This window comes from Mesocricetus auratus, unplaced genomic scaffold (assembly GCF_017639785.1).
Source record: "Mesocricetus auratus isolate SY011 unplaced genomic scaffold, BCM_Maur_2.0 Super-Scaffold_100023, whole genome shotgun sequence".
In the NCBI taxonomy this organism is placed as follows: Eukaryota; Metazoa; Chordata; class Mammalia; order Rodentia; family Cricetidae; genus Mesocricetus; species Mesocricetus auratus.
In genome coordinates this window covers 28,504,131-28,647,222 of record NW_024429204.1, presented here as the reverse complement: position 1 = coordinate 28,647,222, position 143,092 = coordinate 28,504,131, and the positions used below count along the sequence as shown (strand labels likewise).

Below are 143,092 nucleotides of genomic sequence, written 5' to 3'. Positions count from 1 at the left end.
GGGTGCTGATTTCAGCAGTAAATCTTCTCAAATGACTAGTGTTCCAGAAGCATTTTCAAAGATAAAATGAAAACGGTGATCACCAGGGTGAGGAAAGAAGCGCATCTTGTTCGGCTATAGAAATGAGGAACCCAGAATCCCTCCCACCAAGGAAATGTGCACCAGATCCGGGCTTCTTTACCTCCTGTGGTGATAGCTGGCTGCCCTTGAGTCAGACCTCTCTTTGAAAGACTAGAAGAGCTGGCCTTCTGGAGGGAGTTTCCTTTCTAATCTGTTAGCCTGTGGCGCTGCAGAGTGACTCAGGGGTGACAGGGTCCAAATCAACATGGGTCTGGGGAATAGATGTTTGCTACAGACACAAATCCCGGCACCATAGGATGATTTAGATGATGCTGAGCAAAGAAATCCACCTATTCACTCAGCGATTACAGAACGGAAATAAGACAAACAGAGCATTCCAACGAGTAGTCTTAGACCATGGGAACTTATCTGGCTGCTCCAGACATGACTGCATACTAACTCTGCAGTTGTTGGGCGCATTATATAGGCATGCCCAGATAAATGTCAGAGGGACAGCACGGCGGAAACCCACAAGCGTAACTCTGCTATGGCGGTTCATGATCATCAAGTACCTTCAAGTGCCAGGCACGGTATACACACTGGTGTTATACACAGCTTCTGCTGTGGCTGAAGTGTGATGTGTTTCCCATAGGGCCCTGCGTCTGAACACTTGGGCCCCGGTGACCACCGTTTGGGAAGGCTGTGGAACCTTTGGGAGGTGGAGTCTCACTACGGGAAGGGGGTCACCCAGGCCAGGCATTTTTCACTTCCTGCTTCTGGAAAGTGGCGATACTATGACCTGCCAGGTGTCTGCTCCTGCTGCTATGGCTGTCCCCACCATGAAGAAACGATCCTCCTGAACATAAGTCAGAATAAACTCTTCTCTAAACGGCTTCTGTAGGGGTATTTTGTCAGGGCAATGGGAAAAGTAACTGTCTTTGGTACTGTGCTGTTGCTGTGAACGAGACACCATGGCCAAGGCAACTTATAGAATAAAGCGTGTATGTGGGAGCTTACTTACAGTTTCGGAGGGCTGACCCATGGTCATGACGGCGGAAGCATGGAGGCAGGTAGGCGAGGTTCTGCAGCAGTGGAGAGGCGTGCTCATCTGATCTACCAGTAGCAGTCACAGAGTGGGGGGCTGGGCCTCGTATGGGCTTTTGAAACCGTAAAGCACACCCCAGCTACATGCCTCCTCCAACAAGGCCACGCCTCCTAAACCTTCCCCAAAAGTTCCACTAACTGGGGACCAAGCATTAAAACACACAAGCCTGTGGAAACCATCTCCATTCAAACCACCGGAGTAACTAATACCACTTTCCATTGCATAGGGGAGATAAATGAGCCTTATCATTGGAAAGTGATTGGAACCCATGTCCTCAGAGTTTATTTGTAGGGACGATCACTAGGTCCTTCCCCCAGCTGAGAGAGTTGAAAGGACTTGTCCGTGGTCCCATGGGATCTAGGGATGGAAGGCATGCTCTATCGGATCCTGGCTGCCTTTACACCCAGTCACGACAGTGTCTTCCTCACCAGCATTCAGTCTGTGTACAGGACCCTGACACCTAAGGTAGGTACACGTCACCAAAACAAGAGTGAGCTGAGAGAAACCTGCCCCTAGAAGTCAGTAAGATGCTGACAGTATCCTGACGTCCTGTTTGCACACAGCAGGGGAGAGTCTGGGTGTTACTGAAGAAAGATGGGGCCCCGGAGCAGAGGTACATGACGCAGTCAAAGGGTGTGGGGAAAGCAGGGGATCTGAGAAGACCATGGGGAGGCAGGGAAGGAGGGAGGGAGGGAGGGAGGGAGGGAGGGAGGGAAGGAGGGAGGGAGGGAGGGAGGGAGGGAGGGAGGGAGGGAGGGAGGGGGAAGGAAGGGAGCTCACAAATCTTGGTGACCTTGAAGGACTTGGCCACTAATCATGCACAGAAAGAGCCCAGTTAAGTGAGTAGTATGTAGAAAGAGCCCAGTTAAGTGAGTAGTATGTAGAAAGGGCCCAGTTAAGTGAGTAGTATGTAGAAAGAGCCCAGTTAAGTGAGTAGTATGTAGAAAGAGCCCAGTTAAGTGAGTAGTATGTAGAAAGGGCCCAGTTAAGTGAGTAGTATGTAGAAAGGGCCCAGTTAAGTGAGTAGTATGTAGAAAGGGCCCAGTTAAGTGAGTAGTATGTAGAATGGAGTAAGCAATCAATGATACACATAAAAAATTAATGAATAATTGAGAAAATGCTAAGGGCTGGGACCCAGAATTCCAAACCAGAGTCTTCAAAGGTTCATCTTGTGGCCAATGGATGACCTCTGCCTAAATGTACAGAAGAGGAGATGCTTTGTACATAGCTGAAGCCCACATCAGAAGCATGGTGGCTTGGGACAGTGAGCAGGACCACCTGGATTAGTTAGTGTCCAGTCTCTGTGAACCCAATACCTGGGAGAAACAGTGTCAGAGGTAAATGATGGTTCGGGCAAATGATCTGATGGCAGAGCCATGGTCATGAGACAAGCAATCAAGTATCATCTAGAAGTTAGAAGCTAGAAGGAAGGTTCTAGAAGGAACACAGCCCTATCTTAATTATATTCATCTCCAGAGCTATTTAAAAGTGAGCCTGTGCCCCTTAAACTACTACAATAGGGTTGCCCTCCTGTATATATGTTTCTCTTATTGGTTAATGAATAAAACACTGTTCGGACAATGAGTCAGAAAGATAAGTGGGTCTAGGAGACAAGGAGAATTCTGGGAAAGGTAGTCAGAGGGAACCAGCCATACAGAGTCAAGATGCTGCCAGAGGAGTAATACCATGCCAGGGTATTACCGGGTAAGCCACAGCCTTGTGGCAATACATAAGTTGATAGAAATGGGTTAATAATTAAGACAGAGATATCCAATAAGTAACAGTTTATAATTGATATAGCATCTGTGTGTTCATTTGGGGGCTCAAGGGTGGCGAGACCTGCTGGGCAAAGAAAGCTCTTGTAACACTACTATACTTGTGATAATGTATCACAGAAGCAAGAAAACCCCACACACACACATTAGATGGCTTCAGGGGCCACCTCAGAATTCAGCCCCATTTCCCTCAGCATTGCTGGGGATTTTGAGAAGCCTTCAGCTAACAACTAAGAGGAGATAATGGAAAGCTGAATGGTCTGACTCACAAGGAACTGGCCACTTTGCTCTCCTCACACCATCTCCAAAGAGCAGCATTCTAGGAAGTTCTCAACAACCTTTATTGACACAAAGGCCAATTGAGAAAACATTAAAATGTTTACAAGCTAAAGCTATGTTTTTCCCACTGAAGACGAAAATAGCTTTACTGGGCCCCAAGCATATAATATATGTTTGCACAGCACAGGTAACTATTAGAACTGAGAAACACCTGAGGAAAATGGGCACTTTTCGGCCTCTAAATTAACACGTGGAATAGTTATGATGGATCATTCGAGAGGCAGCTTTCCAAGCCTTTGTCCTCAGGTTTATATGTCCTGTCAGGGTCTATAGTATGTGGACATACATTTCCCATCTGATCTTCAAAACACTTAGATCAGAGGAAGAATAATGTCTCGTGTTCCACAGCACAGCAGGGCAACTATGGTTGGGCAACAGTTAATTTTATGCTTCAGAGTAGCTAGTGCAGGGGATTTCAAACACTCCCTATACGAAGAAATGATGTTTCCAATGTTGATTGGATCATTATCGTTGCATGCACGTACTGGTGCAGGGAATAAAAGAATAAGGAATGGTCATCCCTGAATGGGACATCCGTATCCCACTCCTCCCAAGGCTCACAGATTATTGCAGAAGGGATAAGGCAAGTTTGTGAGACCCAGAGGCCATGGATGAATGCAAGGAAAGAGTGTTTCCAAGACTCAGCATGGAGGAAGTGCGTATGAACTCACATTGGTTGGGAAAACACGCACATGACCTACTCTGTCTGGCTTGACAAAGGAGCGTGGGGTTGGGGAGTCATTGGAGCTAAGGACCTGCTGACAACAGCTGCTGGGAGAAAGAAGGTTTTCTTTAACGGTGCAGATCCTGGTGGGTCGACCACCTTCACGCCAAGGCTGCACACCAAACAGCATACAGGCAGCACCAAATGTGCTTGATGGGTTAAAAGAAAAAAACAGGTAGGGTAGGGGAGAGTTGAATACCGATCAAAATACATGATGTGAAATTGTCGAAGAGCTAACACAAGATGGGGGGGAACATCAGACTTTTATCTCATAGATACATAGATACATACACTGGCTGTGTTTATTAAAGAGAAAGAATGAGGGGTAAGAGAGAGACAAGGAGGGAAGTGTGGGAAGGAAGGAAAGAAAGAAAGAAAGAAAGAAAGAAAGAAAGAAAGAAAGAAAGAAAGAAAGAAAGAAAGAGGAAGACAACACCCCTCCAAACACTCCAGGTTTGGTATTAAGACGTTCTGTTCAGGGATGGGAGCTGTGAGGCTTTCTCAGGATTATAAAAGAAGCTGGTGGCACGCAGTGATCGAGAAGATCCTGCCAGATTTCATGCAGTGTTGTCGGATCACCTACTATGTGACAGACGTGGCCTCGGTTCCACGAATCTTGGTCCCAGAAGACAATAAGCTCCCAGCCCCAGACAGACTTGGCATCCATCAGGACTATGGCTTTCGGCATCATTGCTCTGATCAATCGAGCTGTTGGCGTGCAGCAGCTGGCTGCCGGGGAGCAGTTTTCCCAAAGACTGAAACTCTCATAGAGGCCCCTGCCCCATAACTATGGTCTAGGGACTGGAGCATCCCCCATGGTTTGTTGAGGGGGAAGGGGGTCTCCCGGGAGAGTCTTGATGCGTCTACCCCAATCAAAAGAGTATCTCCAAATATCAGGGAACATTCTCCTTATGGACCATGGGCAGTGATCCCTGCTTCACACTCTTTTTAGAAACCCAGGCATCTCTTTGCAAGGCTCCCTGCTTAAAAAAAAAAAATTGCCCCTTTTCCCAGTGACTAACAGGCGACACCTACCACATCCACCCAGTTGTGTGGCATGGCCCTTTACTTCCTGAGAGCAACATCCCTTTGGGATGATGTCATCACCAGAGCATTTTGGAAACAGGATACATTGTCCTCACAGCAACAAGAAGCAGAGACTCACAGCCCTGGTGGCAGAAACAGGACGCCGGGCAGACAGAGAAGGATCTAGCAGCTTTGTGACCACGGAAGAGCAGGGCCCACGCAGAGCTAAGATGGCTAATTTCAGTCTTCAGTCACTGACGATTTGGTAAATTTCACGTCACAGATTCTAGAGGGGACTGGAAAACCACTACTGACATCTAAGTGGAAGACCCACAATTGGTTCGGTCTAAGGGCCATCCACCGTGGGCCTCGAGGATTCTCCCTGTTCGTCCGTACGACAACCACACAGGTGCTCTGTGGTCAGAAACCACTACTCGGCTGGGGTCTGGCGTATCTGCTTCTCAAGAAACTCATAGGACGCACTTCAGAAGGATGCGGGCTCCCATCTCCCTCAGCCCTTTTTCCTCTCACTCCCGTGATCTTGGGGACAGCAGTATAAGTCCTCCTTTACTCCCTATGCCCTGAAGTCCTGCCCCACTTTAGGGTCTGTCCTGGAGAGGGGCGGCAGATATCTGTGTCCCCACGAGACACTCTTTATACCCTGTGATCTCAAGCCCTGTCCTCTCTTTCACCGCCTGAGGCTGCCTCCTGACCTGCTTGGAACCAGGCCTATCAACTGATAAGAGTTACCTTCCCAAGCTCCTCTCCCTCCCTGACTCCCTCAACAGCAAAGAAAGAATCCTGATGGAGACAAGTGGGCTGTTCTCAGGACCACTGCCACCTTCTAGATGGCAGCTAAAATCTGGCTGGCCGAGATTTTATTTATTACTTTATTTTTTAATGTACTATTCCTTTCCTTCTATGATGTACTGCCATGTTTGCATATAACATCTGCACACTTTCCCATAGAGCAAGTCCTCTCTAAACCCCTTGTAGTACCCAATGCAACACAAATGCTAAGCAGGTTACTGCACTATATTGTTAGTAAATGTTAAGACAACACACGCTCAGTACAGACGCATCATGCTTTCTGAAGGTTTTAGTCCACCACTGGTTGACCCCAGACCAGAAGCCGTGGCAATGGCATTTCAAGAAGAAATGAATGATTATGTTTAAGGAGCAAGGGCATTGCAGAGTATGCTACAGCTCGTCCAACAACTCCGTCCTCCAACAAAGAATGAACTGACCCAACATGCCGGTATTGCTGAGGTCAAGACGCCCTGTTCTCTGTCTGTGTCCCTTGAGGACAGAAATCTCAGCTATCCGGTCAGTCCCCGGGACCAAGGGCAAATCCTGAACAGAGCCGTCTTCCACCATGTCCCTGTGGCTGGTAAGCAAATACGTGAGAGAATGAATTCTCACCTTCCTGAAATTCTTGCATCAGGCATATGGCCAGACTCACGAAGGTGCACAGAAACATACCTGCACCCATGCACAGACTTACTGAGTCATGCACGCATGCAAAGACAGGTATGCACATACATGCAATCACACACACACACTCACACACACTCTCTCTCTCTCTCTGAAATCTAACACTCTGACTCTAGTCACTGGCCCCCAGCTCATTGGAGCATCAGGTTCGCCCACTTTGTCCCACTCCAGACAAAATGACCTCAATACAGACACCTAGGTGGAGGCATTAAGTGCTCTCCATAATTTCACCGACTAGATGTTTTCTTTTTGGCTCTGTGACTCCATTATTAAATAAGCGGCGAGTCGAGATGAAAAATGAACCTTTTGCAATTACACACGCAGAAGGCAAATGGATAACAGGAACAGCAAAATGCCAATTGTGACAATGGCATGATGGCCCCGAAGTGTGGCAGGCAGGCCTGACTCATTAAATCCAGCGGGGCCCTGGGTGTTGTAATGGAGGGAAGGGGGCAGAGCAGGACCAGGCACCAGCCAGCTGGCAGAGCTACAGGAGCTTGCTCATGAGCGCAGCGGGTGGGAAGGGCTACATGCAAAGGCACTGTCCCCTCAGCAGCGTTTCCTCCAGTGGGGACCCGAGAGCCCTCCAGAGCCAGACTGAAAAAGGAATGCGTCATCCAAAGAAGACATGGTCCTGAAGCTTCCCATGTCAGCTCCCTGTGTTGTTTTGTTTTCAAAGGGGAACATAAAGAGATCCGCCTCAGGTCAGGAGCCAAATCAAGTTCCAACTGGCCTCGCTCACTTATGCCCTGAATCACCCTACGAGGCTCTCGAAGTTCGGCGTGCCTGCGAGCACCTGGCCCTTCCCTTTATCCGGCTGTCTACTGCCTTCTCCGTAGTTTCTGGTTGCTCATTTGGCACCCCATCAAGACTCACCTTCAGAGAACACACTCCAATCAGATAACTCTGTCTAAGGGTTCAGACTGCAGTGGGCAGCAGGCAACGGCTGGCCGACCTCAGGCCACCTCGGCTGCGTCGTGATGTTTGGATTTACCTGAGATCAGCTAAACAAGCCAGTGGAGAAACACTGGTGTTCCTGTGCCTAAGAGAGGTGCTTCACTAAGCCAGTCTCTGAAGAGTCTGACAGCAGAACGTGCCCTGGCAACCGGATTTCTAAAATGTCCTATAGGATAAAGTGACCATAGTGAACAACATTTCATTGTTTAACTGAAAACAGATCCTGGAGAGGATTTCAGAATGTTGCCAACACCCATACACGTGATAAACATTCCAAGCAGTAAATAGGACTGTATGCATAGTGTATGCTAAAATTTCACTCTGTACTCATAGGTGCAAACACTTGTTATGTGTTAATTAAAAACAAATACACACATATATGTGTCATACACATGCATACACGTATGTATACATTTTACATACACACATATCACACAGACATATATATGCATACAATTCATAAAGCAGTTTTTAAACCACCATCAATCAACAACACCCTGTCTACACTCCAGACTAGCCTTGTATTTTTAATTGGAATTATGGATGAGTCTCCCTGTGCTGAGTATTACCTGAGGAGAAATCACCTTTTGAATACACTCCACTGATAACAGGTCAGTGTTAATATTGCCCTAATGTGTACGATGCACTTTCAACCAATAGAACATGGCATTCAAAGTATGTATTAGAACCATACCCTAGATGTCCTGACTGGCACCATTGCTTTCATCAAATCTAACCATTCTCCAGGGCATATGTGCTCTTGCCATCCAAGGAGTTGGCTGTCCCTCCTTCAGGTGTCTGTTTAAGACCCCCCTCCCCATCACCAGTGTGCATCTTAAGAATTGCCTTAAATTTTGTGCATGGCAATAGACATGAATCTATCTGCATTCTTCTACATGCCACCTTCCAGTTATGCCAGCACCATTTGTTAAAGATGCCTTCTTTTTTCCATTGTATATTTTTAGCTTCTTTATCAAAGATCAGATGTTCATACATGTATGGGTTAATATCAGGGTGTTCAATTAGATTCCATTGGTCTACCTGTCTATTTTTGTGCCAATACCAAACTGTGTTCAGGACTACAGCTCTATAATAGAGCTTGAGGTCAGGGATGGTGATGCCTCCAGATGTTGCTTTGTTGAGTAAGGTTGTTTTGCCTATCCTGTGTCTTTTGTTTTTCCATACAAAATTGATTATTGTTCTTTCAAGGTCTGTGGAGAATTATGCTGGTATTTTAATGGGGATTGCATTGAATCTGTAGATTGCTTTTGGAAGGATTGCCATTTTTACTACATTGATCCTGCCTATCCAAGAGCATGGGAGATCTTTCCATTTTCTGAGAGCTACTTTAATTTCTTTCTTTAAAGACTCAAAGTTCTTGCGATACAGGTCTTTCACTTGTTTGGTTAGCGTTACCCCAAGGTATTTTATGTTGTTTGTGGCAATTATAAACAGTGATGTTTCTCCAATTTCTTTCTCAGTCCTTTTATCATCTGTATATAGTAGGGCTACTGATTTTCTTGAGCTGATCTTGTAGCCTGACACTTTGCTGAAGGTGTTAAACAGCTGTAAGAGTTCCCTGGTAGAGTTCTTTGGGTCATTTATGTAAACTATCATATCATCTGCAAATAGTGAAACTTTGACCTCGTCCTTTCCAATTTGCATCCCCTTGATCTCCTTTTGTTGTCATATGGCTCTAGCTAGAACTTCAAGTACAATATTGAAAAGGTATGGTGAGAGTGGACAGCCTTGTCATGTTCCTGATTTTAGAGGAATTCCATTGAGTTTCTGTCCATTTAGTTTGATGTTGGCTGTTGGTTTGCTATATATAGCTTTTATTATGTTTAGGTATGTTCCTGTTATCCCATATCTCTCCAAGGCCTTTATCATGAAGGGGTATTGGATTTTGCCAAAGTCTTTTTCTGCATCTAGTGAGATGATCATGTGATTTTTGTTTTTCAGCTTGTTTTTATGGTGGATTACATTGATGGATTTTCATATCAAAGACCTCAACATAAATCCAGCCACACTGAACCTCTTAGAAGAGAAAGTGGGTGGTACCCTTGAACGTATTGGTACAGGAGACAGCTTCCTGAACATAACACCAGTAGCACAGATAGTGAGGTCAACAATTAATAAATGGGACCTCCTGAAACTGAGAAGCTTCTGTAAGGCAAAGGACACAGTCAGCAAGACAAAAAGGCAGCCCACAGAATGGGAAAAGATATTCACTAACCCCATATCTGACAGAGGGCTGACCTCCAAAATTTACAAAGAACTCAAGAAGCAAGTCTCCAAAACACCAAAGGATCCGATTAAAAAGTGGGCTACAGAACTAAATAGAGAATTTTCAATAGAGAAGTCTAAAATGGCTGAGAGGCACTTGAGAAAGTGCTCAACATCCTTAGCCATCCAGGAAATGCAAATCAAAACAACTCTGAGATACCATCTCACTCCTGTCAGAATGGCTAAAATCAAAAACACCAACGACAATTTATGCTGGAGAGGATGTGGTGAAAGGGGAACACTCCTCCATTGCTGGTGGGAGTGCCAACTTGTTCAGCCACTTTGGAAATCAGTATGGAGATTCCTCAGGAAAATGAGAATAAACCCACCACAAGACCCAGCAGCTCCACTCTTAGGCATATATCCAAAAGATGCCCATTCATACAAGAAGGATGTCTGTTCCACTATGTTCATAGCAATATTATTTGTAATATCCAGAACTTGGAAGCAACCTAGATGCCCCTCAACCAAAGAGTGGATAGAGAAAATGTGGTACATTTACACAATGGAGTACTAGTCAGAAGAAAAAAACAATGGAATCCTGAAATTTGCAGGCAAGTGGACAGCACTAGAAGAAACCATCCTGAGTGAGGTAACCCAGTCACAAAAAGAGAAACATGGCATGTAGTCTCTCATATATGGATTTTAGACATAGATCTGGGGAGTGCCAGCCTACAATCCCATGGCCAGAGAATCTGGGAAACAGAACCTTCATTCAATGGCTGTTAGAAGCAGAGGCAGACTCCCACAGCTAAACACTGAGCTGAATTCAAGAAATCGAGTGACAGAGAGGAAGGACTGATGACCAAAGGGATTAAGACTGGGCTGGTTTAACCCCCAGAAACAGCTGACCTGACAAGGGTTAGCTCTTGAATCCCTGGCTGATGCCTGGAAATCCAGCATGGGACTGATCAAGACCCCCTGAATGTGGGTGTCAGTGAGGAGGCCTAGGTAATCTATTGAGCCTTGGGCAGTAGATCAGAATTTATCCCTAGTATACACATGGACTTTGGATTCCCATCCAACAATGTGAGATGCACTCTCACCCTGAACTCTTGGGGGGAGAGTCTAGGCTCTGCCCTGAATGAAATGACAGACTATGGACACCACCATGGAGGGTCTCACCCTCCCTGGGGAAATGAGGGGATATTGGGGGGGGTTGGTGGGAGAGCACGGGAGGAGGGAAACAGAGAGGGACCTGGAACTGACATGTGAAGCAATCTTGTTTCTCATTTAAATTTAAATTTAAAAATAAAATATAAAAAAAAATTTATCAATTGAAAACAAAAAACAAAAAAAGAATTGCCTTGAGTGCTATACCACCACACCCAGGCAGCAGCTGAATCAAATGCCACAAAGTTACTATGTCATATAGCCTCAGATAGCCTTCAATTTGCTATGTATCTTTGTAGACAAATATAGACAAATCCAGGAGAGCTGGTTAAAGGGGGGGATTTGGGATTTATTAGAATGGACTCGCAAATACACAACCAAGTAGATAGCTGTTGTGGTCGTCTGTTTTGCCCTGGTGGTGAACGGAACCAGCAGTCCTGTCTCTGACCAACACACGAGAGAGCAAGCAAGTGCCCTCTCCTTTCCTTTAAAGGGGTCAAGTTGGCACACAAGAAGCTCTGCCCTAAGCCGGTACCCCAAGTCTATTGACAGAACGAAGTCCCACAACATGTCTTCTATGGATAACCTTGAACTCCTGACCCTCCTAAATGCTGCGGTTACAGGCATGCATAACCAGGCCCTAGCTTTGTGATGCTAGAGGCTCAAACTCAGGGCTTCCTGCATGGCAGACAAGCACGCTGTTAACTCAATCGCATTCCCAGCCTCACTGAACGGGTCTTTCCCTCTGGTGTTTGGAAATGAGAATGAGCCATGCTTCTCCATGGTGGCTGAAACACAAATCTGGAAACTTGAGAGCCGATGGCAGCTGCATAAGGTTGGAGCTGTGAAATTGGAAAGCGTGCCCACCGAGGAGGCAGGAGGGGGGGGCCTGCTTCAGCTCTGGCTCCAGCCGTCCTGAGCTCTGCCATATTGCCGTCCCTGGCTTCTAGACACTGCCTCCGTTTCTCCTCCGTCGTTTTCTCTCTTGCTTTTAAACAAGCTCCAGCTGGATTCCTTCCACCTGCGCTCCAGCCAACTATAATTAATTCAATTTGTGAATGGATGTGATGTACATGCTTGCCTCTTTCACCTGTAATCTCAGAGCACTGCCTTTTCAACCGCGGCCGGTCTGCCAGCTTCATGCCGAGGGGTCTCCCTCGAAACGACCTGTGCTTCCCCGGGCCTACCAGGAGAGCGACTTACTCGGATGACACTTATCCACTTTCAGTGACACCAGCAGAAGCTGTCTTTTCACCGGCAGGCCTACAGGTAGCCCAGCCGGGAATCCACCCTACCACTGAGTAGGAAGATGCTGGCATCAAAGAGATCTGATGAACTGGAATTACCACTCTGCCCCGGTTGAGCTGTACACGTTAAGTGGCTAATTGCTCTAAGCCTCCATATGCCGATCTTTAAAATGTTGCTAATAATAGGCATCTGCCTTCTAGAACCTGAGGGAAGATCCAAGGCCACGATGCCTGTGATCTCACTTGGAAGGCCTCCTGGCACACGAAAGCACCGTGTAAGTGACGCCTAGCATTGCCGGAAAGAATCTGGTCTTCTAGGCTACTTTAGCTAATAATCGGGTCTGTAAGACTGGGCTCTCGGCATGTTGTATGTGCAGCCGCGTGTCCTCGTGGACTGTGTAGTACAAACATCTTGTTATGGCGTTCCTGCCCCCAGCCTTTTCCCCATGACATCCATCTTGCTTGGCTCTAGTCACACAAAGGTGTATCGGTCAGTACACACTTGTGCGGTACACACTTGTAAACACTTGTGCTACAGGAACACAGGACCACACAAACCTTGGAGCATTGCAGCAGCCAAGATTTGCTTCTGGTTATAACACTATCGCCCAAGGCAGATACGTTCCAAGGCTCCTATTTGATGCCCCAAACCACAGATGGCATCAAACCCTATACATACTGTTTTTCATATGCATACCAACCTATGAGGAAACCACATCTATACATCAAGCCCACTAAGAGAGCAACAGTTGTCACCGATGATCAAATGCTTATCATAACATAACAAAATGGATTTGAAATCTAAGGATTTGTTTCTGAAAGATTCCATTTAGTGTTTTCAATGTATGGCTGGTCATCAGTAACTGAAATCATGGAAAAAAACAAGCACAGACTAGGGTGGGTAGTCCCAGCTGCTGAAAACCACAAGCAAGAGTCTGTTCCGTGCCTCTTCATTCCAGGAGGGAGGAACACCAGGTATGCAGGACAAAGGGGAAACACAGAGAACACGTCCAGACATTCTCAGGGCCTCATACCCATCGTTTCCACCGGATTACCTGATGAATTATTTTCCCAAAACATTTCAACCCATGGTAGATTGGCTCCAATGGCACCGAACCCTAGAAAGAAGGCTGACTGTGTCCCCTCTCCATCACCAAATTACTTGCTTCAATATGGGACCGATAACAGAGCTTTACAACCGGTGGGCATTCCACCCCCTTGACATTTGGGCTTTCCCTGGGGACATTTTTGATTATGGGTAGGAGGAGGGACAATGCTACAGCCCCTCTCTGCCAACAAAGAATGAACTGACCCAAATATTAATGATGCCAAGGTTGATGCCTCTGTTTGTTTTCGATTGCTCTGATAAAATACTCACAAAACCGACCTGAGGAGGAAAGGGTTTATCTCAGCTTACAGTTTGTAGTCATTGCAGTACATCAGGCCAAGAACCTGTGGAGCGAATAGAAGCAGAAACCATGGAGGGATGGCCGCTTGCTACCTTGTTCCTCCAGCTGTTACCCAGCCATGGTTCTCAGACTTCCGAGGACCACCTACCTGTCCAGAGATGGCGCCACCCACAGTGGCCGGGCCCTCCCACATCAATCAGGAAACCGCTCTACAGATGGCCCTCCAGGTCAAGCGGATGGAAGCATTTTCTCTATCGAGGTTCCTCTTCCTAGATTAATTCTAGCTTGTATCAAGTTAACAAAAAAGAAAAAACTAACCAGAACAGTCGGGAACCCTTGCTGTGTGTGTGAGGGGGGATATTGTGAGCCCCTGAGAATCTCTCTCTCTGTCTCTGTGTCTGTCTCTGTCTGTCTCTGTCTCTGTCTCTCTCTCTCTCTCTCTGTGTTTCACGAAAAAAGCAATCTCAGCTAGTCATTGTTAAGTTCCTAGTACCTGCTCAAAACCTGAGCAGAGGGGACATCCACCGTGTCCCTGCTACTGGCACTACCGGTAAATGAATGTGTGACAGAATGAATTTCCACCTTCCTAAAATGTCCATGCATGCTCTGTCCCCTGCATCAGGCCCACAAGTGTGTAAGATCATGTGTGTGCCTGTGTGTGTATGTGTGTTTGAAAACACACACAGAGAGAAAGAGAAAGGGGGTAAAGAGAGAGAGAGGAGGGAGAGAGAGAGAGAGGAGGGAGAGAGAGAGAGAAGGGAGAGAGAGAGAGGAGGGAGAGAGAGAGGAGAGAGAGGAGGGAGAGGAGGGAGAGAGAGAGAGAGGAGGGAGAGAGAGAGGAGGGAGAGAGAGAGGAGGGAGAGAGAGAGAGAGGAGAGAGAGAGAGAGAGGAGGGAGAGAGAGAGGAGAGAGAGAAGGGAGAGAGAGAGGAGGGAGAGAGAGAGGAGAGAGAGGAGGGAGAGAGAGAGGGGGAGAGAGAGAGGGAGAGAGAGGAGGGAGAGAGAGAGAGGAGGGAGAGAGAGAGAGAGAGAGAGGAGGGAGAGAGAGAGAGAGAGAGAGAGAGAGAGAGAGAGAGAGGAGAGAGAGGAGGGAGAGAGAGAGAGAGGAGGGAGAGAGAGAGAGAGGAGGGAGAGGAGGGAGAGAGAGAGGGAGAGAGAGAGAGAGAGAGAGAGAGAGAGAGAGAGAGAGGGTCCTTACTTTGCTGAGTCTTCTATCAGCAGGACTGTTTTTGCATGGATGGATTCAGCAAATTGTTTTGAAAAAATGATGGGATTCTCCTAGGAGGTCCTCCACTTGATCTTGGGGACTCCCTGCATAGACACACAAGACAGCTATGCCTGCAAAACACAGGTCTCTTTTCCTTCTGGACGGGCGTGGTGGGAAACGATGACTTTGTTTCTCCATTTTGTTCCTTTCTCTGTTGCTATGACTCTTTGGGTCACAGTGCCCTTCCCCATTCATAGTAACAGATCTCTTCCTCCATCCATAGTAACAGATCTCTTCCCCCATCCATAGTAGCAGATCTCTAATGGCAGCAATCATGAAGGCATTCACATTATAAAAGTTGGAAATAAATGAGCCCAGATTTGGTTTCAGTTTTTCTCTGGGATAATTTCTTGCCTAGTATCTTCCAAATTTTCCAGAATAAGTATGTATTAATTTAACATGAGATTTTAAAATACTCAATTTAAAAAATTTAAAAGATAAGTAGCAAAGTACAGGATGGATTCCTGGAGGGACAGCCTAGGGACTGATGATCAGGGATGGCCAGGAGACTAAGATCAGGCAGGAGCCGTGGGAGAGAAGAGTAAGTCAGGTCAGGTCATCTTAGACTCAGGAGGTGTTTCTAAACTTCTTTCTCAGAGAGACATAAACATTGTCTACCTCTCTCCATCCTTCCTTTCCTCCCTACCTTCCTCTTCCTCATCCTCCACCTTCTCCTCCTCCTCCTAAAACCCACCCAACAAATTGAGGTGCAATTCTAGCAGAGTTCATTCGGACAAATCAATGCATTGGTTGGGATTATTTACAGACCATAGGGCTTACTTACAGGAGTATGGTTTGCTCCCATGAAAAACTGCCTTCCTGGAAAGTCTTTACCCAGCGGGTGATGGCTTTCTCACAGCCTTAGATGCACACACACACACACACACACACACACACACACACACACACTGGTTCTCCATGGCCTGTACATTCTTGCCTCTCCCTGAAGCCATGTGCAGTTAGGGTAGAATTGTGTTGTATGCAATAGGTGGTATGGAGTGACTGGATACTCAAATGAGGGTCTCGGGACACTCTCACCTCCCTCTGCGAAGAAATGTCAGCAATGGACAAGCCTGGCTGGGACAGTCCTGTGCAAGTGGAAACAGCTAGACTCCCAGTGTTGGCTGTTGTTGGCTCAGAGAACAGCCCTGTACCACAGTGGGTCTGTGTCTCCATGACTCGATGGAAGGGGCCTTCTCCTGCACCAGCACTGAGGAATGTGGGTGTGCTTCCAATCGACAGAAGACATGACACCACGGCATGGCTCCAAGAGTCACCATTGCGTGCAGGACTCAACAGACGTTTCTCCCTTGGATCAACATTTGTATCACACCCAAGTTCTGCCCTTGTCTAGTCTTCCAAATACTGTTTCCTTATTTACAAACTTGCATTGAACTCTCTTCAGAGAGCAGGATTTGATAGACCTTGGGTGGGGTCACCTATTCCCTGGCTATCAGGGGAAGAAAGTCCATATTAAGAGCCTCATGACATTACAAAGGATATAAATTCTCAGGGCAGGAGAGTTACGTTCAAATAATGTGATCTTGGGAAAGTCAGATAACACCTCTTAGATGCAGGGGAACCTTAATTCCTACTCAGAATGTTTTTCAGAGTAGGAACATCATCTCTGAAAGCATCTGGAAAGGCTGTGCGTGGCATACTATTGATCATTACCATGTCCGAGGATGCATTTAATGACATTTACTTACTTATTTTGTGGCCAGGAGCGGGGACACATGTGCCACAGTGTGTGTGTGTGTGTGTGTGTGTGTGTGTGTGTGTGTGTGTGTGTGTGTGTGTAGGTCAGTTTTTTCTTCTACTACTAGGGATCAAACTCAGATCATCAGACTTGGCAACCATTGCCTGCTGAGACAACTTACCAGCCCTGCGTGGCATATTCTCAACTGCCACAATTTAGGTAGGGATGCCTTGTGGCACAGAATGACACTGCAGGCCTTTTTGCAGAAAACTGACTCTGGTTGAACACTTAGAATCACAGCTGAAATCACAAGTAGAGACCACCTGTAAGTTACCCAACCTCTCCACCACCGAACAGTGAATTCTCTGCTGGTGCTGAACCCACAAACCCATAACCTGTCCTGACAGTGACTCTGGCTTGGAATCCTACAGTTCCACCCAGAGAGCAGTCCACAAGGCTTTACCTTGAGAATGTCAATCTCCTGAACCTCGATCCATAGCTGCTTAAAATAGTCATGATGGGTAGTGCTTTGCTTAAGACCCTGTTAGACAGTTACTTGGAACAGCAGCTTTGGTCTATAGAGCGATGGAGTCAATGATTGCTGCTTCTGACTGGTACTGCTGGGTTTTATCACCTGTGGAAAGGCATGCTTGCTTTTTGTTTTTTTTAAACAGAAAGGATATTTTCCCCAGCTTCTTATTTTTTATACTGGACCATGATAGTAGTTTATTCTCTCTCTCTCTCTCTCTCTCTCTCTCTCTCTCTCTCTCTCTCTCTATCTCTATCTCTATCTCTATCTCTATCTCTCCCTCTGATTTATGATACTAACTAGAGGAGCAAGCCACTAAAGAGGAATGAGTAGCAGTGGGGAGTGGCATTCGCTCCTGACACCCAGCTTGCTGCTTCCGAAGCCCCTTCCAAATGTCTAACTCTACAGAAGAAGCAAATAAACAAAGAAGGTCCAGGCCCAAGACCGCACAATTCAGAATCCTTTGAAGGCCTTTTGGAAGAGGGATGCTCTACGCTAAACCCGTGTATGGAAAGTCTTGTCCCTCTTTGTTACACTAGAATTCTGGCAGCATGAATATCATAATAGAGTCTTATTGGAGAAGTTGGGTCCGGGTGAGACTCACCACAGTTGAGTCCAATCACACATGCACTGGCTTCCTGACTTCTGTCTCCACACACAAGCCACGGGCCTGATGATAGCATTCTGTCTGCTTTCTGTTTCATGCCCTTCTGACTCCACAGGAGTAAGATCTCACGTAGTGTTTCCATCACAATGAAGAGCCCAGTTCCCTCCGCAAATCCCATCTTTCCACGGTAAATGTGCAAACAGTGCTTGCCTCCCAGCCTCTGCCTCCTTCTCCCAGCCTCTCTCCTGGATGGCGACAGCAGCGGCAGCTTGCTTTGCCCAGTTGCTGGGACTGACATCACTTCCTTACGACCCCAGCCAGAGTGCATTTTAGCAATGGGATCTGGCCACACCCAGGACCTTCACGTCTCACCTACAACAGACGGGTGAAGGGAGTGTTGAACAAAGTCTGTGAGCAGACGTGGTGTCTCCCCCTAGCTCACTTCTCTCAACTGCCCCTCCCCTAACACGTCACATTCCTGCCATGTCGTACTGCTACGTGCCCACGCTTCTACAGCTTTCTTACATCCACGTCTCTGCATGTGCCAAGCTCTCTGGAGAATTATTACTTGCTGCACTCGAATACATAGGGCAAAAGGGCCAGCCAAAGAAACACACCCTGATCCTGAAACCAGAGCCAAAGAAACACACTCTGCCCCTGACAAACTGAACATGAAATCCAGCCAATCTCTAGGCTTGTCTAACTAAGCTCCAGGGATTGAAATCCGACCAAGTCCCACCCTGAAAATCTCCCTGTGAAAACCCCACCCTAAGAAGCCCTGTGCCTGTTCAGTTGGCCGCTTCCCTTCTCCACCCCCGCAGATGTAGCCACCCTCCTGGATTCCTCCTTCCCATGTAAAGCTCTTGGGCAAAGGCCTTCTTTTGCTGGAATGGATCAGGACAGAGAAGTAACAACTTTTGCCTGAGCAGGTGCAAACTGCTACATTTCTGTGGGAGGTGGAACCCTTGGGAGGGGAGACTCCTTAGCAGAGAGGAAGAGAAAAGTAACAACTTTCCCTGGACCTTAACCAAAATTGCTACATCTCTGTGGGAAACTCCCTTAGCAGAAGGGAACAGAGCTGAGTTTTCATGGCTCTCTTGGAGGGGAGCAGTATTGCTGCATTCCTGTGGTGAAACCATTCACCACCAGAACAGAGCTGTAGGTATTGCCTAGCTTCTGAAGGCCAGGATACCTTTCCCTTCAGAGCTATAGATATAGCCTCCCTTCCAACAGCCAGGATACTTTCCCCTTCAGAGCTATCTAAGAAGCCTTTCCTGGCTGCACATATTGTCTCTGACTTAAAGCACAAAATACTTAGGAGCTTTGTCCTGATGACCTGTGTGGCCTGCACTGGTCCCAGATGATATGGACAGATATCCCCCCTCACCATCTCTGTATCCTGAGCACACAGCACAGTGTAGTCACAGAAAGCCATGACTTGGGTGGGTATCAGTAGCCTTGTGTTAGGTCCCAGCCCCACAGGATCTCTGTGAGTCGCTGGTCAGCCAACAAGTGCATCCTGTTTTCTAGTCCTGGCTTACTGCCCCGACCTTGCCCCACTGACATCAACATCTAGCATAAGGAAAACACGATCTCTTCAACCTGGAGTTTTTCCACTGTGCTGTAAGCCTGTATATAAGGCTGCTTCCTCTCTGCAATGAAGAAAAAACCTCTTAGCATTTGAAATAAAGACACACGCATGCATTCTCTTGCAATAAAAGCACGCACATGCATTCTCTTAGCACAAATGGCTGGGCACCTCGTCTTTCATTTTCCAAAACCTCAGACTTGCTTGTGGTGTGGGCACCACAGCCTTGCAAATGAAGGATGCCACAAAAGAACAGAAGTCTGAAGAGTCCTTAGCCTAATGATAGAAGCATCCAAACAGCACACTTGCTCTGCAAAGATGCCTTGATGATCCTCAGCTGGTAATTACTGCCTTTATTGGACAGCTAAATTTGATCAGGAATAATTACATGTTAGGCTTCTAAGACACAGTCTGCCCTCTCTCCCTTCCCCCACCCCTGAATGACACCTCATCTGATAGGTATCATAGCTTCAGGTTCAACTTCCGAAATTGTCAAGAGCCCAGAAAAAGATTAAACTTCCAAGCACACAGACCGAATCAACCATATTATCCTAGGACTTGAGAACCAGCAATTGGGGAAGAGGAACTAGAAGGAACAGCCTTCCAAAGCTATGAAACCAATCCCTCTGCTCTGGACTCTCAAGGCTCAGCAGCAGAAAGAAGGATGAACACAGAAACAGACGTCTTTCTCTTCAGCTGTGCTTGGATCCTGATCAGGCATCTGACTGGTGCTGCTTGAAACAGTACCCTAGAGACCAGGCATAAGCTATGTCCTACCTAATATCGATGATATATTGTCATCCTGTTCTGGATGTCCCAGACAGTTCACTTACAGACGCCTTCCTCTGGTCTCCACAAACCCAATAGGCAGCTGTCTTGAATGGGCACCTAAGAAAACTGAGCCACCCATCCTTGCCTAGGAAGCCCACCCACTTCCCATCTCCTAAAGAAGCTTCACATATCCTCTGCCTTCTAGCCACTGTAGGTATCTCGTGCTTGTGAGGCACCGGGGTCTTTGATACTCCTCTGTCTCTGTGGGATGAGGTATTTCCCCATGCTCCCCTTTCAGACTCCCGTCCACATTCCACGGACACCTTTTTGGAGCTTAATGTCTTATCTCGACTCCCCATTCCCCTTTTCCATCTGACCTTCCTACAGAAGCCCCACTCTGCTCTCACACGGAATGGGTCCTTCTGTGGCCAGACCTGCCATTCCCACACTAGATCTCCATCTATCCTTAGCCCTTCATACTGGGGCTTCATGCATAGTCTGAGACAGCAGATATTTCTGCTGTCAGGTGAATCACGTTTTGATGGTAGCAGGCGGTGGGACAGGCAGGAAGTTTGCTTGATGAATGTCTCTTTTGGCTACTGAAATACTTCCTCTCCCTTTTCCTCCCCCAACCCCTCCCTGCTGCCCCCTTTGAACCACTCCCATGTCCTTCCCAACTCTTAACTTGATAGCCCCCTTTTCTTTGGTTATTATTGTTGTATACATGTATGTGTGTATATGTGTACGCACCATTAGATATAAATGCAACCTACTAAGTCTGTTTTGTTGGTGGCGTGCAAATTGTCTCAAGGCTGACCACTCTGCTTTGGACCACCAGTAAGAGAGATGAGAGCTTCCTAATGATGTAGTGCTCTGCAGACTTACAATCAGAAGTCCAAAGCCTTTGATTACTATAGATGGCACAGGACATACCCCTATCAGCAGTAGACAGTGATTGTCACCTACTAGGCTTGTTTTTTGATAATCATAAAGTGCTGGCGTCCATTTGGATCCATGTATGTCTTAGTTTGGTTTTTAGTGCTATGATGAAGACCATTACTAAAACCAACTTGGGGATGAAAAGGTTTATTTCAGCTTACAGCTTATAGAGAGAAGTCAAGATAGGAACTCAAGGCAGGAACCTGGAAACAGGAATTGAAGCAGAGGCCACAGAAAAATACTGTTTCTGGGATTGCTCCCTATGACTTCCCATACCGCCAACGACCATTGGCCCCTTCTTCCCCTCTGGTCATCACCATGGGTAACCTCAATCCAGTGACAGTTCAGGTAAGGAGTATGGTTAAAAGATAATCCACTGGGGCTGGAGAGATGGCTCAGAGGTTAAGAGCACTGACTGCTCTTCCAGAGGTCCTGAGTTCAATTCCCAGAAAGCACATGGTGGCTCACAATCATCTACAATTCAGTCTGGTGCCCTCTTCTGGCATGTAGGCAGAATATTGTATATGTAATAGATAAATAAATTAAAAAAATAAACCTTTCTTTAAAAAAAAAAGATAATCCACTGAAACTAGAATTGTACCTGAACACCTGTATAGTCCTGTATGGTGATCAAACTACAGATAATATTGGTTTCAGCACAACCTGCCCTTCCATACTTGCTGAAGGACAAAATCTGTCTAGACTACAGGTCAGGGCAACAAGTGCCAATATTTTACTTCTGAAGAGCTGCTAGACCTGATCTTGCTTCCAGACAAAAAATTAGTGCCCCCGGGTGTTACAAAACATGGATGGGAGGACTTCCTTCCCTGGGATCAAGAGCCAAAGCCAGTTCCAGGTGCCCTTGACTCTGTGAGTCATCAAGACATTAGTCAGTCTGTAGACAAGTTAAGCAACTTTGTACCATCCTCCAGGAGGCCCCAAATCTCCAACCCTCATGAGCCAACCTTCCTCCCCTCCCCACTGAGAGGCTCCTCCTGGGTGGTGGGGAGGCCTACTGACCATGGCCAGGGTGTGTGGTCAGGGCCAAGGGAAGGGCATTAACCTGTGGGAAGCAAGCTCTTTGGTGCAGGTGGCATCTATTCTGTGGCCAGCCTGTCACGGCCATGAAGGGTGCAGGATGAATAAAATAACTCCTGGCCTCCAGGAGCCACAGTCAAGGAGAATGTAGAGCCAGGACACACAAACTTCATGTCAGTGTCTGGCAGTAAGAGATTCCGTGGGCAAGTCTCCAACTCTGAGCTCCATGATAAAAAATAATTTTGGAGGAGTCAGGTAAATCCTCATAATACATAGTCCCAGTAGATAGGACAGTTCTGTGGGTAAAATGCCAGGGAAGCTTGCAGCTGTGAGAGGCTGTACCATATGCAGTAGCCTGGATTGTAGGGGTTCTGTCTTATGGAATGTTCGGAAACTGAGGAAGCCAGACATTTGGCTTGCACTTCGAGGAGCGCAGGGAAATGACGCCTATTGGAGGGCAAAGGCATCCTCTTGGGCACACTCCCCACACCCGGTGCTGTGGGTCTCATCAGGGGCTAAAGGGTGTGAACCCACAGATCACTGGTTCTCCTCCCCAGAGACTGCCTTAGGCCCAGAGGCGGAGCCAGGGCACCCGGTGGCTCTGGAGTGTGATTTTTTCCATTTCTACCCCAGCACTGCTTCCATGCAACCCCAGGGATGTGACTGAGTCCCTTGACTAATGCTTTCTGAGCTCAGCACAACCCATTCAGCCCTGCTGGTTCTCCTTCGGACAGAGCTAAGAGACGGGTCTGCTTCCACAGCTGTGATGCTCCCTGGTTCTTCCCAGTGCCTTACAAAGCTCATTCCCAAGCCTCTGGGAAGCTTGAGGAGCCCAGTCCTTATCCTTATCTCCCAATCACTTCTTAATCTGTAACTTTGACTCTCCTGTCGCCCTACGCTGCATTGTAAATGTGTTTCAGTCACTCTGTCTGGTGAGTAAGAGATGAAAACACAGGGTGGTAAGCGTCATGGGGACTGAAAAAAAAAAAAACGAAGGTACCAGAAAGGAGGGGAAGTGGGACAAAGGTCCTGGGGCACAGGGAGGCTCACACTTCCTAGGGACAGCATGAAGCACCTTCACTACACAAGCAGGGACTCAGTGGCGGAAGTGAGAAACTGAGCTGGGCCAGCCTCGCGGGAGGCAGGGGCCTGAGGTGACATTATTAGTCTAAAGATACAACACCAGGGTGGGGGAAAGGCAGAGATGACATCAGACACTACCAGAGATGATCCCTGTGGTCGGGGTGTTTGACTCTCAGTCTGTCTGGTCCACACACGTGGGCTACAGTTCCTGAAGGAAGCTCGTGGTGAAGGAATCTAGTGCTTCTATGCCTCCACAGGGGAAATAAACAGCATAGCTTAACTCAGTGAACGAAAGAGGCTGTCCCTCCTTGAAGTCCCCTTTGCTTCCAAGCTTAGGCATCTGGACAAGTTCCTGCAGCAGCACCTGGGACACTCAGAACACACTGTCCAGATGGGCATCCTCCAGTTAGGACACCTCTAAATGGTGGCCCTCATTCTTCCCCAGAAGCCTCCATCTCCTGCATATTGAAGCTTCCTCAAAATGTTCTCCAAGTTTCTGTTTAATGAAAGACAAGTTAAAACCTAAGACATTTTGTTTTCTCTGTGGGACAACAGAGAAACTTTAATGAAAAGATGATTGCCAAGTGTTTAGCATGAAGTTCAGCCCCCAGCACATGGGTAATAAATGTTGGCAAATAGGATTAGGTATTTATAATGTACACTTACAATTTATATGTGCTTGCTATAAACATGTCATCCATAATTTAAGGAAACAAATAATTTATGCATTTCCAGGAGCTGCAAAAACTCTGTTTCTAGTTAGCAGAAATAAATTATAGAAGCATGTAACATATACATGCATTATTCCTGCATATTCATTTAGATTGAGATTACAAATGTTGCTAAGGTGTGGGGGGGGGCAGGCTCCATGGGGTGATTTCTCCTTAAGAATGGGGCTAATTATGGATGGTGTAGTAGAAACCAGAGGCCTCGAAACAGACCAATGACTCCTTGCAATGAACACTTGCAAGTTAAGATATGTGGACAAAGGGGTTTATTTACTGCACGTCATATTTTTCTTTTCTCTCTTTTTTTTTTTTTTTTTTTTTTTTTTTTTGGTTTTTACCAAACAGGGTTTCTCTGTATTGTTTTGGAGGCTGTTGGTCCAGCCCGGCCTCGAACTCACTCTTTTCTCTTAAATTCTGTTTTATTTTGGGGGCAGTTGCAAGGGCGGATGCAAAGGGATGGGGAATGAACGGGGTCGAGACACACGATGTGAAAAACATATTGGATAAGCAAAAATAAGGAAAGAAAACTGGGGATAATTAAGCTAGCACAGTTGAGACACAACACTGGCTGGAGATTGGTATGACACGGTGGCTGATTGTAGTGTGGGATCCTGGATGAGCTCCGAGACCAGAACCTGTAGTGACCAGTCCCCCATTTTAGCAGTCATTACAGGCTAACACGTGCTTGCAAGACCTTGCCGCTCCTGTCTTGGTCACTAAGGTCAGATGCCCTCCTCGTGGCAAGGAACCAATCAGAAGTTAGCTAACAGGGCTGTGCTTAAGGGCTCTGGATGTGCTTTACAGACAGTGCACAACAGTGACTTGCAGAACATAGCAACCACCCTGGGAGGGCCTATGGGCCATAACAACCAGTTGACCAATCAGCACAGGGCAGGTCACCCAAACCTGGAAGCGCACCAATCCTGAGACTGTCTCATACCCCTAGACACTCCCCTTACACTGCCCTTTAATACCCCTGCCTTGAGGTTGTTTGGGGTCTTTCTCCAGCCATTCGCCATGGTGGCTGGGTGAAGGGCCCGAGCTAATGGGGTTAGCTTGTTACACATCTACAATAAAAGACTCTTTGCTTTTGCATCGAGATGGGCCTCTTGGTGATTTTGGGGTTCAGAATTTGGGCACAACAAAACAAAGGCCATTGACAAGCGCAGGAAGCTGGATTCCTGTCTGTGACTCAGTTACTTTTGTCCCAATGACGTCTCCTGCACTTCGTCAGAAAGACTATGGGCATATGTGAAGTCAACACCATGGAAGCAGGCCAAGGGCTCCAGGGACACACTGGACCGTCTTTGTGACTCTCTGGTCAACCTGAAATTATTTCCGAATTTAAATAACATTAAAAACACGCCATCTTGCATAGCCGGACTAGGAGCCCTGCATGAAGAAAATATTGCTGTTGACTCCCGAGGCAGCTTCTGGGGACCACAAGTGACTTCACCTTGAGTGCCTCAGAGCTTACATAGTCTCAGCAAGCAGACACCTCTGAGTGCTGGGGGGAAAAATCCTCTAGGCTCTGGCCAGCAGCCTGGGGTCCAGTGAGGAGGACACTTGCAACAGGGTTCATTCCGGACTCTGCCCGCAAGGATGTTTGTACTTCCCTCTGCTAAACCCTCATCACTTCACTACAGCTCATGCCTTCCTTTATAGAAGGGGATTTGTGTGTGTGAACCTCTCTCAGTCTCCATGACAAGGGTTGGTATTTTTTTCCCCTCCAATAAATATGTCAGGAAAAGCAGGCATACTTAAGAAATTGGTAAGTTGAATCTACTCGATGTTCCCAAGCAGGTCAGATAAGACATTCTAAAAAAGGCATGCTGGAGCTGCTTTTGCAGGATGGTAAGAGTTTATTGAGTAAAGAAGAGGCCAAACACTCCTCGCACAGGAAAAAGGCATTTAAGTAAAGAGATCACCGGATAGACTCTAGAGAGCTCATCAGCTACACCGGCGCAGTAGCTAATGGGTACCAGTTGGGCTCTGCTCTGTGTGCCTGAGGACATCTCAGGCCATAGAAAAACAAATTGTTAAGTGTTCCCTGAGAACACTTCTCTCTGGAAGGCTATCTAACCAGGATCAGTTATCTCTTTCTGTAGCTAATGTATAAACCCTAATTATGAGAGCAAGATGGGGGTGTGTGATAACATCAGCCCCAGGAGGGCTCTTAAAGGTCATACCCCAGTTCAGTCCTTGACAGCAAGAAGATGGCTTTCCTCAGAACGCACAGGTCAGAAACAGATCAGCAGCAACTAGTCTCCAGAATTCCAAACAGGGACCCTCTCCCAGCTGTCTGTGCCTTGAACATTGTAGGTGAAATATGAATGTGATTTAGTTAGAGGCATTCCTGTCCTGTGAGGATGAAAATTATCCTGCATGGACAAGGGATGGTGCTGTACACACACACACACACACACACACACACACACACACACACACACACTTAGAAATAACCCAACATGACTCAGGGATGACCATGGCTTGCGGCTACCAGGAGTCCCTGAGAAGATGCGGGTCACATGAATTCATTTCCAGTTCCCCAGGAGGCTGATGTACTCTCCAGTCCCTGCTAAGTCAGGCTGGGTGTTGGAAACCCAAGGCTGGAAATGGAGAGACCATATTCAGTTTGCACAAGCATCTGTCAAGCCACCAGCTGCCCATGGCTCCAAGGTTCAAAATCAACCAGCAACTCCTTTGTCCTTGCTGGCTCGCAGGCCTGTGATTTAGAGTCACGAGGCAAGGCTGTGTCACTAATTTTTACCCACTGACCCTCCCATGAACACCCTTCCAAAGAGGAGTTACTAATGCCACCTTGACCAGGGACAACGTTAGCAAACCATGTCCCCTTCCCCAGTTTTTCTCCCGTGCCGCTTTGAAAAACTGAATCAGGTCCAGAAAAATGAAACATTTTAATAAAAACAACTCACACTTAGATCCTATGCGTTTGAAGTAGCAGGCAATTTAATCAAAAGGGATTTTTAATTCACTACAGGGATCGGCTTGCTGAATGTTATCCATCTGAAATGCTACTTGGTGAAACCACACAGGCTGCTGTGTAGCAGGTTAGCAAATGGCCACTCCAACTATTTCCTGCTCCCAAGGAGTCTTCACCCACTGGGAGAGACTGGGGGGGGGGCACTCAGCATCTAGGCGTTTACATGGAACCAGTCAGAAAATAGATGAATTGCTCCATGAAACTGCCCAGGGGGATGGAATGAGCTGTGTCATAGGTTCAGCTGTTTACTCAACAAACCACTGGCCTTCCCCTTCTGATATGACCGTTTAGACACAGCCCGCCTAGAAATGACCAGCCCTCAAGGAATGCCTGGACAAAGGAGGAGTCCCACTGGCCACCTGGATGTCACAGCACAATAATGAAAGGCATCTTGGAGACGCATGCCCTGTGCGGTGGAGGCAGAGTGCAGACTCACCTGGCCTGGTAGGAGGTGAGGAGCACTTACGGGATGGGGAATGTCTTTTCCTGGTGACGGGAGAAATCTGGAACTTCAAACACACAGAATCCGGACACGGATTGTTTTATTAAACCGTTTCGCTATTCTGGACTCAAAGACTTGATTTTTCAAAGTGGGATGGGAGACAAACTGGGTTGGGCACATGATTTGTTCGTGTTGTCCTCCCTGTCAAAGCGCCATTAGTAAATCTTTTTTGGAGGGGTGTGCATGGGAGATAACAGGAGTTGTGCTGATTCAACCTGGCCTGCGTAGATGGAAGTTCAGAGGCAGAGGTTCATTTACGCAGGGTATGGGAGAGGGAGAGGAGGGAAGGAGTCACGCACAGGTCCCCAGGCAGTGCTTTGCTCTGCTGTCCCCAGGCAGTGCTTTGCTCTGCTCTCAGCAAGTTTCAGCCTTGGGCACCGTTTCTCTGAAGTTGCAAGAAGACCTCCCACAGCCCGGGAGACCACATCCTGTCAGCTCGCTGCAAGTCTGGAGAGAAAAGAGCTTCTGTCTCAGGACATCAGGAGGACTGGCGGCTTGACCTTCCCTGCTGCTGGGGAATGGATGGAGGGTGCCCACCGGGAAAGCTTAGGCCCAGTGACCATCGCTATCCTGGGTGGACGAGGAAGGGGTGTGTCAGCTTTTCCAAGCCCTCGGCGCCGGAGGCTGCTGAGGAAGGGAAGTCATCGGCGAGGAGTCACGGGAGAGGTGGTTGTACGTGACCACCAGACCACAATGATGTCCACAAACATCTCTACAGTCTCCGTCTCAGGGGTTCCCACAGAATCAACCGTTCCTTCCTACCAGCAGTGCGACAAGTAAATACTAAAAAGCCCTGTCAGGTGAACATGTTTTGATCACACTGCAAGTGAAGGACAATGTGTGAAAGTGGACATTTAGTGGGGAAGAAAAAGAAAAATGCTTCAATTGCCATTACTTTCTAAAACCATATAAAGTGTGTATCTCATGAACTACATGAGTACCCCAAACAGCCAGTCTTTGTCTTACCTTCACAGGAAAAGGTTAGAGGGCATCGTGGATCCACTCAGTGGATGATGGGGACATCATCAGAACACTGTCCGCATGAGAAGGCACTCACTCAGCAGCTCGTGGGAGCGGGACTCAGGTCAGGAAACCCAGCACCTCTCCAGGATGGAGGCTGCCCAGGCAGCACTTTAGAGGTGGGGTCACCGCGCTATATCCTGGACCAACAGCTGAGGTGACAGCCTCTGTCGGGTATCAAGACAGTCCCAGAAGCTAGAAGATGCAGACTGTACTGGCTGGTTTTGTGTGTCAACTTGACACAAGCTAAAGTCATCAGAGGAAGGAGCCTCAGCTGAGGAAATGCCTCCATGAGTAACAGCTATAAGGCATTTTCTCAATTAGTGATCAATGCAGGAGGGCCCAGCCCATGGTGGGTGGAGCCATCCCTGGGCTGGGGTGGGGGCGTGGTCCTTGGTTCTATAAGAAAGCAGGCTGAGCAAGCCATGGGAAGCAAGGCAGTAATCAGCACCCCTCCATGGGCCTTTGCCTCAATGCCTGCCTCTAGGATTCTGCCCTGCTTGAGTTCCTGTCCCGACTTCCTTCAGTGACATACAGCAATGCTGAGGTGTAAGCCAAATAAACCCTTCCCTCCCAGATTTGCCTTTTGGTCGTGGTGTTTGTCACAACAATACAAACCCTAACTACCCAGGCCGCAGACTCGTGAGTGTGACCACTGACCTTACTATTCTGCTACTAGAGCATTTTGGAAAGGGCTTCCTTCCCACGCATCCTGATCCCACATAACAGGATGGAGTTGTATCGTGCGGGATATTGGCCCTTTGGGGGATTGGACCTGGTCCTTGTCTCAAAACACCAACCAAAACCCAAAATCTAAGGTAGAAGGCTACCTGATTTCTACATCTAACTCTGGAGCTAAGAGCTGTCTAATTCCCAGGGTGACCTATGGAGTGGGTACTGTCGGCAGTCCCTACTGTTACCACAGTTGTTGGGGTCAGAACCTGGAAGTCCTGTCAAGCCAGGCACACATACCCATCCTCAGCAAGCCGAATAAAAAGACAATTCATGGTGAAAAGGCAGAAAAATGAAATTCATTCAGCGCGTCTACTTTGGGCAGAGGAGCAAAGAGCTCGGGCGACAGCCCCTGTGAGTCCATCTTCAGGGCCTTGACTGACTTGAGGGTTAGGGTTAAACAGAGGGCAGAAGGTTGGCATGAGTGACTAAGCAGTCCTGGCCAAGGTGCGATGCTACCCCAGCCACTACCTGTCATTGTTTCCACTCCAGATGCCCCTCACCCTCACAAGATAGTATGACAAGTTGTCAAAACTGCGTGAAATCTCTCTTGAGGTGACAAGTTCCTCCTCTGACTCTCTTTTCTTTCTCCCAGCATGAGATCCTGGAGAATTTCAAATCCTTGGGGGACCATGGTTTGAATAATTTACCAGTGGATGGGAGGGGAGCTTGTGGCTCTTTAGGACGTCATCAAGTGATGGTGCAGAGGACAGTAAATGAACTGTCTCAAGGTCACCGCCTGCACTTGACCCCAGACTTCACGACTGAGGAATGTACTCTCTCCCCTTCTTCCGTGGACCATAACTTGAAAGCCTCCCGGGATCAGCCAGCTTACCAGGATGGCCGTGACTCGAAGAGCAGGTTGGTTCTGTCCTCACTGGGACAGTGAAGGCATTGAAGAACTTCGCCACGCATAGTCATAGTAGGTGTGCCACCCGCTCGCCTGACTCCGCTGGCTTGCTTCCCCCTCAAAATGGTCCTCCCCCACCCCTCCCACGTGAGTATGGACGTATGTCCCTGCAGCGTGTGTGGGTATTGGGCTGAGTAGTACGGCAGGAAGAAATGGGAAAAGTACCCAGAGGTGCTGACGAAACACTGTGTAAATAAGACAGATGCTGAAACATTTATTTTTCTTTGGTTGACTGGCCGTGTTTGTGGAAGGATCCTGTGGCTCCAGATTGAGAACTACCCAGTCAGCCTCTGGGCTAAGCTAGTCTCTTTAGCTTTGTTTACATCCACCAAATACCACAGAGGAATGCAAAGGCCCTGGAGGCCAACTGGGTAAGGTCCACTCCGCAGGGGGACTTCTTCCCAGTTCTTTAGACCTAAATCTATGAGCTCTGCTGCCCAGGGGACCAAAGAGCCTGATTTGAGAGGTGGGAAGTCAGGACAGGGGACAGAAAGCCCTCCTCCTTCCACTGTGAGGAACAAAGTTTTCCAAATGTGCCTCTGGGTTGCTCAGCAGGGTGAAGGCTTGGGTCAGAAATTTAATATCCAGCACAACATTAATTAGAAGAAATATTGTCTGAGCTCAGAGGAGCTGGCCATGTTATTAAAATACAGAGCAGACACCGTCTCAACCCCCACATAATGGCAATCCTGCAGACGGAGGGGGGGCGCTTCCTTATTTTTAAAGATAAAGGTGGGTGTGTGGTGTAAATAGGGAACCCACCATCACAGGAGATAAATCAACAGAGACAACTTTAGCCAAGTCCCATGGGTTCCCACACCCAGACTCTTACTCAGTCTTTTCCTGCCCACCCTTTCTCTGTCACACCCTCCAACCGCCCCACTCCCTGACGTTCTTCCTCCCTGACACAGCAGCTCTCTACCCCTGGCATCTCTCCCCTACACACCTGTCTTAGACACTCTTCTGCGCACACCCACCCATGGAACAAAAAGACCCTGAGGTAGCACCTAAAGCCAGGCGCAGAGACAACAGAAGGCAGAATGGGCACCAGAAGGAAATGGGAAGGAGCCTCTGGGTACAGTCAGACCAGGACTAGAACCTGTCTCCTGCCAGATGTGTGGCCACAGGCGAGGCCCTGGAGGTTCTCCCTTCATCTGGTAAAGCAGAGCTAATATGGCCATCTCCCAGGGCGATGGGGAGTAAAAGACAAACTTTCCTAGTCAGTGTGGCTTGAAACAGTCCAATCACTCACGCGTGCACCCGGAAACCGCAACCACCGTCCGCTGCTAACTGAGGTCGAACATCCTCGTGGGCCTGTGTGGCTCCCTGCCTTGTTTGATGTACTAGAACACTCTTAGCACCGGTGGCTGTGACCAAATGCCCATCCCAGATGGGATTAATAAATGAGTGTGTAGAGCCTCCTAGCAAGAAGCAACACACAGCACTGAGACTGTAGCCTCCATAGCCACAAGATCCAGTTCCCGGGCAGTCCTCTCAGAACCAACACAGGTTTCCCTGTGGTGCCCTTCAAATACAGCCCAGAAAAGAGCTAAGAGCCAGCCGGCGCTGATAGTGTCGAGGAAGAGCTCCTGGGGGTGTGGGTGGCCGTGTATGTCTCCACCTGGTTGCTGACTCCATGGTATGCTCTGATTTAGCCCCATGTGTGTCCACGGCAGCCTTATTTTTCAGTAGAAACCATGTGATCCGGGAGACAATGGAGTGACATCTTCAAAGTACAGAAAGGAAATACCTGCCCCCTGTAATTCCATATACGCACTAAAAATACCTCCATGAAGGAGTGGGGCAAACTTTGGTTTAGGACAATCAGAGCAGAAACACAAAACAGTGCCCTTTAAACAATAGGAAAGCAAGAAAGACACACGGAAGAAAGAAAAGGTTGATAGACATGAATGCAGGCTGCAGCGACTGATTATAAAACACAAAAGGTAGAAGCCAAGCAAGTAAGAACGCTGCTGGTAGGGTTGGGATGTACAGCCCTGCTGTAGAGAACTTGTCCAGCATCGGTGAGGTCTTGGATCTTATTCCCCCTCGCTGTAAGCATTTTGGGTCACATAGACCCTTGCCACGAGAGTTCTATGGGTCTTAATAAAAAAAGCCTGGCGTCAGATATAAGGGTAAAAGCTGAAAGACTAGAGAGACAAAGGTGTGGTTTTGCTCCTTCATCTCTCTGATCTTTAGGCATTTTCCTCAATATCTGACTCTGGGCCATTATTATTTAAGACCTATTAGAGCTCGTGTTACATCCGCTTCCTTCACACGTAGGTGAGAGTCACATGGATCCTGAAAAGTTGACAGGCAGCAGAGTCCCCTGTTGAGTCCTGTCTCCGTGGTACCCATTGTCCTGTGCAATCAGCCCCACAAGCAGTCCAGACTCCGGCTTACTGGGTAGGCTGCATCTGCAGACTGCTGATCCCTGAGACCAGATGGCAAGTCACAGGCAGGGAAGTTCTTCTCCAAGATGACACAGCACCATGGTCAGAGTGACTGCAGAAGTATGTAATCAGGCTGTGATGCCAATCTGATATGCTTGGGGTGGTAGACGCATGCCACACTTAACCTGTGAGTCTGTAATGTGTCTTTGTGTGTGGGAGTGAGATGGTCAGGATTGGTGAAATGGGCCGCAGGTCTACCCCCAAGAGTGCGTAGCCCTGTCACATGCCTGTGCAAGTTCAGCCCACAGAAACAGAAACTCGTTTACCTTAAGGCCACACACGGACCAGCCTTTGCTCACATGGAGGTGAGGGCACATCAGACTCTGCAATCTTCCTCCTCCTCCTGGTGCATCCGCCCATCACACACTGTGTGTCATCAGAGTAGGTGCCCCTGTGCTCATTCTCGCAGGCACGCTGTTAGAGCAGCAGGTGGACTTCATCCAGAGGGTTGACACTCTTCCTGTGTACTCTGTGTGGGGGTGGGGGAAAGGAGGCAAACACTCCATATCTCTTTTGTACCAGAGCCTACCTACTTACCTTTTCTGCTGCGTTTTCACCCTGAAAGGGGAGGAGGACAACAATGTATTCATTAAAAACGTTCCTCAAGTGGCTACTTTGTTCACTTGGGGCTTTGCAAGAGCTGTTGTGATGAGGCCAGAAATTAGGGCAGGGCTGTGCTCTGTTCATTAGATAAGTCCCTGCCCTAACCACTTTAGACTCCACACAGAGGGCAGTGAAAATTATTGTTTAACTGGCAAGAGAAAACAAAACCAAAACAACAAAACAAACAAGAAAAAAGCAAACAGCTGTATATATGTTCTCTTATTGATTGATGAATAAAACACTGTTTGGCCCATGGAGGCAGGAAGACAGGTGGGACGAGGAAAAGGAGAGAATTCTGGGAAAGGTAGGCAGAGCAGCGCCGTGAAAGAGTCGCCATGTAGACCACAAACGAGTAACAGGTCCAGGCATTCTCCAGCCAGGACCACATGGAAATACGTAGATTAATAGAAATGGGTTAATAATTAAAACAGAGCTAGCCAATAAGAAGCCCTTGTCATCGGTCAACAGTTTTATAATTAATATAGCATCTGAAGCAGCAGAACCTGGCAGGACGAGAAACTTCCATCAACAGCCAGCCTTCACCCCTTGTCCTCCTGGAGAGAAGTTCAGCCACACACGGGGTTCTCCAAGTCAAATCCAAACTCTGAGTCATTGCCAAGTGCATGTATGGAGGCGATCCTCTCTTCATCTTGCTGGCATTCGCCAGCACTCATTGGAGGGCTCTGCTGTGCAATTGTCCCAAAAGGTAAATCCCTAACCCAGCTCTCCCGAACAGAGCAGATAAAAGTCAACAAAGAAGATGCAGAGATCACCACCAGGGAGAGTACAAGGTGCAGGAAAGAGTCATAGCCGGGGCATCTGTGGTGGGGGCAGATCATTTGCAGGGCAATCGCAGAGGAAGTTCAGAAGCTCAGCAGGGGAAAGGGGAGGGTGCAGATATTGGCTGAGTTCCTTGGGTTCCTGGCTTTGAGTTGGGGGTTATCTCCAAGCTGCATGGTTGCCCTCCTGACCTTGTACGGGAAGGCTGTCTTCCTTTTGCTGATAAAACACAAAGGCTCATGATGTAAACCAAACCATCAGGACTGCCTGACTCAAGGTCATTGGTCCAGCGTGTGGCTGAACCTAGTCTTAAAGTGTGACGTTCCTGGAACAGGCAGAGTCATAAAGTAACGGACGGTGCAGAGCCAGGCCCAGTAGCCTCCTGCCAAAGGTTTGCACGTTATCCCTCTGGCTAATCTACACACTGGCAGCCCACATGGGTTAGGGCACTTCTCAAAGGGAAAGACAAGCCTAGAACATGACTCCCACTACCAGGAGTCTGGTCAGCAATCACAGAGTCACTCCATGTCATCTGTGTGACACAAGGAAAGACCCCAAACCTCTCCTAGCCTCATTTTCTTTCTCTACAAAATAGAGATACGCATGAGAATCTCTGTCTCGTGTCTACAGGGGGGATTCCGGGTGTTGTGTCTGTTGCCCCTCATTGGACTGTGCCTGGAATCTAAGAAGTACACAAAGTTATGAGAGACACTTGTTACTCTACCAGCCACGATGCGCATAGAAATCACACATTTTATCCACTGTCTCCAAACCTCTTGAGTACTCAGTTGACCTATTTTACAATAAGGCGAAGGAGGGACATCACTGTCATTAATGGGCCATTTTGAAGAAGGCGACATCCACTGATAAACTGAGTCTAAAGCTGGTGGGGGAATGTCCTGCATGCTGTTAATATATGTTTATCTTATTGGTTGATGAATAAATCACTGGTTGGCCAGTAGACAGGCAGGAAGTATAGGCGGGGCTACCAGACTAGGAGAATTCTGGGGAGAGGATGCAGAGAGAAGCTGCCAGAGAGACACCATGTAGCTACTGGGAGAATAGGACTCAAGACGTTATCCAGTAAGATAAGGACATGTAGAAATACATAGATTACTAGTTATGGGTTAATAATTAAGAGGGTGCTAGCCAGTATGAAACCTGACCAAACAGTTTATAATTAATATAAGCCCCTGTGTGTTTTATTTGAGGGGGGACTAAAGGGCTGCAGAACCAGACGGAACCCAAAGTCTGACTACATAAAGCCTTTTCTGATGGCTCAAACCTCAGAACTACTGGTCTACCAGCAGCTGTGCTTCCAGATGTTCAACAGAGGTGGGAAGGGCTGAATCTCATCACCTGGTCTTGCTTCCCGTGCCTGGCTTGGAGATACTCTGAATTTCTCCCTCAGAAGTGCTGTTTGGGTGACATCCAATGGCTAGGCTTGTCTTTAGCTCACCACCATTTATGATTTGGTGTTGGGCCCCATGCAGCCCATGGACCACAGGCTGGATATGCAGGCACGCGGGAGAACCAGATACAGACAAAAGCAACACATGGCTCAGGAGTATATAGAGAGTTACACAAACCCTGCAGGGTGACTCCTCGAGAGATCGCGGTGAGGTTGAGGGTAGTCCCTTGGACGGTACTGACGATGAAAAGGGATGGAGAAGCTGGCGGATCACAGAGGGAACGGCAAGGCGAAGGCACACTGGTCCCTGACTGATTCTAGTGCCCAGGCTGAGTGAACCAGCACAGAGATCAGGCTCGGTGCTAAAGACAGCTAGCAGGCTGCCTTCATTAGTTTTCTATTACCATGACCAAATACCGTGATCAAGACAACTTATGGGAGAAAAGGGTCGTTTGGGGCTTGTAGTTTCAGAGGGTTAGAGTCCATGACTATCATGGCAGAGAGCATGGCAGCAGGCAGGCTGGGGCACACCTCATGAGACAGGCCCACAAGGCACAAGAAAGACACTGGCAACCCCTCCAGTCTTTGGAAACCCCGAAGCCCACTCCCAGTGACACACCTCCTCTAATAAGGCCACGCCCCTCCCTCTCCCCATGTAGTTCCACAACTGGGGACCACGTATTAAAACATATGAGGTTACAGAGCCTGTACTCGTTCAAACCACTCCACAGGCTGGCCGTCCTTTTTCAAATTTTAGGTACTTGATGGGTCCTATCCAGGAGGTAACAACTGCCCAAGCGTCTGGGCAGACAGAGACAGGAGGAGCAGTACACGCTGCCATACAGAGTAGAGTGAAAAACCAAGACACTGTAGAGAACTCCAGTCGGGGTGAAAGTCACTGCCTCATCTGGTCCTCTGCCTGCCACAGACAATGTCAAATCTGACATATGGCAGGCAGCCAGCACATGGGACCATGGCAGATTTTCCAGTGATTCTGGATGAACGAGTGCTTCATAAGGTTTTTGTTCTTTCTCAAGGAGCTGTCATCTTATGGGTGTGGAACAGCTCATATTTTATGTTTTCTTTTGTCACCTTCAGAAGAGAGCAGCAATGGAGGACTTGGTGCCTATGCACTCATCCGTCGATTAGGAAGCAAAGAGGACAAGAGGTCGTTGAAAAGCCTGGCACCTGGCATGTCACATTCTTTTCTGGACGCAGTCATGTTTCCGCTAATGCCCTAGCATTTCCCTCAATCCAAGCTAATGGAATTTGCTATGCGTTCTTTTGACACTGAATGATGCTGATGTCATCTCGCTCATCTATTGTAGGACTGGACACTACCGGTTGATACTTACTCCAAATCATTTCATCTTGACCCTGAGTGCTGGCATATTCCAAGGGTCATGCTTCTACAGCTCAAGGGCACCGGCATCCCCTAAAAGGCAAATGTGACAGCCTAGCTGACTACTTGGAATTAATCACCTTTGTACTTACGGTCCCAGCTGGATTGTACTCAGGGATCTGCAGGTGCGCGTATGCCTGAATTGCTGTTGTATCTAAATAATGTTCCATTCAGAGTCTTCTTAATTTACTCGTGTTGGTACTGGGGAACTCATCACTGGGAAAGAAAGTCACCTCACTGCGCAGATATGCAGACACTAAGCCAGGACCTCTACCCAGAAGCCGTCCTCTGGGAAAGGTTCTACCACCAGACACTCGAAGAAAATGCCCCTTAGAGAGACAGACAGCATGGTCAGGCAAAGAAAATTTAGGAGCTGTTAAGAGTGACGGATAATGTGTCATGGACCAGACTGACAGTGAGCACAAAATGAAATGAAGGAATAGGTCTTGTGGTCAAAGGGGAAGCTGGGATCCACCTGAGATCCAATTAGCAGGAACCGATATGATTCAACAATGTGCTGGAAAGACGGGGGCTTTATCCAGGGGAGAATGCAATTGAGCGGAGGCTGCAGACGTTGGGCATAGGGATGGAACGGAGAGAGGGAAGAAAGAGCACTAAGATTCTGCAGTGTGCCGAGCATTAGCACGGGCTGTTTGTGTTGGACACCGGGAGAGATGGAGTGTATCAGTTACTTTTCGCTGCTGTGACAAAACATCACGACTAGAGGCAACTGAAGGAAGAGTCTATGTATGTTGGCTTGGGATAAGAGTCCATGATGGTATTCAGGTTGGCTTGTGGCCCCAAAGGGATAGAGTCCATGATGGTATTCAGGTTGGCTTGTGGCCCCAAAGGGATAGAGTCCATGATGGTATTCAGGTTGGCTTGTGGCTCCAAAGGGATAGAGTCCATGATGGTATTCAGGTTGGCTTGTGGCTCCAAAGGGATAGAGTCCATGATGGTATTCAGGTTGGCTTGTGGCTCCAAAGGGATAGAGTCCATGATGGTATTCAGGTTGGCTTGTGGCTCCAAAGGGATAGAGTCCATGATGGTATTCAGGTTGGCTTGTGGCTCCAAAGGGATAGAGTCCATGATGGTATTCAGGTTGGCTTTTGGCTCCAAAGGGATAGAGTCCACGATGCACACTGCAGTCATGGCAACTCGCAGCCAGCATGGTGGCAGGAGCAGGAAGCGGAGGGCTCACATCTTCAAACAGAAGCACAAAGCAGAGAGAATAAAAGATGAACTCACAGACACAGAACAAGGCAGATGCCGCGGCTGATCCCACCGCCTTGGTCCAGCTGTCCTGCCCAGGGGTCAACAGCACCACCACTCCACCCCCTGGTCTCTGACCACACCAAGTGCGAGCCAGAGAGCAAGAGGAGAGCCTTCCCCTCCGCCAGTTTATCAGCTGCCACCGGAAAAGACCGCGTCCTAGGGCTGGCACCCCAAGGCTACAGGCAGAATGAGTTCCACGGCAAGTGAGGTTTTTATTCTCAAAGCCTGCCTTCTGCACCACCTAAACCCCACCAAGCAGGGACCAAGTGTTCAAATTCCCCAGACTATGTGGGGGGGTGTGTTTCTCATTTCAGCCACCTCAGGGAGGAAGGATGTGTGGCTGCCCCAGGGAGAGGACAAAAGGAGAGCACAGGTGTCTGCTGACACCCCGCTGAGGAGTCCCCTACACTCCACAGATGAGAGAGGCATGAGGGGTCACAGGAGATGGTTCATGAATGACTGCAGGGACAAGGGTGCTTTCCTCCTCCTCCTCCTCCTCCTCTCCTCCTCCTCCTCCTCCTCCTCCTCCCTCCCTCACTCCCTCCCTCCCTTCTTCCTTCTTCCTCTCCCCCTCCCCCTTCTCCAGAACATTGTCCTCTACTCTTTCTTACACTGAGACTTGCTGACCAACCGTCCTTTAAATTCAAGCGTTGACTCCCTGTCTTAACAAGAGTCATATGGACATCCACTACTTACGCTCCCAGTCTGAAGCCCCTATTGCCTGCATGACCCTGTGGCCCAGAAAGACGGACCTTCTTGGGCAAAGCAATCGGAGCCCTAGGAGTGCATTAAACCAGCTACCTAAAGTCATCTCAGTCTGTAGCTTGAGTGTGTTGCCTGGGGGCCTTGAACCCTGCCCTGAGTAAGAACAGGGCAGTCAGGCAGACAGTGGGGTCGGAATTAGCATGTGGGGAAAGCCAGTGGCAGAGAGGAGGGCTGGAAATGCTCCTTACTTGGTCTGAGCTGTGCTACAGGCCGCTGTGCTCGCGTGTGAGCTATGGGAAGGATCCCAGTGCCCTCAGAACTGGAGTGTGGCGGAAGTCCCAGTCCTTCCTGCAGCTGCTGTCTTTGAAGCACTGACATTTCCCCCAGCTCTGGTATACTTCCTTCTTGGGAACTTAATCCCTTTTTATCCCCCACCTCCACCTCCGGTGTGTGTATCCAGGCCACAGGTCAACCTTGGGTGTCATGCCTCAGGTACTAGCTTAGCTACCTTATTTTTAGGATATAATCTAACTCTTGATGACTGGGCTAGCCTAGGTAGCCAGCGATTCCCAGGGACCATCTGTGTCAGTCTTCCTGGTTTCGGGATTACAAAAAACATGGCCACCATGCCCAGACTGCTTTCTTTTGTTTTTGATATAAAAAGATAATTAACATCATTTCCTCCTTCCCTTTCCTACCTCCAAGCCCTCCTATGGATCACTCTCAAATCATGGCCTCTATTTTCATTAATTTTTGTTACATGTGTATATGTATATACTGAATGAAAAAAAAAGAAATAAAAAGGAAAGGAAATGCGAGTGCCCCTGGGTATGGTGAAGGAGAAAGTTTATACGGGGGAGAGCATAGCCAGAAGCAGGCACATCTGGGGGAGTCCAGAGTGGACATGACCAGACTGAATTGTGCCATGTGAGGAGAGGGGGAGGGGAAGGAAAAGGGGAGAGCCAGGGGACCAGGTGCAGCAGCCAGGAGGCCCACGGGTACAAAGAGAGTGGGCAACCAAAACCGTTGGATTTTACAGGAAGGGCAGCTGGGGGAAGGCCATCCCAGCCCTGGGGCCGGAGACGTTAAGGGTGTGGGGGGGTGTCAGCTAAGAGGGTCCTGTAACAGGCAGAGACTAAGGGATGCTGGGAGAACCTGGGGGTCAGTATCAGCTTTGATATGATAAATAGGAACCTCAGCCATTTATTTGTTCCAGATTTGAAACCTAACATACATGTATGTACATGTATATGTGTGTGTATTTATGTATGTATGTATGTATGCATGTATGTATGAATGTATGTATGTATTCCTCAATATGCCCACTGTCTTTATAATGTACTGGTATGTATATGTTTTCAGGGATGACAATTTGATACTGGATAACTGGTTGGTGGGCTCTTCCCTGAAGAGGACAGCTTCTCCCACTCCCAGAATTCCGCAGTTGCCTGTCATTCATTGTGTAGGGCTGAGGTCTCATGGGCTTTCCCCTGTCCACTTTGGCAAATCTGTTGCCGTTGCCCTTGTTCCGTTCATGGTTAGGCAGCCGCCCAGAGCTAGGGACGTCATGGGTCTTGGAGGAGAACCGACAGCCAAAGCTTTACTAAGCCAGCATAATCTCTGTGTACACTCTAAATATTTGTCCTTGTGTCCACAGATAAGTGTAGTCCACACCTCTCATCAAGGAAACATCTCCTTGCCACAGATGGAGACCGGTACAGAAAACCACAACCAATCAAAATGCACGGTCATGGAACCCAGTTCCAATGGGTACATCTGCAAAGTAACTCCCACCCCTCAGGCTCAGGGGACATGGTGGAAGAGGGAGCAGGGTGAGAGTGCATCTCTCATTGTTGGATGGGCGCCCAAAGTTCCTTTGTATACCTGGGATAAATACCCATCTACTACCCAAGGCCCAATATGTTACCTAGGCCTCCTCACTGACACACACATTCAGGGGGTCTTGATCAGTCCCATGCTGGATTCCCAGGCATCAGCCTGGGATTCAAGAGTTAACTCTTGTCAGGTCAGGTGTTTCTGGGGGCTAAGGGGTGCTCTTTTTTAATAAGCTGTCTCCACTTATACCACTATCCACACATCCCCATCTAAATATTGTCCTAGGATGCATGGTGCAGGAAATACCCATGGGTGCTCAAAACAGACCCAGATCCTTGCCCATGACACTAGAGGGATCTTCTCTTGATGCAGAAGGCAGAGAGAATCTAGAGATTGGGGGGCCTTGATCCTGCTACACGTACACAGCCTACATCTTTAGAGCACTCTGTTTGCCGGGACCAGGTCTGTAAGAGGGTGGGGGCCTGGTGGTGGTGGCACACACCTTTAATACCAGAACTCGGGAGGAGCAGAGAGAGGAGAATCTCTGTGAGTTCAAAACCAAGTCTGGAGGTCTACAGAGCTACTTCCAGGACAGCTAGGGCTACACAGAGAAACCTTGTCTCGAAAAACAAACAAACAAACAAACAAACAAACAAGAGGATGGGGAGGAGGTTCTGGGGAGAGAAAAGATCTACAATGAGACCTTCTTCTACAAAGAATGGTGACATTGAAAGGTAAATTCTGGAGAGTCACTTACGTACAGCAGACGTGGCTGGGCCTATCATAGTCCTGCAAGCATCCCAGTGACTTCTTACAGTAAGTGGAGAAGTGATGGGGCAAGTCTTTCTGTGTATATGTTTGTCTTATTGGTTGAAAAATAAAGCACTGTAGGCCAATAGGGAAGCAAGATAGGTGGGACTAGGAGTCGAGGAGGATTCTGGGAAATGTAGTCAAGAGTGGAGAGTCGCCATGTGATCCCAGGAAGAGAGGATGCATGAAGCTGGCATCTTTGGTAACAGAAGACCATATGTATATGCATATGTATATGTATATGTATATGTATATATGTATTAGTAGTTATGAGTTAATACTTAAGACAGAACTAGCCAATAAGAAGCCCTGGACATTGGCCAACAACACTGTAACTAACAGAGTCTCCGTACGTTATTTTGGGGGCTAAAGCAGTGACAGGACCTACACAGGAATCCCATAACAGAGAAGGATGCAACCACTTTCCTGTTTTCACAGATGAGGAATTAGAGACTCGGAGAAGTAACACACTCAGGGTCACACAGTTAGGAAGCATCAGTTCTTGATCTAAACACACAAAGTTTGGCTGGCTTCTGGGTTGGACGTGTAGACTACTAATGGGAAGACAGGCTGCAGGAATGCCTGGGACCTGCAGAACAGGTGGAAAAGTGGTTGCTTTTCCCAGTGAACACCAGCTATGCTGGGCCTCACGTGGACCACTGCAAAAAGGAAGGGGAGGTCTCCCGGTTACACACTCCTCATGTCAGACAGACTCAACATCGCACCTGGCATAGAACAGCTCTGCCTATGAGAGGGGAACAAAGACTCCCAGGGCCTTCTTGCTCTGTACATTAATAAATTAAGATAAAGGTGATTACGTCAGTGTGCATTCAGAGCATGCACTTCCGTCTGGGGAGATGGTTCCATGAGTAATGTGGTTGCACATACCAGGTCAAGTGTGGGGGTGCACACACAGGCAGTCCCAGTCCCTGGGGGTGGAGATGGGGAGCTTGCTGGTCAGCCAGTCTTGTCTACACAGCAAGTTCCAAGCCAGTGAGAGACCTTGTCTGAAACAGTGAGGGTAGCACCTGAGAAATGACACCCAAGGTTGACTCCTAAACTCTTACTGCCACAAGCACACTCAAACCCTCGGACACACACAATGTATACATACATACACATAAATTCTTATACATGTTTATTATCTATCTATGCAGCATTCATTTATATATAATATTTAATTCGATTATAACAGATGTATTAATGTAAACATTATTTCTTTTTGTTTTATGAGTATGAGTGGTTCCGCTTGCCTTTATGCTGTGCACACAGAGGCCGGAAGAGGGTGTCAGAAGTGGTTGTGAGCCACTGTGTGAGTGCTGGGAGCCGAACCCTCATCCTCTGCAGGAACAGAAAGTGATCTTAACTCCCAAGTTTCCCATCTTCCCAGTCCCTGAGTTTTCCAGACCCAGCTATCTTTTGGTCTTTGAATTCAGCTCACAAATCCATGTCAACATAGATGAAATCTTAACTGTCCCCCTTAAGGTCTCCTGTTAAATACTCACTTTCAGCAGAGCTCAGAAAACAAAGTCATTAAACATCCACCCTCCCTGCATTTAAACTGACAGGCCAAGGCAGACCCAAGCCTAAAGCAAGAAAATAAGGGTGCATACAAATGGAAAGGCTACTGGTTGCTTGGAATTAATGAGATGTGGCAAGGTTGGTGATGTCTTATTTAAATTCCCTCAGTGAAATGCTAGGTCCAAAATAAGGGGCAGCTCAGTCACATTTGGCAAATCTACCTTGAGCCTTTTAGAAACTTTTTTTTTTTTTTGGTTTTTCCAGATGGGATTTCTCTGTATTATTTTAGAGGCTGTCCTGGAACTCACTTTGCAGACCAGGCTGGCTTCGAACTCACAGAGATCTGCCTGCCTCTGCCCCCCGAGTGCTAGGATTAGAGGCTTGTGCTGCCAACGCCTGGCTGGAAACATCTTTAAGGACACCTCACCCAACCCAAAAGGGGTTGGTTCTCACCCACATTCATCCCTGTCATTTTCAAATCTCTCTATAATTCTGAACTTTTCCAATGTGGACAGGGGCTTAGAGCTGGAATAAACAAATTGAGTTTAGCATCACGGGCAAGTTCCATCCTGAATTTAGGACTGAACAGCCGGAGACTTCTGTCTGGAGTGCAAGGGCAGTTTTCCTCCCTCTCTTCTGCTTGATTCAGACTATTTTCTAGTTACCATAGCAACGAGAAACTACAAGTCCACATTTTATGGATGGGTCTGGTTTTCACACCCTTAGCCTTGATCTGAGTTCAGTGGTTGGGCCTCTTCTACCTTGCAGCAGATTGCTAATGGCCCCCAGATGCCCACTGCCTTCAGCACCTGGATACTGGGGATAAAAGTGTTTATTCAGAACCCCTCAAAGCTACAGGAGTGAAACTAGCCTACAGAGGGAGATGTTACCGCAAGTATTTGGGAAGTGTTTAAAGACACTCCCCAAATACCGTCTTTAAAGGGTAAAGGGGGTGCTCTTCTCCCCAATTATCCAAAATAAGGATCGGATGCCTAAAGCTATGAGTATTTGTACTGTGAGATCAACTCGTGGATAGCTCCATCTCATCATTAACTGTCGTGGATGCAGCCTGAGGTCCCAAACTGTAAAATGCTGCACCAAAATTGCTCTCAGAACTGAAAAAGGGAGAAATGAGAAATTCACGTCTACATTCACCACAAGGTTTGCACGGAAAGCATCCCCCATAGTGACGTGTTTGAAACCACTCTCCAGCAGGTGGCGCTGTTTTGAGGTTGTTTTAGATTTGCCGGGTCTCCCTGAATGAACAGGGTTGCTAGACGACAGTTCTGGTGATTTATAGTTCAGCCCCAATCTCCCTGCTTCCTGGGCCACCAGGACATGAGAAAGTGGTCTTAGAGTTCTGCTGTCACAGGCCTGCTGCTGGGAGGACTCACTATGATGGACTTTGACCTTCAACCGTGAGCCAAAAGGAACCCTTCTTCCCTTAACTTGCTTCTTGCTAGGCATGTGGTCCCAAGAGTGAGGGAACTGAGATGCTCTAATGAGCATATGTGTCATGATACTGAATGTTCCTGGCAGTCCGAGGCTAACCCTACCATTCCTCACGTTAGAAGCCAGCAAGCTGGGTTCCAGACACCTAACTTGTGTATAAAACAGTTCCACTTGACAGGGCATGGAATGACAGAGACAGTCCCCACTGGTGCCTTCTGGGTACTGTTTCAACTACCAAAAGGGAAAGGGAAAGCTTGGTGGACTTGTCTCGAGGAGAGTCAACCTATTCTACTAAGGTTCAAAAGACAAAACAAAACACCAGAGAATTTGCTTAAGGAGCTCTTTATTTTTTTCCAGGAACAGATATAGATAACATCTACATCCCTTTCAAGCACTGAAATCTTTTATTACACATTTAGATATTGACACTTGGTTTGGACTGGAGGAAACAAAAGCTACTTTTCTTGTTGGCACAAAACAAACAAATAAAAAACGCAAAACAAAAAGAGGAAAAGTGAAAATGGCAGTGTTGAGGCCACTACCATAGACATATCATACACAGACACATCATAAATAGAGATATCATATATAGACATACCATACATAGACATATCATATATAGACATATCATACATAGACATCATATATATAGACAGATCATACATAGACATATCATATATAGACAGATCATACATAGACATATCATATATAGAGATATCATATATAGACAGATCATACATAGACATATCATATATAAACATCATATATATAGACATCATATATAGACATACTATATGTAGACACATCATATATAGACATCATATATAGACATATCATATATAGACATATCATACATAGACATATCATATATATATATATATATATATACACACACACATATGATTGGAAAATTCTCTGCCCCAAAGAGATGCAGCCAGCCTGGCAGAGACCTGGCATGTCTTGGCAACTCACAAGCTGTGTACTTTTCCATTCTCATCCACAAAACATTCACAAATTTCACAAATATGTTGACCAGCACAATATACGTCAAGAAGATAACACTTAGATTAGTAATGGCCATCAATTATCAGAGGCTCTCTGAGTATGTGGCGCTGAGACAGTTAATCCTTTATGTCATCTCTCCCTTTACAGCATCTGAGATCCATTTTTGAGGAGGGAACCCAAAGACTACATTGTAAGGAGCTGTGTAGATGCTTGCTACTGCCTATACACACTGATGACAGTAGGGATGGGCTCACCCCTCTTGAGCCTCAGGCTCAGGTGCAACTGTCATCCAAACACAGAGCATTCTCCATCCCTGAGGAGCCTCACAGCTTTCCTGGAGAATGAAGGCATAGACGACCTTATGGTTTGGGGCAGATTTCAGATCCGGTCATTTCCACTTGCCTGTTTTGACTTCAGTCAGGGGAAATAGCAGAGAACAAAAAAGTTTCCATTGTGAGGACTGTCATACCTCACCTAAGCCATGTCTCAACCCTGAGGACAGTTCCCCTGAATGCTAGCACAAGTGCACACACAACAGACTCTGTCATCATTCACCACTATCATCTTTGCCTCTGTCCACCGCACGCATCTACGATTTCCTCCAAAGCCCTTTATGATGCTTACTGCTGTTGGACTGGAGTGCCTCAGAGCATGTGACTTGAGGGTGGGTGCAATGGCTCATCGGTCCTTCAGAGCAGCCCAAGCCCTGTGTACCAACTCTCCATGGCTGTGTGCTGTCATGGGTTGACACCAATCAGCGTCCTCATGGGATCCCTCAGTTTCACAGAACATGGTTTGGAATTCTCATTTAACCTCCTCACTGTATAAGCAAGAATGTAAAGTCTCCTGCTCAGTCTGCCCAGCCCCCATAGCCATATTACAGCTGAACCCCATCTTTTAAATGTCACGGATGAATAGGACTCAAAGGACCAGAGTCTGACCCCAGGAAGGAGCCAGAGGCTTCAGCTGAGTCCTTCTTGCCTGCCTGGGCTAGCCAACAGGAATACTGCCTCGGGTGAGTAAACATCTCCATGGTCCAGGTGATAACCGTTGACAGCCTGCATTGTATGTGGCCATCTCCCAAGCTGTGTCCCCTGGGATCTGTTCATTTCCCACTCCTACCCCATCCCATCCTCACCTGTCCTTCTCAATCTATCTCTGGCTGAACCATTCCGACACCTGCATCCTCGGTATGCAACTGTCTGGCTTTATAAATCACAGCCAGAAACTCCTTGCCACTTTGTCTGTCCAGGGGAACAGAGAGCAGACTCAAAAGCTGTGTTTGGAAATATTTTAAAAGTATGTATCAGTACTAAATCCATATATACCCTTTTCTGTCAGTCTTCCCAGCAATACGGCAGAGTGACTATGTAACATCCACAAATGATTTATTAGAGTTAAGAACAAAGAGCACACAGGTTACGTGCAAATGCTTTTCCATTTGACAGAAGGGATTAGAGCCCCAGCAAGGGCGGGGCATCCAAGATGGTTTCCTGGGCTCAGCCCTTGTACATGTCAAGGACAATTGTACCATAGCGTGACACTCTGTCACTAAAGCCCAGCCATAAAAGCCATAGCTTCTTCCTGGCTGTGTGATGCTGCTTCTTAGGATCTAGGCTCCGTGTTTCAGGGAGGCCACCCGTATGGGGAAGCTACTGCACACATTGGGGCTAGATGCACTTGATGAGCCAGCCTTTGAGTCATCTATGACCATGGCTACCTGAGTGTCTCTTAGATTCCAGTTCTCTCAGACATGGTAGGAAATCCAACACTCAATGATGGCCTCGGATTCTGGCCTTGGCACTCAATGATGGTCAAGATCTTTCTCTCTGGGATCTCTGTCATTCTGGGTTTCTTTCCAAAGAGGTCTGTGGCCTCTCCAGATGGTACATGTGTTAAAATAAAAAATAAATAAATAAATAAAATCCCAACCGCAACAGCGTGAGTCTACTGTTGAAGCAAGAGTAAGAGATGTAAGCAGAAGTAGTGTGAGCAATAACGCCTTTCTGCTTGGTGGTCTAACATGGAACAATCTCTTCCCTCCTCCTCAACGCTGCCCATTCCAGTCAGGGATGTTGTAGTCATTACCGTTTCATCTCTATGATCAAACTCATTGGCAGGAAGCAACCCAAGGAAGGGGTGGTCCCTTTGATTCAGTGCCAAAACACAGTGCACGGAAGTCTGGAAACCATGATGGCAAGCAAGACTCCCCACTGTGGTGACAGAATTTGAGACACACTGGTCATATTGCACGTGCATTAAGGAGGCTCTCTTATCCATTGTTCCCAGAACCACAGGCCATGGAATGGTGCCACCCACATTCAGGATGGGTCTTCCCTCCCCTGATGAACCTCTTCAGGAACACTCTCAGACACACCCAGAGGGGAGTTTCTTAGGTGATCCCCGCAACAGCAAGTGGAGAACCATGAGAACCATCTCACACCCTTCACTACTTCCTCTGCTTGGTTAACTCTTTCTGCACCCTTGGGTGAGCTCCTTCCACCCTCAACACCATACCATAGTCCTGCCCAGAGTGCTGAACTGGGCAGTTCTCTACCAGTGAATGCTTGTCCAAAGGATGGCCACTTTCACATCCCCAGCACTCAGGAAAGTATATGGCACATAGTACGTATTTACTCGTTGCTGGAGGAGTTTCTTGTTCCACCAGGTCCTGCCGTGTCAGCCCCAAACGAAGGCACAGAGGCATTATTAATTATTAAATTGTTGGCTGATGACTAGGGCTTCTTATTGGCTAGCTCTGTCTTACAGTTATTAACCCATTTCTATTAATCCACATCGTCTTATCTTACCGAGAAGGGTCTAGACCTGTTATTCCTTTCCTCTGCTATGTGGCGTCTCTTCATGGTCTCGCTTTGTTTACCTTTCCCAGAATTCTCTTCATCTCCTAGTCCTGCCTATCTTCCTGCCTCTACTGGCCAGTGTTTTAGTCATCAACCAATAAGAGAAACATATATACAGAAGGACATCCCCCATCATTTTCTACATTTTTATTTCTTAAAAAAATGAAGTATTATACCTCTTCAGGTCTGTCTATTTAGTAAGAATTAAACTATCTGTCTTCAACTCCATCAAAGACCACAGAAGGATAATATATAAACACTAGGATTGACAGAGACATCTCGCTACCTGGACAGTCACCCAAAGTTCCTCTGTAACGTTGGGGCATCCGTCTTCAGCCCATAAGGCCACAATGGCTACAGGAACCTCGGAACCTCACTTTATTTGATAATAGGGTTTTTGTAAATTCAATTAACTGAGTTTAAGATGATGTCATATTGGATTAAGGTGGGTCCTAAATTCAAAGACTGGAACTTATAACACACACACACACACAGAGGGAGAGGGAGAGGGAGAGGGAGAGGGAGAGGGAGAGGGAGAGGGAGAGGGAGAGGGAGAGGGAGAGGGAGAGAGAGAGAGAGAGAGAGAGAGAGAGAGAGAGAGAGAGAGAGAGAGAGAGAGAGAGAGAGAGAGAGAGAGAGAGAGAGAGAGAGAGAGCACACTTTGGGAGGCTACAAGTAGGGATTGAGCCACTAGCATTAGTCAAAGAGGCATGGGGTGGTTTTGTCTATTACCCCAAAGGCCGTGTACTGCCTGTGTGTTAGATCAAACTCCGAGCTTTTTGAGTTGCTCTTCTCAGCCACCCACATCAGCACAAATAAACTCCTTCAGCTGGGAGGGCCCTAGGATAAGGATGCTTCTAAACCACGGCTCCTGTGCATCTTACAGCAGCTGGAAAGGCTGCAAAGGCAGTTGAGATCTACTGAGAAACCAGACCCTGCGTGAGCCCTCTAGACTCTTCTGGGGCCTGGGGAATCCACGCTGGCTGGCACTCAAGTGTTCCGCAGCCCAGCAAACTGTGCGGCTGTCAGGAAGCACGGCATCTAGTTTAACCCGCACACCTGCTGACCCAGGGTATCCCAGAGTTAGATCACAGCTGAGGAGCACATGGGACCACACCAGGAAGGTCTGGGACTGCCAGGCTTTGGAAATTCAGACTTGGTTTCTCCAGGTTATGGGGACTCATTAGATTTTAAGGGTTTGGGATTTGGGAGTGACCTAGGAGAAGGTGGGGGAAATGGTCCTGAAAAATAAACCTGGCGACAGTAACTCAGAACTGTGACCTGCAGTAGCTTAAACAAAATACCTTTATTTACTCGAGCAATAGGAAAGCTGGAGATAAGCCAGGCAGTGGTGGTGCGCGCCTTTAATCCCAGCACTTGGGAGACAGAGGCAGGCAGATCTCTGGGTTCAAGGCCATCCTGGTCTAGAGAGTGAGTTTCAGGACAGGATCCAAAGCTGCACGGAAATACTTGATGCCATTGACTTAAGAAGTGAACGTGGATTATTTAGCTCCAAGATCAGGGTGGCATCACTGGTTAGGCTGTCTGGTGAGGACAGATGACAGCAATTCGTTGTATTTGAAACCCAGGTGGGAGCGTGCAGTTAGAGGGTTCTCATCCCGCCCTCCAGTTCCCAAATAACCACTCTAAGGCTTAATATTAATTATAATTGTTCGGCCACTGGCTGAGGTATATTACCAACTAGCTCCCACATTTATATTAACCCAAGTTTCTAGTTTACCAGGATGGTTCGTGGCTTGTTACCTCACATCTTGCGTCCATGGCTTCTTTCCTTCTCTGTATCTGTTTGGATCACCTGCCTAGCTATGCTCTATTTGGCCACTGGCCAAATCAGCTTTATTTATCAACCAATGAAAGCAACACACATCCGCAGCACACAGAAGGACAGCCCACATCCAGAGCAGGCGCAGCTCTAGACAGAGCAGCGGGGACAGGGATGTTCCCACAGTCCCTGTAAGAACATTCCCCGGTGACCCGAGGACCTCCTACAAGGTACCACCCCTTACGGGGACAGAGCAACCTCACCATTTTCACACTGCCATCCAACCTTAACTTAGGATCTTAGGGGGGTGAATTAATCGATGAACACCACCCAGAGACAGCAACCGGTCTTCCGACTTGGATAATTTCAAGAGCACAAGGCACCTAACAGAGAGCATGACTCAGTTGGCAAAGGCACTTGCCACCAAGTCATTTCACCTGTTCAGTCTGGGGGGGGGGCACGGCAAAACTAGCCACCAAGTCATTTCACCTGTTCAGTCTGGGGGGGACACGGCAAAGTTAATCAACCTCCACAGGTTGTTCTCCGACCTCTACAAATGAGTGCCCCCGGTAAATGGATAAAATAAATTAGTTGTGTTCATGCAAGTGGACAAGAGCTTTCTGGGTCTACTCCGATGTTTGCTTTTCCTCCTTCCGGTTTTTATTTATTTATTTTTTTTATGCAGTAATGTAAACTGAACCCACACCTCACACAAGCTAGACAAGTGCTCTACTATGGAGTCAAGCACATTTATCTCCCTTTTCCGGTGGCTCTCACTAGTATTGAAGCTTATCCTTAACCCTTTAGCACTTGTCACACACGCAACAGGAGCCAGCACGCGGCAGCTCCCCTTCCAGCTTCCCAAGTCACATTACTTTGGCCATTTCTACATTAACCACTTAAGGAGACTTCAGGGAGTCCTCCTAGCCGTGAGAGCCAAGAAAGCACCACCCCAAAACACAAAACAGCACGCACCAGCCCCTGAGAGCCTCCAGCGAGCCCCAACACCTGCGTTCTTTTCTGCACAATCGCCCAGGGGGATTGGAACCCATTAGTACTTTTCCACTCTGGTGTGCCAACAGAGGGGGAAGGGGAAAAGAGAAAATCAATTTCCTCCGCCGTCAGCACCATAGCTTCACTGTGCTCTGAACTCGTGGGGAGGTGGCAGTGTGCACTAAATCCATGTCAGGGCTCCCGGGAGACACGCTGGGCAGGCACTCCCAGCAATGACTGCTTTCAGTGGTTCCCCAGCAGGGCATGTTGGGAGACATGATCAGGGTGACAGAAGAAACACATATATCCACCCCCGGTTTTACAGCCTGTTTCCCTTGCTTCTGGAAATGGTCCAGGGTGTCTCAAGTGCTGCCTGAACAGAATATCACAACTCAAAATAAATAATTAAATAAGTAAATAAATGAGGAAAAAGCAGGAACAGAAAAGAAGGGAAGGAAGAAGACAGGAGGCCCCATCCTGTTACCTAGAAAGAAGTTGTGTTGTAACAAGACAAGGGAGTGGGTGGATTTTAAAAAGGTCCTACCTGCATTTCCTTACTAGAAGCAGATGCATTTTATGAAGATGAGGCAATGGTTTATGCACGTTCACCAGAGCTCACCAGAGTCCCCTTTGAAGTCATCCAGGGACCCACTAACCATCTAGGGGTAGAAACAGAGCTGGCATGGGCTCTCACAGCATAGTGCACCAGTTGGATGCCCTGGGGCTATTAACTTGCCTAATCTAAAGCTCACTCCACAGAACCATTAGAATACAACAGCTTTCTATTCACATAGTGTTTCCTTTTTCCTAAGTGATTCTCTATGCATCCATGGTTACCTGCAAGATTAACGCATCCAGCACTGCCTTACTACCTTGTGAACCACAGGGAGAGGGCTCCAGGCAGCAGGAAGCTGTGTCCCTCCCTCAGTCACAGAATCCCTCTTCAAATCAAGAGGCACAAAGCCAGCAGATACAGCTTTGCAAACCACAGAGCTCGGTTCTCTGCAGAGAGGTCCAACTAGGTGACCATTTAAACTGCATTCTGAGGGTCCCCAGGGCGTGTACGCCAGCTCCAAACTGTGACTCTGGGTACCAAGAATCTAAGAGGACTACACCAGATATGGTTGGAAGATGCTGTGCTACGAGGGACAGTAGCTGGCAGGATTGGAACTCTGCCTTCCTCTCCCATACTCACAAAAGAATGTCAGATGCTGCAAGTCTGACCAGAGTCGCAGAAAACAACAAAGCTTTCAGAGACACTTCGGCGTAAGACAAGGACCTCATCCCCTGTGTAGCTCGGAAACCCAAGTCAACCGAGGACAGCAGGTTAGAGGACTCAGCACGGGTCATAGTACACCTTGGAGAACCCTCCTCAAATTCCCAGCGGGTGGGGCCAGTCAAGTGGCAAGTAATGCCCCAGGAGACTTACCTGAGGGAAGGAGGTCTGGCACATTAACAGCCCCCCCACACACACAATCGGACTTGTGGGTCTCAATTCCTTTTTTCTTTCTTTTCCGGAAGTTTGTTTGGTCTTTGTTTGTCCTCCCTTCTACTTGAGCCCACCTCCCCCGGTCTTACACAATGCTTCCACGCTATCTAGACAGGGCAGGAGCACAGTTGAAACCACACTCCTTCCTCCTTCTGCAGCGGGCTTGGGCTGAGCTCTCAGAAGATGCCAACGACAGTTTCCGGAGCTCTGCATGCCTGTATCCACTTGCTCAGCACAACAAACCCTAGCAAACGGACGCTGTGATTAGGACTATTTGCAAGGGAGGACGTCGAGGCACCAATCAAACCTAGGACACAGAGGACACCCCCCCCCATGAGCCCAAGACCACACAGTCGTGGAGAAGCGCCGCAAATTCTCTCCTAAATTACCATCTCCTTCTGGTGAGTGAGAGCAGCTAGGCAGCCCTAGCCTTCTCCGCGCCAAAGGTCTATTTACCCCATAAGTCTCAGCCGAAAACGGAAAGAGCCCTGCGCACCCTGTCTCTCCTCTTAACGTCCCATGGAAAAGTTTCCAGGAGAGACAGTCCCAGTGAGAGAATACGAACTGACAGCCAAGATTTCAGAAATGTTTTTTAAACCTACTATTTAGGATCTATGACTCGCACTCGGTAAATTCCATATCCGCCAGCCGCACTTACCTAGTAAAACTGGGAGGGACAGAAAACCCGCAAGCCTAGTACCCAAACCAAATCCCCAGCCCCAAACTGCCATGGGGACCCCTGTAACTCAAGTTCCCACTTAGCCCAACTCGGGACGACGCCACTGCCTGTCCATCCGCTAGGAGAACACCCGCGGCGAGCATCTTGGAAGGGCGGGGATGTGGATGCTACGGAGCCAGGCTCTGCGGCTCCGAGTCCTGACCGCGCCAAGGCTCCAGTATCCGGGATCCCTAATCCCTGTTCCCCTCCCCCAGCTTCCCTAAATTCCACCTCGAGTCCCACGCCCTTAGAGGAAGCGATGGCTCTGCGGGGGGTGGGGGTGGGGGCTCGCCACCTCTCTCCACCGCACACCCGACTAGGGAGGGAATCTTCTGGGACCGTCAGCCACGTCCTCTCCGTGCACGCTCATCGCCTTGGCCCCGGGGTTGACCCCACGAGCTTTTAGGCCTCTGGGGAGTTCTTCCCTAGGCTCGCCCGCTGTTCCCGCAGAGCCCCTCTCTTGGGGCGGCGATCCAGTGCCCGCGCTGCCTCCTCCGGCGTCTCTTAGGCCAGTCCGGCCTCCACCCAGCCCGCTGCGGTCCACGTGGCTCGGCCGAGCTATATCGGGCTCTCAGGAAGCCCCAAGCAAGGGGAAAGCCGAGCCGAGGCCGGCGGGAGGGGCGGAGGGGCGCCGGGGCTCCGAGGGGCGGGCGCTGGGCGGAGGAAGGGGAGGGCTGCGCGCCGTGGAGGCGGCCGCGGGGCTGGGCGCGCCCAAGTCGCCGCTTGGTCCCAGCCGGCGGGCGAAGGCGGCCCCTCACCGGACGCCCCGCCTCCGACTCCCGTTACACCCGGGGGAAGGTGTTCCAGAGGCCGCTCCCATCCTCACCCCGCCTCCCGCTCTCCCGGCTCTAGCCTCTGCCGGCGGAGCCCACTATGCCAGACACTTTCGACACTTTGCAAAGACAAAGAGCCCTGGACCGGAGGGAGGAGAGAGGAGGAGGCAGAAGAGGAGGTACGGGGGGACCCGGAGGTGTGAGCTGGTCGGGGTGAGTATCCCGGACACATCTCCTTAGATACCCCCTCCGAGCCTCCTCTGTACCCCAAGCCGGGCAACTCCGGCGTGTCCCCGGCGTTGGGCGAGTGCGCACCCAGCTGGTCGCTGTCCGGGTGCCCCAGGGACGGCGCCGCCTCGTGAGTTGGGGCTCGGAAAATTCCGCATGTGTTCTTTTGAGTGCAGAGGTGATCGTCCGGACCCCGGGACAGAACGGGTGGGGAAGGGGCTGGGAAGGCATGACAGTGGAGGAGGGACCGAAGACCCTGGGCGCCAAGAGAGAGACACGAGGGGAGAGAGCTGCGTCTCGGCCACCGCCACCACGGTGGTCTCAGGAGGAGTGTCAGGGAGGAGACTCCAGCCCTGAGGTCCTGGGCTCTCTGGCGTTTTACCGGAGGAGCCTCCCGGAACTCAGTGGGGAGCCTACGGCGATTGTGGCAGCGGTTCCCCGGGCGGCCGCGGTGACATTGCACCCAGCACCGCAGTAGCTCCTACTAGCCCGGGCCGCGGGTAGAAGACTCCATCAGGCGCTGCTTGCCCGCCCACACTCTCTAGGGAAGCCGAGGTCTTGAGCTGGGACGCTTGGAGGCCGTTGGTTATCTAGACCAGAGATAGTGGGACAGTGTCCGGATGGAGTCTCCCAGTCCGCTGTGAGCAGGCGCAGAGCCGGGAGGAGGCTGTTGGCCCCCGGGACACCTCTAATCCCGCGCTGTGCCGGATCTCCGGGAGAAGTTGGCTCTTAGGACAGGACAACTGGATGTGGTGTGTTGGAAAGCGGATGGATTAGCGTGGGCAAAGGGAGCAGGCGGTGGCAACTCGAAACTTGGGAGTCTGCCCCAACCCCGTTAGGCGCCACAGCTGCCAAGAAATAATGTGACAAAAGTTAGCAACTTGTCCGTGACTCTGTAATGTGACATGCGCTGCGCAGGGCACCGTCCGCCCCTTTGATGAGTGCCCTGGGGTGGGAAACCTTGACACCGGACTGGGCGACTTGGTTGGAGTACTGTTAGCTCCGAATCCGACCGTTGCGCTAGCAACTTTCAGCCCTTGGAGTTTTTTGTTTGCTTGCTTGTTTGTTTGTTTGTTTCTTTTTTCTATGCGTGAGTGTTTGAGCGTGACCTTGCGGGAGGCAGTGCGGCTGAACTCGAGATGGGCACTGAGTCGACCGGTGCCCCCCCTCGTGGTACAGGTAAAGGGGTCGTCGCCTTGGCTCACAGCGGGGTTTCGGGAAAGGGTGCCCGGACCCACCCCCCCACCCCCACTCTCCATCCCCGTCTGCTGGAACCTGGAGTTTCTCCAGCCTCTTGTACAAGGGTCCTAGCCAGCTCCTGCCGCCAGTAGGAATTGGTGGCACTCCATGAGAGGATGTGCGCGCCCAGGAGTGCGCGAGGGAGTGGGGGCTGGGCTGGCCCCGGCATCTCGGAGGCTGAGTCCCAGGAGACATCAGTGACCCAGAGGACGGGAAAAAGCTCGCTCAGTGGCTACAGCAGGCCTTCGCCAGACTTCCACTGTGTTTATGGGGAGCCCTCTCCTCTCCCAGCTCGCGCGCGTCCCCCCTCGCCCTCGTGGACTTGAGGTGAGATGAAGCGCCCACCCCTCTCTGTGGCAGGTGAGGGGCGCTCCCCAGCAGAAAAGCTGCCAGGAGCCGGGGACGAGGCTATGCGATCTCTGCCGCCGTTCCTGGCACATAGTAGGTGCTAGTACTGCGCTCAGTGAAAAGGCCTCTAGGACAGAAGGCGCTGGCTGGAGTCGGAACGCCCCTCGTCCCTTACCAAAACTACTAAATTTAAATTCGCCCAGCGGTTTCTAGGAGCGCGCTGAGCACCTACTACATCCCTCGCCAAACCGGAGTGCGTGTTTCTGGGAACCGGGGGCGGTGTCCCCTGGTTTTCTTTCTTGGATGATGGCCCAGAGCGCCCCCAGTTTGAAAAAGAGAGAGGCACTGCCCCCTGCCGCCTTCTTTGGAAACAACGGCTGGACTAAGCTGTGAGGGAGGAAGACCAAAGCCTCAGGGCTGGTTCCCCTGAGCCTCCGAGCACTTCCCCTTCCTGCCCAAACACCAAAAAGCCTTGCCATTTTCTGAACTTCCGTGATTGACCGAAAAAAAAAACCTGAAACTCACCGTTCTGTGTCTCCCGCGTGTGCCTAAAATTGGATGTAGGGTGGAGATTTTAGCTGTAAAAATGTGTTTTAGCATCTCGGGGCCTCAGTTTCCTTATCTGTAAAGTGGAGCCGTAACTACAGGCTCCAGAGTGAGTCCTGCGGACTAACTGTGTGTAGATGTGTACCGTGCAGACATATGCTTGCAATACGCTTGTGTGTGCGCTTTTGCTTGGACAGGAGCTGACCAAAGGAATAAAAGAATGAACAGCTCGCTTTTCCCTGTGCTTTCTGACATTTCGTTTCTGACCTTTCCTCTTCCTGCCTTTTTTTTTTTTTTTTTGAGATCATACTGCCCATCAAAGCCAGGGCCTGGGCTTAGCAGGGGCTTCCCCACACTGGCTTTGTTTCAGGGACCAACATCCTGGAGCTAGAAAACAGGAAGTGCTGCTGGAAGTGGCCTGAGGGTTTAAGCTGGGCTCTGCAGCAGCAAGCGGAAGTTGACTTTCTCTGAGCTATTTGTAGACAGTGTGGGGATCTCATCTACAGGTGCAGGCTGCCGCCACGCCTACAGGCCTCCTCAGGTTGGGACCTCTGAATAGCAGGCTGTCACCAATGTCAGGAATCCTAATTCCCCTCCTGCCTGCCAAGGCTTGGGGAAGTTATCCTTGTGTGTGGAAGAAAAGGATGTCTTGGGGTCCTAGGTCCTCAACATGACAAGTGAATCTCCATCTCTTCTTCCACCAAGAAGCCTGTCTCGTCAGGACTCTACCCTAGAAACAAGTGCCGGGCAGTCCTTCCCTGGAAGGGACCTTGGGTTACATGACTTTGCTATCTACCCCCTCTCCCCATTAATTTACCTGACTGGGGCTGCTAACTCAGGGTTTGTGTTTGGACAGGGCTATTGTTTGGTGGAAGCTTCCAGTCTCCAGAAAGCAAACAGAAAAAGAAAAAAGTAAAGTCCATCAGTCAACTTGTGCTTATACAATGGTCTCTTATCTACAAATATTTCCCAAGATCTGGGTAGATATCCAAGACCTTAGCTACCATGGAGTGTTGTAACACAGTCCAAATTTTAAATTAAACCACAGTAAAAGATTAACCATAACTAGCAACAAAATGGAGCAATTGTTACGATATTCAGCAGTAGGCTGCTTCAAACTTACCAATTTAGAACTTGTAGAATTGTCTGTGTAGTATTTTTTTTTTTTTTTGGACTTGAGCTGACTGTAAAGTTACTGAAAATTGTGAAATGAGACCACCGGTGAGGGAGACTTCTAGAGTGCTTCCCAACCACTGCTTTGTGAGAGCTGGTCAGATCAAAAGAAACCCAAAATCAGATTTTCAGGCCCTTTCGATCATCAGTTGCATGACCCCTGTGGAAACTGCATTCCCCTTCACTGGCCCCAGAACCCGAGAGCTTGCTTGTCTGTTCTAATTTGGTCAGAAGAACCCAGACGTGACCCCGGTGAGAACCTGCCTCTGAGTCTCAGTGCCAAGGCTCCGTTGCTTTGCAACGTGGCACCCAAGCTATTCTGGGTCCTGGGTCTCGGTTTCACTCTCCACAGAACAAGAAGCTGTAGTGTTCTGCCGACAGTCACCTGGGGCCTCTTTGTGAAGAAAGTCCCTACCTCCTTTAAGTTTACTTGGATTCTTTCTCAGAACTAGTCTGCCGGGGAGACTGAAGCCTGCTGTCTCCACATCTCAAGGTCCTCGCTTCTCCCTGACAGGGTAGCTTCCTGTCTTTCTGAGTCCTCTCTCGGTTGGTCAGGTGTTTGCCAGCAATTCTTAAGGCTGGGTTTGGAAAGGTGAGGTCTGGCACATGACTGCGCATTCATTGTGATGTCTTGGGGCTCCTGTGTGTGCAGATTGCAAAGAGGCCAGGGCGACCTCCTTGTCCATGAACTGAAAGTGACCTTAGACATTATTCTGTTTGGATCTGTTAGCTTTCATGCAAAACTGTGAGCCCCAGGGGAAAACCACCAGTGTGGTGTGTTAACCTTTTATGCTCCCTCATCTCCAAACCCCACTCATTTCCATCCACTCACATCTTGATGGTTTTTTTGTGGGAGACCCAACATCACATATCATTGGAAGGTCTGGAATTCACTGCTTCTTTGGTTAAAGTTGGAGAGACTGCTGGGTTGCTTTGACTCCCTATGAACCCGTGTTTATGGGGACTTTGTTTTGTCCCAGATACCTCACAGGGTGCTGGAGATAACCAGGAGTGGAAAAACAAACACGTGGACTCCTGCTGTCCCAGAGGTCTCAGTTTTCTGGGGACGGTGCAGGGGATGACGAAGAGTCAGTCATGCCACGTGTGCTATTTATCACAACCAAAGCCACTTGCGCTAAAAGGGTTCCCTAGACTGTGAGCCCTTCCTCCTTGAGGGATCCACAGAAGGAATCTTGGGGGGAGGGTGGCAGGTACCAAGCCTTGGGAATGCAGGGTTTCTGCTCTCAGTCTGCAGCAGAGCAAATGTCTTTCCTTGGGGGTATAGCTCAGTGGTGGAGCATTTGACTGCAGATGTCCTTCCTTGGATGGTGTTTAGCAGATAGCACACGTATCTTACTGTGTATGTGGGGAAACCGAGGCTCTGAGATGACAGGCTGCCTCTGCCTTCTGCAGAAAGAGCTGAGGCCACTGGGGGTGCTTTGGCCTCCGAGTCCTTCACTGTGTCCTTTTCCCTGGCAGATTTTCGTGCTAGGATGGTTAGAGCCTGCAGGGCCCTGACTACGGGCCTCGGTATGATTGTGTGGGAAGCTGAGAGGCTACCCCGGGTTTACTTTGAAAATCCATCCTAATGCTGTTTTGAATATTTGACTCACACCTCCCGGGTAGATTTGGACAGCAGACCTGGGAGGGTGGAGTTACAGGACACAGCAGCCAGAGGTGGGAGAAGGTGCCGCAGGTCAGGCCTTGCGCCCGCGGGCTACGTTGAGTGGGTGCGTGGGGCTCTCCCCTGGGTGGTGGGGATAGGGAGAAGGCGGGAGGGAAGGTTCGATCCAGAGCCGCCAAGCTCCAGATGAATTAGGTCTGTTTATCAGAGAAAGTGACTGTGTCGGGGCGTCTGTTCCAGATGGTGGAATGGAGTTAGAAAGTTCTGGAAAGTTCAGGGAAACCCTGTAAATAGGCAGCTGATTTTAAGGTAAAACAGCTTATTAACCTCTGAACGTCCCCCATGCTGCCCTGGAGGAGTCTGCGTTTCTCATTCCTTTCAGTTATATAAAAACCATTAAAAATGCCTCCTTTCCTTTGGAAGATCAGTTGCTAAGTGGTCAGGACAGGGGCTGAGAAATGGCCCCGAAGCCCTGGACCAGGCCTGGTACCAGACACACTATCGTCAGGCTGGGGGGGAGAAGGAGAACTCAGACTGAGTTTAAGGTGCCGAGAGTGGACTGCATCTAGCCACCACGATCCTGGCAGTGAGGCATGATGGTTAGTTTAGAGTGAATCAACTCCACACAACCTGGAATTAACTGGGAAGAGAGCCTTGCCTGAGGGATGGCTGGATCGGGCTGGCCTGTGGCCATTTCTTTGGAGGGTTGTCTGTCTTGATTGCTCATTGGTGTAGGGAGGCTGAACTCATTGTGGGTGGAATCATTCCCTAGGCCCCGGTGGGGGGGTGGGTGGGGAGTGGGGAGTTGGGGTGGGGTTGTCTCTGATCTATATGAGGAAAGAGAAAGATAGACGAAAATCAGTTGTCAAGCAACATCTGTGCCTTCCAGTATCCCTGCTTCTTCCCTGGACCTTGCCCCAGTGGCAGACAGGAACCTGGAACCCTGGGTTAGGATAAACCCTTCTTGTCCTCTCTGTTGCTTTTGGTCAGGGTGTCTCTCATAGCAACAGGAATTAAAGTAGAACAGGAAGGCTCAGGTGGCAGGACATTTCCCAGGTCGGGGATGGGGAGGGGTCTGGCGACCCAAGAAGGGAAAACCGGTCCCTGGGACATAGAACTCCTGGGTCTTGGGTTTGTCCCACTCACATGCTCGAACCTCCATGTCCTAAGTAGGAGACAGCAAGGTAAAAGGCCCACCTTGCCTCTATCTCAGGAACTGGGAAGAGCCTAGGAGACAGAAGTTTATGTTCACAAATCTAATTTGCTCCCCTGAGGAGGATTTCAGTACCATCTACATTTTACTAAATGTTTAGTGTATGCCCACAGTATGAAACGTTTTAAACATCTTGACATTTGGGGGTTCAGACAGGAAATTCAAGTGGAGATTTGCATAAAGGAATTCCCCTCCCCCCAGAGGTTGGGGGCAGCACCTTGGAGAGTGGGGGGTCAGCAGGAAATGACATCAGTACCTTCTCTACATCTGGGGAGGGACCTCAGGAACTGGAGAAGGACAAGCATTTTGCCCTAATCCAACCCGCTGTGTGCAGCTTCAAGTTTCTGGAAAGACAAGTCACCCAGAAGGCAGGGATTCTGGCAGGACATGGGGCAGGGTGTGTGTGTGTGTGTGTGTGTGTGTGGTCTTTACAGTAGCTTCCTGGGGGGGGGGGGGACTGGGTGGAGTCAGGTATAGAGCATAGAGAGGGGATCTACTGAGAAGATCCAACCCCCACCTGGGGTCTCAGTCGATTCTGCCACAGCCCAAGGCAGCAGTATGTCAGTCCAAGTAGTCCCCACTGTCAATGAGAAGCCAGAGGATAAATCCCTTAGGTGGAGGCCCAGATTGCTCTGCCCTCTCCCCTGCTTTGGACTGTGGTGACATCACTAGCCTTGTAGTGAAAGGCTCTGCCCTCTCCCCTGCTTTGGCGGACTGTGTCTACAGCAGGGCCTGAAGGAGCCTCCAGGGTCTGGGAGGTAGAACATCTTGGGCACCACCAGCCTCAGCTCCCACGGACTTGAGTGTCTGCGCTGGGTGACTTTCCGAGTGTCACCCTTTACAATGGCTCTTCCTACTCTGCAGATAAACAGGCCGCCCATAGGACTGTGAGATGGCATATAAAAGCACTTGTGTGACGTCAGGGGACAGCTTTCGGATTTCTGTTCTCTCCCTCCACTGGGAGTGTCCTGGGGATCCAACTCAGGCAGCCAGACTTGGGGGCAAGGCCTTAACCTGCCGAGCCATCTGGCTTGTCTTAGGTCTGCATCTTTTTTTACCAAGTTGGGAGACAAGGTGCCAGGGCTCTTACCTGACCACAGAGAGCCGTGATCATCACTCGATTTGGCCTACCCTGCAAGCAGGCTCCCTGGCAGGAGATTCTGACCTCTGACATCCTGCTCCTCATCCTCAAGGCAGCCTGGGTGGTCTCTTGCTTTGTATTCTAACCTCATTGCTCGGATACAGAAACTGGAAGCTGAGAGTCAGCAGAGAGGTTAAGACACTGATGTGGATCCCCGTAGCCAAAAGTGGTAGAGTTGGAATTTCCTGGCACTCTCAGAGCCCAGACCCAGATCACATGCAGTGTACGGAGAGCATGATTCAGTACCCTGCAACTCTGCATTGTGGAGGTTTGGGGGATGTGGGAGAGCGGAACTGTGTCTGATAGGACGTCAGCCCAGCCCCTAGGGCTCAGACTCACCCCCCTGAGCCATGTTCATTAGTGGCCGAGGAGGACTCAATGCATTGACTGCCTAGTCAGGCAGAGGTCCTGAGTCTCCCTGCTTATTTCTCCTGAGTCTAAGATCAGCAGCCTCACCCCCTGGTAGACCGGTGTGCGCCATCAGTGTGCGCTAAGTGCCGTCATCAGTGTGCGCTAAGAGTTACATCCCAGTTGGGCTTCCTGGGTTGATTTGATTGGTTCTAGACTCACTGGTCTTTGCCATCTTCACTTCCGTCTCTTGTCTCTGATGGCAAGTGCTTTTTTAAAAGTTTGTTTATTTAATCTGTATTTTATTTTAGTTTATTTTGGTGCCAGCAAGCACAGAATCCATATACCCCTATGGTGCCTGGTGACCAAGCCGTGCTCAAAGCCATGGTGAGTCTCCCAGAATTGGAGGCAGGACCCAGCAGTAAAGCCAAGCAAGCATTTGGTTTGCAAGCCAGCCTGAGAATGTCCCCGGTTTCCTAGACGGGCACCTTGGGAGGCTGGTCTGCTTTAAGTTAACTAAAGAGCTGTGTAAGCCTGTGGCTTTGAAAACCCTCTTTTAATAACATCTTCACAAAAGACAGGAAGATGCCTTGTTCCTTTAGCAGAAGATCTGCTAATCCCACCACCTGGAGGAGGGTCAGAGGGATAAAGTCGTTGCTTGAGGAATACATTAGCTGCCACGGCCCACAGCTGCTCTGTGGGACGCAGAGCTGGAAGTTTCAAAGGCTAATCTCCAAGGTAAAAAAAAAATGTGGTCTTTTGGCCAAAAAGGAAATTAAAATGAAGAGAGAAGATAAGATGGGCTGTTAGTTAGCCTTGCCACCCACTTAATAGGAACTTTGAATTAAAAAAAAAAAGTAGCTTCCTGGAGCTGGCAAGATTGGTAAAAAGTGTTCGTCAGGCAAGCCCGAAAGCTGTTCCGTCTCAACCCACGTGGAAGGAGAGAAATGACTCTCAAATAAAACGTGTCCTCCGGTGTCCACACATGGACCGTGTCATGTGCACACTTGCGGCCACCCCCCTACACACACACACACACACACACACACACACACACACACACACACACTTAAGAAACAGAAAGAAAAAGAATTAGCTTCTGTAGTGGAGGCATTGGTCCCGACGAAAAACCTCGTGCTGTTTTCCTGTCTGTACCTGTGACCTGGTACTGACTGAAGGAAGCATCTGTGAGCCCAGAAGTACGGACAGGAGTTTTTTTTTTTTTTTTTTTTTTTTTTTTACACCAATGAAACTTACTCCTGCCATGCCAAACCCGCAGCCGAGGGAGACCTGGAGGCTGCGGAGCGGGTTTGGAATACAGACCAGCAGCGTGGCTGGGAACCATCCTTGGGGTGCAGGCAGGAAGGCTTCCTCTTTTGCCCTGAGCTATGGAATCCTGACTTCACCTGGGCTGGGCAAGGACGCCATGAGCTGATTCGCTGACGGCAAGTTACGGAGGTCTCACACGCTATGCTAGTGTGAAACGAGGAGTTATGAAATCCTACTGGGTGCCCTTGTTCAACCTCCTCCTCCCTGATATTTCAGCTATTCATCTGCTGAGTCACTCGCTGATTCATTGGCTCGTTTATTGAAGTTTTAGCTCTGCGGCTTCTTCATAGCTGTGTGTCCTGGAGCGAGTTGTCCAGTGGCTCCGGGTGGGTAAAACAGGTCCTCACAGGGCCCATCTCCCAGGACGTGCTAAGTGATGCCAAGGGAGTGTTGCTCCAGAAGTGTGTGGAAAGAGTCGCCGGGGGCTGTGCTGTGAGTGACACCCTCGCTCAGCTGCAGTGCCTGTTGGAGCCATTTCCTTGGCTAAACTAACTCCCTGTGGATATCCCGACCGGGCTTGCACACTCTGCGTGTAGAGACCTCTGTGCCCACAGAAGCTCCGTAGGGTAGAAAACCAGTCCTCACACACCTTTTTTAAAGAGGGGGAGTTTCCAGAGGAAGCAGCAGGCCGAGTCCTGGGCTTAAGAGGTCAGAGTGTGTTTGCTGGACGGTGTGCAGAGACGGCTTTGGAGTCTGCTCTTTGTTTAGCTCAGGCCAGGCCCTCTGGGGTGCTTGCTCTGCCCCCCCCAGCAGTGGTGGTGTCCGTCTGGCTCTCCTCACACATCAGAGTGGGCCAAGGAGCAGGCCTCATCACGGTGGCTGCCAGGCTGGTTCCCACTGACCCTTCTCACCGGCCGCTGGCTCCTACACCCTGAGCAAGTCTGTGTTGGCCTTTGTGTATTCCAGCCTGCATCGGTCTGGCCCTTATCTGTGCGAGCACCTACCAGGGAGTCCCCCGGCTGGCTCTTCTGGCGCATTCCTCCTGAACAGGGTTGGAGACACCATTGTTATTGGTGTCTTGGTATCACCCGAGAGGCTGAGGCATGGAAACCAGTCAAGACCCAAGTCTCCAGGGCAGGACGGGCAGTTGAGGCTATTACCTACTTTCTCTACCAGCTTGTCTCCTTCTAACACTCTCGATCTGAACCGGGGCGGGTGTGTGTGTGTGTGTGTGTGTGTGTGTGTGTGACCGGCACCAGAGGCTGAGTCCAAGGTTTCCATGGTCATAGGCAAGGGTTTCCTTCCTTCCTCCCTTCCTTCCTTCCTTCCTTCCTTCCTTCCTTCCTTCCTTCCTTCCTTCCTTCCTCCTTCCGTTCCCCTCTCCCTCCTTCCCTCCCTCCCTCATCCTGTCTTCCCACCCACAAGACTGTGCTCACAGACCTCCCCCCTTTAAAGAAGAGACTGGCTAGAAAACCTCGCCCAGGTCACACAGCTCCCAGGTGTCCTCGGGAGCTGATGAGAACACGCCCCCTGAGCTGCACCTGGCCCCACAGAAGAGCCACTCAGGCTGCTGCCAGTCCCACTGAAAGCCTCCTCACCTCACCGCCTAGGAACGGCCAGTAGCGTCCTCTCTGGACATCCTTCATCCCCATGCAAACCCATACAAAGGAGGAGTAGGTGGGGCAGCGAGTGACCCGCCCCCTCCTGCAGCCCAGGGACAACAGGCATCCTTCCTGCTGTACCAGTCCTCAGAGGAGGCTCAGGCGCCTGAGTCGGTCCTGCCTGGCTGCTTGAGGAATAAATGGGCTATTCCAGTGTCTCTACCCACTTTCCTGGCGTGCCAAAGCCGGTACCAGCAGAGTGATTAGGTAGGGAGGTCACCTTGCTCACGTGGAGGTCATGGATGAGGCAGGCTCACTTCACAGAAATGTTTCTGTTGAGTATCTGTTGACGTGGGGTAAGGCTCGGCTCTGAACATGAGTGTTGGGGCAGCCTACGCGACAGCGCCCTGGCTCTGAGTTTCACCTCCACCCATTCATGTGTGGCCCTGAGTAAAATCATGGAACTTCTTCATGTCCTCAGTTTTCCACATCTGTGAAATGGGTTTGGGCTGGGGAGTTTCAGAGTTGTATAACGAAAGTGGAGAGAAATTATTCCCACAAAGTGCTTAGTGTGGCGCCAGCCTCCCTAGCCAGGCTCAACCGTAGCCACTGTTGTTAGTGATAATATTTCTCTCTCAAAGGAGCCAGACCACAGCATTTGACTTTCAAATTCAAAAATACACACCGCCTTGAGGAGTCCTGTGTGTGGAGCCTTTTTCAGACATGGAGGCTTCGCGGCAAGAGAACAGCCCTCCCAAGCTAACAGGCCCTCGGCTTCCTACCTGAGGTTATCCAGAGGCCCTCGAGAGTACCTCGGTCACACCCAGAGGAGAGCTGACCTGCTCTCTGGGCAGCTTGTCTGCACTCTCTGCGTCAGCCTGTGGCCCCTACCCTGACTTTTCTAGGCCTCGCCCTCCCCTCCAGCGCCCACTAGCTTCTCTCTCTGGCTTCATTCCTCGGACAGCTATCCCTTTTCACCAGATGCAGACAGACACTCATGGCCCAGGAGCATCCTGTCTGGGACAGGACTGTAGTTAGGAAACAGCACACTTGTGCGTGCGTGGTCTCCTATGGGGTGGAATGCATAGCTCCTTGAGTCTGGGTCTCTGTCCCCTCGCTCCACAGTGCACTCCTGGAAGGTAGTGCCCAAAAGTCTGCTGTTGACCTCCCTAGGGCAGAGTAGCGTGGGACACAGCCCAGTTAAGCCATGTACGTGTTCACGGGTAGTAAGTTACGCTGCTTCTGGACTTGATGAGTAAGTTTAGCTAAGCCTTAGGTTTCTATTTCAGACTCTTGAGTGTGCTAGTCATGTGACCAAGTTTGCTTAATCCCAAGGCTCCATATATATCCATGCTCAGAATGACAAAAACTGACAGAGTACACACACACACACACACACACACACACACACACACACACACACAGTATGAAGGACAGTTTAGCAACGTGTCGTCGGCATTTAGAGATAGCACCTACTATTCTCACTACTGTTTCGTTTAGTTTCTGTCAAAGTGATGCCATGTTCTTTTTTATAATTTTCATTCTTTATTTATTTTTTTTTTGTTTATCTGTGCACACATGTGTGCGCGCCTGGGTGTGGAGGCCAGAAGTTGGCCGTCTTGCTGGGTTCATCAACACCTTAGACTTTGAGACAGTCTCACACTGAACCTCCAGCTTACTGTTTCAGTCAGGCTGGCTGCAGCAAGTCCTGCAGACCTGGCTGTCTCTGCTCTGCACTGGAGTTACAGGCTGCCTGGATTGTGTGTGGGTTCTAAGGATCCAAACTAAGTCCTCGGGCCTGTGCAGACAACGCTTTCCTCTCTGGGCCACCTCCCCAGGCCCCAGGCTCTTGCTAACTCATCTACTTTCCAACACAGCCCTGCAAGACAGTTGAAGCGGGCGTACTTTGCATCTTATCCGAGAGTAAATCTGAGGAAAGCTGCTATTCTAAGATCACACACTTGACTGGACCGCCCTTCCCCGTGGCACACCTCGAAGCATCCATGCTGGGTCAGAACACGACATGCCCACGGGGAGTAAAAATCCTGTAATTCATAAATGCAGAGATAGTATCAGGCCAGACAACGTTAAAAGTTATCCAGACGATCATTTTCTGCTTGGAGGGGAACAGCTATGATTTATTAAGCGAGCTGTCTCTGTCTCTCTAGGAATGATGTTGAGTTTTGTCTCCAGTTCCCTGCCCTGCTCTGCGAAGGGACAAAATGGGAGAGCATTCTCTTGTGAGACTTACTGTATGTATACTACTGTGTGTAGACAGGCGTACCAGGGGGCTGTGACTGGCGGATACACTACTCAGGTCAAAGATAGAGTGCCTTATGGATCCAGGGCAGGGAATAGGAGCACAGAGGGACATAAGCATGGTTTGTTTAGCTGGAGTTTATCCTAATCGGTGCTCGACTTAGTTGGTAAATGTTTTTCTTGTCTCTGAGTGTCCCGTTGGAATCCAGTGGCTTGGGTTGGGCACTCATGCTGCCTGGGAGCTGGACAGGATGGAGAGCTGAGTAGCCTAGAACACACTGACGCAGCCTGAAGTCTGCACTCTCCACTCCACAGGCTAAGTGATCCAGCTAGGTAATGGAGTGGCCACTCTTAAAGCCTTAAGAAGCTTGGAACTTGGGTTTCCTGTTTGGGAAGTCATCCCTGGCCCCATAGAGAATAAATGTTATGTCTGAGTTCCCCTGTGTGTGCAGCTCATGTGTTGAGTGTCTGGACACCCACCGGTGGTGATTCAGTGGTGAGGATTTATAGTTGTTATCTTTGCTGGAAGCTTGGGTAAATAGAGGCATACCGTCAGGGACAGAGCTGCAAGGCGGTCTTTCAGCAAAGTTTCTGGGGCACTGTCATTAAGGAATACAAGGCATGGGAAGAATGAGCTGGATGCCCTTGGCATCAGCAGCGGGCTTTCTCTATGTTCGAGAGCTCAGGGCTAGACCCCAAAGTTGGGGAACTGAGGCTGCTGGAGGTGAGCTGAGCTTAGACACCCAGAGATGTTTCTCGTTTCTCACCCCTTGGAGGAAATGACGGAGAAGACCCACTTGAGTGGGGAGGATCAGTTTGGCCCACGGTTTCTGAGATTTCCGTCCGCTGTGGCTCATTCTGTGGGCCTGTGGTAAGGCAGAACCTGTGTGATCATGCCACAGAGGAGGCCACTCGGCTCAGGGCTGCCAGGAGGCAGATGGGGGGCGGGGGGGGGGGGGGGATAGAAAGGTACAGCTTTGGAAGGCATGCTGCCAGTGACCTCCTTCTCCGACCAGGCCCATACCCTGCTCTCCATCATCCCCCAATGAGGCCATCAACTTAGAAATTCGATCAGTGGACGGTTCGTGGGTAAAGTCAGGCCTCTTGAGATCCGTTCACTTCCCTGAGTCTCATCAGCTGATAACAGAGCCTTTGACCTACAAGGCTTCAGGAGATATTTTGGATTCAAGCCAAGCCAGCTGTGTCCAGACCAAGGAAAGAACTGGTTCAGGATTGGTTGCATTGCTTCAATGAGATTCCCTGATTTTGATGCCCACCGGTGCCAGTCTACAAACAGAGGCTCAGTGGGGAGCAGGGTTCTGTGCTAAAGTGGTTCTCAACTTTCTCCCTTATGTCTTAAGATATAGTTTATCAGATATAACCAAAGCGTTACCTCTAGGGATGCACACATATGTGCAGGCCTTTCTATCATGATGTTTTTCAACTGTTCAGTAAGGTGTAACCTAATTGAGGCCCACGCTCAAGTACAGGCATCCACTAAATTGTAAACCGGCTCCACTCCAGTTGATGCTCAGGGCTTTGTTTTTTCTTTCATTCATTCATTCAACAACTGCCAAGTGCCTCCTCAGTAATGTATGTAAAATACCTAAAATTGTATGTAAATACAGTAGGTAGGAAGGGTGGGTGGGGGAATCCCTGCTGGTAAAGTTTGGCCCCTCTTCCGCCAGGAAGCTCATTCTAGGGAGAGCAGTGACAGCCCGGTGAGGAGCGGCCTGGTATTAGGTTAGCCTGCACTGGGTTAAAAAGTGAATAGGCAGTAAGTAGTGAGACAAAGGAAACAGTGGGCACCCCAGGATAAAGTCCCTTGCCCAGCTTGTTTGCACAAGACCCGGTTTTTTATCCCAGCACTGGAGAGAGAGGAGGGGAATAATAGTGATTAACGTTCTCCATGTGCCACACCAGGGACTCTGATGAGCGTCTCCTCCCTTCAGGGCTTAGCAATCCAGGGAAGTATTTTGGAGAAGTACAGGGCCGCCGTGGCCTCTGTCTGGGAGTCTGCAGAGGGGTCCTGGGAGGTGCCCTTAGCACTGGAATATGAAAGGGAGTAGAAAGGGCAAAAATAAAGGGATTGTGCCAGCCAGTGAAGTGTGGAGGTCAGGTCAAGGGCAGCGAGACCTATCCTAGCCTAGAGAGTCAAGGCTAAGAGGCCACCCCCCCTCCAGTTGTTGGTAAGAGTAAAGGCGCCTCCAGCTGTTGAGGCAAGACTCCCCTCCGGTTGCTGAAAACCGAGGTCCTTCTAGCTTTTAATTGTAATCAAGGCCCCTTCCAGCTGTCGTGAGAGGCAAGACTCTCAGTGGAGATGGTGGTGGCCTTCTAAGAGGCTGGGGCTGGGCTTGGTGGCTGGCGGCCCCTCCCCTGCAGCTAGCTCACATAAGATACAGCCGGAAGGAAAGGATTTTTTTTCCATACTGTGAATCTGAGCCCTTCTGCTTAAGTCTCTTCCCTGTGTCTTCCCTGTAAACATCCTGTTCCCTCAGCGGCTCCTGGCAGACTGTTTACAGTCAACACCATGTGGGTTTCCAGAGCCAGACCCAAGCCTTAGACAAAGCTGACTTCTGACCACTTACCTACTTACCTGCCCATTCTTCACCTGAAACAGCTCTCCCGGCCTCTCGTCCCGGCCTCCTCACCATCCTCCTTAGGCTGCCTTCCTTCCTCATTTGCCATGAGCTGCTCTGAAGAGCTACCAGGGTGGGCGTGTGGTTAGTAGTGCTTTCTCTCAAGATGCATAGCCCAGACCCCAGGGCATGATTGGGCTTCCCTGCTCTCATTCTCCTGACTCTGAGAGGATACATGCTTCTGATCGACTTAGGTTGGCCGGGACTCATTGTATCTGACATCCTCAGGAGCAAACTGGGCTAGCAGGGGAGACCGAAGCCTCTCCATGGTGGCTTATATCATCCACAGGGCTGTCCTGGCCGGCCCGTTAATGCGATGGGGGAAAGAGTCCCTGCTGTGAGGAAGTGGGTTTGTTGCATGAATACTGCTTGGACTGTGTGTGTCCTGGGGGTGGAACCCGGGCCTCCTGAATACTGAGCATGTGCTCTACGGCCAAGTGGCGTCCCACTCTCTGCCGCATCCTGCGTTTGAGCCTTTGTGGTCTACCTGCTGTCCTACTGTGAAGTCAGTCTCAGGAGCAAAAGGTGGAGGAGTGCACCCCACCCTTGAGGGAAGTCTGTGAATGCAGACAAGTCTGGGGAAACGGGGACCCTCTCCGCAACGAGGGCCGTGGCGGGGCAGTGTGGGACGCTCCCTTGTTGTGCTAGGCTAATTTGCATGCTCTCCGAATTCACAATATGGGCATCTTTTGGGACGGATGATGACCTTGGCGATGTCAGGGATGCGTTGCAGAGATGGGGCCAGCAGAAGCCCAGCGAATCTCCGCTGTCCACACACTATCCAGTAACCCTCTTGAACCTCCGCCCTTGGTTTGTTTTTCCTGGTCCTTCTGGACCCTTCCCTTAAGGCTTTTACTTTTATAATGGTGGCATCCCACTCCCTTTTCCTTTCACATCGGACCAACTTGGTCACTTGCTCCTCCATTCTCCCAAGTGTCCCTTCCGAGCTGTGTCCCATTGCCCGGCATTTCCTGTGAACCCTGTAAACAGATCTGAACCCGTTGTTTGGCTCTCCCTACACGGACCATGAGACAAGAGTGCCTTGGAGCACCCTTTGTAGTGTGACTGTTCGGGTGGGCTAGTGCGGTCCTAGTCATTTGTCTTGAGTCATCTCAGAAAGGCCCAAGCTAACTTGAGCTTCCTCTCTGCTTTCCATTTTTAGACTTGACTCTGAGGAACTGAAAACGCCATCAAGAAGCCACCGGCACCTTCCACGACTGCGCTGGGCTAGGCTCAGAGCTGGACAGTTGTGCCTGTGAGACAGAGGTAGGCAGTGGCTCAGCCTGCCGAGGTGGGTGACTGCTGGCCCCCACGCGGGGGAGATGATGTGCCGTCTTTTCCAGACTCTCCCACGAGGCTATGCTGTGGCTTGCGTTGGGGGATGAGAAAACATGCGCTGTCTTTTCCACACTTGGAATTACGTTGAGGACAAGGGATGAGACGCGTGCTGTGTTTTCCAGGCTCTTCTGAGGGCTATGCCGCAGAACAAGGGGTGTTGCCCTGTTTTCTTAGACTCAGCCATGTGCGCCTGCTCTCCCCTAGAAGTGCAGAGCGGCCTTCTAATGGCGAGCTGTGCAGTTCTCGTGGAAACTCACTCGAGAGACACCTGAACTGCGACTGTCCTTCCGTGACAAGTGACCGTCATGACAAATAAGGCCTGGCCCCGGCACTGCTGCACCCTACATCAAGTGCTGCCCGACGGCTCTGAGGGCAGACCTGACGACACTCACTTGTCACTTGCTGTGTCCTGGGCGTCTGGATCTGGAGATTGCCTGTGTGTTGTGCGGAGTCAGTGTTCTGCCGGTGCCTTGGTGCCTCTCTGGGGAGAACGGTGTGGCAGCCACAGTGAGGTCCTACGTGTATGCATTCCTACCTTACATTCTGAGCACAGTGCTAGAAAAGATGTACCTATGTAGGACACACACACATACACGCACGCACACGCACACACACACACACACCTATACACATCATCCAGGTTATTCTAAGCAAACTGTATTGGTAACTTTCCTCCTCACTGACAATAGCAACTTAAGAAAGGGTTAATTGCAGCCCACGGTCTGAGGTCTAGACTGTCCGTTGTAGCAGAGGACTTAGGGTATCGGGAGCCTGATGCGGCTGGTCACGCGGCGTCCACAGTCAGGAGCTTGCTCTCTTCTCCTTTGATTTAGTTCAAGACCCCAGCCCACTCATGAGTACCACCACGATTAGGGTAGACATTCCTGCTTCAACTAATCCAACCTAGAAACCCCCCCCAACAAAGCAATCCCAGATGTTTGCTTCTGGCCAATGACAGCTCTAGCCCTCATCCAGCTGAGGAGTTGGCCATTGCATAGTCACTACATCAGGAGTTCCTGCTGAGGAGGCTAGGACAACCACGAGATTCCAGCCTATATTGCTACTAGATGGCTCGGCAATCTCCCAACCACCAGTCTCACTGACCTGTCAGTCATGCCGCGTTGTGCTACCGCGGGTGCAGCCGCTTTCGGGTGAGCACCCGTCTTGACCTTTCTGCTCAGATGGAAATGGCCCAGCAGAGGGTGAGCGTCACAGATGAGCCCCTCCTCGCTGCCACCAAACACCTGACAGCAGCTCCGGGAGGGAAGGTGGACTTGTTTCGGCTTACGATTTAAGGGGACTCAAGCCAGTGTGGTGGCGCAGACAGGGCGTCAGGAATGGCTTCAGCGGGTGAGCGCAGCGAGAAGGCAGCACATGGCGGCATCTTGTCCTGAGCTCAGAGTGGGAGGAAGACTTGAGAACTCTCTTCCCTTGCCCTGGATTTACCTGGCTGAGCTGCAGTGGCAAGGAAGCCTTAACTTAGGCACAGCTGTATTCCCAGCATCTCGTGACAAACGCTAGTTTCCCTCATGTGTCCACAAGTGTTTCTGAGTTCTTGGATGTGACTGGTGCTACTCTAGACCAAGACCCAGGGAGTGGGCATCCGAGCCGGGAGTGATAAAGAGGAATAGGAAGCATGATAGAAGTTGCTGGAGAGTGGGCCAGGGCCCAGGGGTATGGAGCCCTGCAGTTGTCTGGGCAACGGAGGCCTGTGCAGGTGTCTGTGGAGAGCCCTGCCCCCACTGCTGATGGGTGAGAAACATGGGTGACTGTAGGTCACACATCACGACAGGCGTGTTTCCTCCTTAGCAGGGGCCAGGGCCCTGCAGAGAACTGAGCCTGTCCCCGCCCCCGCACACGCAGGCGGAGTCATATGCATGGAAACTCTCAGTGCTAAGTTGTTTCCTCTAAAAACAGCAGGCCACGTTATCAGCGGGACCAGAGACAGGCTCTCCGTAGCTCAGATAAGAGGGCATGGTGGCAGTGCCTGGATACTGACCTGGGTGGAGAGGACCTTGGGGAATTTCCTCTGTTGATAGCTTTTGAGAAGAAGGTGGCGGTGTCAAGAGCAGGTGCCCCTTCCTGGAAGAGGGGAGACACAAGCCAGGGGGCGTATTTGCGTGTCTGGAAGGAGTAGCCCCGTGGGTGTGTGAGTTTCTGTCTGTGCTTCCCTCCACGGTTTCTTCTCAGGCACTCTAGCTCTGGGCACTGGAGGCTAAAGGAATCAGCAGACGCTGTACCTCTGGGGTGCTGAGAGTCCAGGCAGGGAGAAACAGATAGATCCATCTGTTAGTGGCAGGCACGGGACATAGTTCTGGCTTTGCACAGCTGGAGACATATGCAGTTTGGAGTTCTCTATAAAGAGATACTATGCTAAGTCATAGATTTAAAATGAAATGCAAAGCCTTGGTAAGTGGGGTGCTCTGGGGATGGTGTACCACTGTCCTGGCGTGGGACAGTCTCCGTCTTCAGTGGATTTGCAGCTGAGGGGCTATCAGGCCATCTCTCCTGGGTCTCTGGAGCTTGTTGGTGGGGAACAGGTCATCTGCTGATGCCTGGACATATACGCTGAAGGGCGACCATTGGGAGGACAGGGACATCCACACTAGCGCTTGGTAACATGGTGTTCCTGTCTTCATTTTCTGTCTGATGAGATGGGGTAAAGTCTTTTGTTCCCTTTGTGCTGATGGGGTGTTCAACAACACACTCTGTACAGTCTTCAGGCCAACCAGAAGACTAGTTTGAGAACCACCTGGCCCCCTGAAGCTCGTGTATTTGGATACAAGGGAGTAGAACTGTTTGAGAAAAATGGAAGGATTAGGAGGTGTGGCCTTGATGGAGGAATTATGTTCCTGGGTTGGGCTTTGAGGTTTTAAAAGCCTACACCAGGTGCAGTATCTGTCCCCTCTCTCTCTCTCTCTCTCTCTCTCTCTCTCTCTCTCTCTCTCTCTCTCTCTCTCTCTCTCTCTCTCTCTCTCTCTCTCTCTCCCTGTTGCCTTCAGATCAGGATGTCAAGCTCTCAGCTACTGCTGCATCACCATGCCTGTCTGCCTCTTGCCATGATGATCATGAACTAAGCCCTTAAAAACGCTACTTGGATGTGTTTTTTCGCAGGAGTTGCCTTGATTGTGGTGTCTGTTCATAGCAACAGAAAAGTACCTAAGACACTGACCTAGTGACCCCCATTTCTGGGCTGCACCCTAAGGACCAGCTGAACTGCAGAAGTACTGTGCTGAGTGTGCATGGAGCATGTGGGAGTACCTCCAAAGGCTCGGCTGGAGGTCACTTCTAAGGGTAGATGGCCAGCCACTGTGGGAACTAGCTATTGATAAGCCAGGTGCACCCTCCTTACCAAGAGCATGCATTTTCCTTTAAATGTGTGACTTTATATAGTGTTTCCTTAGAGATAACTCCAAACTGTGCAAGACTTTTGTGGAACCCCAGGCACATGGCTCTGAGCTGGGCTTTGATGTTGCAGTGTGTTTCTGGAACCTCGCTTGTCAGCTCTGCTGCTTCTCCGGGATCCTTGTTTCTAATTCTTTGACAGCTTCTAATACTCAGGGAAATAGCATGAGTGGCCCAGTGCAGGAACGGGTTAAATAAAATACAGCTTAGAATGGAGTCGTTCACAGTGAGCCCGTGTAGGATTTCCTAGAACCCTGGGAAGCTAAGGGGAAAGCCCCATGTGTGTCCAGAAAACAATGAAGAGTGAGAGCAGGCCATGCTGAGTTCTCTCTCCGGCTTATATGCCCTCAGTTGGGCTCGCTACAGCAGCTCATTTGCCTACACATCGAGCGCCTGCTCCATTGTCCTGACCCCGAAGACACAGCAGCTTTTAAAGGTCGGGACCAGGAGTGTCCCTGCACTTGCTGTGGCCTCTCTGCTGTCACCTGACCCTGCTCTCTCGCAGCAGATGTGACTCACATCAGCCTCCCCTGGATCCAGCACTCATCCTCAGGGGAACAGATATCAACCACTGTGGCCCCGCCCAGTGTCGCAGAGGGCCACCAGGGGCATGAAGATTTCCCAGGTGCTTTTAGAAAGCAGCCCCAAACACCGAATCCTTCAGTCTTCACGAATGACCAGATCTGGGTCTGCTCGTGCCCAGATGCTTAGAATTCAGGCATTTACAGGCTCTGCAGATGATCTTAATTCCAGACACACTTCCCTCTGTGTCGTCCCCCTTGTAACCCTCAGGCTCACAATATCCCTGGGATAGAGTCCAAGTTCTGTGGGAGCAAGGACAAGACTGCCAAGGTTCCTAGTCTTATCCTAGCTCTCCCAACCTCACCTCTCCTGCTCAGCACAGAGCAACCATCAGAGCAGTGATTAGTGCGAATCACATTTCTGCTACCCACCGAGTCATCCTGGCCTCACTTTCCTTACCTGTGACATGGGCAGAGTCGATAGTGATAGCCTGGATTAGTTCTAGACAGACAAGGGCTGAGTCAAGCCCGTGGGCAGCGTGAGACAGAGGGGTCATCTGTAGGGTCGACGGTGCTCAGGTCTTGCTCCAGAGGGAAAGTTAAGTTTATTTTGAGCCAAACATAAGTGACCACGGATCCACCGGGAACACAGATTCAAGTTGCACCAAGTAATGTGGTTCCCCGTTAAGTGGTAACACGGACTCGATGTTACAGAACAAAAGGAAGTCATAAAACAACGCATTGACCCAAGGCTTCAGTGGGAACATCAGGCATGCAGGCAGGCTGCAGCAAAGGGACTGGAATGCCTCTGCTATAGATCTCAGAGGCTGTGCGGTGTCGTGCTTAGCTTTTGATTCACGGGTGGGAGCTGGTGGTGTACTGACACACTCTGACGGTGTCACTTGAAGTTAAAAGAACATTAGGGCCAGACATGGAGGTGGTTGATAAATGGATACTAAGAAGACTTAAATGCAGCCCGTGATACTGGCTTATGAGACATCCCCTAGCCTGGCTGGCCTTGAACTGGCTTTGTAGCTGAGGCTGACCTTGAACTTCTGCTCTTCCTGCCTCTGCTTCCCTGTGCTGAGATTACAAGTAAGCAACAACACCACGCCTTGCTTCTGCCTGCGATGCAAGGGACCAAACCCAGGACGTGCTAATTAAGCACTCTGCGAACTGAGTTGCACCTCCAGCCCAGGCCAGGATGCTTTTCTCTCTGACTACAACAGTTTAGCTCTCCACAATTACTAAGCGCTAATTATTCTGCAAAACCTTCAACATAGGCTTGGCTTTATTTATTTATTTATTTATTTATTTATTTATTTATTCTAATGTGAACTTGAGTCCACAACAAAGGGTGGGGTGGCCGTGGGTAGAGACATAGTTTGTGATGTCATAGGTCTTGTGACCTCTCCGGATGGGAATCTGCTGTGCCTCAGGGACTTTAAGCCCCTGGGGTTTGCATATATGCTCTTCCTTCCTGGGGTGGCGGTGGGGGCATCTTCCCAGCCTCCTAATGAGCCCTTTGTCATCTCGCCTTCAAAACTCAGTGTATGCACTTGTCCTGTCTTCTGGAAATTATTCCTTCCCATTTCCATTGTCACCCCATCCTCAACCTTTGGCGTCTCCCATCCCCCCTGTTGCATCTCACGGTCACCCTGGGCAGTCCTGAATAGCCCAGTGCAGGCTCCTGGAGGAACAGGACTGGTGTCTGCCTCCCTTGTGAGCTCTTACCTGTGCCAAGTACGGCTTTTTCTTTCTCGCACCGAGAAAGGGGTTGAAGCAGGCATGTCTGGTCATTCCCAAAGCATTAGCAAATGCAGCCCAAAGCCGGGCTACTTCACGCCCTGCTAGGCACCACAGGCTGGCCCACCTGCGAGAGCCCTAAACCATACATCCAGAGTGAATTGATCTGAGAGGGTGAGGATTAGGCAGATCTTCTGGGACCTGTCATTCTTCCTCAGCCTCCTCAGGTCCCAGCTCTCCTGTGACACCAACTCGGACCTAGTTTTGGGGCAACGGAAACTGTGAAGACCCTGTGGGCTTGGGGGTCTTGACTGACTTTGGGAACCTTTGCTCTTTCTGGATACTGGCCCGAACACCTGCCACTCACATGTCTGCTTGCCTCTCGCTTTCTTAAGCAAACAAGTAGCCTTCAGCCCTTTCGGAAACCAATGCGTAGACGAGGAGGTGGGGGAGGAGGAGGGGGAGGGGGAGGGGGAGGGAGGGCAACAGAGCCAGCCTGCCTGAGATCCATTTGGCAAGCCTTTGTGTTAGATCCCACAGCATGTCCAAGAGGACTTGTTCGGGGAAGACACGTCACTATGTTGCTCAATGTTTTTTGTGTAAACACTTTTCTAAGCACTAAAGTTACCCTCTGTGTCAGAGTAAAGGCCATCAGGAGAAAGGAAAGAAACAGGAAAGGGACCTTTCAGGCCGGAGGCCCAGGCTTGCTTCTCTCTGTCAACTAGAATAGAATCTGTTCCCGGCTCATCCTTGAGCAGATGGGCAGTGTGCTCTACAGGGGCCTCTAGGCGTCCCGGACCATCTCTTTCCACCTGGAATCCTGTATCAGGGTCAAGGAGTCACTGAGAGCATTCCAGGAATCACCCTGAGCCGTCATTGTGCAGCAGCACGGTTGTTACGTAATATCCCAGCAAACAGCAGTGGAAGCTGGGAGTTTCCATCCTTCTCTGTTGCTGTGTGTCTGTATGTCATGCGTATCAATGTATATGACCCGCGTGGCGACTGTCTCCAGCCCTGTGATGTTGTGAGCATTCCCCTTTATTTGAACCGTGTCCCCGGGATGAGCTCCCAAGAGGAGGGACACACGGGGACTGCTCTGATAATTCTGCCACCTGTTTGCCACGGTGACCTGGCTGTGGAAGGAAGCCAGGAAGACTGGCAACAGGAGCTGGAAAATGATCCCAAGGGGCTGGGAGGGGCACAGGGCAAAAGCCAAGGAGATTCCACAGCTGGTGGGATCAGGTGACAGGCAAGTGGATCTCTTTTCCTGTGGGGTTCAGTGTCCAGGTCACGGAGAAGTGGGAGCAAGGAGGGGTCGGTCAGGCCAGGAAGGGGCAGGAAGTGGGGCTGAGGGTGCTTGTTTCCGATATGGCAGAACCCCTTCTCCAATCCTGCCCTCTCTAGGGACTGTCACGTGGACCGGGCGGGGTGCACACTGGCAGTTAATGAGCTGCGCTGGACAGTGGCCCACTTCGGGTCAGTCTGGGTTGTTGCTACTCTACAGGGCAAAAGCAGCACAAGTGTGATTTGTGGGTCTCTGTCTGCGGGGCCCTCGGGCTATTTGTACCAGGTGATGGTATCTCAGTGCTCCACGAAATCTCGAGCGCCTTTGGACCATGAGGGAGGAATGCCCACATTCCCTGGGAATTCAGGGGCTTCCGGGACTCCAGTATCCGCTGCAACCCAGATAATCCTGGCTCTGCTAAATGCCCTGAAGTCCACTTCATAGTGTACGTCACACTTCACCAGCTGTGTGTGCTTGGGTGTGAGAATGAGGGAGGGAGGGGGAGATGGATGGATGGATGGATGGATGGATGGATGGATGGATGGATGGATGGATGGATGGATGGATGGTGTCCTTCACACCCACACACAGGGCCTGGAAGCTGCCCCTTATTCTAGCTGCAGGAAACATCTTGCCCTTGGTGGGCACACCATACTGCCGTGCAGACAGGCAGGCGGGTGGCAGGAAGGGAAGCTTGGGACACTAGCCAAGAAATGGCTGCAGAAGGCAACTCTCCCCTAGGATTATCACAGGATGCCCCTCCACTCTGCATCTGGATGGTCCCAACTGTGTCACTACCAGAATGCAGATCTGTTAATATACACTGTACTGGATGAAAATACTGAAGAGTGTTTGAAATGTTTATTGCATTGCTCAAAAATAGTAATAATCGATTATAAGGTGGCGAACGCAGCATTTTAATGAAAAATGCGTAGAAATGGAGTCAGTGAGCAGAGTGTTGTTTGGGGCAGATCCGGTCAGTGTTTGGCTTACATGACACCTGGAAAGCCAGTCTCTGCCTTTGCCTCAGTCCGTCATGGAATCGGATGTCATCTGCCCCTGAGGATAGGCGTGAAAGACCAGGAAGCCTGGTGTTAGTGTGGAATGGTTCTGAGTATGAACTCCACAGAGCGGCTGTAATCCTTGAAGACCCCTACTTGGGGCATGATCTGAACTTTCCCCGACCCACACCTCCTCTCCTGGATATAGGAGCAACGGGCGCAGGGGCCGGCTGGGGCTTAGTGGGGAGTGGCCATATTCCTCACCCGGCTGCAGCGAGTCTCATGAACACTCCCAGCTGTGGTTTCCTGTGCCTCACTCGCTCTCTCTATAAACTGGGGTAGCAACACCTACTTCGAGGATAATTCTAAGAGTTAGCAAGTTAATAGCATAAGACTCCAAGAGACAAGTAGATTAGAATTGCTGCAGAGCTTGTATGTATCTGTGTATGTATTTCTACACACATTCGCGCTGATGCATGTACATATATGTATGTGTGTATATGTGTGTGTGTACTTACTGTATTCATGTACTACATGTATATAAGCACTATATAGTATGCAGTGGTTTATACCATTCTGTTATGTGTGTCGTATACACTTATAAATATATTAAATGTACTGTGCATACGCTAAAGCCAATTTAAAAACAAACCCTGCTGGTCACTCTAGCAAAGGTGACCTACTTTGTGTCATCTCTGAGATTTGGAGTGTATAATTTAGAGTACAGAGTACCCAGAATGAGAGACGCCGGTGTGTTCAGAGGTACTGTATGGAATGTAGTTACAGAGGTGGGGTGCAAATGAGTGACCCCTGATGACAGCCTGCCCCCCTCTGCTTCCCTGGAGCTCCTCTTTAGGCTGGTGATAACTTCTGTCTGACTGGCTGCCTCCTACTTTTTGCTGCTGTGCAAAGGTGTATACACCTCCAGCTGTGAGGCTCTTTAGGACTGGAAGCAAGGCTGGCCTTCCTGTTCTGAAACAGCTGCACCTTGGGAGGAGGGAGGGAAGTCTCCAGAGGCCATTGGTGATGTCCTGAAGTGATACTTCCCTGAGGACATTCTATGAAGTCCTGGAGTGCCTGGCTTCCTGCTGTGTTTTTCAGCAAGTTCAACTAAGAGTATCCATCCATTGGAGAGATCGGAGGGAAGACAAGGCTCAGAGAGCTGGGGTACTTCCTCACTCTAACAAACCAAATCCCCATCCGCACAAGCCAGGGTGCTCCTGGGGAGACTCGTGTGACACTCAGAGAGTCCTTGGCATACGGGAACGTGTGGGAATGTTGACTGGCTAGCAAGAGTGGGCCAAGAGTCTGGCCATCAAGGGACAGAGCTGTGCTGCAGAGGGGAGTCATTGTGAACACTGGGGACACAGGAAGGTCCCTGGAGGCTGGAAGGTCAAGGGACAGAGCTGTGCTGCAGAGGGGAGCCATTGTGAACACTGGGGACACAGGAAGGTCCCTGGAGGCTGGAAGGTCAAGGGACAGAGCTGTGCTGCAGAGGGGAGCCATTGTGAACACTGGGGACACAGGAAGGTCCCTGGAGGATGGAAGGTCAAGGGACAGAGCTGTGCTGCAGAGGGGAGTCATTGTGAACACTGGGGACACAGGAAGGTCCCTGGAGGATGGAAGGTCAAGGGACAGAGCTGTGCTGCAGAGGGGAGTCATTGTGAACACTGGGGACATGCGGGAAGGTCCCTGGAGGACGGAAGGGCAGCGCTCAGGGAGCTGACAGCAAGGCAGGAGCAGTAGATTAGAGACGGAGAGCATGACAATGGATGATGGGTAAAAACGGCCGTGGTGGCCTCTCGTGAGGCTCTGCCTCTACAAGGAGGACACCCCACTCCTCTCTGAACTTCAGCAACTTTCTGGGGCCCTCTGAGTTCACATTGGGTCGGAAGCCTCTGCCAACACCTCAGCAACCTTAGGCCTATAGTGTCCTGTGTAGACCTTGAGCCTCTTCTTCATGTCAGCCTGCCTCGCACAATGTCTAAGTCTTTCAGAGGGGGGCTGGTTTTTATAAACTCCAACTTCCTTTAGGGACAGCTCCCCACTCTCAGTCCCCTAAGTACAATATCCTCAGGGACTCCTGTCCCCCACCCCCAAACACGCCCATCTCTCTCTCTCCTTGACGAGAACCCGTTACAGGCCAGCTGCTGTTTGCCTGGCAGATTCCCTCTGTGGGTGCTAGATTCCACAAGTCCTGCCTCAGAAACTGCAGCCCATGCCCACTCCACCCATATCCTCTGCCTTCCTGTGGCCAGGGAGATATAGAAAGCTGTTCCTAGGTGGCCTGTCTCTAGCGGCTTGAGACCTACAAGAACAGGGATGGGCCCCAAGCCTTGCCTGCCATGCACTTAGTCTCCTATGGCCTCACACGCTCTCTGGAAAGGCACAGGCTAGCCTCACTGCCCAGAAGCCCTACCCCTGTCCCGTCACCTGGCAAATGATCCTAACTAAATCACTGCAGGTCCAGCTACCCCACTCCGTGTCTCCACAGAAGTCCTCATGCCTCAGTGGATTGGGCATGTCCTACCTGGAGCTATTTGGGACCCTGGCTAAGGAGGGCATATGGGATGGTGGTTTCCAGCTTTCATGAGTAGGGCTGTGGCAGAAGACGGTGCAGTAAATAGGTTTTGCTGGCCAGACCTTCTCTCCTGGTTACCGAGGTCTCCGTGGTTGAGCAGAAGTGGCGACAGCAGGACCCAGACAACTGGGTGTGTCTCAGTAACAGACACCAGCTTTATAGACATGTAAATACGGGTGGCAGGCCGTATTAAGCCTGTGTGACCCAGTGCACCTCTGATTACTAATGATGTATGTCCCCATCGATAGACGGGGACTCCACCAGCACCCTCAGTGCCTAGCCCTGTAGTCTGCCCCCACAACTGATGTGTGAGTGGGTCGGTGAGCCAGTGGTGCCACGCCCAGTGAGTACCAGCCTAGCGTAAAGGCTATAGAGGGGATGGCTGGAGCCTTCTAGGTTTATGGTTAAACTAAGCCCCTCCTCATATGCGCTATTAAATCCTGGAAAGGTTTAAGGAACTGAAGCATAGCGGTGGCTTAGTACCCTAAGCTGGCTGGGTAGGGTATTCAATCTCAGCTCTCAAGTCTCCCATGTCTGGGAATGCCCTACTCCTTCCTGGCGATGGCCCTGGGTCTCTAAGTCCGAGCCTTGCTCGGACCCAGTAGGATTGACTTCTCTGGGAAATTGTGATGGATCCCGGGCCCAGAGGTACTGAAACCCCCCAGGGCAAGCTGTTCCTGCTTGAGGACAGCCGGGCTCTGCGTTAGCGTGGCCGGGGCAGGGGGTCCTAGTACTCACTCTGAGGTGCCTGTGTGGCCTCATGCTAAGGGCTCTGTATACATCCTCTTATTTAGTTGTCATAGCAACCTATGAGGCAAACGGTACCTTTTTTACCCTCTTTTTTCCCACAGAGTAAACTGAGTCACTGTAGTTTCTTGCTGGAGGTCACACAGAAGCTGAGAGGGCAAGCTGGCATCTGATGTCACCATCTGATGTCACTCACCATCCTTGCTCTAGTGGCAAGCTGATACACCCCCGGGAAGTGCTCCCCCAAGGAAGCAGGGTGATCTTTCTCTCCCTCCTACCTCCAGGCCCTTTCTGCCGATGAGAGCATTGCTGTATAGAAACAGAACTGACTTAGATCACACAGCATGCACAAAGTGAGAAATTCAACATCTGCTTTAAGGCTTTGTGACCCCTCCCCCCAAAAAAACAGAATCTCATTTTGAACCGTGGACAGACAGACAGAAATCTCACCTTGCTTTCTCTCTGATGAGAGTCAAGACAATCCTGTCAAGCCACCCTTTGCTAAAATGCAGGTGACAGACAGCACGTGCTCACCTGGGTGAGCCTGGGTGGGCCCCTGAGTCTTGAACCAGCCCCAGGATCAAGATAGTGCTAGGGTGGGGTTGGATGAGTCTTCTCTCCTCTCGACTCTCAGTTGTCCTGTCTGGCCAATGAGGAGTCAGAGCAGGACCGCCTGGGGTGTTCTGAGAGCTGAGCTTTGTCTGCAGTACCACCTTGCTGAGCCTGGCCCTCCACACCCATGGCCTCCTGTACCTCTCCTCATTCCCTCTCTGTGTGGTTCCCTCAGCCCTCTGTGAACCAGGAGGACCCCACCTTCCATGCCAAGCTGCAGTGTTCAGGAAAGAGCCCACTGAACTCTTAGCCCTGTGGATTCTTAGCCCAGGAAACCACGGTGGGTTATTTTTACCCAGAGTCCTGGCTGTGACCTCGAGTTTGCCTGTAATCACAGGCCTTCAAGGCAGTAGTCTCTACTGCCTGAAGCCCAGGGTTCTCTCTGTTCCATTCTGGCTTTTAATTGCATCTCAAAGAACTCACAGACTTTAGGCCCCAGGTCCTCGAAGATGGTTTATAAAGAGATGGAAGTCACGGGCACCTTGAAGCAAACCATGCAGTCGGACTAACTGAATGTGGAGGCCTCCCAGTGGAATTTGACGGCTCCAGATGGTTAGGGAGCCTTAATGGCCTTCATCACTTATTTCTACTTCCCACCTCTTACTCCAGAAGAGCCTGCAGGCCCTGGGTGGTAATGAACAGTAACCGATGGTGAGGATCTGGGCTGTCTAGAGACAGGGTTTATTGTATTTGAGAATAGGTGTTACAGAGAAATAAATGCCTCGAGCTGGGCCCAGCCTTCCTATTCAAGGCTTCTTTTCCATGGCCAGGCACACTGTGAGGACCTCAGACTGGACCTGTGTGCCTTTTAGTCTGTCACTCAAGGCTGTGTCAACCTCAAGCAAGCATCTCCTTCATCTTCCCTCCAGTCCCCTAACCCTGGTGGAGTTCCAGAACCATCCCTGCTTAGCTATGCGATTGCTGGGAGCCGTTTGCCTTACAGGTTGGCCCAAGGCTGTGTTCAAAATCCCCCACATTGGATCCCAGGCTCCAAGGAGAAGGAACCCTAGCCTATCTGGGGTCCTGAGAAGCGCCAGCTGTTAGCCAATTTATCGTCGTTGCTGTTGGACATCTTTGCTTACCCTCGCTATGACAAAGACCTAGGGGAAATGACTCTAACTTGGGAAGGGTTTATCTGGGCTCACAGTTTCAGGGAGTTCAGTCCGTCGTGGTGGGAAGATTGGTAGAGCAGAGGAATTCATAGGTGGCCAGGAAGTGGAGAGAGGGTCATGCGCTCTCCGGTAGTGAGGGAAACCTTCGCACCCGAGGGCAACTGCCAAGATGCCAAGGCTGGGACTTTGCACCCAGATCCAAGCACTCCTTCATTGTGTAAAGCAGCAGGAGAGTTGGGTCGGAAGGCAAATGCGCCGTTCTGTGCACCGCCCCACACCTGATGAGCTGCCCTGGTTAAGGTGGCTGCCTCTTCCCAGCCTGAGATTTTCATCTCTGACATTCAGTCATAGCACACTCCTCCAAGAACAGACAGCAGACCAGCAAGCAGCGACTACCCCTTGTGGGGGACCCTGCTTTGCAGTTGGAAAGAGACCTCTGTGCTCTGGAACACACCCTGTCTCTGGTGGGTTTGGGTTGGGATTTCAGACCACAGTTGGGCTGGGCTCTTTGCGGAGTCTTGGGATGCGGTGCAGGATCCTCTAGCCTCTGTCGCTTCCGTTCTGACTTTTAAGTGTGTCCTTCACTGTTCCATCGACTTCAAGATGAGCCTCTGCTAGTGTTTCCTAGGCTGCTTCTAGCCTGATACTCAGTTTCTGGAAGTCTCACTGGGGTCAAGGTCCTTAGAGTGGGGGTGACGACTCCCTGCCTAACATTGGGCACCACCAGTTTTCAGTGTTTTAAATTAGTTAGACGGTTATTATATTTTCTGGTCATAAAACTGCTCTGTGGTCCCTGAAAGAAATCTTGAAAAGCTAAGAGGATTCTGAAAGCTCAAAAACAAAAAACCAAATAGACACCCAGATGCCCATGGACTGTCTTTCTCAGGAAGTACCCCTGCCTGTCCCTGTGTGTTAGGCTCTTTTGATTCCTGGAGTTCTGGCTTCTTCATGCCCCCCCCCCCCCACTGTGCACACTGTGCAGCACAGCAGATAACTTCCAGTGCTGTTGGGAATTCTAAGACTGTTTGGAGGATGCTGATGCTGCCTTGTCCATCTGATAACCTTTGACTTACCTACCTGGTGACTTCCTTTTTTTTTTTTTTGACAGAGTCTTTTATATCCCAGGCTGGTCTGGAATCGTCTATGTAGCTGGCACTAGCTTTGAAATGCTGATCTCCCTGCTGCCACTTCCCAAGTGCTGGGATCGCAGCCTGCACCGGGCACCGCCTCAGCCCATCCTGGTGATTTCCTTGCAGTAGCATGTGTAGAACTCTGGCATGGTGCCCACTGAAACGACACGATGATAAACGTCTCCTCACACAGAGATGGCAGTACACCGAGCTGTTTCCTGGAATAGGTTCCTAGGAGATTTTCAGGATGGAAGGGACAGCCTTTTCTAGGCTTTTCGTGTCTGGGTGGCTGTTCTTTTGCGCCAGGCGGAAGGCTGTGGCAGAGCAGACCTGGCTAGGAGCAGGCCTCCTGGCAGGGGCCTTTGCCTCTTTTGTGCAGAGCAGGGATCAAACCCTAGGTGCTCCCGGCTCAGCAGATGCAGAGATGGGCTCTGACTCAGCATCCTAGCTTGACGACTTGGCAGCTGTGAGTCCTCATGATCTTATCAATTTTATCTTAGGGCTGGCATGACTCAGAGCTCTTGGAAGGCTGGCCTGCAGTTGCCCGGGCACAGAAGCTTCCAGGCCAGCAAAATAGAATTCCCCGAAGAATAACCACAAAAACAGTACCAGCAGCAATCTGCCCCTTATGAACCTTATTTCCGGTCCTGGTCTGCATTCTTCTTCAAGGGCCTTAGGATTAGCCAACCAGGACATGCATTTCTGCCTTCATTTCCTCTCTGCCTTTCCTAGAATCGTTCTTCACTCTGGTCAGATTTGTTGCTGCTGTGGCCCTCCTGCACCTAGGATATCACCTAACCCAGGGTAAGCAAGGGCTCAGTCATCATGGACAGAATAAACACAGAATGAATGGGTGAAGTTGTGTGTAGACCCACACCGGGCCCCCAGATGTGAACGTTAGTGGTAACAGTCCTTCAGCTGGTTCAGTTGTCCAGTTCTAGACGTGTGCCCTATGCCTTCTTAGACACTATGGGTGACGAAGGGTGATGGCTGTCTCCTTATTTCCTGATTCCTGCCACTTTGACACCATAGCAGGACAGTCCCATGTCATTGTAAATGGTCAATACAATCCCATGCTATTGTAAATTCTTTGCAGTCAACCATTTTTCATCTTTGAACATGTATATCAACCTCCTGGAGACCGCTTGATAATTTGGGAAGCTCTGGGATTCTCCCAAGTGGGGAATGGCTGGGGTATTGCACAAGCCTGGATGAAACATGCCTTAGTACTTCCAGAAGGTTCCTCAGCATAGCTAATGTGCCACACACACACATTGCTAAGGGAAATGGCAGGAACATGTCACAGCCTGCCCACAGCATCCCTTCTCATTTCCACCAAGCGGATGAGTGTCACAGGATGTCACCGCATGTCTTCATTTGCCTTTTTCCAGTAGTTGAGGAAGGCTCTTTGCCTTCCCCCCTCCTGCCTGGCCTTAGCTTCCCTCCCTCTGCGGCTGCTTCTTCTTGCCCTTCACAAGTCAGCTGGACAGATTAACTTCAGCTGCTCTCCCTGCGTGCCACGCTGCAGTTGGGTTTGCAAGCCCGCCTCTGGAAGTCTCTCCTTCCTGTTCCAGTGCATACAGGCTGCACGGTCTCCACCAGAGGCCCCCACCTCTCTGAACGCCTAGTCTCCACCTGCACCCTGAGGGTTAGAGAGGCACCTCAGGGAGCGCCTTCTTGGGAACCAGGAGGTATACCTGATACATAATACAACTGAGCAGGGGAGGAGAGTTCCAACCGGACCAGAATGGCTTTGCAGTGCCCGCTGGGCTTCTGGGCTGGTTGTACCTCACAGCAGGATGCAACTGTAGTCACAGCTTCTGCCAAGCAGGTCTCCAAGGAGTCACCAGCCTCCCTGGAGGAGAGTGTAGCATGAAATGCTGGGTTAATTTGGCTGCTTTTATTCAAGTCCCTTCAAACCCTGGAAACCTACAGGCAGGATATTATTACCGGGATGGAGCTCCCAGCAGGAGCTTTCCCAAGCATCTCAGCTGGACCTTGGGTCCATGCAGAACAAAGTTATAGGAGGAGGCCTCACTGGTGGCAGAGCTCTGGGTGTGCCCCGAGGTAGTGTTTTTCCGATGGTCACTGAGTGGGTCCCAGGGAGGGAGGGTGATCCTGCCAGCAAGAGGTGGGAGGGACAGCTTCAAGCTTAGTGTTCCGTCTGCCCTGAGCATGATGGGGGCAGGGGATCAGAAAGGTGAGTGGCAACAGGGCTGTCAAGGATCACATGTTAACATCTGTACAGGTGTGTTTGGTCTGGGTGAGTTAAGAGGAGCAGGGGCCTGAAGTGGACTGGGAGAGCCTGTGGGAGCTGGGGACGGGCATGGCTGCTGCGCAGACAAAAAGTAAAACAGGAGGCTCCCAGTATCCCTTTCCTCTCTCAAGGCGACCAGGATGTGGGCTGGTATGTAAAATGTCTGCAACTTTGACATTTCACCACTTGCCGTGCAATGGGGTGCAGATACGAACTTTGCACAACTGAGCTCAGTAATGATGATGTGTGGGGAAACTGAAGCCCAGAAGTCAGGGGGTTCCCAGAGTCCTGGGCATGGTAACCCAGGCCTCTTTGGGGAGAGTTCTGGAACCTCTCTTTGCCTGAGTTCAGCTGAAGGTCCTACTCTTGCCCCCACTCCTGAAGAGGCTGCCTGACATGCTCAAGACCGGAGGGCTGTGTGTCCTTCTGCTTGGACAGCCCTATGGTTGAGCACAGAAAACTAGACCTGGAATGATGGGAGCTACAGACAGTTCTCTTTCGTGACAGGGTGTGGCTATGGTTCTGTGAGGGCCGTTATTCTCTGTGTGTGGGAGGGGGGCAACAGAGGGCCTTCGGCTCTTTGGAAACAGTTGTAGATGGTTGTGAGCTGCCAGACATGGGTGCTAGGAGCCAAACTCGAGTCCTCTGAGCTTTCTTAGTCACTGAGGCATCTCTCTGGCCCTCTGCTGGCCATTTTGGCCATCACTGCCTGGTTAGCATCACAGTTATGGGCTCTACTAGAGTTGTCCGGCAAAGAGACAGAGAAATGCAGGTTGTGTTTTATTTAGACTGTGCTCTTCTTCCTGAAGGATGGCGTTTGAGTTGGGGAAGGGATGGTAGGGAAGAACCGGAAGGTCCGTGGGGCAGGAGTGTGCTAAGAGGGGCAAAGTTGGAAGACCAAGGGAAAGTTGGAGGGCAGAACAGAGAGAGGAGAGCTACGGAGTGCCGGCATGGGAGAGCCTAGAACGGGGCACAGTCTGCAGGAGGTCTTTTCTCAATGATGGAGGCTTGGAACTTACTCTCCGAGGAGACACACCCTTCCACCAAGACCAGGACAGGACAGGACAGTGGAGGAGTCCGGAAAACAGACACCAGAGGCAGTCACCTCACGCCAAAAGGCATCTAAGAGGGTCACCTGTGCTGCGACGTAAATAGGGCTTTCTTGATGGAGCGATGTAGGCTTCTCGGGTGGCACTCACCAAGGGAGGAAGGAAATGCGTGGCATTCAGTCCTGTTTCTTTCGAGACTGAGGATGCCCTGCTAAGAGGGTACCAGAAGCCTAGAACCTGGACTGGAAAGTCCAGGAGCCCACTTTGAAGTGATAGGGTACCACACTGGGTTACCCTAGGAGGTGGGACTCTTCATGGGGTTCCTCGCCCCGTACCTCTGTTGACCCCAGCTCTCACCTTGTCCTTGATTCGTGGGAAATTGGGCCTCCTGAGACTTGAAACACTTGCCCAGTCAAACACTTGACCCTTAGCAGCCCCAGCTAGACCCAAAGAGGACCCCGACCCCATCTTCCCACCATGGAAGTCACCATCCCCTCCATCCCCTTCCTTCCAGAACGGCTGAGGGTACTGTTACTGTTGTGAGACAATCTTTTCCTCAGAGACTCAGCATACATGCACATCTGCACACCCCAAATAGGGAGCCATAAATAGACCAAAGTATGCATACCGTCAAAGGCCAGCTTGGTGACCCAGTGAGTTTTACTGGAGTTGCTACAGGAATCTGGGTGAGGGGTTTCTTACAGGAAGAGAAACGTTTCAAAGACAGCTGCATCACCAACACAGAATAGATGACAGCCCTAAAACCCGGAAACACAGAGCACAGGGCACAGCAGGCTGCAGGCAGCTCAACAGGTTGGAGAGTGACCTTTTCTGGTTGTACAGGGGCTCTTGCAGACAGGACTCTGCTTCCTCTCATGGGGTGGGCTTGTCTGAGCCTGACCACCCAATTTGGCTTTGCATGGGCTCACTAGGTAGCTGTGGCTCTTCTACACCTGGTAACCTGGTGACATACCGAAGAAGCAAGCAGGCCATCTGGGAGGACCCCTGTCTCCTTCCTGGTCTCCGTGGTCTCTTGTTAGAGTGGAGGAGACTGTGAGTAGCACCAAAGATCTAAGTCAGAGGTGAAAGTCTTTGGTGTTTGTATACTTTCGGGGAGGGAGGAGCTTAGGGAATCTGGTCAGTTTCAGGGACTTCCTGAAGCCGTTTTGAATCCCTGACGTCCCATCTTTCTAAGCTTCTATGGAGGGGGGATGGAATGTTCCGATCTCAGAGGAAGCTGCTATACCACACTGAAGAACATAGGAGGGTTTTCCACCTCGCCAAGCACCTCCTCTCCCTTCTGACCCAGATCCGGAGAGATTTTCCTGCAGCCGGGGCTGTTTCACCAATTTTAATTGTCGACTGGAAACCCAATTTGGCTTCTCAGAGGCCTCGCTGGGTGGCTGTTTTCCCATTGGCTTTTCCATGCTTGGTGACCTGGTGACATACTGCAGAACCAGGTTTGAGGAGCTGGATGGAGCTTTTATGGGCTCCATTTGGGGATCCCTGTCTCCTTCCTGGTCTCCGTGGCCTCTGTGAGTGGCCTCAAAAGCCCGAGTCAGAGGTGAAGTGAGACATCTTAGGGTCATATGTATCTGTGGGCATCAGCGCTAAAACCTGGAGACCTGAATTCAGGCACCGACACTGCCCTCCCCGAGCTGTGAAATCCAAAACGAGGAATTTCACCTCCGTACGCTTGTCTAAGATGACAGGAAGTCACCTGACCATGACTCATCCTGCAAGGGTTGAGGGACTCATCCGCATGACATATTTGAAAGTGTGTACGCCTAAGCCGCTAGTGTTCACTAGCATAGAAAGTGCCAGGCGCACAGTAGGTGACCAGTAAGTGTAAACTGCCCATCTGCTGGTCGGTGGCCCAGAAAAGCTGCCTTCACCCTCACTAACCTCACTCACCTGAGCCCCCCCTCCCACCCACCACTCCCCGTTTAGCTTTCCTGTCCTCAGCAGATGTTGGCTAGGCAAGAATCTTCAGAAAGTGTTCGCAGATCTCTTGAAGCTCTTGAGGAGAGTGCACACGGCCAGGAACTCCAAGTTTGATTCGGAAGCTGGAGATTAAAAACAGAAATGGAAAGAAAGGCTCACACTTCCTTGCCCCTTCGCTGCTACAGTGATGGGCAGTTACGTTGTTCCCTTCAAATCCCAGTTGGAAAGCTCAGCGGCAGGACTTTTAGAGATGAAGACCCGGGTGCTGGCCACCTCATGCCCTGTCCCCCCCCCCCCCCACTTCAGCTTATGAAGCTTACCTGATGCCCAGATACACAGGGAACGTCTCTGTGCCAGCATGGGATGCTGTCTGTGCTGATGAAATGCTTTCTTCATCACAGAGAGCAACAGTAATTTTAGCCATGTGCCCAGAAGTCCCACCCCAACACACTCATGAAGGGGTGAGGAAGGGAAAAAGCAGGGTGATTCCATCAATGTAACGGGAAGAGAGGAAGAGAGGGGTTCAGTGACCCCCAAGTTGGCTTTGTTAGGGGTTCTGGTATGCACTGTACTCCCATCTAAGATGGATTCCCACTCGGGGTCATTGTCTTAGCTTCAGTCATGCAAGGTGATCGATATGTTATTAATCTCTGTCTTCACCGACTTCACCATCCTTGCCCAAGGGGACCAGTCTGGTTTTGTTTTTTCCAGATGAGCTGCTCCTGGGTGCAGCCTCTCCTTCATAGATAATTGTTCTCATCTTGAGGGTGGGCTGTTTGCCTACAGGCCTTGCTATTCCTGGAACTCAAGGTGACTGTAAGTTTAGAGCCATGACTTCCTTTTTTAAACCTCCATTTGTTTTGTTTGAGAATAGATCTCAGTTAACCCAGGCTGTTGTCGAACTTGTCTTTGTAACCCAGGGTGACCTTGAACTTCTGATTCTCCTACCTCCACTTAACGTAGCAGTTATAAGTATGAACCACCATGTCCAGTTTGGGAGATACTGAAGAGCGAATCCAAGGCTTCCAGCATTCTAGATAAGTACTGTACCATCCGAGCTACACTCCTGACCCAAGTACCTGTGGTCTTAAAGGGAAAATGAAATAGAGAGGTTAGGGGTCACTGAGGGGAAATGAGATAGAGAGATTAGGGGTCTCCTGAGCAGCAGAGGTCACAGACTGACTCAGAGTGAAAGAGGCCATTGCACATTGCAGGCAGATGTCCCTGGCTTTCCCCTGCAGTGGGCCGTCACTGGGGCTCACACACTTTACCCATGCTGTGAATCAGCAAGTTCGCACAGTCTTGTCTTCTGAGAACAGTGACACAGCTCATCAGCGCCATCTCCCAGCTCCTGTGTCCAGTCCTGCAGGTGTACCCCACTTCTGTGACCAACTTTTTGTGAGATGAAGGCAGTGTCGAGCTGCTTCTGGCTCAAGTCTCGTGTGGATGCTCACCTGGAGCCGAGAAGCCCTTGGGTAGAGCTGATCTCCAAGAGGCCACTGATGGTTTCTTCCTAGGAGTTCCTCTGTCTTGGCGTAGCAACAGCTAGAGTAAGAGATGGGCTTGGCCTGGGAACTCCAGAGTGTACAGGTTCCCAGGGGCAGAGGAAATGAGAAGGGGTGTGAAAATAGGTATGCAAAGAGTCTTCATCCTTGAGTAGTTTAATGGGTGAATGTGCCTGGACCTGGCAAGGGACCCCTTATTTCACTGATCTACAGAGTTGTTCTTTCTGCCGAGTTTGCTGCCAACGCCACCATGCTTCCCCTTGGAGGTTTTCTGGCCCTCCGTCTTCCTGGTCTCTGATCTTTGTTCTCGGCAGGATCTTCTTCTGGGGCCTCAAGCCAGTCCCCTCCCTCAGACCCCCACACTGACTCAGAAGGTCTTTGCCAGAGCTCAAGGTATCAGTTTTGTTCCAGTCTTACAGGTGAAGAAGCAACTCAGAGTTGGTCATCCCCTCCCAAAAAAGGTCACACACCCAGGGAAATGTAGGACAGAGATGCCACCCAAGGCCTTCAGCCCAGACTCTTCTAGGATCTCCCAGGTTTGCCTGTGACAGAGAGTTGTACAGCAACATGGGCTGCGACAGTAGTCACTAGCCACCGGGCTAATAAGCACCCGAAGTTTGCTGCCACCGAGGGACTCTTTTTTTATGTTTAATTTTGATCAGATTGCCTTATTGAATTAGTGGTGCTAATTGGTTCATTGATTAGTGAAACCAAGGAGCTGTTTTAATTCTAAGGTTGAATTTTAATTAGAACTAGCTGCATGGCGCCAGCAGCTTAGATTCACTGGAAGGGAGGCTAATGGATCAGCCTGCTGGCAGATACTGCAAAGACCCTAGCATCTGGACCAGAGACAAGGACTTCCTGCCACGCATCACAGCAGGGGGCTGGAGCTTCCCATTTCCCATCCTTCTTCTTGCCTCTGACTCCAGGCTTCCCTACAAACCTGTTCACTGTTTACACACCCAACCACCGAGAGAAGAGCCTTCATCTTCTTCATGGAACCATTGCCAGGATCAGAAATGGGGCCCAGCATGTAGCGGGGACCTGGTAAATCTTAGACAAGTGACCGCTGACTTCTAACACAGCGTATGAAACCAGTGGACTGGGCCAGGTTTGTGCTGGCTGGAGGCCTTGCTCTAGAAACATCTCGCTGAACTTGGAAGGGTCTTTCTGATGATGTTCACAGCACGGGTCAACCCCACACTGCGTGTCTCCGTTCCTCCAACAGAGCCTGGAGAGGGGGCTCAGTGCATGTGGACTAACTGGGAAGTGTTTGCAGAGGCCTGGGAGAAGGAGCTGCAGAGTGGGTGTGTGTTCCCAGCTGGGCTGGCCCTCACTCTGATCTGAGGGACAGGGATGGCTCCATATTGAAACCTAGGATGGTGAGGAGCTGGCCTTCATTCTGACCAAACGCACAAGGATAGCCCGTGTTGGGGCAAAGAGGCCAGCTTCCGGGGTTAGTAGGGTGAAATGGAAAGGAGTTTCTCAGGTGAAGCAACTCCTATTTGACAGGAAACTTGAGCAGCAAGTAGGGGCAGGCAGGGCTTGTTGATCAGGAGCCGGGGCAGGACTTTCCTCGGGTTGCAAACAAATACAGTGGCCCTTGGAGTCACTTCACTGGACAGGCAGGTTTCAGGTGTTCATTTCTTTGGTTGGGATCCAGCTACTCAAGGTCCCTTGGGTCCTGTGGATTGTTGTGATATGCCAAGTGTGACCACTCTTTTCCAGGCAAAGGCGGAGTTCAGAAGTAACTCGGACTTTGGTTTGTGCTGTGTAAAGATCTGGTCGCCCACTCATGGGGGAGGTGACACTTGGGAGGTGACATTTGACATCGTTTTGAAGACAGCATGGAGGTGAGGGCGCTCGCCTCCCTTGTGTGAGCATAAGGCAGCAGGATGGTGCTTGGCTGATCCCAGGAGACCAGCGTTCCAGTTCAAATTCCTAGGCTTGCCCACTGCATAACCTTGGGGAAAACATTGCCCAGTCTCGATTTCTCCTTTAAGAAGCAGATGGGGAGTAGGGGGGTCACTTGCACCCCACATGTGCCTTTCCCACCCTACTATCCCTTCTGGGCTTCTGTGTACCTAAAGAAATCAACCGTCCCTTCCCGGCCGCCCTCACCCGACCTGAGTGCAATATGAACCTCCCACCCCGTGGGCCCCAGAGGAGCTGCTGTAAGCACATATGAAGAACCTCGATTTAGACCCAGCCCCTTGGTGCCCGTCTTCAGCCCTCGTACATCAGGTCATCATCCTCATCTGTCCGTCCCCAGCTCTCCTTTGTCAGACACGGTGCTGAGAACTCCATGTGTCTCTCAGCCACTCTTTGCAACAGCCTAAGAACACGTGATTACCCCCCCTCCCCCCACTACATCACCTCTCTCCTGGTCTCCTAGAAGTCAGGCCACACCCTGCTGCAGCTCTCTTAGTGTGAGAGTATAAACCCTCTTTTTTCTTCAAGACGGCCATCATGTTATACATAGGAGCTCGATTGCTCTCTCTCTCTCTCTCTCTCTCTCTCTCTCTCTCTGTCTCTGTCTCTCTCTTTGTCTGTCTCTCTGTCTGTCTGTCTGTCTGTCTGTCTCTCTCTCTGTCTCTCTCTCCCCCCCCCTTTCCCTCTCTCACCCCCCTCGCACCTCAAGGCCCAGTCATGGCTGCCTATGGTCACAAGATTTTCTCTCCTAACAAAGTTCTGGAGCGTTCTGGAGGTAATTCCGTGTCAGCTCTTTTCTGTGAACCTTCAGTAATGGTTAACACGCCCTTATTTTACAGGTGAAGACAAAGGATCAGAGAGGTGATGAGGCTTTATTCATGGCCACTGAGGTGCTTGATGTCACAGTGGATAGAAGCAGGTTTCCCGACTCCCTCCTCCATCCTTGCAAGTCAAATGCTTGGTGGTAGAAAGTAGCCATTGCAAAAGGGACTCTGAATGTGCAAGCTTAGCTGGGTGACAAACAGTACCCTACGCTTAGCTCTGGTGGTGGATTTTGCTCATTCAACAGCTGTGTTAGCTGCGACTGTGGCTCGTGTTGTTCTGGGAGTTTCCAGCCTTGGTTAGGTTGAGGGCAGTCTCTAGCTGGGATGTGACTAGCTCCTGTGATTCCTGAAAGGGCCGCAGTCACATTTGAGCCTTGTGCCAGAGATGGCATGCATCATTGCCAGAGCAAGTGGTGATCGGTAGTCTATTGTTCTCCCGTAAAAGAGGTGCACTGGGAGGCTGGGAATAAATATTTGCACAGTAACTCTGTCTACCAGGCACTTGGCTGTGTAGCTGGATACCTGAGTCTTACCTGTGCCTCTGCCACTTGGCTGTTGTGTGACTGTCAGCATCATGATGTACTTTCTGCCATGTACTTCAGCTTCCTCATCTGTAAGATGGGATCATAGCTAGAGCCCGGCATTCTTTGCTGGAGTAGCCATGGCAAAATACCATCAGTAGAGGGCTTATAGGACCGAAATGTAATACTAATATAATGCTTCATGTTCTGGAGGCTGGAAATCCAAGATCAAGGTGTTAGCCTTGGTTCCGGTGAGGGCTTCTCCAGACTTGCAGATGGCCCCCCTCTCTCACGTTTCCTTTCTGCCAAGGGTGTGACTCTACACGTTCGTGTTTTCTGATGCCACACATGCATAGTCTTGTTGTACTTGAGTCTATTTAGCACAGGACCCAGTTCAGCAGTGTCTGCAAAGCACCACGTTCTTGATTCCCCCTGACCCAGCTCCCCGCTATTAACTGTTGTAGTAATGACTGATTCTGACTGTCTGATCTTCTCGCCAAAACTCCCTTTCCTGGGAAGCAGGTACAAGGAAGAGCTCACAGCTTCTGTCCTGGAGCAGATAGGTGATCATGAGGGTGGTGACCTTAATGAGGGTGACGACAGTGGAGGTGATGACAGTTATCATGCTGACGCTGATGGTAATCTTGGTGGGGATGATGGTTAGTTTTATCAACTTGATATAGTCTGGAATCACCTGATAAGGAAGTATAGATTAAGTTGCCCTGAGTGCATGTCTGTAGGGGATTATCTTGATTATATTAATGGAAGTAGAAAGATCTGCTCACTGCGAGTGGTACCATTCTGTAGGTAGGAAATGGTGCCAAGTGAGAGTTTTGATATATAAAGATTATATGTGTGTTTTATATATATATATATATATATATAGAGAGAGAGAGAGAGAGAGAGAGATAATAGATGATGGATGATAGATAGATAATAGATCAATACATTGATAAATAGATAGGTAGATGACAGATAATAGATATAGATGGTAGATAGACAACATAGATGATAGATAATAGAGATAGATGATAGAGATAGATAGATAGATAGATAGATAGATAGATAGATAGATAGATAGATAGATAGATAGATAGACAGACAGACAGACAGGCAGACAGAGTGAGTGTTCCCACCCTGTTCTCAAAGAAACCAGGGACAAATGACTAACTGAGGTACCTATCATATCAAAGCAGACTCTGGCTGCCAGTCTCTCTCAGCCTGAAAGTGCCTCTCACAGGTCCTGGCTCACCTCTCAGCACTTCTCACCCTACCCCTACCCCAAACCCCTCCAGCCCCTGAGCTTCACCCCCCCCCCAATCTTCTCTTCCCTTTATAGCTCAGACATTTGGGCTGTGTGCGCTCTTAGGTCTCTTTGCCCTCTTGGTTTTCTTTTGTCTTCTGTCTGTTTGTCTGTCTGTCTGTCTCTCTCTCTTTCTTTCTTCTCTCTCATCTCTGTGATGTGACCAGGCCCCTTCAATGTTCTGCCGCCTTGACTCACTCTCACTGATTGACTGTGATCAGGAACTGTGATCCCAAACTCTTTGTCCCTTAGGTTGCTTTAGTCGGGGTACTGTATCAGGAAAGAAACGGACAAGTGGGGAGCATGATGATGTGGTGTTCTTTGTGATCACAACGGTGGTGTTGGTGATGTTTCTGATGACTGGTGATGGTGGTGGCCGTGATGAGGTGATGTCATGTTTGTGGTGACGGTGACTATAGTGATTTGATGATGGTGGTGGTGTTTTCGATGATGGTGGTGGTGGTGTTTTCGATGATGGTGGTGATGTTTTTGATGATGTGATGGGGACAGCAGTGATGAGGAGGAGGCAGGGAATAATTATTTGCATGGTACAGTAGTAATGTTTGTGATGGTGGTGGTGGTGGTGGTGGTCACGACAATGATGGCAGTGAGGACGGTGTTCCAGCTTTCAGAGAACATTTATTATGCACATCTTGGGTACTGTCTTTATTTTGGCCTCTGGATCATCCCAGCAACCGGAGGAGATTAAGTACTACCGTCATTCTTTATAGGTAGGGAAACCGACAGGCAGCCACATGTCTGTGACAGAGGGGCAGAAAACCATTGAGTGACAGTCCTGGTCATCTGGTCCATGGTCAGTGCCCAAAAGCACACTTGTAGCATGAGTATCCGGGCTCTGGGTCATTCACTCTTTTTTTTTTTTTTAACGAGACAGGGTTTCTCTGTATTGATTTGGAGGCTATCGGTCCAGCCCGGCCTCGAACTCACAGAGATCCGCCTGCCTCTGCCTCCCGAGTGCTGGGATTAAAGGTGTGCGCCACCACCGCCCGGCCCCATTCACTCTTGATAGCAGCAGCCCTCAGCAAACCCAGGTTCAAAGGCCACTGAAGCATCCTGGGAAAAGAGAAGGAAGGGCCTGGCCTCTTAGGACGTTCTTCTCCTCTGGCAGGAGAAATAGCCCCGGGCAGGTGTGATTTTTCACCACACTTGATGTCTGGTGATGTCCCATGCGTCTCAGACCTTAGGACGCAAGCTCAACCAGCCATCATCCACCCCCATTCTCAGATTCAACTTCTTCTCCCTACAAACTACCTGGCTATCTGTTTCCTGCCCACAAAAGAATGTTCTGGAGCCAGAACTTCTTTCTGCCTCCTGCCCCAGAGTGACTGTGACTGTTCAGTTTGGGTCAGGGGCCTTTCAAGCCGTGTTGACCTGCGGCAGAACCAACACTCAGCTGACTCTCTGTGATTCCCACTGCTACAGGGAAATAACGGGCACGGGGAACAGTCAGCCTGCCCGTGAGTTCGGTTCTCTTCCTTAAAGGAAGATTGCTGTGTGCAAACGGGCCTGCACGTCAGGTCTCCCACAAGGCGGATAGCCATTAGCTCTAAGGCACAAGAATGTCTGCCTCCCTCTGTTGCCCGAGATTCAGAGATAACCTGAGTGCAGGCACCTACCACGGGGATGGGGGCTGCTTATCAACTACCAGGCAGGGGAATTCCTCCCCCCACCTCTGAAGCCCGTGAGAGCCCCTCCCCCATCCTGTGCGGCTAAGAACTCAGCCAATAAATCTCTTACCCGAAGGGACAGGCTGTCTCTGGACCCTCACAGCCTGGGTCAGCGAGGTCATGGCCTTTGACCCCTGGGGCCCCAGCTAGCTCTGGCCCAGGCTCTGTCACATCCTCCCTGCTGCCCCCTCCCTATAAGGAAGCTCATGCCCTGAGGTTGGAATATGCCCTGGAGCCAGCCCCTATTCCTGGGCCCAGGGCAGAGGGCTGTTCCCTGCTTTAGTCTGCTGGCGGCCATGTTCATCCCCCAGGAGTGGGAGGAGCCTGTGCTGCTTTAGGCAATCTCGAGTTCTTCCCCGGCACCGAACCCTTAACCAGGCCATCACCCCACTTTAGAAGTTGGAGTTTGCCTGTAAGGCTGAGCTGGGTGAACTGCAGGAGGCAACTGAGCCATTGTTTTTGTGTTTCAGATGAAGAAACTGGGACTCAGAGAGGTTAAGGAATTCCACTGATGCGGCACAGCAGGTTAGAACTCTGTTTTTCCTTGACTCTAGAAACTGTGCTCTGTTGTCTGGGATGGTGTTGGACTGATTTGTCTCCACCAAAGACTTAGCTGTGGCTTTTGTCATCTGGTGACCTCATATAGAACTGTGGGCTTACAGAAAGAGCTTTGGGGCCTTGGGCTGAGTTGGGGCCTGGTTTGTGGTTAGGACACTCCCGAGCTCCAGGGCTAGTTGAGGGAATGAGTCCTGGGTGACTGGCAGCTGGGTACCCATCTCCCAGAGAGGTCCTCTGAGGACCCAGCTCTCTAGGGAGCCGATCACGGAGCGACAGAGGGGCCAGGCGCCTCCTCATACCTGTGTCACATCCTGACTCAGCCACAGAGGTGCCCACAGACTCATCTCACCCTCCAGTGACACCGTCTTGGGTGGTTGAACAGTTGCACCACCTGGTTATTTTTAGTTGTTTGGTTTTGCGAAGCCAGAGGAAACCGCTCTCCGAACCCATAATTTGCTCAGCCGGGGTCAGACAGAAAAGGCAAAACTCCAGGGTCATAGGCTGCTTGATCCAGGTGGACGCAGCTGTCTGACAGGCTCCTCTTCCCCTCTTCCTCCCATGAGGTCTCAGCACCTGAGGAGGCCGAGGTCTCCCACACCTCTGTGAGGCCCGGGCGGAAAGAACCTGGTTCTGGGCCCTGAGTGTTCCCTGTTGTCCCGAGTCTCCGTCCTCAACTGGGGGCCCTGGGCAAGGCAGGCTAGTGAGATCCAGCCCCAGGTCATCGGGAGACACACAGAAAAACAAGTGTGTTCCCCAGTGCAGGGTCATCTCACGGGTAAGGCAGGAGGGGAGTGACAGCAAGGTGACTTTTAAGGTGGTCAGGAGGGCAGAGTCACAAATTCAGGGAGGGCTCAAGGTAATGGTTCAGTTCAACAGAGTCCTGCCTCGCAGACGTGAAGACCTGAGTCTGGTTCCTCCGCTCACGCTTTTCAAAAGCTGGGTGTAGTGACACTTGCTACTACCTCTGCACCAGGGACACTAAGATGGGCGGGTCCCTGGGGTTCTGTGGCCAGCCAGCATAGCCTATATGGTGAGCCCGGGTCCCTGTCTCAAAACATCAGGTGGATGGCTCCTGACAGAAAAAAACAAGACACCTGTCATGGACCTCTGACCTCTGCACGTGTACCAGCAGTGCGCCCTCATGCGTGTGCACATACGTGTGTGCCTGCATAGACTCAAGATAGCAAGCAAGGTAGCTGCGATGAAAGAACGGGACCCTGGGGGTAAAAAGACCGCAGGGTGTGCCGATAGCCCCGAGTCAGGAGTGTGCTCGGTGCCCCGTTGCTCAGTTCCACCCTGATTCTCTGTGTGTTCGGTCCCCCCACCTTCTCACCCGCACGGCTGCCCCTCCTCGGTTTCCCTCTGTCTGTCTTCTCCGGGGTCCTGTAGGGCGGGGAGGGAACTAGAGAAATCAGACGCAGGACAAAGGCGTCTCTGGCAGGGAGCCGTTCGTTGATCCTTAGTCCGCTGCACTCAGCGGAATCTGAGATTGCTTCGTTTTGTGGCTTCGCGTTTATTCTCAAAAGGCATTTCAGAGACAGGACCATGAGCCCTCTCTGCAGGATACTCTTGTCAGGCCCACGATGTCACGTGAGCAGGAGATGGGCCATCCAGAAAGCGAGACTGGGCCACTGTGTGGAGCAGGCCTTGGGAGGGAGGCCCAGCAGGCAGACTAGAGCTGGAGGAGTGCAGGGGCGTGGCCTCCATCCGGGTCCACTTCTTCAGCTTGCTTCGTCGGCACTTCCCACGCACCTGCTACCTAGTTCCTACAGCTGCTCATACTAGAAGGGATATTCTCAGAAAGTCAAGGACCCCGAGTCCTAGCCTCAGTGTTACCACAGACTGGTGGGCATTCCTAGGCTAGTCGCATCCCCTCTGTGAACCTCAGATGCTAAAGCAGGGAGGTGGTGGCGCGGGAGTGTTTCTCTGACCCTGAAATGGGACAAAGCGTGTCTCTGAGGTGAGCGGCGATGAGCAGAGCAGGAGGACAAGCCCCCTGGCACAATACCCTTCTGTTTCCAGGTTTCTGGCTCTTAGCAAAGAAAACCTAAGAGCTGCAAAATCTAGCATTGCCTAGGGTTTCCAGACTGGAGCTTTGGGCCAGCCTTGTATCCCCAGACACTCCAGGGCCTGAAGCTCATTTGTGGGAACAGTTGAGCAGTTCTTTCCTGGGGGCCCAGAAGGACTTAGTAAACCTCCCATGAACTGAGTTTCTTTCAACTGGAAGAAGAACAGTCAGAAAGCCATTCTGCCTGGATTCAGGCTTGGAGTGCCTTACTTTCCTAAGTTCTGAGAGGCAGAGACCAGGACTAAGGCTTGCACATGCAGTAAGCTGTAGTACGAGACAGGAACATTGGGTGTGAAGTGCCACCGTTTTGCAGCCAAGGAGCAAAGCTTTCCAGTCTGGGCTTCGTTTCCCTAACTAACGCGTGAAGTGGACACATTGACGGTTGATCGGACGGTGTGGATTAAAGTTGCTGCTCCACTTGGGACACAGAAGTGCCCAGGGGCCCAGAGAAGGGGCGGACGGGGTAGCACCCTCTGGAGGCCAAGGCCTGCATTTTCCCACTCTGAGATGTTACTGCATCGTCTCATGCGTGGGGAAGGGTGGCAGGCTGTGGTCCTGCAGCTGACCGCACACCCGGGGGCTGACCTCTTAGTGAGTCCCCCTGTGCCCTGAAGCCCTGTGACATGTAATGATTGATGAGGAGATGCCTCCGTGACCACACAGATCCATCAGGTAGCATGGTGCTATCAAGGTGTCTCTGGCCCCCAGGATATGATATTTATCACAGGCATGGGCAGCATGACCCAGGAGTTATGTCTGGCTTTGACTGGGGTCTTGTCACTCACAATGTGGCAGTGAATTACATCCTCGGGGCTTCCTGTCTCCATGTCTCCGTATGCAAAGAAAGATTAGCTCAGAGCTGCGAGGCTGCACTTGGCAGAACCACCCAAGAGAGCAGGCTCCATCAGAAAACGGGTGCTGTGAGCTCCTCCCTGGCACGGGGCTGCATGGCCGTGCTCAGGCTTCCCTCACAAAGGTGCAGATAGGGAGACACTGGCAGTGGCATATTTCTTGTGGCTGTCTCCAGGGCTATTCTAGGGTCGGGAAACACATTCCATGGTCCGCCAGTCATCACTGTTTCCTGCTTGCTAGGCCTGCCTGCCCACACGCCTGACAGGCCACCCTCTGTTTCCTGTCTTCATCCCAGGCCTCAGAAGGATTATGTAGCCTCTGCGTCTACAGTGTTGGTCCCTAAAGCAATGGCCTTCATTCCCTGGGTTCGGGGGGATGCCAGCAGGCAACTTGGGTGTGGTAAGCTGTCACGTGAAAGAGTGGCTCTTTCTGGCAAGCTTTTGTTCACCTCAGGGGCTTAGGCAGCTTCATCTAAGACCCTGCTGCAGGCGGAGACATGGCTGAGTCCTCCGTGCCTAGGCGGCTCTCACAGGCAGGGGCTGGTGCGTGCTGGGCTCCATACCACAATCTTGGTCATCCTGGACCCACTAACAGTAGTCCCAGGCTCTTCTGGAACCGTCTAAAGTTCTTGCAGTCAGAATTGGGGGTGTGCAGGAAGGACACATGTCAGCTTTCTGAAGCTTAACTCCCAGCAGCCCAGCTGCCACATCTCGCTCACATGAGCTCCCTAGGAGCAGCTGACAGCCCTGGGACCACTGGGGGAGGGGTGAGGGTTCCCAAGCGGCCTTTCCTGTGCTCTGGTTGCTGCACCATCCGAGTCAGGGACACCCTGGGAGGACCTGTGTGCCTGGGTACCCAGCCGGCAGGATCCCTCCAGTTCCCACTCCGTTTCTTCACCTCTCTTGCTGTTTATGTGTGGATTTAAGAAGATTTGTGGATTTAAATTCCTTCTGTGCTGCTGAGAATATGAAAATGTAGCCCGACCGCTCCCCACGTGACTCTAATCCCGGTTAATCAGGCTCCGGGGGCGTCTGAAAAACAGTGTCCTGAAGGGTTATCTGTGTGTCAATGGGGTCTTTGCTCCCCATCCTCCCAGCAAGGAAACCATCGAGAAGGCAGATGGGAGAGTCGGGAAAGAGACTTGCAAGGGCAGCCAGGGGGTCTCCCATCTGCCAGCACCTCTCGGTTATGGAGAGTTGACTGAGAGAGGGTGAAGGAAGGAACAGGGAACCCGAGGCACCAAAAGCGATAAACTTGGTCTCACGGGTGAGATCAAACTGCTCTCTGGCCTCCTTCGGGAGTGTCCTGGACCCCCTCTGCGTGCCAGCCTTGTATGCCACTGTAGCCTGGACCGTGCTCACACACTGACCATACCTCTGCTTTGCCTTCATCTCAAATCTGCATTCACAAGCATCCCATGACTAGGCTGTGTCCACCACCTTGGACCCTCTAAGGAAACCCATTTCTCCGGAATCCTGACTGGTTCCGTTGGCATTACCAAATGCTGAGAGGACCCTCAGTCTCCCCCCTCCACCCCTCATCCTTACCAAGCCCAGATGTCTGCAGAGCCACTTGCTCCAAGAAACCTTCCTTGAACTGTCACTGGTCAGGCATTTCCAAGCCACTGAAGTCTTTAGTGGGACCTCCTGGGAGGCACTGGCCCCTCTGAGCAGATTTAATACAGGGGCCAGCATGATACTTCCTGGCTCTGGCCCCAATCTTTGGTGTCAGTATCTGGTGGTGAAGATGACACACACACACACACAGGTGTATTCGTTACTTTTCTGTTGCTGAGATAAAACACCACGACCAAGGCAATTTGCAGAAGAAGAGTGTATTTGGGATTACAGTTTTAGACGGTGATGGAGCAGAGGCAGCGGGCGACAGGCTGGAGCAGAGACTGGGGGCTCGTGTCTTGAATCACAGGCAGAAAACAGAGAGGCAGGGACCTAGGATCAGGGCAAAGCCTTGAGCTCCCAGAGCTGACCTCCAGAGACACACTCCCTCCAGCAAGTCTCCAAAGCCTCCCCAGAGAGTGCCAACAGTTGGGAACCATGGAGGACGTTTCCATTCGAACCACCACATCAGCTGTGTCAGAAGAGTACTACAGGCTTCCAGGGGATGGGGGGGGCATGGGGGAGTGATGGGGGGGTGACAGTGTGACACTGGAGGACTGACTTAGGACCCAACTCAGCCCTTCCTAGCCTTGACCCAGAGCAAGCCCAGAGTAAGTCAGGGCTTACATGTCATTGTATAATGTGATAGACACTGTTGAAAGAGGCTGCTTGTTGCCACCAGTTCCATGTGGTTTGGGAAGGTCAGCCTCTCAGAGCCCGACTTCCTCCTCTACAAAGCAGGGCTGGCTCCAGGAAGCAGCTAAGAGACTCTCTGACTGCTTGAACTTCACATACTAGATACTTTTCTCATTGCTGAGACAAAATGCCTAACAAACTCAAGGGGGGGCAGGTGTATTAGTTACTTTTTGTAACTAATAAGTAACAAAAAACCAAGAGTTTATTTTGACTTGACATTCTGAAGGGAAAGCCACTAGTGCCCCCCCCCCACATGGAACAGGAAGTTGAAAAGTCACATCTTCTTTTTCCAATGCAATGGGTATGCGTGAGTGTAAATCAGCATCAGATCCCTCAGACCTGGGGCTGCATCCAGGTAGGTTTGTGCTGTCTAATGGAGGTGCTGAGACCCGAACCCTGACCCCTGCGATAGCAGAAGTGCTCTTAACCTCTGAGACAACTCCCCAGCCACCTCCTTCTACCTTTGTGAGGTTTATTTTATTTCCCTGGTAAATCCTAAATCCAGCCTGCTTGACAGTGAAAATCATCCACCACACAAAAACAGTAGGTCTGTCTGGATTGGGCAGAGCACGTAGAGCTAAAATGGGGAGTGGGTTGGGCTTCCGGGGTAAGAATAAGTAGGGATGTGACCACTGGCTGCCAGGTTCGGTTGGAGATGTGATCCTAGGGCTCTGTCTCCAGGACAAGCACTGAGGATCCAATCTGGGAGCATGCAAGGGAAGTGTTTCTCACAGGCCAGTCCTTTGCAAAGTTGAGGGGATGGAGGGCCTTGGGTATTTAGGGTACCTGCTTTGGCTGGGACCCCGAGACCAGCAAGCTTCAGGAAACCAGCACAGAACACAAATCTATCTTCAGACTTTAGGTAGGGAAGGCAGGCTCCAAAATCCACTGTAAACCACCTGCAGCCTCCACCCTAAGGCGGGGGGGCAGAAGAAAGGCCTGGCTGTCTCTTCTGTCTACCCAGGAATCATCCGCTAAGTGCTTGCAGAGCTCTCTTGGCAAGAAAAGCTCAAAAAATGAGATTATTTTAGACCCAGGCCCTCCCTCACTGGAGATGGAAGCGAGTATGGAGGAGGCCAGTGTAGCTGCTCACCGTGGTAGACAGCAACCTGGGGTCCCGGTCAGCAAGACACATTCTAAGCAGGGTTGGTACACAGTAGTGATGGACACGGTCATTTAGAAGCAGATTCCCTCCCCTAGCCCCTGGCCACCACATGACTTTAACTACAGGATCCTAGAATTTTGGGGGGCAGATTTCTGAACATCTCCAGTCTCCCAAGTTCCCCAGGAAGTGTTAGGTAGGGGACATCTTCAGGAGAAAGCGAGTCACCTAGCATCAACAGCAAGAAACTCTTGAGTAGTCCTCAGCTGCAGGCTCTGGGCGGTGCAGCAGCTGGGGCTATATTTCTCTCCACAGCTGGGCTCCAGGCAGCGGCCTCCAGCACTGACTCACTGGGCTGTGGGTTCTCCAAATGACGTCTTAAAGCAGGAGTAGGACACACCCCTGCATGAGAACACAGAAACCCCAGATCGTGCTCAGCGGACTCTGTTTCCAAGGCCAGCATCTTCTTCCTGGAATTTCTTGCTTAGTGCAGAGTAGATGTACCAGACACGGGAAAGGGAGGGACATGGTGTCTAGACTCATCATTCCCAGATCTGAGAAAGTGATGGTTGAGGACCCAGGTTCAAGCTCATGGTTCATTTCCTGTGTGTAAACTCGGTCAGAGGCTTCCCTGCTGAGTCTCAACCGCATTATGTGTGCATTGGTGGAGATGACTTGTTTTAGTGCGTGTTAGATACCAAGAAGCTCTGCTCTTAATTTCTATAGGCCCTTAGAAAATAACACACACACACACACACACACACACACACACACACACACACACACACAGAGAGAGAGAGAAAAGGGAACGCTCTGTCTTAAGGAACAGACCTGAGCCCAGAGAGGTAGACTCTCACCCAGGGTCTCTGGGCGAGGAAAGACTCATTGTTCACACTCAGGCATAGCTGACCACAAAGGCTATGCCCTAGTTATAATTCAGTGCAAAGCATGAAGAACAGATTGGCCCCAACCAACACTGCTGCCCAGAACTGTGAGGGTGATAGTCTCTCCACGGAGGTGTCAATCTCGAGGGCTCCAAGGGGCAATGCATCTGTGCTCCCAAGCATAGGGATAGAGAGTCCAGAGGGACGGCAAAGTGGGAGCTGAGCCGAGGTGAGGGAGCCCCTAGGCCAGTGGTTCTCAATCTTCCTAATGCTGCCCCTTTAACACAGTTCCTCATGTTAGGGAGAACCCCCAACCATAAAATTATTTTTGTTGTTATTTCATAACTGTAATTTTGTTACTGTTATGAATCATATTGTAAATGCTTTTGGAGATAGAGGTTTATCAAGGGGATCACAACACACGGGTAAAATCCACTGCCCTGGGGTGTCAAAACCAGCTACAAACTCACTGGATCAGCCTCGGAGCCCACGGTGACCACTCTCATGGGTTGACTATTTAATGTGTCTCACACATCATATGTCTCCCCGGTCCCCAGAAAGCACTGAAGGGCCAGCTGCCACCACCTCGAGGAACAGAGGCACCAGAGGCAGGGGTTACCTTGGCCTGTATTCTTTGATGCCTGGTGTCATTTGGGCCTTTCAGTAACCTTGCCCTTGAGAAACAGCCCAGGTGTCTTGTTGGGTTACATAGGAAGCATCTGGGATTCAAGAAAGCGTGGTGCCCTGAGCCAGTCACCTTTGTGCCTGTCATTCTTTCCACACGGGCCTGAGGGGCACTGTTCTGTTCTCTGCATTCAGAAAGCAAGGAAGGGTCAGAGAGGTGAAGGGCACAGCCCACAGCCCAGGGGAACCGTGGTGTGCTTATGACTGTCTTTCCTTGGGGCTGTTGGCCTGGTTCCAGCGAAAACCTTCCATAACAAGAATAGGTGATGCTGAGTGTCCAGTGAGCAGGACAGGGCTGGACGTGGAGCAGTTTGGGGAAGGCTCTTTCTGCTCTGTAGCATGTTGTAGGCCTTTCACTGGCCCAGGTCTTACTCTCTGCTTCATGGTTCTGTGAGTCAGAACCCAAGTGATGTTTCTCTTACTGGTTAATGAATAAAACACTGATTGGCCAGGCAGGAAGTATAGGCAGGGCTAAGAGATGAGAATTCTTGGAAATGTAGACAGACGGAGTCATCATGTAGAGCCTAGGAAGAAAGGTGCACAAGGTGTTCTCCAGTAAGCCAAGGCCACGCAGAAATACATACATTAATAGAAATGGTTAATAATTAAGACAGAGCTAGCCAATAAGAAGCCCTAATCATTGGTCAACAGTTTCATAATGAATATAGTGTATGTGTGTTTACTTAGGGGGTTAAGGGCCATGGGACCAACCAGGACCGAAAGCTCGCCTTACACCCAAGGTCCTAGAGAGGATCTACCTTTCAGTGATAAGAAAGACAAGATCTTGGCCAAAGTCACTGGGCCAAGAGTCAGGGTGCATGTGAAAAAATTGCCTGACACAGAGCTCACAAAAAGAGCTCTTACTGGGCTCTTCTGGACAGGGCGGGGGCTGTTGAGGCTCCAACTGTTACTCTGCCTGCTCCTGCCCAGCCTGTGGTTTATAGAGAGGGGAGATACACTGGAGCTCAGCGGGGGCCTCTCTAAACGATCCTTTCTCCCAAGTATCCGGGCGGCTGCAAAGCAGAGGACTCTGGGTAGAAACAGCCACAGCTTGAAGGGTGGGGCTCCCTGAGCAAAGGAGGACTGTGGGGTGAAGGCAGGAGATAAAGTGGAGAGGCAGCTACCCACCTCCTGCGTGCAGTGGGTGCTGACTCCCAGGAGGTACGGTGGAGTCCAGGACAGCAAGGGGCCGAATGGAGACGTGATTGAAAGGACAGAGAGATGGGGTAAGTTCATCAGCATCGAGAGGCTACGCCCTTCGCAAAGGAAACCTCCGGGGAAGGGGCTTAGGTTCTGAGCCATTTTCCCTCGTTGGAGGCACTTGCTCGTATGTAAATTGCATAGGTTCAGAGTTGGAGAAGCAGAAATCAGTATCGGAGAGACTAAAAAGCTGAGCTCCTGCCATTGTATTAGGTTTTTTTATTTTTGTTTTTCTGACAGAATACCTGCCCAGAACTACTTGGGGTGGGTTAGATTTACTGTGGCAAAGCTTGGCAGCCAGAGTGACTCTTGTCCATGGTGGCGGGAATGATGGCCCAGCAGTGACATACCCTGATAGATGGATTGGGAAGCAAAATTCCAGCTAGAAGCAGATGCTATCAAAGCCCACAGGAAGCCCCTGAGGCTTCTGGGAAAGGTGTGGCAAGAGAAACAGTTTCCATACCAAGGTCACCAAGCTCCGTGTTTTCTTTCTCTTTTTCTCCACAGATGCTTCTCAACCTCTGTACCTTCTTGGAGATGTCCTTAAAGTTCCCATCCTTGGTGACAGCCTGGGAAACACAAAGCTCTAATTAAGGACTGTCCCGAGCCACACTTTCTGGAGGAGAGGGGCCACGCATCGGCCCCACAGTCTGCACCAAGACCTTTTTTCAGATCCTCCAGGGGTGCACTCAGAGTGGGGATTAAACCTTGATCCCTTTGGCGTGGGGCAGAGCATTGCTCTTCCCAGGCTTGATTAAAGTCACCAAGCCACGCTTTCAACTGTGCTCGGGGTTGAGAAAAACCGCTCTGCTCCGTTTACCAAAAGGAAGGCAATACAGGCACAACTGCATCTCACCCACCACGCTCTTGGCACCACACAGACCACAGACCTAAGGAAGACAATACAGGCGCAACTGCATCTCACCCACCACACAGACCACAGACCTAGACGCGGCTCCAACAGGCTGGTTTGCCCCGGCTGCCTCGGTGGCCTCCCCTTCCTGCTGCCTGCGCCTGCATCTCTGGGATCCGCTCAAAACTAGGCAGGGTCGTCCCCGCCCCCTGCCGTCCGCACAGAGGAGCCGGCCAAGGGTAGAGATGATGACCATGAGGAAGAGGACGCTCAAGTGGCTCACCTTCTCCCTGCTTCTCATCTTCCTCACGTCCTTTGTCTTGAACTACTCCAGCACGGGAGTGCCCACTGCCTGGTTCTCCAAGCACATGGCCCTGGGGCTCTCAGACAACCTACGCAAGCTCATCAAGTCACAGCCTTGCGCCTGCACACGTTGCATCAGCCAGGGCAAGGTCTCCTACTGGTTCGACCAGCGCTTCAACAAGACCATGCAGCCGCTGCTGACAGCCCACAACGCTCTGATGGAAAAGGACACATACCAGTGGTGGCTGGTGAGCAGCCTAGGGGCTGGAAAGGATGAGGGGGACACAAGCTAGGTCTGGGGGGACCCACCAATCATCCGGCAGCATCCAGGGTGTCGTTTTTTTTCAGTCACCTCTTCGGTCAGCAACTGTTTATTGAGCATCTATTACGTGTAAGTCAGAGAAAAACCCTGCTGCTTTCCCTCCTGTGGCTCCCATAACAAATCACCATGGACCTGGTGGGTTAAGACATCAGAAGTGATCACACAGAACCGTCCTGGAGGCCAAGGGTTTTTTACCACCATGCTTTTTCCTACTGCTGCAGCTGACCATTCGTGGCTTCCCTTGGCCCGCATCTACAGCACCCAATCTCTGCTCCCGTTTCCCATGGTTTTCCTGTATCTTTGGAGTCCTCTCCTGGGAAGGGCGCATGGCCTTGGCTCTAGGGTGCACCCTGAGTCTAGGCTGGTCTCACCTGCCACCAGTAGCAAAAGTAGATCTTAGCAGGTGATGTGACTGAGAAATGCACTGATCATTGCTGTCCTCGGTGTCTGGGGTGGCCCTGGCCCCTTCCCTCATAACTGAAGGTCCGTTAAAGTGCTAGTCTCACACACAGTAGGTGCCCAGAGAGTACCTGCAGAATAAGTACATGAGCTTTCTTCCTGTCTCCCGTCTTGGGACGGGGGTGGCTATCACTAGCCACCTGTGCCTTCATTGTTAGTAGCTGGGTTTGGTGGCAGTGGGGCCAAGCTGACCACCCATCCTTTCTGTCCTCTGCCCCAGAGGCTCCAGCGGGAGAGGAAACCTAACAACCTGAGCGACACCATCAGGGAACTGTTTCGTGTGGTGCCCGGGAATGTGGACCCTATGCTGGACAAGAGGTTGGTGGGTTGCCGACGCTGTGCAGTCGTGGGAAACTCCGGGAACCTGAAGGACTCCTCGTATGGGCCTGAGATCGACAGCCACGACTTTGTGGTAAGGTGAGCACTAAACCCTTAAGCCAAGCCCAGGGAACCTCAGAGGTGTGTGAAACACCTTGGCTCAGCTCAGAGGACAAGGATCCAGACCCGGGGCCCCAGTACTGACTGACCTGTGTCTCAGGTCCCCGTCTTTCCCTAGAAGGTGGCATGCAGAGAGGAAGCCTTGGCTGGGGATTTCCATTGGGCTGGTGACTTAGTAGCTAAGGCGCAGCTTTTGGGTGTGCAACACTGATTTGAAGCCTGTGCTTCTGGGGCTCAAATCCGTCCCCACCCCCACTGGCTTTCAATCTAGACCATGAACCAGACACTTTGAATGTCAACATTGCTTCCTCTGTCCCCAAGTGGAATTGGTATCTCAGGAAGATGGATGGATGGATGGATGGATGGATGGATGGATGGATGGATGGATGGATGGATGGATGGCTTCATGCCCATAGACCCCTTCCCTGACTCTCAGTATACCTAGTATCAGTGGGAAGGCCCACAATGAGAGGAAAGTCAGGTTCGTGGTCAGGCTGACCTGAGTTCAAAGGTGTAACTTGGTAGACAGCTTGTCTGGGTTCTGGATCATAAAAACGGGGCACCTAGTAGGTGAAGTTACACAGGTGGTCAGTTCCTGGAAGGCAAGACCCACCCCCACTTGCTTTTATTAAAACAAACAAACAAAACCAAAAACAGGGGTTAGAGAGTTAATGAAGCAATTAAGAGCACTGGCTGCTCTTTCAGAGGTTCTGAGTTCAATTCCCAGCAACCATATGGTGGCTCACAACCATCTGTAATGAGATCTGGTGCCCTCTTATGGCAGCAGGCAGACATGCAGGCAGAACACTGTATATAATAAATAAATAATCTTTTTAAAAGGCAAAAACAAAAAAGCCTTGACCTCTGTGTTACTGAATTAGGGATAGAACTTGGCCTCATGCCTGCTAGGCAAGCTGTCTTCCCCTGAGTTTCTCAGACTGGCCTGGAATGTGTCATCCTCCTGTCTTGACTTCCCAAGCAGCGGGGATTTCAGACCTGCTCTTCTGGGCTTGTCTGGCCTGTGTCTAGAATGTCCCCATTGTTCGCATGGAGAAACAGGACTAGGGAACAAAGAGGCTCACCTGTGGTTATCACACAGGTGACTCCAACTGTAGCCTTCTTACCACACACCCCGTTTTCCTCTCCTCCCAGGATGAACAGGGCACCCACGGTGGGCTTTGAGGCAGATGTGGGGAGCAAGACCACCCACCATCTTATGTACCCTGAGAGCTTCCGGGAGCTGGGAGAGAACGTCAGCATGGTCCTGGTCCCCTTCAAGACCACCGACCTGCAGTGGGTGATCAGTGCCACCACCACAGGCACCATCACTCAGTGAGTTTCTCTAGTGACTGCCCTGTGCCCATCTGTCTCCTACCACGGCTCACTCCTGCCGGACGGCTCCTTGGGACGTCTCTTCCCCCATGCCTCCTGGTACACATGTGGCTGCCATCTCCTTAGTTGATGGACTGACTTGTCCAGCCTCAGTGCTGAGAGCCCTTGTGGTAACTCCATGTCCAGCCTCAGTGCTGAGAGCCCCTTGTGGTAACTCCATGTCCAGCCTCAGTGCTGAGAGCCCCTTGTGGTAACTCCATGTCCATCCTCAGTGCTGAGAGCCCATGTGGTAACTCCATGTCCAGCCTCAGTGCTGAGAGCACCTTGCTATTAGACTGCCCCACGGCACGGGCAGGGCTGTTGGGCACGTACTTTGTGGCTAAGTCAGCTTTGGTTCTCCAGGCGTACGTGCTGCTGTCTTCTCCCCAGGCATGGCTCCTGTCACTTGAAACTTTGGCGTCTCATTCAATCCTCACAGCAGTGCTTCTCATTAGCTCTGGCCTCCAGGGAGCAACCAGGGCTGGGCCAAACCACTTGCCCAACACTGAGCTTGACCCAAAGCCCATGCAACCATCTGGGTCTAATTCCTCAGTCCCTGGCTTTTCTCGAAGGGGAGTGGCTTCCATTTCCAGATGTCCACATAACTCCTGGTCTTAGTCCAGGTCTCTCAGGAACCGAACCAGAGCCAAGAACTGTGGGTTCCAGGAACTCTATGCCTCCAGGGGACAGGGTGTGAGGGAAGGGCTCAGCACTGGGCTCGGCTGCTGGCTCAAGGTGTTCCCCTGGTGCCCAGATACATGGGGAGCCTGAATTGCACCAGTTATGCTCCATGGGTAGTGGATTTTACACCCCGATGCTGTAGCTCATGTCTGCTTGCAGGAGCTGACAACAGCCATAGGTCACCCCAGTCCGTTCCCCAGCACCAGCCTGAGGCCTGCTATTGGCCAGAGATGCTCTGACTCTGGAAGACTGAGAGAAACATCCCTAGGCCCCTGAAAGGCTGTGCTTGGAGCCAAGTCCCCATTCTGGCCCAAATCAGTCAGGGTCACCCCCTGGTGCCACTCTGGAGCTACCGCAGGAGCTATGCTCTGAGAGCCTAAACCTCCCTACCCTCACCAAGACTGTCACTCCCCAGGTGGCCCCTGTCCACATTAAATCCTTTCTCTTTCCTGATCTGCAGCACCTATGTCCCTGTGCCCCCGAAGATCAAGGTGAAACAGGAGAAGGTAAGTGGCAGCTTAAGACCCTCTAACTCTGGCGACTTCTTTTCCAAGGTTTGGTGTTGTGATGGTGGCACTGAGCCACACAGAGTGCCCAAACCCTGGCACCTGGGAAGCTTTTAAGTCCTCAAAGTGGGTCTCAGAACAGCCCCACCACCTGGGAACTTGCCCCAGGTGTGATTCTTCAGGAGTACCCAAAGCTACTACAGCCAACCCAGGGTAGACCAGATGTCCAGCTCTCACTGGAGGGCAGGGGGAGTGTAGGCTACAGTTTTGTTTTGTTTTTAACTATTCCCGGGAGCTTCCCAAAGCCAGACTCTACTTCTGGGGCGGGGAGGAGGGCATATACCTCACTGGCCCAGATGTGTGCAAAAGCAGGAACATGTGTGAAAAACCCATCACATTGGATCTTGGTGCACACTGTCATACTTCTGGAGGCTCAAGAGAGGCCAGTACTATGCCCAGGGCCACAACCTAGATCATGCTTGCAGCTGGAGTTTCTTTCCAGCCTGGTCCCGCAGCCTGTTTGCCCCAAATAAACACATGGATGCTATATTAATTATAAAATTATTGGCCGATGGCTTGGGCTCCTTACTGCTAGCTTACTCTCAATTATTAACCCATTTCTATGAAAGCATGTATTGCCGTGAGGCTGTGGCTTACCTGTAATTCTACATGTTACTTCTTAAGCAGCATGGCGTCTTCTCCTGCAGACTCCCTCTGCCTTCCTCTCCCCAGCCTTTTCCTCATCTGGTCACCCCACTTATGCTTCCTGCCTGGCCATTGGCCAATCAGTGTTTTATTCATCAACCAATAAGAGAAACATATATGCTGAAGGACATCCCCCATCACATGCTAGGACTAGATGAAGTTCCCATGTGCCTTGGGCACTACAATCCCAGAAAGAAGCCATAGAAGTCTCCAGAGGGGGGTCTCTTTCCTAAGACCACAATGCCCTCAAGCAAATCTGAGTAATGAGGAGCCCTGTGGACGCATTCATTCAGCCCTTCCCAGAGGAATAGCATAAGGTTGCCTATACCCTTTGCTGCTGCCAAAGTCCCCTTCAGTGTCCCCATGGCAGTCACAGGGAATGAGGCCAGGCCATGCCTGGCACAGGGAAACCTTCATGGCTGTGTAACACTGAACATGCTGCTTAGCCTCTCTGAACCTTGATTTCTTTACAAGGGGAGAGGAAAGCCATGCATACAGGCTACCTTAGGTCAGAGACTCATACAGGCTACCTTAGGTCAGAGACTCCAGTCAATGTCAGGCAGAACAGGTGGCCTATGGGTATGTTTTTAACGCAGTGTGACGTTTGTCATGATCGCTCACACTGCTTCCCGGAGTGCTTGTGAAGTCATGGGTCACACTCCCTGTCCCCCAGGGGATATTTATAATTTCCACACCACTTACTGCCCCCCTCAAGACTTCCCCCGGCGCTGTGAAGCTGTTCTACGCTTATTCTCGCCCAGAGCCCGCATCACCCTTCAGCCCTGAAACCATGCGGGATGTCTACAGTCCCCAGCACTTGGTCCATCAATGTAGGGATGCTTATCAGGGCCCTGCGTGACCTTGTTCTTACAGCCACAGCAGGACAGCACCCACTCGGCGCTCTGCCCTCTGCTGGCTGTACTCACCCAGTCCATTCTCCCTGCAGATCCTCATCTACCACCCAGCCTTCATCAAGTATGTCTTTGACAACTGGCTGCAGGGCCATGGGCGGTACCCATCGACTGGCATTCTCTCCGTCATCTTCTCCATTCATGTCTGCGATGAGGTATGTCAGCCTGTGTTCCCGCAGGCTACAGGGACAAGGGCTACCCATCCTCTCCGCCAACCCCACCCCCCACCCCGGCTGCACCCTGTGTTCCCATGGGAGTCCAGGGGAGGGGAGGGGGAAGAAGACATTTTCCAACCCCATCTCTCCAAGGGTCCCTGGCACCTGTGCCACCAGGTGTGTGGAAGCCAGACAATACTGTTCTCGAGAGCGGGCATTCTGGAACATTCCAAGGAGGGTGGTTGGGCTCTGGTTCAGCTCAGAATGAAGAAGCAATTTCTAACCAGATTAGACAGGAAGAGGTAAAAAGGCCACAGTTACCACCCTCAGGTTGCTTGCTCAAGCCACCGAGGAGCTACGTTCAGGGCTTGGACCACACCCTGACCCACTTCATCAGAATTTCTAGGAAGCTAAGCAGGCATAAGGGGCTTCTGTTGCCCACCAACTGTGAGACCAGAGCAGGACCCTCAGAGACCCTGCTCCCGTCTCCTGTCTTCCGTTCTACCTAAAGATCCCTGCTCTGCTGGGCTCACCCCTCTCTAGCTCCAATCTGTCCTCGGTCCCACAGCTAGATGATACGCCCTCCTTTAATGCTCCTCGGAGTGTCTCCTCACTGGCCACCAGCTACCCACAGGCTAAAACCCAACTCGGATGGCCCCTCCTTGAAGAGGCCCCTGTCACCTTGGGTCTGTGGCCTTTCCGCAGTGTCCTGGGAGCCATGGATTTAACCCTTGTCTCTATAAGTGACATCCTGTCTGTGACTGCCACACGTTGTAAGGTAGAAGCCCGATGGGTAGGTCCCCGGTACCTGCCAGGTAGCACCTGGGGAAAGAAATCCTGCATTTGATTTCCCGGCACACTGTTAGGTGCAGAATAAGTAGCCACTGGTGTTTGTCACGTGTATGGGGGCCCCAGCCTCAGATGGAGTTGGGACCTCAGAAGCAAGGGTTGGAAACCTGTCACCTACCTTCCGTGTTCATGACTCGTGGCCTCCTTTCTGCATGAGAAAATAAGGCTCTGAGATGATGTGTTAAGAGTCAGCTTTGCCTGTTTTCCAATCCCCTCTCCGCACCTTCTCTCAGGACCCCTGGGAGCTCTAGTGAGGCCCAGTCCCCCTCAGGATCGCCTACCTAAGGTGTCTTTGGGCTGGAATTGGACTTGAGCCTTACTGGGCTTGCTTTGGCTTTCTGAAGAAGGTTCCTCCGAATCGTGAATGTTTACCATGAAATCCCAGGGACAACCGCAGGCAGCCTTTCCTGAATCGCCTGTTACCACGGTCACGCTATCTGGGTCTCACCTTGCCCTTGCCCCACAGGTGGACTTGTACGGCTTCGGGGCAGACAGCAAAGGGAATTGGCACCATTACTGGGAAAACAACCCGTCTGCGGGCGCCTTCCGGAAGACCGGGGTACATGACGCAGACTTCGAGTACAATGTCACCACCACTCTGGCAGCCGCCAGCAAGATCCGCATCTTCAAGGGGAGATGACGCTGCGACCTGTCAGGGACGGACTCTCCACACCTCACCTCTCAACTTGCAGCCCCAGCATCTCACTGGAGCCATTTTGTTCCGGAAGCTTCCAGGGCTGAACTTGAGGTGTTCCCAGGCTCGCCGGCAGCCTCTGGCGCTCTCATTTGGGTAGCATTTTTTGACAAAGTTGTCCAACTCTCCCAGGGTACCGAGCAAGCCTCTCACTTTCCCACTGCTCTCTCCTAGCTAGGGGGAGAGTGGGCAGATACTGAGAAAGGTCTAATGTCCGAATGATGGCAGTTATTTTGACTTCTGGGGTGGGGGTGGGGCATAGAGCATGGGGAAAACAAATCCTGAAGATTCCTATGTTCAACAAGGTGGGCATTTCCTGGAAGTCATTTAGAGGCTGCCACTGAACTGTGAGCCTCGTGCTCAACTCAGACTCTGGCTGGGATGTTTGTGGCAGTTGAGACAACTGTGACAGAGCAGAGCAGCACTGGGCTACGCCAGCACTGGGCCAAGACGCTGTTCGCCTTTGCATGAAGCCTGGCCTGTCACTTGATATGGCATCCCCATTGTCCCGTTCCTCCCAAAGCTCACTGATGATGGCGGGCAAAGCGTCCGATTGCAGAGGTCTCCCGTAGAAACCTGGCCACAGCGGGGGGAAGCCCTCCTCACCATCCTGTGTGATTACACGGATGGCCGGAGCAGGTCTGACTACTTCCACGTGCCTTTGAACTTGAGGAAGAAATGCATGCGTTGGCTGACATGAAGCAAGATCCCCAGCTAGAAAGGGGTGGGGGGGCTCCTCCAGAGAGTCCCGCTTTGCTGCATAGCTCGGAATCTGTTTTCAAATGACACTCTGCACCACTCAGAGTGTGCCGGGCGTGGGATGGGTACTCGCTTCTGTTTCCTCCTCAGACTGTTGGGTTCAGGACCACTAACAACCAGCATCCTCCCCTGAGTCCTGAACACTGGGCTGAGTCCCTAGCAGCCGCCTTCCTGGATGCATGGGGGGAGTCTCAATGGAGGCATCCTATGACCAAAATTGAAATGCATGTACCTCTTCTCCTCGCTCCTGTCTGTCCTCCCCTCCTCCCTCTGTAGACTTGCTGTTATTTATTGATTTGTTAATTCAGCTGACCCTGCCTGTGCACACTCTTCCCCATTGCTGCTCACAAGGTTTTTGTTGCCTTCCGTGGCAAATGGGAGCAGCAATGGAGAGGAAGGCCTCTGAGCTTCCCGGATGTGTGTGTGTGTGTGTGTGTGTGTGTGTGTGTGTGTGTGTGTGTGTGTGTGTGTGTGTGTGTGTGTGTGTTGAGGCATCTGGACTGGGGGCCTTGCTGGGGGGCAGGAGTGATGATCCTTTGTACCACCCGTGTCACCTCCTTTTCCGGCACAGCTGACTTGCCTTCTTCCTCGTTGCAGAAGGGACTCACTCAGCCTGGGACTCCTTGGTGAGGGGATGGAGACAAGGGTGAATGCGCCCTGGACGGTAGTTGTCACCTCCTTGCAGATGTCCAATCAGAGAAACCTCTGTTTCCACTGAAAGTATTCCCTAAAGACCACAGCAGCTTCATCAAGGCAGAGTGTGAGAGAGGTGTCCTGAGGGTGGTGAGGTCGCCCCTTGCTCAGGTTTCCCTGTGCAATCAGAGCTCAGGGGCCTCCATCAGGGGGCCACACACAGCTTTGGTCCATTCATGGGCATCACCAAAGAGCGGACGCCAAGATTGCCATTTATTTCCCAGGAGACTGTCCTGTGAGTGGCTCCGTTGTAGCTTTTGCTCAGTTCTCAAAGACGCAGAATCCGGGCTTTTAATGGAGGGACGGGATGTCCCACTTTTAACATCTTTCTGACATAAGACCCTTGACTGAAAAGGCTGAGCTCCTGTGAGGTCCTTGCTCCGGAGAGGCTTCCTCAAGGGTCCGGGTGTGAGGAACTCAGCAGATTTCGTTTGTGCATCGGTGGGTCAGCCCCTCAGACAAGTCAGAATTAGCGGATGTTGGCGTTGGGGTGACAGCCTGCTCAGGGCTCTACTGCACAAGAGCAAGTGTCTGCAGCAAGAATGTGGCCATTTCTAGATGAACACAGCTCAGGGAGCTCTTCCTGTCTCCATCAGCCCCTCCCACTCCCCTTCCCTGCCTCCCTCTTTCCCTCCTTGTCTCCTTCCCTCCCTCCCTCCTTCATCCAAGGAGGCAGCATTTCCCTTTCCCATAACCCTCAGCCGTCCCCTGTGTCTCACTGGCTTAGCTGCGGGCTTTTAACTGGATAAGATACAGTCCACTGTGGCCAGAATTAAGTGCACCAATTAGTTTAAGGTAACTGGAGCTTTCCTTGGGGTGTGGGTAGCTGAGAACAGGAAGAACCTCCCTTTCCCAAGCAGACTGGGCTGGCTGCTGTGCACAGAGCTGATCGGGAAGCTGCTAAGTCAGGGGACCCAGGGGCTTCTCAGCAGCACCCTACACTACTAACCTGCAGTGAACCAGGAGACGTGTTTCTTGTGCTGGTGGCAGGCTGCCCCATCCTCGGCCTCTTAGGGGAGAGAGAAGGCTATCTGTAGCCCTTTAGCTCCTGGAAGAGACAAGCCAGAGAGAAAATCCTGACACTGCTGCCTTAGGTTGGCTTTTGGGCATCAGACAACATCTGGTAAACCATGGACTAGTGGGACAGACCCACGATAGTACAGGATGGATAGAATAAGGAGGCCAGGAACTAGCTGGGGCCCTGAAGGTCTGGAGATCGCCTTAAGGAAAAGGGTGCAGAGGGTGCTGCAGTCTCCACGGTGGCCACTTGGGGCTGCTAGAGGCCCATCGCACTTTCTGGGGAAAGGGCCTCCCTATCCAATGTGGAAAGGACCACAGGGGATAATGGAGAACTCAGAGGTTGGCTTTATCTGTACCCTTCAAAGCAGCCACCAGTATGCAGGGCGCGAGAGGCCCTGGGTGGCCCACAGCCCACCTGAGGATAGAGTGACAGCTGCTCAAAGTCGGGCAGCTGAAGCCACGGGTTTCATCACAGCCGTCCGAGGTGACAAAGATGTGGTCTTGGCTGCTCAGCCACCGTAGTCTGGCGAGCCAATTGTGAGATAACAATAATGTCAGCTTTCCTCTTGGTTGTCAGCCGGGAGCTGCAAACACGTGTAAGAAACACGAGGGCGAGGGGAGAAGGCGGAGGCCAGCAGAGCGGCGGCTCGTGCCCTCGGCCTCGGAGTGCAGTAACTGTCCTTACCCGAACAGCGTGCAGCCTCGCCAGGCCCGCTTACGCCTGGTGACCTCCCTCTGCAGAAGGGAGGACCCCACCCTCGCCTCTCCCAACCTTTCTGCTCACTCGGCTCCTCCTGCCCAGGGTCTGCCCCGTGGCACCAGCTTTAATTAACCTGTCTCCGAAGCCTCGTCTGGATCTTGCTGTCCTAGGTGGACGTGAGTCCCTCCTGCATCCCAGACCTCTGCACAATCACTTCAGCCCTTCGCCCAGAGCCTGGTCTGCACTCTGCTCAGCTCTCTTTAGTAGGTGGACGTGAGTTCCCCCCTGCACCCCAGACGCCTGCACAATCACTTTAGCCCTTTGCCAAGGCCCCTTCAGAGCCAAAGTTCTTCAAGCACTTTCCTTCCCAAGAGCTTTACCTTCCTTGCTTCCCGCGGCCCAGCGCCACCCATGCACACTTTGCTTTCTCGCCCCCCCTACCTTGTAATCCTCCGGATCAGTCTGAATGCATTTCCAATGACGTTAGCGAGCCTGCCTTCCTCAGCCCCTGCTTTTGTTTTATTTATTGTTGAATATTTCCAATGATCCGAACCAACGTGAATAAAAAGAGCTATTTTATTGTTGGGGTGTGTTCAGAGTTCTGCTTTGGTGAAGTTTCTATTCAAGGGGCAGGAAGGGGATGGGTGTCCAGCCCTGAAATGGCTGCATGAGTCATCTCCTGGGGTCCCCTGGGATGTTGCCCTCCCCGTAGGTAGAAGCCCAGGAGACAGTGTGGCGCCCTTCCCTGCTGTGCGACCCTGGCCGGGTTACCTAACCTCTCTGAACCTCTACTGCCTTCTGTCAGATGAACTTGACCTTGCCAGTGTTCAGAGGGGGCAGTGACCAGAAACAAAACATCCCAGGAGGCCAAGGTGGACACAGGCCAGTGGCCCTGATGTTTGCCTGGCTGGGCCCCAGTACGCAGAGAAGAGAACCACTCCCTGGGAGGAGCTCAGGGCAGATTCTGAAGTTGATACAATCCCTCTTACTGGGATATTTTTTTGTTAAAGAATTATTTTCAGAAGCCTTGAACTGGAACTTTGTCGTATGAGATAGGTGTCTGCCTGTGATCCCTCCCTCGTGATAGGCGTGGCCCTTTCCAGTTTATATGCTACCTCGATTGCTTTGGCTGCTCTTCCAACACAGCTCACCGCGGATGGTAAACAGGAGAAGTGAGCCTAGCTGCCTGCTCCAGCCTGCTGCCCCACCCCTGAATTCACTGGATGGTTCCGAAGCCAGTTCCAGGACAACATGAACAGGTCCCCAGACCCAGGCAGTCTGGGGGCTATGGCCTGGCTGGGCTAGGCTGAGCGGGTTGCAGAGTTTCTCTGTGCCTGACCTCCATGGACAAAGCTTGGATAGTGACACACCAGATTATACACACACATGCACCAACCATTGAGTCCGTAACGGGCAATGGGCTTAGCAAGGAAGCCAGTCCTGGACAGGGGAACTCCATCCTGTCTGACTTCACCCTGCTCCCTGTATGTCCATCCTTGTCTTCCCAGGCTTACCATTTCTAATTCCTTTTCTTCTATTGCTTTTGTTTCTTCACCAAGGGTCATGCTTATTCATTATCCAAATACACAGAGACAACATACACAGTGTACACACAAACTACAGGCATGCATAATATACCATGAATACAGCCAGGCGCTGGTGGCTGACACCTTTAATCCCAGCACTTGAGAGGCAGAGGGATCTCTGTGAGTTCGAGGCCAGCCTGGTCTACAGAGTACCAGGATAGGCTCCAAAGCTACACAGAGACAATACATACAACATGCTATCTATGTGCACACACACACACACAGCCTATAATCAAACTCGTTCAATTCCGTGTAGTTCCCTGTGGCATTTGGTGATCGGGTCTTTGGGAGGCAACTCAAGTGAGAGGAAGGTTGGAGATATATCTGATAAGGACATTGTAGCAAGAACAGACACATTGAATACCAGTGTTCCTCCCTCCCTCCCTCCCTCCCTTTCTCTCTCTCTCCCTCCCTCTCTCTCTCTCCCTCCCTCCCCACCTCTCTCTCCCCCCTTTCTAGTCTCCATCTCTTCCTCCCTCTCTCTGTCTCTACCATGTAAAGTCACAGCCACCTATGAACCAGGACATCCCTCACCGGAAGCCACCCTGGTCTCTGAGTTCTAGCCTCCGGAACCTGAGCAATCAGATAAATGTCTGTTGTCGAGGCACATGGTGGGTGGAGCTGGACCTGTGGCCCCAAGGTCCTCAAGGAGGTTCCACCCTCCTGGTCCCCTCTAGAAGGTAGAACATCCTATTCTTCTCACTTCCTCCGTGGCCACTCCCCTGCTGACCTGGCCACCGGGGGCATGGTACTGCCGTGAAGCTAGACGGACACTTCAGCTGGAGGGGATGGGCAATAGGACCTTCCGCCCCTCCTTGCAATGCTGAGCCACGCACCCTAGTCCGTTGCAGACTGTGCTTAGCCTCCACTGAGTCCTGAATTAACGTTCCCATCTCTCCAACGGTAGCCCTGAAGTGGGATGGAGGATTTGAGCTCTAAACAATGAGCATGACACTTGTGACATAGGGGACAAGGACCCTGGGTGGTGTCCCCAGCAGAACCCTGGACACGAGTCCTGCATAGTAGCTTGGAGCAGAAAAGCTGACCTAGCCCAGGGCTGCCCAGATCCTTCTGGCCGTGGCATAGAGCAGCACTGGAGTGTTCTGTGGGTGGCCACCAGAGGGTGCAGCAGAGCCACCTTGGTCACGATTGTGACGGTTTTGAAAACCACGGAAGAAAAGGTACCCAGCTATGAACAAAGTCAGAACTTCAGAGGACTTCGCCTTAGAAGGGAGCAAGCCCAACGCCTTTCAGGTAGCAACACTGTCTCTGTCACTTAGCTAAGCAAACTAAGCAAAGTCAAGAAAACAGGTCTGGGCCCAGTAGGAGAACGCCAAAGTCAGTGTGGACAGCATAATAAGTGCTCTGGGTGTCATCTTCCTTGGGTCATATGAAACCTAGGCCCACTGGGCCCCTGGATCTGAAATCTGTTCTTGGCTTCCCCATCCCTGTCTTGTTGGCTCTCTGTGATTTCTGAATCATATGCCTACAGGGAGCCTGGCCTCTCCGGATCTTGGTTTATCAATCTGCAAAGGGTACTAACCAACGTGGTGGACAAGAGACTGAAAGTTAGATGTACGTACAGTACCAAAGACAGTAACGCCATTTGCCTGCGATCACATGTTCGTAACCACTCAGCCAAGAATGAAGACGGGAGCTGATGGTGTATCTATCCATCAGGCTGGGACAGGCTAATGTAAAACAAATGGGCTCCAAGTCCCGCTAACTTAGAAAAGCAAGGCTAGTTTCTTCTTGGGGCAGTTTCAGGGGTTTGTGCTTCTCCCCGTGTGGTTATCCAACCTGCCCTGTATATTTTTGTCTCGTGAAGGGCATTGCCAAGTTCACCTTCAGCACATAGCCTTCAAGGTCACTGCGCAAGAAGCTGGTAATGGCTCATAAGCTCTCAAATGTCAGCAGTTTGATCTGATGCCCATCACCTCTGTGCTAGGTCCATTGACCCAGCAAACAAAACCATAAAGAGAATGAATGGTGGGGAGGAACTTCCAGGATTCTTGAGGGCAACTTCCTTGATGTCAGAGATACTGTCCCAGACTTAGAGCCACTTAGCGACAACTCAACAGGTCTGCCCAGGTAAGCTTGAGCAGAGGGCTCAGATCCAAAGTCTTAGAGAGTGCAGGCAGCAGGCCAGACCCTAGGGAGGCATCAGAGGGAACAGGAGGATGGAGACCGAGGCCGTGGTGTGCCCTAGCTGCCATTGTGGGTAAGCAAAGGCAGAGAGCACTTGGAGATGCTGACCGGTACCTTGAGCATCAAGAATACAATGGAAAGATGGTGGATCGTTTGCCCAGGAATCCAAGCTGTTCCCATTCTCAGGAACTTCAGGGTGGCTCTTTCCAAGTGCTGACCTCAGAAGTTTTGCTCCCAAGACACACACTGAAAGGCTTGAGCCAGGTCCTTGTAAGTGAAGGTTCCCTCCATCCCTGCTGTTCCACTCCCAGAGGCCACCCCTTGGAAGGCAAAGACACTAGAGGTGAATTGCTTCTGAATAAATGCCCATCAGTCTAGCAAAGTACCCAGAACCTGGTAGGCAGATGAATCAGAACCATGATGATTGCCACATAATATTTTGTTTCGATAGGATGAACGCTAGCCTGTAGTGAGAGCTTAAACATTCCAGCCACATGTTAAGCCAGCCCTTACCTGCTTTTCATATGGCCCCAGTTGGGCAGCCTTACTAACATAACGTTTTATAAATCTAGCATTCTAAGAAGTGAGCCTCTTGGCTCAGGCCACACAGCTCAGCAGCTGTGGACCTCAGTGGGAACCAGGGGCTCAGGCTCAGAGCTGACACTGCCTTTCCCTTATCCCAAAATAGCTGTCAGGTGCACACACCATCAAGGCACCCCATGCTGTGTGGGTAGATTCCAGGCCGAACTCCCAGAGAGAAGCTGGACTTAGTGTGGTGTGGTGTGCCGATGGTGAGAACTGCCCTGCCCTCGAGGCCAGAGAAACTGACCCCTGAGCCTGGCTCCACACAGAGTCGCCGTGGAGAGGAGACACTGGGCTAGTCCATCACCCCAGAGCCGGCCAGACAGGGAGCCTGGGCCTTCCAAGGGGTTCATTTGTGCAGAAACCGTAGAAGGGCAGGTACTCCAAGCTGGATGCTGGGGGTAGCATCAGACTTCATCAGAGCATGGGAAGAGGGCTAAGGACCTTCTCTGCGGGAGGCCCAGAAGCCCTCCTCATCTTTGCCGTGGCTTCCTTCTGTCCTTGTTTATATCCTTCTAGAACATTTCGCAGATTCCCTACACCACACTCACCTACCTGCACTGCTCAAGTCTCCATCCCTTGTCCTACTCCTCACCCTGACAACACTCCTCCTGACCTCTGGAGACACACACTCCTCACCTAGGTCCCCATGTCCGTCTGCCTTCTAAGGCGTTTCCTGGGACGGTTAGTGTTGCTTCAACCCCGCAGACCTTCCTTCCCCTCCCGGCTCTGCCCGCTGCTCCTCTGTGCTCTCCACTACAGGACAGGTGCCACCAGTTCTCACAGCTGAGACTGACGAGTCCCACCTGGTCACCTCCACCCTCCACACACCCAGCATCTGCCCTGCCCTTCTGCTTCTAGGAGAGGCCTTACTCCTATCCACGCCACCACGGCCCTATTCCTTATCCACGCCGCCACGGCCCTATTCCTGCAGCGTGTGTTCGGGATATTTTCATCTCCCAATGAAGAGAACACCGGGTCAACTCACCATCAGTTCCTCCCTCTGCAGCTTGTCTCATCACCTGCCCGCTGCTCTTCGTGCCGCTCCCACCCAAGCCAGAGTATATCCGCCCTCTGTCGCCACATCTGTGCTGTACAATAATCTTCCCGTTGTTCAGGCTTTGGCTCACTTACACTTGACTTTGGTCTACACGGGATCCAGGACTTCTCTGCCTGCTTTCTATTTCTTGAGCCGGTAGATGTGTGTGGAAGGCAGGAGTACCACACAGAAAGAACTGCTCCCACCCCATGCGCACTCAAGATCTGGTTCCTGTCATGTCCTCTAGCACCTGGCGGGAAAGATCAAAAATAAACAACCTCAGAGTCTTTGAAATTCCTACTATTCTGCTTCCCCTAACCGTGAATCAGGACAAGCTGGTGACTCTTTCAGCCATTACAAGCATGCCTGGAAGAAATCATTATGTTATTTAAATCAGGTCTTCAAAGGGTGGGACCTTCAAATTCTTGGTTCTACAACCTTCGGACACAGCTGCGGAGACTGTGGTGTGAACAGGAACCCTGGGTAAGAGCAACTGGGAGAACCACGTAAGCACGGTTGGGAAGGGATTCTGTGTCCCCAGAGGGGTGTCCCAGTTTGTACCATGTGGGGGAGAGAAGAGTCCTCTCCACTTCAGCCTTGTGAGCTGCAGAAGTGAGAATTGCCCCCTTGAGCCCTATGTTTTGGGGCAATTTTTATATAGCAGTGTGTAACCAAAAGAGATGGTTAAGTTCAAAATCAGGTGTGAAAAGGCGCCCTCCTCCCGCTGTGAGACCCTCCTCCTGCCATGAGGCCATGAGACCCTCCTCCCACTGTGAGACCCTCCTCCCGCCGTGAAGTGTAGCAAGGTACACAGGAAATGTGGACCCCATCACCACTCCCTCAGTGCCCCTTGGTGACCATTCTGACCCCACGCTCACACCTCTGTGGTGAGTCAAGCAAGCCAAGTGCACTGTTGGAATGTAAATCAGTCATAGGCACTGTGGAAAACAGGGCGCGCAGATTCTTCAAAACTAAAAATAGAGCTTCCGTATGACCCAGCTCTTCCTCTTCTGAGTATGTAGCAAGGAAGCGTGAGGTCTGTCTCTCCGCACCCTGTATTCATGCTCACAGTCAAGAGATGGAACCAACATTAGCAGCCCTACTCACGTACGCGTGGGCGAGGGAGCTGGAACACGGCACAGGAGAGTTCTGTCAGCCTCAAAAGTGAAGGAAATCCTGTCAGCTTGGCATGATAAACCCAAAGGAGACTGAATTCAATGAAATCAGTCATGAGCACAGGTCATGCATGGCCTCACCTTGGTGTGGAATCTGAAGGAATCACAACAGGCGGAGGGTAGAATGGCGGTTATTAGAAGTTGGGGAGACACTGGGCAGATCGGGCAGAGGATGCTTTGTTTGAATGCGAGTCACGAGTTCAAGGAACCTGGCTTGTTACCGGTTATAACCACAAGGTAGTGTATTCTTGAAAACTGTCAAGTTGGCTCTAAGTGACAAATGGAGCCAGGTTAGGTCAGAGAAGGTAGACAGAAAATGTAAGCATTGTAGCATTTAGGAGAAAGGTATCCTGGCTGTCAGGATCCGAGGAACAGATACCACAAAGTCACACCACAAACAAATCACGCAATAGATTTACTGGGAGAGAAGCAGACAAGAACTGAGCCAGGGACAGCCTTTGTATAGGGGTTCCTGGGGTGGGGGGCGTGTGGAGCCTTCCAGAGTGACCTGGGATTGGTTGGATTCTGTGACCTGATCTTGGAAGCTCAGGGATTGCTGGGATTTCAAACTCAGGGATTGGTGAGATTCTGTGGCCTGAATTTGGGCTTTTTGGCTGGAACCTGCTCTTCCAACCGTTAGAGTAATCTGAGCCCTCACAGAAAGCCCACATGCAAAGACTTCCTGACACTCGGTTTCTGCCTCTTTGAGGGAAACAGCTAAATCTCCTGAATAAAAGGAAATGCATGTGCAGGTAGCTACTAGCATATGTCAAGTGTCCTAAATAAAGACCGTGGGTGAGGTGACACAGAAGCTACCAGCAAGTTTTTTCATCTCTTCAGAGTAAATTGTTACTAACATTAAAAATAAACTGGGTCAGGTGGCGGCGCACACCTTTAATCCCAACACTGGGGAGGCAGAGGTAGGCTGATCTCTGTGAGTTTGAGGCCAGCCTGGTCTACAGAGCTAGTTCCAGGACACCTAGAGCTGTTACACAGAGAAACCCTGACTAGAAAAACATAGATAGATAGATAGATAGATAGATAGATAGATAGATAGATAGATAGATAGATAGATAGGTAGGTAGATAGATAGGTAGACAAATTGTGTGTGTGCAAGTGTGTTCATGCACACGCTCACACACTAATGCTCACCTCCATGAGGAGAGGTCAGAGGACATGCCACTGCACACATGTAGAGACTGAAGGACAACTTTGAGGGGACACATAAATTTAGCTCAGGTTGACAGGCTTATATCAAGTACTTCTTCCCACTAAGCCATCTTGCCAAAATAAATTCTTAAAAGACCTCTAGGATGGGAGAAAATATTGTCCCCCTCAAAAGGTCCAGTCCCAAGAATATGTAAAGAGCCCTGACAACTCAACAACAAAATCAAGCAATCTAATTAAAAAGAGGAGAAACTGGGTGGGAGATAGCTCAGTGGGTAAACTGCTCTCTTCACAAGAGGATCCCAAGTTCTGATTCACAGGACCTGTCCAATCAAGTCGCTAATCCTGGCCTCCTACAGTGGGGTGGTAGGTGGGGACAGGAGAATCCTGGGAAGTTTTCAGGCCAACTAGCCTGGCACACACGGAGTGGTAGGGAATAGCAGGAGGCCCGTCTCAAAGAGGGTGGGGGGTAAGAATCAACCCTGGGAGTATTTCTCTGACAGCCACTGAGAAACAGGCGCCTGCACTTACAACAAGAATGCACCGCAACACACACACACACTCTCTCATATGCATACACTAACGCATACATACACTCATACACACATTAACACACATACATTCATACACACACACTAACACACTTCTACACACACACTAGCAATACACTCACACAAACTAACACACACATTCACACATAAGCACACACACACACACACACACACGATTTTAGAAATACGTAAGTAAGTGGCAGAGTTATTTGAGTGCATTGTTCTCCAAAGAAGACACACAGACACAAGAAAAGATCCTGGAGACCGCCCGTCACTAGGAAAAGGCAGACTCACAGCCACCCCACTCAGCGGCCAGCATGGCTGGCATCAACGCCGTCAGTGGAAAATAACCAGTGTTGGTGAGGAGGGTGGTAACTGGCACACTCGGGCTCACTGCTCGGATGGAAATGGCACTGCTGTGGCAGGAAATAGTTTGGCAGATCCTCAAGAAGTTAAACAAAGTGGCCCAGAGCAGTTCTGTTCCTAGATATGCGTTGCAGGTGGTTGCAATCATGTTCACGAGTGTTCACACCCACGGCAGCAATACTGCTGATGAAATGAGGGAGTAGCCTCCACACCCGTCAGCAGGAGGATGGAGGGAGGAATGGGGGCCACTCAGGGGCACCGTGGTCAGCCTTTGAAGGAACGGTACCCGGTCTCACGCTTCTGTGTGGACAACCACCAAGAGGCCCGTGCTGAGGGACAGAACCCAGATCAGGTGCCTGCTGCATGAGTCCTTAGTGTACGGGAACGTAAATTCACACACACCAAGGGCAGAGCAAGGCCAGGGATGAAGCTCAGTTGGTAGCGTGCTTACCTAGCAGGCACAAAACCCTAGGCACAGTATAAGCCAGGGTGGTGAAACCCACCTGGAGCCAGGTGCTTGGGAGAAGGAGGCAGGAGAATCAGAAGTTCAAGGTCATCCTTGGCCATAAAGCAGGTTCAAGGCCAACCTGGACTACATGAGACCCTGTCTCCCAAAATACAAAGACAGAGCAGTGGTTTCCAGGGGCTGAAGGTAAGGAGGGGGTGGTAGGTTGGGGGTATGGCGAAAGAGCCGTTTAATGGGTACAGGGCTTCATTCTGAGTGGATGACAGTTTTGCTTTTTTTTTTTTTTACAGCTAGGTAGAGGTGACAATGACATATCATGAATGTATTGTGCTGAGCAGCATTATATTTCCAAGCAGCTGATTGAATGCTATGAGAATCTCAGCTAAGTTTTCAAACCCGGAAAACCACCGATGGCATCTCAAAGATTTCTTCTCATTTGATTAAATTCTCTCCCTCAGGGTCAGCATGCTGATCCTTTCCCAAGAACGTGGGAACCTAGGAAGGCCCTGGAAGGCTAACAGGTGTGATAAGTTTCACAGGGAGGAGGGGGTTGGGGACAGCTGCTGCAGGGGTACAAGGATTAGACTTAGACTCCTCAGCTTCCCCTCTCTCGGGTCCACCCTCAACATTTCTTGTGACGGTGGAGGCCAGAGAGTACCAGAGTCTCAAGCCGAGGACTGTGTTCTGTGAGTCCCAAATGGTGTAGGTCAGGCTACACATTTTGGGCAGCGAGCCTTGGGATGGAAGAAAAGGGAAAGTTGGATACAGAAACGCTACACCAGGAAACCAAGCCCTGTCATCACCTGTTGACTCCAAGAGGCTTCGGGCAAGCTTCTGAGTAAAGCAGAGTTCATAGGAGTCTTCCAAAAATAGAGCAAAGATTGCATTGCCCATCCTGGAAATGAGCTTCCGGGTGCACAAGCCAGCTTCCCTTTGTCGGCCGAACTCTCTGCGGAAAGGTGGAAAATTCAACGTGAAGCCAGTTGGAGCCACTGTGGTGCCTACAGCAGATACCTGGATATCCTGATGCACGCAGGCATAGCTGAGGGTGTGTCCTGGAGAGCTGGTGCTAAGCAGAGTCCTCCTTCTGCCTTCGTGCCTAAGACTGTAAGTCCAAGCTGTGGTGGACAAGCCATTCCAGTAGGGCTAGTTGCTGTGTCTCTTGGGGGACAGGAACGCCCTTCTGGCTCTCTGGAGTAATCCTATGTCCTCTCTTTCCTTATCAGGAGCATCAGACACCCTGTTCCATCCCTTCTAGGTTTCCAGAGCCCACAGTTCAATCACTAGCCCTAAAAAAATAATATAAAATAAAATACTCCTCCCCCAAGTCCTCATAGTTGCATTTCTGTTGTCTGCTCTGGGAGCTCTCTGTGAATCTTCAGGGCCTAGAACAGTGCCTGGCATGGAGTAGGTGATCAGCCAGAGCTGGTCCAATAGAGAAAGGCCTCCATTTGTCGAAACTCGATGGATATGTACGCAGCTGAGAGGCAGGGCCAGCACCAAATACAAAGACAGGGGTGTCATCCCCAGCCCTCTAGAAAGCTGTCAAGACCATTCCAGGAGCTCATCCAGGGCTTAGGGAGTACATTAGTCTGCTTTCTGTTGCTGTTACGGAACTCCTTGCGAGAAGCAGTTTCAACCAGAAGATGTGTTTATTTCTGCTAGTAAGTTTTCAGGGTTTTCGATGCTTTGCTTTGGAACTGTGGCAAGGCAGAACATGGTTCCCAGGACCATGGGGAAATGTAACACCATTCATCTTATTTTTCTTAAAACAAAGAGGAGGGGGAACAGGAGGGGTCACAACATCTGCTTCGACAGCATCCCCCACTTGACTTGACTTCCTCATGCAAGGCTCCTCTGCAGAAGGAGGCTTCTCTCTGTCCAGTCTGATCCTACTGGACTGGTTCCTTTCTGCCCACTGGGTCCCCACAGCCGCTACGAAAAAACCACTCAAAGACTTTATATATATATATATATATATATATATATGTGTGTGTGTGTGTGTGTGTGTGTGTATGTGTGTGTACATACATACATATATATATATATATATATATATATATATATATATATATATATATATATATATAACTGTTTGGCCAATGGCTCAGGCTTCTTACTGGCTCGCTGTCTCTTATTAACCCATTTCTATTAATCTGTGTATCACCACGAAGCCTTCCTTTACCTAGGTGATGCCCTGGCGTCTTGCCTCCCCAGCGGCTACATGGCGTCTCCACCTCTGTCTTCTTTCCCCTGTCTCTTTGTTAGGAATTTCTGCCTCTCTAAATTCTGCCTGTCCATTGGCCAAAACAGCTTTTTTCATCAACCAATAAGAAAAACACATCGTCACAGCTTATAGAAGGACATTCCCCCATCACTCCCCCTTTTTAAAATGGTTTATTATTGTTTTATTATATTATGCTTATGGGTGTTTTGCCTGCATGTGTGTCTGTAACTGGTGCCCATAGAGGCCAGAAAAGGGCATCGGATACTCTGGAACTGGAATTACACAGTTATGAGCTGCCACGCGGGTTATGGGAACCGAACACGGGACTCTAGAAACCAACTGAAGCATCTCCTCAGTCCCACCCCTTTTCCTACTGGTTCCCCCAACCCCCAGTAGAACTGCAAGCTATTGGGTCTGAGTCCACGCCTGTGGACATGCCTGGTGCTAACAGATAGTGAGGGATATGAAGGTCTTTCTCGCTCTGATCCTAATGTTCTTGGCACCTATGACCTAAGTGGGATGAGGGGGAAGGGCCCCAGCCAGAGGCTCGGGTCAGAGGGAAGTTTTAGACAGTGACCTCCTACAGAATGTCCTCTTGATGTTGTTGTCTAGGACAAAAGAATCCTTTGTGCTAGACCAGAGTGTGCTCAGGAATTTTGTAAAGTATTCCAAGTTCTGACTTTTCCTGTGTTCCTCAGGGTCCATAATCCAAGTGATTTCCTACAACCCTGCTGAGAGCCAAGGAGCAGAGGCCACAAGTTCTTCCCTGGAGAGGCGTAGACAGTGTTTGTGTCCAAGGGCTCACAGCAAACGACCCCATGGCCTTCGTGAGACCCTGAAGGTCTCTGTTCACTGTGAAACAGACGAAGAAGGAATTCAAGGCGCTGTGAAGCCGGAGACCTCTGTGTCCTCTGCCGAGCTAACCACAGGGCAGAGCGGGGTGGGTCCTGAGGGTGGGAGACAGAGTTCAGACTCGTTTGGCAGGAGGTAGGCAGGGCTGGGAGCCCTGGAATGTAGATCCTGCAAGACCACATGCTACCTGGGGGGCATCGGGTCGAAGGACCGGCAAGGGGCGGGCCGAGGAGGAGCTGTAGTGGAGAGGGTCTGGCACCCAAGGGCAGAAAGGAACCTTTCCTTCTTGCTGGCTTCCTCCTGTTCCCCCACCCACCCAGTGCAACATCAGTGTAAGCAAAGCAAGCTCTTTCTGAAGACCAGCCATCGCTCCTAGTAGGCCCTCAGCTTCTGCGTCTTGCTGACCTTTCCGGGGTCAGTACCTCATGACATCTGCTCTTTTGTCTTTGCCTGGCTGTCTACACCCCACAACCCAGCATTCGCACACTCTGTACCCGCCCTCTGCCGAGTCCTTGACCCCTCTGGCCTCTGTTTCCAACGTTGTTCCAGAATCTTCTGCCAGACTGCCTCCTCCTTGGTCTGATGGGAACGGCAATCCCACTGCCAGTAAGAACCGGTCCCTTCTGTCCTCTGTCTGCCCAGAGGCTCACGATGGATAAGCGTTCAGTATAGCATGCTCCCCGCATGCCATGGCATGGAACCTTCAGCTTTGTGTCCTGGAGACCCAGTGCATAGCCCGGCACATAGAGGGTTCTATACTGTATATAATAGGGGTCGGTATTTTAAAGACACAGGTTGTGTGCCTGGATTCCTATGGGTGTATCCAACCATCAGCTTCCCAACAGTGAGCAGGGGAGCTGCCAGCCCCTCACACAGACAGCCCTGAGCCTTATGTGAGAAGTATGGTTGCCTTTGGTGAGCCCAACTGCGGTGCGGACACCATCATCATCATCATCATCATCATCATCATTGCCGTGGGTGTCATCCTTGTCACGTCAGCTCCATTGTGTCCCTAAGGAACAGGGGAGGGGGGATGGGATGGACGGACGGGCACACAGACAACCGTAGAAGCTTGTTCAGAGCTAGTAACTGAAAGCCAGGATTCAGACTGGACCCTGACAAGAGTTCTGGCTTTACTGGATTTCTAAAACATGCATGCCTATTGAGAAGTAGGGAGGAAGAACACGAAAGTTTCTAAGTTCCACGCTTGTTTGAAGAGTGGGGCAGAGAGGCCACGTCTGGTGCACTGGCAGATAAAGAATGTGGTCCAGGGGGATGGGAGCATCCTTCCCAGACCCTCCCTGTGCGGTGAGCGGTGCTGCCAGTGGGTCCCTGTCTTCTGGTCCTCCTCCCTCCTGCTGCCGTCCGTGCCGGCCCGGGACCTACTTCTGCATGCACTTCAGGGCACATTTCTTCATCTCCCGGAGCCTCAACGTCCTGATGAGTGTGAAGAGGAATCTGAAAGACTCTGCTAAGATTGCTTAATGCAGTGTTGCAAACACTGCGAGCATTGACCTGGTTTGGGCATCGAATGCAACAGTTTTTATTAATATAACAACATTTGGAGTGTAGTGGTTAGTGCCTCTGTGGTGCTCTGCTGTGTCCCACGGGAGTCACTTCTGCAAATTACGTTTATAAGGATTCCTGGCCAGTGTCTCATGCTGGGTTCAGCCACCAGTAAGCAGCAGGAAGGGCAAGAACCTGGAAGGGGCTCATAGTTACTCTCCAATTGCTACCCCAGGCAACATCTCCATAGTAGAGATGGGTGATGCTTCCTTCATGCTAGATTTTGTCAGGCCATGCCTGTCTGGGTCACCTGACAGGACACCCTTGGTCCCTGAACTCAGGCACCACCCATCCTGCAGCCCAGGGAAGGAAGTTCCCTGCTGCTCTAACCTTTGGCTTCTCAGTAGGTCCCCAGAGCAGAGCTACCCAAATTAGCAAGTAAAAATACAGGAAACCCTGCTATGGTTACATTTGCTTTGAGAGAAATAGCAAATTCCAAATCATTTTTTTATTATAATCATTCTTAGATTTGCATGGGACCTCTCTCTCTCTTTTTGTGTGTGTGTGTGTGTGTGAGAAAGAGAGATGTATGCATGCGTGTACACACACACACACACACACAGGAACGAGGGCGGGGGTGGGGTGGGTGGGGTCGTGCCTTTGCCTAAGATGCAAACTTAACTAGCTGCCTGGTGCTCTATCTGGCAGCCTTGCACCTAAGGCCTTTCTAAGCCTCCAGTGCTTTGTGCTGCGTCATCTGGGCTGCATTTCCTACCAAGCCACCTGACGAGAGCTACTCTGTGGCTGAACCCTGCCAGGCAGACGTGTGGTCCAACCTGAGCCAGCGGTGTATCTCTGCCTTGGTTCTTCCCTGACCCCACACTCTCTTATTCAGGGCTCCTCGGGTTCAAAGAAAAGCAGAAATAAAAAAGAAAAAACAAGCAAACAAACAAAAACAGTAATTGAATGTCCCTGTGTCTGTGCCAAGGACTAAAACCCTTGGCAGAGGAGTAAGTCTTTCTGTTTTAATTGCTGGCATCAGAGGCACTCCTGGGAGGGTTTTCTTTAGGAAACCATCTTGACAAGAAACCCTAGGGCAGTGTGGGATGGTAGCCAAGGACCCAGAGAACAAAAGGAATGGCCACACAGCACTACAGCCAAGGGACTGCTTGGTTTCTGTTTTACTGTAACGTGAAATGCTCCAAAGAGCTAGTGACGTCAAATGACAATTTCATTATGCTCACAAATGCCGTGGGTCAGGAAGTAGGACAGGGCCCAGCAGGGGAGCCTCATGATGTCTGGGGTCTCAGCTTGTTGCATGAGCCAAATCATTCATCAGATGTGTCTTTGCCAGCTCCTTTTCACAGACAGAGCTTTGACTGGGGGTTTGTGACCAGGACCTCTATCAGGAAGCCTCATGGGGTCAGAACCTCCTCTCAGTGTCACAGCTAGAGCATGCCAGCTCTGGCTCCCAATACGAACTCTTGTGGTCTGTTTTATGCCACCATAACAGAATGCCTGAGACTAGAACATTTATTAAAAATAGATCGGGGCCAGCCAAGACAGCTCAGCAGGTAAGGGGATCTTGCTGCCAAACCTGAGCTCAATACACAAAACTCATAGCGGAAAGAGAAGACTGACTTCTACAACCCCCCCAATCTATCTATCTATCTATCTATCTATCTATCTATCTATCTATCTAGCTATATCTCTGTCTGTCTGTCTGTCTCTCACACACACCCTAATTAATTATTTAATTAGATGAATAAATAAATGAATAAATGGAGATCTGTCTCTTGCCACCCTAGGAAGAGACTGGGAAATCAAAGGTGAAGACCTCAAATCTGGTTAGATTTGGTGAGAGTCTTCCTAATATCGTAGCCCATGGCAGAAGGCAGACAGGCAAGAGAACATGGATGAGAGAGGCGGGAAGGGAGGAGACGGCGGGAAGAGGAGGAGACGGCCGGAAGAGGAGAAGGGGAAGGAACGGGGAGGAGTGGGAAGGAAAGAGCCAAACTCATTCTTGTCCAGCCTTCCAGCCACGGCGTCCACACTCACAAGGACAGCCTTCCTCTCAGTGCTCTCACACCACAGCCGAGAAGGCGCAGCAGCAGGATTTTGGTAGACAAGGAAGAAGTTGCCATGACCCAGAGGCCACAGGCAGTTCCTTCTTCCCGTATTCTGTCTGTGTGGAGCGGCCGAGTCGTGGGAAGGAGACAAAGGAGAGGGCCATGCCCTAGAAGAGTGTGCAGGATGGGAGGCCAGGCTGAGGGGGTGGGGCGGAGGCCGAAGAGGAAAAGGAAGAGCAGAAAAGCAGCCCACAGGAAGAACAATACTGGAAGGAAATGGCAGCAGAAATGCCTGGGCCAGCGGGGCAGGGGAAGAGGCCTGGGAGCCGAAAACTGGTTGTGGAACTCATTTGGCAGAGCTAGGCATCGCTGTGGTGTGAACGCCCTTCCCTAAACTTGAGTTGAATATTCTGCACACAAGGGCCTCAGGAAGCTGTGCATTCGTGTGTGTGTGCACGCGCGTGTGCACGTGCATGCATGTGTGTACTGGTGTGTGCGTGCGTGTGCGTGCGCGTGCGTGTGTGTGTGTGTGTGTGTGTGTGTGTATGCCTGTGACAGAAAAGAAGATGAAGATTTGCAATGTGAAGAAAGATGGCGAGAAAGTCCTTGAACTGAATGAATTCAACAGAAAGGGGAGGACTTCACCTGGCTTAGCCAAAGACACATGACTGAGTTAAGGACCTTGACATGAGGGCGTTATTCCGGTTTTTTGAGGCAGTTAGGCCCAATGTCTACCAATTGCAGGCTGCAGCAACTTAATGAATAGGTAGGGTATATTTTTAGCTCATGGTGGAAAGGCTTGGTGGAGTTTATGACCATGGGAGCCTGTACTGAAGACTCTTTACATCCTGGTGTATTAAGAAACCAAGGGTCAAACTGATACCAGGGATGGGCTCCACCCCTCAAGACCAGGCTTCAAATGACCTGCATCTGCCAGCCAGATTCTATATCTGAAAGTTCCGTGTTCTCCCATAATAACATCACCAGCTGGGAAACGGGTGTTCAGAGAGATATTTCACCTTCAAACTACAACCACATCCAATCATCAACCAAAACAATGTCTCTGAAACTTTGTGTCCCTGGTAGTTGTGTCCCTCAGAGGGCATTTTTCTTCCCTTGTTTGTTTGTTTGTTTCTGTCACAAGGACTGTTCTTGGATGCTTTGAGCAGAAAGGAGTTTTTGGATCTGTCCTGGTTTGCACAAGAATGTTTACCAGTGCTCTCAACTACGATTCAGTATAAGGAGCAGAGTAGAAGTTCAAGGTGAGGCCCTGGGCCCTGTGAAAGGGGAGATGAAATTTTTTCCTATAGGTGCTCAGTAGAGTAATGTCCATCTCCCCACAATGGACTTTCATGAAGTCCAGAGAGGTAGGGTCCTTGGCCTTTAAGACTATAAGAAAGTCCAAGAGTTGCCGAAATCCAAGGGCGATGTGTGGCTTCCTGATGAGCAGGGCCCATAGACCAAGGGCAGGCTCTGCCCCCTGCCCCCTTTCTCCATGCTGCTGGGCAGCTGGCAGGTTGCTGTAAGGCTGGTTAATCAGTAAGGCTCTCGTTTGTCTGGTTTGGCCTTTGGCTGACTCACACTTCTTAGCCCATTTATGAGGGTTTGAGATATCAGCGTTTCATAAAGGGTAATGAATAACCAGGGTGCTGGGGCTTCCACCTGTCTCTCATAAACATAGCTGATAGGCCCCAAAGTCCCAGGGACTTCAGGCTGGGGGTTTAACTGACCTGCCTGAGAACCCATGGTCTCCTCTGGACAGAGAAGCCCTAGTCCTGAGCCAGCTGGCCACGGGCCCAAGTGCCATTCTCTTTCCTACCTTTGGGGTGGCCATCAAACGGCCTCCAAGAGTTCCAGAATCCGTCTGAAGAGACATACACTCATGTCAGTTCAGGGGGCAGTGTTAACCAGAAGTGCATGGAATATCCATTAGAATGGAAAGAAAATACATGGAAAGAAAATCCGAGATAGCATCTAAGTATCCAAAGGGAACATTCACTCCCAGGAGCTCAAGGGCATCCATGCTGGAGACTCAGAGGGCCAGGGCCTCTGAAGAAGAGACGGACATCAGAGTGAGGGGTCAAGCCAGCTTGCCACAGGTCCATGACTGCACCTGTGCCCTGGCTGATGTCCATAGCACTAGAGAGATCCAGGGGAATGGCCCCTGGTGGCTGCCCGGGCTCCGTTGACTTCCGCCGCCCAAGTTCTGTGCTGTCTTCTTCTCTATCCACGGCACAGGACACGGACTGACTGCCCGTCCTCTGGGTTTATTTCACCACGAGGTCCTTTGGGTCAGCAAGATGACTCATCAGGTAAAGGAACTGGATGTTTAGTCCCTAAAAAAATCTATGTGGTGGAAAGAGAGTACTAACTCCCACAAATTTCATGGCTTCCAGACATGCACCCCCGCCATGGCATGAGCACGTGAACACACACACATATGCATCTACGCACACAAACACATTCACTCACCAAATACATAAATGTTTAAAATTTTAAAAACCACTTCAGCCTCTAACAGCAGCACACTTCTATAATCCCAGCCCTCAGGATGCTGAGGAAGAGGGATTTCTGTGAGTTCATAGCTAGCTAGCCCAGGCTACAGAGCTAAACCTTGTCTCAAAAAAAAAAAAAAAAGTTCTTTTTAAAATGTAACATATAGCCAGGTGTGTGTGCTGGTGCACACCTTTAATTCCGAGACTCGAGAAGCAGACGCAGGCAGATCCCCAAGTTCAAGACCAGCCTGGTCTACAGACTGAATTCCAGGACAGCCAGGACTACACAGAGAAACCCTGTCTCAGGGGGCTGGGGGAAGGAACCATAAATGAACATGTTATTTTAGACAACACAGATAATTATATGTTAGAAAATTACAAAGTATGCCTCAGCCACAAAGGCAACCACGCCAAGTGTTCCGGAACGTTCTTTGGGAAGTGTGTGTGTCCACTTGCACGCACATCACTGTTGAATCACACAGTCTCCCAGGTTTGCCATGTGCTTCCTGTCACCCTGTTTTAAATGTCATGAAACCTTCAGCTTGCAGCCACTAGCCTACCAGCACACAGAATTACCAAACTTCATCCATCCGATATCCTGACATTTCGTTTGTGTTGTGTCTTAAATTTATTCATAGAAACAATACTATAATGATTTTTTCAACGTAAATCATGATCCAAATGGCTGCTTTGGTATTGTTTTCTTCTGGTTGGCATTATTCCCCTGTTTGTTTATTTCCCTGGAGTGTAGGGAATGGAACAGAAGGACGACATTTTTAGAGGAATCTATAAGGCTAAACTGGCATTTAGAAAATGTGTCTCGAGGGGTGGTGGTGGCGCAGGCCTTTAATCCCAGCACTCAGGAGGCAGAGACAGGTGGATCTCTGTGAGTTCGAGGCCAGCCTGGTCTACGGAGCAAGTTCCAGAACAGACAGGGCTATTACACAGAGAAACCTTGTCTCACAAAACAAAACAAAAGGAAATGAAAAACAAACAAACAAAAGGACCGACCGTGCCTATCAGTCAGTTTTGTAGCTGCAAGGCTTTGGTAGGCAGCTAAGGCGTGTTGCTCTCCCTCATCACTCAGGTGCCTGTGGTCTCTTCCTGGGGGCCTTTGTGCCCTCTAGAGCAAAGGCGCAGACCTCCACAGTGAGTGCTGACTCTGGAGTTGCCTTGGCAGTCATGCCTGGATGCCTGCCTCTCCCCACCCCCTGCCCCACCCCGTTGGCTCCCCTGGAGGAGATCAGAGCCTACAACAGGAATCTGCCTGGCAGCATGAACAGGCAGATTCCAGGAGAAATTGGCACAGCACAGAGACTTCTGGGAAAGCCACAGCCCACCTGGCTGGTGCTGGAGGCTGACTTGGCACCTAGTGATGACCCGATTATAGCCTCTTCCTCTCAGTGGGAGGTCAAGCCTGTGGTAGCAGAAGATGGAGGCAGGGGTGCAGCCTGCTGGCTCCTGGCGCTTCTGCTAACCCTGAACGCCTGCCACTCCCGGCTGCCTTCTTTGTTTGAGCCGGGGTCTCATGTCGAGGCTGGCCTCGAACTCCCTAGGTAGCCGACACTGGCCATGATTTCCTGATCCTCCTGATTCCATCCCAAACCCCCAACCCCATCTCTGGGATTACAGCCTAGGCCACTGTGCCCTCCCAGGCTTTATTCTCAGTTGACCACAGAAATGGAAGGGGAAACAGAGATTTCCTGCTCTGGGATCTGGACTGAAAAAACACAGTAAGGCATTTTGCATTGTTTGTTACCAAGCTCTGGCTGTCTGGACCACAGGGGCTGGTGCTAGCAGCCTTTTATTCAGAGCAGCTGAGAGTAAAGCACTGGAATCCAACCGCTCCCAGACATGAAGGTTGCTTTGCTTCTGTCTGTCCTGGGAGTTGAGTGAAGCCGGTGGGGAGAGGAGGTGGGCGTGTGAGGTCCAATAAGGGCTGCGTTGTACCTTGCTATCCTGGGGCTCCTAGAACAAATGCAGTTGGTGTCTTAAAAAAGGGCTGGGATGTGCTTCAGGTGCTAAAGTGCTTCTCCTACAAGCATGAGGACCTGAGTTCAAGTCCCAGAGTCAGTAGAAAAGAGCCAGGCATGGTGGTGTACACTTGTAATTCAGTGTTAGGGAGGCAGACAGAGGTGACTTCCAGGACTTGCTGCCAGCCAGCCTAGCCTACTTGTGAGCACTGGGACAGGGAGAGTCCCCGCCTCAATAAACGGTATGGAGAGTTCTGACTAATGACACCAAAGATTGACCTCTCTCTCTCTCTCTCTCTCTCTCTCTCTCTCTCTCTCTCTCTCTCTCTCACACACACACACACACACACACGTATACACATGCACAGACATAAACATGTACACATCCATGCACACAAATACACATGTGCATCATGCGCACACAGACATACACACGTGTAGAAACACACAGACCCAAATTCGAATGAAACCAAGCCCAGAGTATAATCTTACAGTCCTGCTACTACAGGCTCTAAAGTGGACTTAGTGGGCTGAAATGGTGCATCAGTTGGCTGTGTTCTTTCTGGGCCTTGAGGAGATGCTTATTTCCAACTTGGAGATCCTACCTGAATCTTGAACTGTGGCCTTCCATCCTTCCCCAACATCGGCAGTCCTACCCCAGCTCCCCTTGTCCCATTTCCATCTCTGACTCTCTTGTCTGCCCTGTAAGGATCCTCGAGACTGACTCAGTCCCCGCTGCAAGGATCCTCAACCTCTCTCAGACTCCTTCCCTTGGTTATGCTTCCTATCGACAGGCTCTGATGAAGAAAACAGAGATCCTTACAGGCCATTGCCCTGCAGTACCACTCATATCAGAGCATACAATTGTATTGAGTGCCTGCTCTTTTCCAGGTGCAGTACTTTGCTCTGAGATTCCCAGGGTCCTCTGAGGCTGATGCTGAGATACACAGGCAAGCAAAGAAGCAAACTGAAGTGTGTTAGGTGCAGAGGTGGAATTCTGTACACAGAGAAGAGGACCAAAATGGAGAAAGAGGAAGGTCCCCAGTAAAGGAGGTCAAAGCACCAAGTGGGCAGATGGCAGATGAGGCTGTGGCAGGGGTTCAGCCTTATTTCAGCTTAGAACGTGCAGATACTTACATAGAAGGTGCTGAGTCAGGGGTGAGTTCCTCTGCTGAAATAACCTATGGAGAAAGGAAGAAAGCTGGCCAGGAGGCAAAGTACATGCCACAGTAAAGAAGTCGGAGTTTATTTAGTTGACCATAGAGGTGTGACGTGGTTAGATTCTAGTTGACACGAGCAGACCAACGAAGAGACAGTTCTTAAAAAGATGAAATACGAATGGAAACAAATATATGAGCATGTGTTCAATGTCACCAGACAGCAGAGGGATGCAAATTAAAACTACGTGGAGATCCATCTCACCGCAGTCAGAGTGAATATTAAGAAAACACGTATCAACAGATGCTGGTAAGGTTGCGGCCACTATGGAAGTCAGTATGGAGGCGCCTCGAAACACTAAGGCATAGACCTTCCAAATGACCACGCTAGACACTCCTGAGTACTTACCCAAAGGACTCTGCGTCACCATGTCACGGAGACACCTGCACATCCGAATTTACTGCGACGCTAAGCACAATTGAACTGACTGGTGTCCATCAACAAGGGACTTAATAAAGAAAACAAAAGACGCATCACAGAATTATGCTCAGCTAGGAAGAAGGAAATCATGCCATTCACAGGCAAATGGATACAACTGCAGAGTCATAGTAAGAAATTGTTCTCTCATCTGTAGGTCCCAGAATTGATGTAGATACGTACCATCGCATATGTATGTATGACATGAAAGTACATACATAATGGTCTGGGAGAAAGAAGGCGATGAACAGGGGAAAGGAAGGGTGGGGAGGTAAGGAGAAGTATGATATAAATAAATAATACACTTGTATATATAAAATGAAGACACGGCAATTAAATAATGGAGATTTCTAGTTAACGGTGTAGTATGAACTGCAGTGCACGCCCAAGGAGAGCCAAGCTTACCCATCCCCCATTAATCTAGCTGTTCATGTGTTCTCTTACTCATCATCTATACGTCCTAACAGTCATGGAGTTGTTCATTACTTATGCATGCATACCGTATCCCATTCATTCACTCAGCTGATCTCTCCCCATTTTTTAATTTACTCATCGTCTATATGTTCCAACAGTCATCTAGTTGTTCATTATTTATCCATGCATCCCACATCCCATGCACTCACTTATCTAATCTCTCTCCATTCTTTAATTCAGGATCCGGTCATTGCCCAGGTGCATGGTCTGTCGTGGATCCACTCACGTATCCACTCTTTGTTTTGTCGTTCGCCTGCCTTCTCTCTGTCACTTAAACATCTATGGCACCCATCCTCACTCTCGTCCATCCCCACCTTTGTAGTGACGAGGGCACAGACAAAAGCACTCTGCTGTCCGTCTCGTAAAAGCAGAGCACACACAGCTATGCACCGTCTACAACAGGCGATAGTTAAACTTATCAAGTGCGTTATTAATTGGGCTGGCCGCTTCTTGTGGCGCTGACCGAATGCCCAAGAGAAAACCAAAACCAACTGAAAGGAGGAAAAACTATCTAGGCTTATTACCGTGACCTGCACAACTTAAGGATTGACTGCTTCGAGGAACAGTGCCAGGCATACAGTCTGTAGCTGTAAAATATTGATCCCTATTATATACATTATAGAAACATCTAGGTGCTGGGCTCTGCACTGGTTCTCCAGGACACAAAGCTGCCATAAGCAGCTTCATAAGGAAAGTGTGTTGTACTAAACGCTTATTCATCGTGAGCCTCTGGGTAGACAAAGAACAGAAAGGACCGGTTCTTACTGGTGAAGGGACCAGCCCCCTGCTTTAGCAGCCATGACAGGGTGCAGAAAAGGCTCAACATGTACTTGTCTGACCTTGCTGGGCCAGCCCTAGTTACTAGGAGGTCGGATACCCTGGCAAGGAACCAATCAGAAGTTAGATGGCAGGACTCTGGATGTGCTTTAAGGTACCACGGGCACAACAGAGCATAGCAACCACCCTGGAAGGGCCTACGGGCTGTAACAACCAGTTGACCAGTCAATACAGGACAGGTTGTCCAAGCCCGGAAGCGCACCAGTTCTGAGACTGTTGCATACCCACAACATTAAGAACAGAGAAGGGAGAGGTCAAGGACGCCGCTGAGAGCAGGCATACAATGCCAGAATGCTGAGCTGTGGGGTGTGGTGAGGGCTGTTGTGTGATATTTTCAGTGCATTCTGACCCTCCTGAGACTGCCAATAAAGTTTACTTTGAATCAGAAGGTGGAGCTATCTACTAGCCGACCAAAATTAGCCGTAGAGGTTTTGGAGGACGGAGGACATATAGAGAGGCACAGGAAGAAGTAGGGTAGTAGGGTGGGGCTTTGAAAGATTAGATTAAGGAGAGACAGAGAGACAAAGACAGAGAGAGGAGATCACTGTTTGTTTCTCCGCCATGTCTCTGACTCCTGAGTTTTTATTGATAGTTATTAGATAAATGCTTCTCAGACGGCAAGATGAGGAAAAGCGGGATGGCACTAGGCATTAGCACGGTTAGCAAGAGGCGAATGCTGTGGGCCTATTCAGGGTCCTTGACGTGGCTGTGCTTGGGTCACCAAAACACATTTTCTCAGGCCAGAGTTCCGTATACTCCCCATAGCTCATGACTGCAGGGGGTTGATTCATGGGCTGCTCACTGCATTGTTCTTTGTTTGTTTGGTGTTTGTTTAAGACCTGTGGCAAGCCAGAATCATCATGGGGGGGGTGTTGCAGCTGAGCTGTTCACCATGTGGCAGCCAGGAAGCAGGAA

At 50.5% G+C, this 143,092-nt stretch overlaps 1 protein-coding gene and 1 long non-coding RNA gene across 8 annotated transcripts; one reads left to right on the top strand and one right to left on the bottom strand.

Annotated features, from left to right (window-relative positions):
- Positions 1-27,312: 27,312 nt before the first annotated feature.
- On the bottom strand, positions 27,313-28,593 carry LOC121133692. Its single transcript, XR_005870654.1, has 2 exons — positions 28,256-28,593; positions 27,313-27,736 (listed from the first exon to the last, which is right to left on the bottom strand). It is a non-coding gene; the product is annotated as an uncharacterized LOC121133692 (long non-coding RNA).
- Positions 28,594-52,416: 23,823 nt separating this feature from the next.
- St3gal1 (ST3 beta-galactoside alpha-2,3-sialyltransferase 1) lies at positions 52,417-119,613 on the top strand. 7 transcript variants are annotated; one of them, XM_040730308.1, is made up of 9 exons: positions 52,417-52,731; positions 70,612-70,715; positions 98,421-98,475; positions 108,118-109,014; positions 109,768-109,964; positions 111,138-111,317; positions 112,498-112,543; positions 114,195-114,314; positions 115,630-119,613. In XM_040730308.1, exons 4-9 carry the CDS (start codon positions 108,709-108,711, stop codon positions 115,801-115,803), a joined length of 1,023 nt encoding a protein of 340 aa, XP_040586242.1. In that variant the 5' UTR covers positions 52,417-52,731; positions 70,612-70,715; positions 98,421-98,475; positions 108,118-108,708; the 3' UTR covers positions 115,804-119,613. The 7 variants fall into 7 exon arrangements, with proteins under 7 accessions (XP_040586242.1, XP_040586243.1, XP_021087834.1 ...); XM_021232175.2 differs by lacking the exon at positions 52,417-52,731 and adding an exon at positions 53,805-54,000; XM_013119529.3 differs by lacking the exon at positions 52,417-52,731 and adding an exon at positions 53,805-54,034.
- The last annotated feature ends 23,479 nt before the right edge of the window (positions 119,614-143,092 follow it).

Bases quoted from the DNA above. Each gene is read 5' to 3' on its own strand.
- St3gal1 (XM_040730309.1), top strand. From the start codon at position 108,709: ATGATGACCATGAGGAAGAGGACGCTCAAGTGGCTCACCTTCTCCCTG. The intron at 109,965-111,137 runs GTGAGCACTAAA...CTCTCCTCCCAG, and splicing joins AGCCACGACTTTGTGGTAAG to GATGAACAGGGCACCCACGG. The intron at 111,318-112,497 runs GTGAGTTTCTCT...CCTGATCTGCAG, and splicing joins ACCACAGGCACCATCACTCA to CACCTATGTCCCTGTGCCCC.